We start from the raw sequence: 141169 nt of genomic DNA on the forward strand, positions 1-141169 counted from the left end.
GGCTTCGATCCCCACCCTGTGGAAGGTCTGTACCCCATCTTTCCTGTTTTCCTATGCTGGGGGCTCTGGTTATCAGTTTCCCTGCCTGAGACACTGGGTGAGGCCCACCCTCCAGTGTATTATCTGCTTGGTTTATAGCTGGGCTTTGTGCGCATGCACAAGCACTGAAGGGTGCAATGTGGCAGGCATGGGCAAAGCCATCACACTGGAGACTTTCTGCTCTCCACTGCCCAGGACAAGGCAGCAAGGTCCCCAGCCCGCATCCTGAGCAGGAAGGCCTCAGATTTCCATCAAGTCATGGGTAGAAGATGGGGCTTGAGGGCAAACCTAAAGGGTGGTTAAGGTGCGGAGGGTAGACCTGACAATCAGCCCATGTGGCACTCCCAATGTATCAGGCCCTGTGGAGATGTCGCAGTCAGGATCGCATTGCTGCCAGAGTACACGTGACCAAGAGCGGCTTGTAGGAAAGAAGGTTTATTTTGGCCTACAGGCTTGAGGAGAAGCTCCATGATGGCAGGGAAATGATGGCATGAGAGAGGGTGGACATCATCTCCTGACCCACATCAGGTGGACAATAGCAACAGGAGAGTGTGCCAAACACTGGCATGGGGAAACTGGCTATACCACCCATAAACCCGCCCCAATACACTGCCTCCAGGAAGCATTAATTCCCAAATCTCCATCACCTGGGGACCTAGCATTCAGAACACCTAAGTTTATGGAGGACACCTGGATCAAACCACCACAGAAGCCATCTCCATGTGGTTGGTCCCCGGTGTATGTTCCTCCTGCAAAGAGCAGAGGCCCACAGCCGAGTGATTAGCCTGCTCAAGGTCATACAGTGATGCAAGGTCAACCTGACTGGCTCTGAACTGGTTGGTATCCTTGCAGACTAATCTGTAGGACGTCCCCAGGCTGGACAGTGGGGCCAGTTGTGAAGAGGGACTAGGCTACTCAGCAGTGACCATGACATGCTCCTGCTGGGGTCCTTTCTCAGCCTCTGCCACCATCCTGTGTGGGGTACTAGGGACACGTGGCTCCCTGCCAAAGACCCCAGTGACAGGATGAGGGCTTCTTAAAGCATCCCAGCCCTGAAGGCCACCTCTTGTCTGTAGCTCCATCAAGGTGGCCACTCGGTGTTACGCCCAGGGCCTGGAGCCATAGTTTCTGGGGACAGGGTCAGTGGAGACAGGTTCTGCCTTGATTGCAATGAGACTCCACAGGGTACTGTCCCTCTCCTTGGCACATACCTAGGAGACAGCAGACCCCTGCACCCCATGACCCCTTCTGCTTCCATTGACAACTCCAGGAGGGGGGGGGGGCTCACCCTGCGCTGTCTGAGCATGGGCAGCCTGCTGGCTGGAGAGGGACCAGGAAGCAAGTGCGCAGTGTGACTGAGAAGCGCTGTTCCGAATTGACCTTTTGACATTTGCCCGCCAGCATCTCATTGCTGGTTCCTCATGTGCACCTGAGGTGCTCTGTGTGTTTCTGGGGCCAGTGACTGGTGTGAGAATAAATGGCTATGTAAGCGTGTGGCTCTGCATTTGTGTCTATGTGCAGGGAGGGAGGAGCCAGGATAAAACACTCATGCCATGCTTGGCATCAACTTTGGGCAGAGCTTGGCACAGGATGTGGCAACCATGTTCAGTGCGTACTACTCTTGCCTGTCAAACTCCTACTCATTCTTCAGTACCCAGCCCAAATGACTTCTTTGGAAAACTTCCCCAATACTTGGGAGAGAATGAATGTTGTATTTCCTCATATAACCTTCTAACAACAGACCTACGATCTGTTCCCTCTTAGTCCTCTGAGAGGCTCTAATGACATCATAAATCTTCAGGGTTGTCTGGGAGACAGGGGCTGCTGGTGGCTTAGCTATAGGGGGTGGACGAGGGAGGGAAGAGAAGATGCAGCTGTCTGTCCCCAGGTAACATTGGTTCCCAAAAGAACATGCCCAGCATCATTTGCAGAGTGCCTCCAGGATCAAGTGGGCAGCAGGAAATAGCTTAGTAAGTCCTGGCACAAGGGCGCCCTTCACTCAGGCATGTAATAGCACCCTCACTGCCTGCTTTCACCCTCACCTATCCTGGGACGACCCCTCCCCCAAAGGTCCTTAGCCATTCTGCAAAAAGCCAAGCACCAGGGGACAGTTCCAGCTGCCTGCTGCCCAACGGACCTCAGTTGGCTTCATTCAGTGGCCATCTAAGGGGCAGTGAATGTTTGCCCCTTCCTTGTGGCTAGAAGGGCCTATGGGACCCATTCTGGTGAAGGGTACTATAAGCAAATATGGGACAAGGTCCTTAAAAGGCGAGGTCAAAGTTAGAAGAGTGCATGCCACTCTCCTGTGCGGTGCTCCTGCCGGTGGGAAAGCTAACTCCATGGCTGGAGCTTCTGTGACCACCAGCTCCTGTGAGGCAGAGGCCTGTTTGGACACATGAGAGAGAAGACAGGGACATGGGTTCCAAGGGGCTGTATGGCTGCCTTCTCTGGATTTGAATATATGACATGCAACATAAGAATTGATTTTGCTTAAGCCACAGTAGATGTTTTTGTGTCATTAGTAACCAAATAAAATTTTACAGACTCCTTAGTCCATGTTGCCTGAGTGAATAAAGGTTTTTTGACTAAATGACAGAAAGGCATTGAGGGTGCTGAGGTGTGGTGAGGAAGGAGTAGGGGCGTCTCCAGTACCCGTGTAGAGCCAGATGCCTGGGGGAACGCATGGTGTTGGGAGGAGCAGTCAGAGACTCCCAAAGCTTGAGGGGCAACAAACTACAAGGCAGACCTTATCTCAAACGATGCAGAAGAGGACCAGCACCCCAAGGCTGTGCTCTGACTCTGACTCTCTCTCTCACACAGTAGGTGTGTGGAGATTCCAGATCAACCTTCTCCAGACATACTGCTTCTGCCTCAAGGGGGAGGACAAGCAAGCTCTGGGGATCTGCACAGAGAGGCAGCGAGTCCTTCTCTGAACGGGACAATTAAGTAGCAGATACCACCCAAATTGCTTCAGTGGGTTTTTTTCACTTCGGTAGTTTTTGTTTGCTGTTCCTGCTTGGCAGTATGCTGCTGTACTACAAGTTGGCACTGATATTCTGCTAGGTGCTTTCTTTAGAGTGTATGTACCTTGGGTGATGGGGCAGGGCATGATGCTGAGGCTGAGCCAGGCCCCTGAGGAGGGAAGGGGACAGCCAGGAACAAACAGCACACAACCCTGCCACTGCCTTGGGCAGGCCACACACTCACTGTGAAGGCTGGTACATCCCTGCTTCAGTGAGCCGGCCCGTAGCAGGTGTGTCAGCTGCTTCGTGTCTCACTGTAAGAGGAGGCCGGCTTGGCATTAGAAAGAAGCTCTTCCCCTTCCTTTTTAGCCATGGAGGCGGGGGCTGGGAGGTGGCTCAGTAGATAGAGTGCTCACTGGTTGTATATGAAGGTGGAAGACTAGGCCCTAAGGGCACTGTGTGAAAACACATCCAACTCACTCATGGGCGCAGCTTTGCTTGTATTCCAGAGGCTATATGTCTGGGATTGTTCATGTGGTATTGGCAATGCAAACCCCCGGACATCCTGTCTCTTGGGCAGGACACACCCGACAGGTCCTGTCCAATTGCACATGATAGTCACATTGGCTTCAGCTCCAAAATATCCAACGATACTTCCTTCACATTGCTGGGATGAACTTTCAAACCAGGCACAGTTTATGGGAGGAAGAGGATTTCTTGAAGCGTACAGATCCAAGGGAGTTCCACAATGGCGGAAGAACCTGGCCCCCTTTCATATATCCATGCAGAGAGAAATACCACCACCAGCACCTTAAGCAAGCACACTCCAGGAACCCCAGGCAGAGCTCAAGCGCTCTGTATACCTTGGGCTGGAATACCAGATCCACTCCCAAATATTCCTTAGAGTCTGCCCACAGTGACACCTCCCCCAGCCAGGTGGCTGGAGATCTAAATGGCAAACTTTAATAACTTCCTAAATTTATTGGGGACATCCATTCAAACTACCATAGACACCCAAACATGCACAGGAGAAGCAGGGCTTTTCCCTGTGTCTCTCCATGGCAGGCATGCAGTGGAACCCATGTACCCCTGTGGCACAGCTGTGTGCCATCCTGGCTTGGGCGACCACTCCAGGTCCAACAGGATGGCTGCTGCTCTTGGTCTGTTGTGTTCCAGGCTGGAGGAGATGGGGCAGTGATACGGGCTGGCCAGCTCCCTTTTAAAGGGGTGTAGCCATCCTGAGGCTCCTGCCATCACCCCTGCCTGGGGCCAGACCCCGTTACCAGTGAGGCTAATGCCTGGCTACCTTGAAAACATTGGGGTTCTCTTAGTAAGGGAGAAAGCGGACCAGGGTGACAGTGACATCACCTTTAGGGTTGGGTGGGATGGGTGAGTGAATGATGGCCAAGAGGGGAGAGGGTGGGAGGCACAGACACCTTTCATGACTGGGGGGCAGAATGGAGGGGGCAGTAGGAGGGTGAGACCCTGGAGATGTGTTCTAACATGGAACATGGAGGCGTTCATGTGGAACCTTCCATGTGGCTTCTCTGCTCCATGTAAGCCTCTTAGACAGTCTTAAATGCCCAGCCCAAGCTCCCTCTGAAGGCCTAGGAACCTTCTAGGCCTTACTGTCACTACCCCAGAGGGCCAGGACAAGATTATTCTGCCTTTCAGGTAGCAGAGTCCTCCCCTCAGGGATTAGTCCCCAACAATTACCCAGTGGCCTCCATGACCAGAGCCTAGTGCTGCAGGAGGTCACATGACATATGGCTCTTCTCAGTGCAGCCCTGCCCCAAGGGGCAGAAGAGGGCTACTTCCTTCCCCCACTCTTGGATGGCTGCCTACCCTTCCTCCTCCCTGTTGGGCTGAGCCTGATGAAGTGGGCTCCCATTTCTGTCACCTTAAAGTGGGCTTGCGCCAGTCTTAGGAGGTGCTGTGGGTCTTTCCTCTCACAGCCACTGCTCCTAGCTGACCCTTTCAGCAGCCCCGAGGAGTCGCAGACAGCCCATGATATAGGACAGAATGCCATTCCAGAGGGAGGTGGTCTCCCTGGGGGAGCACATTTTGTTTCTTATCCTTTTTATTTTATCTTGTTTCATTTTTTATGGTGCTTGGGATGTAACCCAGGGCTGCAACACCCAGCTCTCCCTTCCTCTTCTCTATCTTGTGAGGGATGAGAGGTGGGGCCTGAGTGATGGCCTAGCCTTTACACAGCTTGGCCCAGGTGACTCCTCTTTGTAAAGTACCTGAGCCCAGGAGCATCAGTGACCTCTGTGGGGACCAGGGCATCCTCTTTGCACTCTGTCTTGGGGGACTAAGCAACTCCCAATCCTGGCTTGGCCAGTGTTCACTCAGCCAGAGTAAGACTAACTTGCCAGAGTTGGGAGCCAAGCACGTGCATGCACACCATGGCCCACCCAGCCCCCTCTATCCACTTCATGCATGTTGGGACTACATACAACTGTCCCTATGCATATGCCAGGACATACACTTGAGTGCATGGTGTACATTCTCAAATATATACGTGCAGGCACAGGCACATCTGGCCCTGGCGTGTGCATCCACGAGCCCTGCTCAGTCTACTCAGTACACATGTGGTGTGCACACAGATTCCTCAGTGTTCATATCCTCGTGTTTGGGTCCATGCACAAAGCCCTTGTTCACACACCTCACTGAGGCACACATACACCATCATACACAGACATGCACACACACTCATTGGCCACGCGCAGCCGAACACACACACACACAGTACTTGCTCACCGTTCAAACACCTGCACACAGATTACGATCTCATAAACCAGGAACCAGAGCTTCTCTTGGCCACTGTGAGCTACACACGGGTGAGGAGCGGAGCCCAGCCTTCCAAGAGAAGTGCTGGTGCCCGCTAACGTTCCCAATTCTCTTCCTCCAGGCGCTGGCCAGGGCGTCTGGAGCTCCAGCCTGGTGGCTGCGGAAGCTCAGCGGTCTCTGCAGGGGTCGTGCAGGGTGGGTGACAGCGCTGCAGGATGGTCTCAAGGAGGATCCCAGACAGGAGTCAGCGAGGGCCAGGGCCATACTCCTCTGCTGATCCGGGTGGTGATCTCGGCTCATCGGCGAGGAGGCAGGTCGAGAGGTGATCTGCCAGTCACATTACCTCTGGCCCTTCTCTCGCCCGAGGACGGAGGGGAAGTTGATGAGTCCAGTGCCGAGCCCAAGGGGGACGTCCGTGGGGCTCCCAAAAGGCTGTTGCCCCTACTCGGCGCTTAGCTCGCGGGCAAGGTCCTCCCAGGGCCCTTCAACTGCCTTCGGACTCACTCTCCTCGTCGGTGTTCCCGCAGATGCCTGCGCCGGCGTGACGGCCTGGCCCCACGTCCCCGCAAAGCTTCGGCGTGCCACCTGAATCTCCGCTCTCGGGGTCTTTTGGGCGTGCCGGCCCCCGTCGCACCGCTTCCTGCCTCGCGGGGCGCGCTGGGACTCGTAGTCCGCGGGCCGGTGGCGGGCCGCGCGCCATTGGTTGGCGTCGTCGTCACGTGACGTGTGGTGGTCAGCGGCGGGGCGGTGTCGCTGCTCCGGGGAGGTGCGGCAGGTGAGGCGCGGGCGGGCCGGGGCGGGACCGTGCGGCGCTGGCGGGTGGCGGCAGGGTGCTGGCTCCTGCGCCCTGGAGGCCCCTGCCGCTCCCGGAGCGGCCCTGCGCCCACTTGTTGGCCGCCCGAGGTGTTCCGGACCCGTCCCGCGAGCGTCCCTCCGCCTCTTCTCCGCTGCGCTCACTCCGCTGCGCCGCGCCGCGCCGCACCCGGCTTCGGGGGCCCTGCTCTGCGCCCCCCCGGGGCCACTTGCTTTAGAATCCTGTCTCACCTCCCCTTCCCACCGGAAGCTCTCCACCCGAGGTGGCCAGGGTGGCAGCTAACTAACCGATGTGTAGATACTCAAATTGACATTAACACGGAGGAGCCCCATGGACAGGTGGCCACAGGTGGACAGTGCAGGTAGGAACTCCCAGGAAGTTCTGTGGGCCAACGCGCGCCCCTCTGCCCACCCCACCCTCATCCTGCCAGGTGCCCTTCCAGCCACCGCTGGCTGGCACTCCTTCCTTCCTCCCCTGTGTAGTCACTTGCTCACCTCCCTACCTCTCTGGATATTTACGGTCGCAGTTTGCTTGGACACCTCACTTTTCTGCTTGCTTTCCGTCTGTCTGTGGTGTTTGTGAGGCCGCCAGCGTGGCGGGAAGATGCTAAAGTTCGGTAGTGGTGGAGGGCCTCCAGGGGTTAATGGTTCTTGGTAGCTCAGTGTCACACTTTAAGTCGTTGGTCGAAATCTTACCCAGAAAATGCTGGGACAAGTGACCGCAGGTGGCTGGGAGGGGAGGGCATAAATCCCGGAGGGCTTCCTGAAGGAGGCTGAGATTTAGCCTGGTCATCCTATCCCTGTGGAGCTGGCATAGTGGTGACCATCCAGCAGGCTGTCACCGCTCTCAGTTGGCACAGCCAGCCTTCCCCAGTGGGCACACCCTTGTGTGCTCCAGTGCAGGTGCTTGGGTCTAGGAGCTCATCTGCTGGCCACTAACCCGTCTGTAAATGTTTACATTGATGTTAACATAAAGAAGCCACATGGACTGGTGGCCTCTGGTTGGAGTGTGCAGGTGGTGGCTTAATGTGTCCTGAAGTCCCTTTGGTGGCTTCCTGCTGCCTTTTGATAAAGGTCTGGATCTGGGTTCAGTGTAGGCTCAGCCACCGCATCCTGTCCTAGCTTCTTGGGTCCCAGCACTGCAGGGCTGCTGGTTTCCTGGACACTCTGGTTTTGCTCCCTTTTGCGTGTGCAGACGCTGGGCTTGGAACGCCCTTGCCCTCCCACATATGCCTGTGGCGTAGGCACTTCTGCCTGGTTGTCCTTGTTTCTGAGCCCAGCAGAGCAGCTGGGGGGTGGGGCGGGCACCCAGCAGGGGGAAGGAGCAGGCTGCAGGAGCTGCACGCGGAAGTGCAGTGTGGAAGCGCAGGGTGAGCTCTGAGCGAGGAGCTGGGGTCTCACCTTTTCAGGTGGCAAGAAAAAAATGTGCGAACTGTGACTCCATCTCTAGGATACCGAGTGTGATGAACCGGCTGAGTGCCCTAGTGGGGAACTCTTACGATGCTGCCCATGGGGCACAAGGCTTCTGAGGACGCTGGCCACTTTATCCTTCTGCAGCTCTGGGGACACATGCATGGTTGCCCAAAGCCTCTGTTTCCAGAGCACACTGGGGCTGTGGGGTCTGTTTTTATTTTAAATATATTTATTTATTTGGGAGAGAGAAAGAGGCAGAGAGGGAGAGAGGGAGGGAGGGAGGGAGGGAGAGAGAGAGAGGGAAAGAGAGCGCACCAGGGCCTCTAGCCACTGCAAACAAACACCATATGCATGTGCCCCCTTGTGCATCTGGCTTATGTGGGTCCTGGAGGGTCGAACTGGGATCCTTTGGCTTTGCAGGCAAACACCTTAAAGGCTAAGCCATCTCTCCAGCCCCGCAGGATCTGTTAGATGAATGGGCTTGGGCCTGTGGCTCAGCCCAGCTGTATTCATTACACTCTTCAAGCTACAATTTTGTGCCACATCAGGCACAGTGGGCTTGCTGGCACTCTGAAGGTATGCCTCCTTGGTTTCATCTGTGTGCCATCGAGCCAAACACTGCCAGGCTCCCACTTGGTTGCTGGCTATGCAAATGGGAGAGCAGGTGACTAGGGGAGGAGGGATGAACAGAAGGGAAGGCTGGGCAACCTGTGCTGTCTTCTCCAGGGCCACTGCCTTGCTTGTTCACAGCCAACTCGGGTGTTTGGTTTGCTCTCTGTGCCTGGAATATTCCCATCCTCTCATTATGATGGTGCCAAAGCAGGCAGGGCAGGGTTACTGGTCCACATTCTTATTTGAGAAACTCGTAGCTGATCCAGTATGCTCACAGCTGACTTCTGCCGCCTTAGTTGGGGCTTGGGCATCTGGGGGTTCTTGACAGATGCTTGTTGAAGGCATGGGGGTCATGATAGAGCTGACTGGCCCTGAACTTGGGCTGATATCTCCACCATGCTTTTGCACTGGAGCCACTGCCTTCTATAGGAGGAGCCATCCTGGCCTGAGTCCTCTGGTACAGAGGACCGGATCTGCCAACAAGTATAAACAGGTGCCTCGAAGAGTTTTGTGAAGATCTTTGCAGATAGGGTCCTTCGCCTAAGGAGCTGAGCTGGGGTGGGGCCCCCCAGGGAGGCCTTATTTCAGGGTGCCTGTCTGCCATGCAGGGCTGTTTTCAGGAGCCTGTTGTAGCCATCTGCCTAAGCTTCCCCCAGCTCTTAGATTCTCCCGTCATTCTGAGGCCGGCTGAGTTGAGGTCAGCACATCTTCAATATGTCCTGCTTGGCCTCACACCTAGAGCATGCTGGGTATGGATGGGCTCTTTTAGGACTTGAACCAGCTTTGTGGCTGCTGCGGCCATGCAAGTGGTCTGCTGGGGCAGACTGCCCTCCTGGACAGGTTCCCTAACAGGACCCTGGTTGTGGCAATCTGCAGCAAAGGCCTTGTCTCACAGAAGCAGTGTTATGTGAGGCTGTACCGAGGCCAGCCCTTGTAGAAGGCCTACGATTTGGTAGCCAGGAGGAAGGGGGCTGCCTGAAGGCTGCGCGCCTCACAGAACAGGGGCGCAGAGTGGTCAGGGAGGGAGTGCGGAGAGCACCCCTCGACCCTGGGAAGTGCGCTGGATACTTCTGAAGCCTGAGTGGAAGCCTGAACCTGGAGTGAGGTGTCGTGTTGATGTGGGGGATCAGAGGAACCGCTGCAGTGGGCAGAGAAAGACCTGAGGGAAGTGATGGGAGCAGGTGGTCCCGCAGCAGTGCTCCTCTGGAAGCTCCTGGGCAGTCAGGGAGGCCTGCTTTGCTTGTAGCTATTGGTACTGAGCAGGAAAGGATAGCTCAGGTTTGCCGATTAGGACCCGGATGTGACGTCTTGGGAAGCAGGAGCCCACCCGAGGCCCGTGGTGGCAACCTGAATGGTTCGGTGCTCCAGGGCTCCATGCTGTGTGGCTGGCACCCTTGTGGTGGTGGTGGCACCATCTATCCTTGGATGGGTTCATGGGGTAGCTGGGCTCTGGGTTTCTGGAGAGAGCAGCTCTCCTGGACTGGAAATGAGCAAGGGGCCAGGCGGTCACACTGGCCCTGGAGACCCTTGCTAAGTGCTGTGGCCCAATAAACCTTTATGATTTTCTTCCACGGGATCGATGGGAAATTGTCTTGTTTTCTGCCTCTGATTTCCCCTGAGAGGAGGAGCAGATCTGAGCCTGACTCGTTTTGTGCTTGGTGTGTGGTGTGAGCTCAGCGTGGTGGTGCCTTGGCTGTGAGGTGTTAACTGTGGCACTCCCCAGTCCTCCCGAGCCCTGTTCTTCCATGCTGTTGATGTGACCATAGCCTCCCCAGGCGTGGGTGGTGTCACGGCTATCCCAGAGATAGGGTGCCTCAGGGACATCACTGGACATCACCGGAGGGTTGGGGAGTGCAGCTGCGCTCTTCTCTGCTACCCTCTGAGCTCTTCCAGCTAAAGACAGTCTGCTCTGTCCAGGTGGCCAGAGTGGTCTATTTGGAAGTAGACTGCATTAGAACTGACTGTCATTGCTGCCTTTTGTCCCTGTAGTCATTTCCACTGCCTGCTGACCACCAAGCAGCCACTTGGCACCCACTATTTCTTTAAATACTGCATGTCAGCAAGCTTCTTAGGTCTCAGTAACTTGCCACATAGGACTGTGATGGACAGGCCCTGACCTGAACTCCAACATGTGACTCTGCAGACCATTCTGCTAAGTGCTCTGCCCCTCTGCCCAGCTAGTGTTCCTGTGCCCTGCTTTCTGGGAAGCCCAGAAGTGACCTGTGAGTCCAAGGTCATTGGTGATGTGGTTTTACTAATAAAGACCTCGTCCTGCTTGTCTGCCTTGTGACGTGGTGTTCTCAAGCATGGTGAGGGTTTGGAGGTCTGAAGACGTGGGTCCAGGATTGCACATTACAATTTTTTTTTTTTATTTGAGATCTATAGACACAGAGAGAAAGACAGATAGAGGGAGAGAGAGAATGGGCGCGCCAGGGCTTCCAGCCTCTGCAAACGAACTCCAGATGCGTGTGCCCCCTTGTGCATCTGGCTAACGTGGGACCTGGGGAACCGAGCCTCGAATGGGGTCCTTAGGCTTCACAGGCAAGCGCTTAACCCCTAAGCCATCTCTCCAGCCCGCACATTACATTTTTGATGGGGAGGGGAGCCAGGGCAGAACTCGGGATTCCTCTTCTCAGCTCTCCAGTGTGGCAATGGGCCTGGGACAGTGTCTGTCATGGAGTCAGACATCCCCAGGCTCTGGGCAGGAGCTGTGCTCACTGTATATCTGTGTGTTGTTTGTCTGTGTGCTTGAACCTGACTCTGGGCTCACTCTGAGGGGTGCAGCTGAGCCTGTGCTGATGAAATTCAGGGTGCTGAAGGGGTGTGGTGCTGTGAGCATGAGTTCAGGCATTCCTTGGCTAGGGCACCAGTGCACCTAGAACTGCTGGGATCTGCCTGCATGGAGCTGGCGAGGCCAAGACACAGCAATACTACCCTTCCTGCCCTGACTGGCTTTAGCTGCCTTGATCCGTCATGCATTCTAGCCACGTCCTTGGGAGTGGACAGTTTTTAAGCAGGAAGCCCACAATCAGCCTCCCAACATTAACACCCTGCAGCCCCTTCCTGGCTTGGCTGGGCTCTCAGCTCCGGCTTTTGGTGGCAGCACTAATGAGGAGCCGGCTTCACTGCTCAGTCTGGCCTCCTTCCCCCATCTGCCTCTCCACAGCCAGGGTGCTAATGAGCTGGGCTTGGGGGTGCAGGTGGAGTTGGGGTGGCCGCCGGGGAGGTTGACAGTTCTGTTGGTTCTGTTTCTCCCTGGTACAGGCACTAGACTGTCCTCATGGGCAGGGTTCTCCCAGCTCCCAGCTTCTTCCAGCCTCCCGCCTGCCCCTGCCGTGTGCCACCTCCGCTGACAAGGTGTGGGTCTGCGCCTAATGCTCCTGGCCGGAAGTCCTGCAGGCTCCCTGTCCTCATCGGGAAGGCCCGCTTTCACTTGACACCGTGGCTTTTCCAGCCTTGGAGACCTGCAGGGTCCACTTCCTAGGGCCAACCCCGCCTTTCCTTGGTGCCCACTGGGGCTGCCCCCTGCCTGGACCTGCTTCAGCTGGAGGCCCGCCCTGCTTTCCAGAGCTCCGCGCAGGGCTGCTGTGAGGAAGCCCCTGGCTTGTTTCTGGCCCTCGAGTACAGAAGGGCCTCACACCTTCAGTAAGCTGTCAGCCTGCCAGCTTCTGTGCCGCTTGGTTGGTCCCTTTTTTCCATGGCTCTCCATGGAAAACTTTACGAGGAGACACCTGATAGGCACCAATAATACATGTTTAGGCATGAGCTAACAGTTGGCGGAACATTGCCTTTCAGCTGTACTTTCGTTGCTCAGCCTCTGCTGGCCCAGGGCACCCACCCCTCCACATGGTGGGAGGTGGTGAGGTGGTGTGGACCAGTGACAGCAGAGCAGTCCCAAAGCAGCACGTCACCCCTTGCAGCGGCCAGTGACCTGCTTGTCTCTGGGGCTCCGCTGCCGTCTGTGCAGTTCGCTCTTGTCACAGTTGTAGCACAGTTGGGGGCTGTGAATGCAGGGGTCCTGGGCAGGGCACAGGCCATGCTGGTGGGTTGGATGTGGGCAGTGCTGTAGCCACCCTGAGGAACAGCCCGTGACTTTGAGCAGGGCAGGTGAGTAGTTTTCTCTCGGACCTGAGAGGTCCCAGGACCTTGGAGCTGGTGCAGAGCAGAGCGGGAAGCAGCATCTAGCCGGGTTTGGCGGCCATGCCCGTAGTCCGTCTTCCCACACTGCGCCTCCGGAGTTACTAGCTCCAGTGGGGGTGCTTTTAAGTAAGTGGGTTTGATTTGCTCCCCAGAGCTGTTGGGGCTCAACCCTGCTGCAGCATTGACCCCTGCCACTTCCGGAGCAGCACTGACTGTCCATTGTGTCATCTTTCAGGACGAGGGATTGTGGAGCTGGGACTAGATGTGTGGCTGACCGCACCTCACCTGCCGCCAGGGAGCCAGGCTAGCGCTGCCTATCCCAGAAGCCATGCCTCCCCTTTTGGGTTCAACAGGATTTCTGTGGCTCTGCCCTCTGCACCTGCTGTCTGCGTACCACCTGTACGAGAGGAACATGGAGGCCAGTGCAGGATGGCCTGTGTCCTGTTGCCCCAGCTGGCAGAGATTAAGGTCAGCAGCCTGATGTCAGACAAGCTCTGCCTGGAAGTTGGAGTTGTGGACCTGCTCACGGCTGGCAGTGCTCATAGCAGTCAGCCGCAAGCTCCCACAGTCTGGAAGCAAAGGCCAGTGTTGATGACCCCAGCCTGTGGCAGAAAGAGCCACACCAGACGACGGGCAGTTCAGTGTGCCATGCTGCCCTCCTGAGGGACGGGGCTCTGGGACTCCTGGGCGATGGACATGAACTTGAACGATGTCCATTCTAGTTGTCTGGACAGGAAGTTTTGTGGGTTGGATTTGTCCCCTTCTTTCCTGGATATTCCTTCTTTTTCTCCTGGGGACACCCAAGTCCCTCCTGCCTGCACAAGGAGAGGTTGCACTGTGTGATAGCTCATCACCTCTTGATTTTAGGGAGGCAGGCGGAGGGTACCATAGCTTGGAGATGGCTCTGCTCTCTGTCAGTGTGCAGCCTTGACAGGGGCTTGACATTCAGTGTCGCTTTTTTCTTTAAAGTTATTTGTATTTATTTATTTATTTCAGAGAGAAAGGCAGAGAGAGAGAGATCGGGGGAGAGGGAGGGAGGGAGGGAGAGAGAGAATGGGTGTGCCAGGGCCTTCAGCCCCTGTAAACTAATTTCAGATGCATGTGTCACCTTGTGCATCTGGCTTATGTGGGTCCTGGGGAATCAAACCTGAGTCCTTTGCTTCACAGGCAAATGCCTCAACCAGTAAGCCATCTCTCTAGTCCTGGTATCATTTTTTAAATTAAACTTTTTATTCCAAGACAGTTAAAAATTCGCATCTAGTTGTATGAAGTAAGAGATCATTACTCAGTTTCCCCCTGAGTAGCATCTTGCAGGGCTGGTGGTACAGGGCCACAGCCAGGAGAGAGACCAGTGTGACCAGGACCCAGGGTGTCCCTCACCAAAGCGTGGTGTCCTTCAGCCACCTCTTTTGCTTCTTCCTGCTGTGTGGGAACCATTTTCTCATGCTGTAGTGGTGGAGTCCTGTCTCCCGTGGCCTCGGGAGAGTTCTGGAGACTGCCATATTCCAGTGCATGCATTGTTTTATGGTTCGCCTGGAATGCCCGCGGAAGCTGCAGTGGACAAGTGCATGTTGCCCCTGACCCCGCCCCAGTAACTGTCAGATGACTTTCTCCGGAGCCCTGCTGTCAGACATATGCCGATAGGGTTTTTACACTTCCCCCTTTCCACAAGACACCTTGTGACAGATTTTTGTACCTTGCTGCTCTGGGTGGACCATGAAGCAGTCAGGGCAGACAGTTACAGAGTGTGCCATGGTTTGGATGTGCCCATGCTGTGTCATTTGCCACCTGTTGATGGCAATGTTAAGTACTCAGTACTTGCTGAGGTAAAATGGTCTGCCCCTTGCCCTTGTCCTTCTGTAGTGTATGCATAAGGCAAGAAAATGCTGGGTCCAGGACATGCGTCCAGGTGACTGTGACACCTGCTCTCAGGTTACCCTCCAAGGTATGTGGGGCATGTTTCCCAGGAGGGGGAGAGCTCTCTCCCCTGGCCTGGCCAACCATGGGTGTTTAAGCTGGGCCATGTCTTGGGACCCCTGCATTTCTTTACACGTGCAAACCTCCACATCCATTCACGCAGTGACGATGGCTCAGGGTGCCTGTATTTTCTTCACTGAGACGTCTTGGTGTCCTAGTCTCTGTGAACTGGAGGCTGAATGGTCTTCCTGTAGACTACACGTGAGTCTGAGTGGTCCCTGCTTGCTTTTCCCAGCTTGAGATGTCTCTCCTGATGGCAGAAACATTCTTGTAGTTGGGCACATCTGCCAGGCTTATGTCAGCACTCTGGCATTTGAGTCACACTTAGAAACGACTCCTTCAGGTTTCAAAAGGAACCCGGCCGCCCCCCAGCTTCGGTGCTTCCCCCTCCATGCGCGTCGCTGTCCTGCTGTGCTTGCGAGGGGACCTGACTCTGCCTTCCTCCTCAGCTGCCTGCGTCTTGTCTCTGCTGGTGCTGGTTTCCAGGTTAGACTCATTCCGGATCCCATCTGGATCTGGTGCCTTACTCAGAAGCCAGCCTGCTGGCCCAGGATGCATTGCGGCCAGCATGATTACCAGGGCTTCACCGTCGTGTTCGCCACAGTGGACACTGGGCTGGCTGCCTGGTGTGCTGTGGGAGCCTCCTGACTGCCTCCATCGCTGCAGGATTGTGACTTGTGTCTGGATTTACACAGGCTCTGGGGATCTGAACTCTTGTCAGGCTTGTTCAATAAGTGCTCTTAACCACTGAGCCATCTTCCAAAACAGTTTAAATAACCAATATGTCTTGATAGTTCAGACGTATTTGGGTTGGCTTCTGTTTTTTTGTTTTGTTTTTTTGAGGTAGGGTTTAACTCTAGCCCAGGCTGACCTGGAATTCACTATGCAGTCTCAGGGTGCCCTTGAACTCATGGTAATCCTCTTACCTCTGCCTCCCAAGTGCTCAGCCTGTTTTGTTTTTAAACCTATTTATTTATTTGCATTTGTGCAGGTGGGAGTACAGCAGGGTCTCCTGCTGCTACCAATATGCACTTTGTGTTTGGCTTTATGTGGGTGCTGGGGAATTGTCACGGCCCTGTGTGCTTTTCATGAAGTGGCTTTAACTGCTGAGCCATCTCCCCGGTCCCATGACATCTGTTTTGTATAGTTGTCTCTGTCAGTCTTTTCCTCTGAGGTCCACTTTTCTTCACATTTTAAAAGTTAATACAGATCTAATATTTAGGAGAGTCTGTTTTGTAGGCATGAGGTATTAACTGCTCATGTGATGTCTTACAATGCCCACAGCACTTTGGGTCTGTGAGAATTCTACATGAGGAATCTTCTGTGAGAGAATAGTGCCACGCTGCTGCCTGGGGCATCAGCACACACCCTGTGACAGGGCAGGGAGGGTGTTGGAGGTGGGATCAAGGCTATTTGGATGAATAGTAACATTCCATAGTCACACTCCAGCCTGGGGCATCAGTGACACCCTGTGACAGGGCAGGGAGGGTGTTGGAAGTGGGTCAAGGCTGTCTGCACGACCAGCCTTGGATCACTGATGGGCTCATTATGGCTGCCTGGGCTTAGAGCACACGATGCCTTCTCTAGGGATAAGTGTGAGGTGCATGAGAACACTGTACCCGGCCCTTGAGGCACCCAGGTGCAGGACTGCAGAAGATTCTGGACACCTTCCCAGAGTTTCCAGGGGGAGCTCAGCCCAGAGACCCACCAGCCGAGTTGGAGTTACAAGCTGCTGCTGTGGCTAGTGGTGACGTCACTTCAGGAATCCAGTGCACCTTCGGTGAGCGACTCCACGTGAACGGTTTCCACTTCTTCCACCCCCCGCCAGTTCTCGTCCGAGGTAGTGCCTGTGTCTATTTGCCTTCGTGCTGTGAGGTCTGCTGACTTTCTGCCAGTGCAGTGTCAGCCTTGACTCCATGGTGGACTCTCAAGTTTCCTGAGGAGCTGGTGACCTCATCCTTTTCCCCCTGCTTTGCTCTGGGCTCCCCTAGTGCTCGTGTCTTGGTCCCTACTCCTGGTCACTCCCTTAGTGTTTGTGTCTTCGTCACTGCTCCCAGTCAGAGCACTGCATTGTCCCTGTCTGTGTCAGTGACCACCTGTTTGCTAGTCTCACATCTCCAGGTGTCTGACTTCACTGTGCTCCTGGACCGTCCCCTTGAGAGCATCCATGGGAAGGAAACGCTGATGAAAACTGAGGCTCAAGGGTGGCTGTGAGGGCAGCGTGGAGGAGCTTGGGTGTTTGGTCATGTCTTTTAGATGTCATGCCTCTGTCTTAGGACTTTTTTAAAGTTTTTGTTCATTTTTATTTATTTATTTGTGAGTGACAGAGAGAGAGAGAGAGGGAGGGAGGGAGGGAGGGAGAGAGAGAGAGAGAGGGAGGGAGGGAGGGAGAGAGAGAGAGAGAGAGAATGGGTGCGCCAGGGCCTCCAGCCGCTGCAAACGAACTGCAGACGTGTGCACCCCCTTGTGCATCTGGCTAACATTCGTCCTGAGGATTCAAGCCTCGAACCGGGGTCCTTAGGCTTCACAGGCAAGCGCTTAACTGCTAAGCCATCTCTCCGGCCCTGTCATAGGGTTTTTGAATGATGGTCTGGAGAAATCTGAGAAACGTGCCTGGCTCTCCTCCTTGTGTGAGGGCTTTGAATGCACTTCATTTTGTTCCTTTCCCAAGTTATCATCATTTGTAATACTTTAAAATAGGAATTTGGTGGGGGGGTTGAGTTTTCAGAACTGTATCCTGGGTATTAAGTCTTCAACAGATAGGTGCTTTGCAGACATTTTCTCTCACACGGGGAATCATCTTTTTCCTCTGTTGATAGTGTGCTTTGATGCACACAAACTCCTAATTTTGATAAAGTCCCATCTGCATATTTTTTCTTTTGTTCTTTGCTTTTAGTATCATAACTAAGAAGTCATTGCCAAGTCCAGTTTCATGAAGTTTCCCCTGTGTTCACAGTTTTAGCTTTTACCTTTAGTTCCTTGATGCATTTTGTAGTGGTGAAAGGTAAGAATCCAGGGTGTTCTTTAGCATATGGCTATGGTATTTATTTATGTATTATTTGCTTTGCATGTGTACATGTGATATGTATGTGTTGTATGCACCTACGTTTAGACATGTGAACCCCTTTGTGTATGTGGTGGCCAGAAGGGAGCATCAGGGTCTTACTGATTCTAGCTGCAAGTTTGATAAGCCTGTTGTTTTCCAATGTCCATTTCCCCACAGAGTGGGGATTACAGATGCATATGCCATGGCCAGCTGTTTCCGTGGGTGCTGAGCACTTCTAACTGCTGAGCCATCTCTCGAGCCCCTGGTTGTGGGGTTTTCTAGTATCATCTGTTGAGGGCTGGTTCCTTCTCTGATGGATGGCTCTGGCACTCTTGGCAGCGATCACTTAGCACATACACAAGAATTTGTTCCTGGGTGCCCTGCTCTAGGCTGTTGGTCTGTGTGTCTGTCTTCATGATACTGCCACATTGTTTTGATGGCTGGCGCATGGAGCAGGTTTGGAAGTCTGAAGTCCACAACCTCTGAGAACTCATTCTCAAGACTGCATTGGCTCTTAGGGTTATTGCTCAGTTTGGAATACTTTTTTCTAGGTCATCGTTCTGTGAGACTCTCTGGTCCTTGTCCAGAGCGGTGGGGTGGGGATGTGTGTTGGGCACTGTGTTGTGGCCCTTCCTTCTGGGGTTGCTCAGAAGCAGGTTGCTTCTTTAGACGTGGTGTGTGAGCAGCTCCAGGCTAGGCTGTCCTTGCTCGGCAGCCCAACGGACTTCTCAGGAGGGTTCGATGCCACCCTCCTACCTGGCGGAGAAGCAGTGGCGGGCCAGGCTGCCCTCCTGAAGATCCTGTCCATGCCTTTGCACATGTGTTTCCTAGACTGCCCTGTGGACCCGCGGCCCTGCGGCAGCCCCTCTGTACAGGCACAGCCCGCCCACGCCGGAGGACTCCATCCTCTCACCTTGTAGCTTGCAGGTTTGCTTCCTGTTTTCTCCAAACATGAAGTGTTGGTTCTTAAGTCCTTTCATTGCCTCGATCTCTGTTGTTTCACTCTGTTCTCCAGAAGCACACTGTGTGCATAGTAGCTTATACCCTGTTGGTGTCATTCCTTCAGTGACCCCCTGGAATAGTGGCAGTTAGAGTCCTGGGGTTCACCTGCTCGCTCAGGAGGCTCACACAGGAAGCCCTTAGCAAAATCTCAGTCACATCCATATTCCCTGCTTTAAGAGCTGGGTTGCTAGCCCGCTGGGGTGGAGATGGTGCCAGCCATGCTCTGAGGGAGACATGGACCAGGCCAGCGGCCCTCAGCACCTCAGACAGCACCTCTGGGCTTTGGTGACTGCCTGTCTCTGCAGCTTGTTTTGCCCACCAGACACTAGGTCTCTGGATGAGTGATAGAGGCTCAGAGATGCCTGGTGTCACTGCCACTGGCTCGTCCTGCTGCTGAGCACCAGCAGGGGAGTGTGTAGCTGGGAGGGGCCACGAGGTGGGGAAGAGCCTTGGAGTGGTCTTTAGGGGATGGAGGAGAGGGAAGGACCGAAGTGTACAAGGAACAGCTGTCCCTGTCATAGGCTTCTCGGCAGCACCTCCTCTGGAGGGGACACAGAACAGGCTCCATGTGTCTGTCTTAGAGGAGGGGCTGCTGAAGTCCTGGGCAGCTGAGGGTGGGCAGGCCCTTATGGGTAGAAGGTGGGTGTCTTGAGAACTCCAGTGGTGAGTGTGTTCCTGGGGGTGGGTCTCGATACTGAGCCCCGGCCTCACACTGCCTCTGCCCAAAATTTTCCCCATGTGTAAGCTGTTTCTCTGTCCTTTCGCTGGCTGCTTCCCCTGACCCTGGGGAGGAATAGTTTCTCCTGGGGTTATTTGGGAGCCTTTGAAATTCTCTGAACTGGCCATACCTCTGCTCTCCTTGACTGAGTTTCTCTGGGTTCCTGGTGGAGTGTGGGTGCTAGTCAGGACCTTTTCCTCTGGCCTCCACCAAAGATCTTAAATTTTTTTTATTAGAGAGAGAGAATTGGCATGCCAAGACCTCAGTCATTGCAATCATACTCCAGGCACTTGCACCACTTAGTGGGCATGTGTGGCCTTGCACATTCCTCACCTTTGCTCCACCAGTGATCTTGCTGTGAACCTCCCTCAGGCTGGAGGCTGGCCACCTGTCCTAGTATCTCCCTAGTTTAGTCTCAGAAGCTGAGTTTGTTGGGAAGGTCTTGGCTTAGAGCTGATGTTGTTTTGGTAGGCTGGCTGAGCTCTCCACCTGGCCATGCAGATCAGCCCCTGGCTGGGGCCTGTTGAGGCTCACATGGCTGACTGACTGCTTCTCGTCTTCCAGGCTTCTGAGAGCTGCCCTGGGGCTAGCGAGCACATGGTAGCCCTCCCCCTGGGCCACCACTTCATCACATCAAACTTGTGCCTATGTTTGGACTCAAGGAGATCTGGGCTGTGAACATGCAAGTGCTTGTTCTGGCTTTTCTTGCTTTCAGCTCTGTGACTGTGGCTGCTCCCAACAGTGGCCAAAACCCAGTGGGCAGGGCCAGTGCTGCTTTGGTGGCCGACGGATTTAAGGCTGGAGCCTGTCTTGGCTTCCTACCAGCTGCGTGGCATAGGACAAGCCCGGTCTTCTCTGAGAATCAGGTTGTTGGTGGGAAGCGATGACTCTCCACCCCATGGGCCCAAAGCCTGCTCAGATCTTTCTCTCATGGAAAGCCAGGCTGTGTGGTTGAAGGTGGATGGTTTTGCTCTTGTGCTTAAGAGAATGGGGTCACACCTCTCTCTTCCTTGTGGCCCTATCTCCCCAACTCCCAGCCAGACCTTGCTGTCTAGGACTATGGGCCATGCAGTTGTGTGTGTGTGGGGGCTCCCCATCTGTACCCTTGTGGCTCAGACACTGTTTGTTCCTCTGTCATCTTGGGAGGAAGGGACTGGTTGATGGAGTAGGCAGCACCGGGCTGTGTACAGAGCCAGGGGTACCACACTGACCTCCAGTGGTCCTCCTCAGGGAGGAAGACAGGTCTGGGAGGGAGGGAGTGTGCACTGCTGGCGTTCATAATGCCCTTTTGTGGTGGTAGTGATCGCGCTTCTGCCAGCAATTCTGAGCGTCATTGTGCGAGGTGCCTGGGGGTGCCCGCTGCATCCTGTTGACATGCAGTCAAGAGTTGCTATAACGACATAGATTCGTATAATTGCCATTTCCCCACCAGGTCCTTCTCTGGCACTTGGTTGCACACTCAGGACACATGCTTGTACATGCATGTGTGCAGAAGCTGGGGGGCTGGACCGGGTGTGCTTCTTGCCCCCCATGGCACTGCGCCTCATAGCATGTGGCCTCTGTTTGAAGGTTATCTGATGATCTGCTCCCCAAGGGGAGGGCTCCTGCATCTGAGCTGTGGTCTGACTCAGTGTCTCCCAAATGTGTGAGCAGCAGGCGCTGAGGCCGGGTACTTCCGGCCCTAGTTGGGCAGGGCTTGTGGGTCTGCGGTGGTGGGATATGAGGCAGAGCCGAGTCCTGCTTGGGCATGGTGCTGGCTGGGAAGCCGTCTGTGCACACACACGTGTGCGTGTGTGGGGTGGTGGAGGAAAGGAAGCACACTGCAGGGTCTTAAGCAAGAAAGTGCTTCATCTTATTTCCCAAGGGGTAGAACCCATGTGTTGCAGTCAGGATCTCATTGCTGGCAGAGATCGCGTGACCAAGAGCAGCTTTCGGAGGGGTGAAATGGCTTATTTTGGCTTACAGACTCAAGGGGAAGCTCCATGATGGCAGAGGAAAATAATGGCATGAGCTGAGGGTGGATATCATCCCCGGCCAACATAAGGTAGACAATAGCAACAGGAGAGTGTGCCAAACACTGGCAAGGGGTAACTGGCTATAACACCCATAAGCCCGCCCCCAGCAATACACTGTCTCCAGGAGCCATTAATTCCCAAATTTCTATCAGCTGGGAAGCTAGCATTCAGAACCTCTAAATGTATGGGGGACACCTGAATCAAACCACCACATCATTCCTTATAGCAAACTCACAAACAGGCCAGAAGGAATGGCTTAGCAGTTAAGACACTTGCCTGTAAAACCTAAGGACCTAGGTTCGATTCCTCAGGACCCATGTAAGCCGGAGGCACGTGTCTGGAGTTGGTTTGCAGTGGCTGGAGGCACTGGCATGTTCATTCTGTCTCTCTTAACTACCTCTTCTTCTCTCTTTCTCAAATAAATAAGTAAATGAATAAAGTATTTAAAAAAATCACATTTAAAAGAAAAAAGAAAACTCACAAACAGATGAAGGACATACACTCTGTGGTCCCCATCACCTGATGTTAATCATTCCAACTTTAATCACTGAAATAACTGTTAATCTAGAACTCTAGAACTTTCTTCCCAGCTGTCTTTTTCTCGTGGTTATCTCCCATGCTGCTCGTTTTGTACACTTCCTGTCCCTGACAGACAGGGCCTTCTGCTGGACAGTGATTGGTGCTGAGCTGGGATGGCCTTCCAGTGTGGGGCCAGTCTGGGTTGGGGGTCTGGTGGGAGTGTGAGGTCATGGACATGAGGAGCATGGAAGCTCTGGAAAGGGGATTCACAACCTAGGGTTGTTATCTCCTGTTACAGCAGGAGGCTCTGCTGCTTCCTGCAGGGTCCAGGCCATGGCATCCCCGAGACCCCCCTGCCCCTCTGCTGCATGCTGCCCTGGCCCCTGCAGCCGCTGATTCTGTCCTCTGGCTTGCTTTCCCCAGCGCCAGGCCGGGCCTCATGGCTGACATGCTGTGCCATGGCCTTGTCACTGCATCCGTGTCTCATTCTTTTACCTGTAATCCTTTGGGAAATAAGTTAATGTATCCAAGGAGAATCTGGCACTAGGTAAGTGTGCGACCAAGGTCGCAAGGTAGAGTTCCCCCCTCACCCCATCTTTGTCACCTTGGTCTTTTTTGTCATTGTCCTGTGATCTGGAAGTTTCCAGTGTAGGAGCGTGCTGGGTTGCCCCTGCTGGGCAGTTGCACAGGGGCTTAGACCTGGGAGGGTAGAGTGGGCACTTCCTTCTCCCCTGGGGACCACAAGGCCTGTTGGAGCTGCTGTGCTTGTGAAGGCTCTCCTGTCAGTAGTTCTAGCTGTGCATGAGGTGGTGTAGCCTGCTCCTCGGGCCACATGATGTGGGGCTACAGGCTGCTGAGTGAGGTTCGGGGACTGTGGATCAGAGACCTGATGCTAGCTGTGGTGCTGCTGCTCCCCTCTTTCTGGCTCGAGATGCCTGTGGTACTGGCGCCCGAGAGAGAGAAATGTGTTCAAGGGTTTGGAGGTACCTACTTCACACTGGGCACAAGGATGAAAGAGCCTCCACATCACCTTCCCCATGGCTGTGGAAAGAGCTAGGTGGCTTTTATTTCGAAGCTGTGAACCATTTTTCTTTTGCTATCTAGTTAGCCCATTGTGGTGCTTTGATTCAGGTGTCCCCTATAAACTTAGGTGTTCTGAATGCTAGGTCCCCAGCTGGTAGAGATTTGGGAATTAATGCTTCCTGGAGACAGTATATTGTTGGAGGTGGGCTTATGGGTGTTAAAGCCAATTTCCCTGTGCCAGTGTTTGGTACACTCTCCTCTTGCTATTGTCCACCTGATGTTGGTGAGGAGGTGATGTCCACCCTCTGCTCATGCCATCATTTCCTCTGCTATCATGGAGCTTCCCCTTGAGTCTGTAAGCCAGAATAACCCTCTTTTTTCCCCACAAGCTGCTCTTGGTCATGAGTTTTCTGTCAGCAATGTGAACCTGACTACAACAGTTAATTTGGTACCAGACGAGTGGGATTGGTGCTGCTGGAAACCTGACTCTAGTTTTGGCCCTTTGGAACTGCTTTGCAGGAGGATGTGGATGTGGTGAGTTTGAAATCGTGGCCTAAGAGGTGCCTTGCAGTGCTGTAAGTACAGCTTGATGGACTTTTCTGGCCAAAGTTGAAAGACCTGAATGCAGTAAGAACTATGGGCTGTGAGGTTTGGCTTATGAGGTGCTTTGTTTGGTCTGTGCTAGAAGCAGTTTGTGTGAGAGGCTTGCTGTTGTGGCCATGTCCTGAAAACTCATTCAGGGTTGCATTGCATAGAAATGGACTGGTGTGAACAGAAGGATATGGCACAGAAAAAAAAAAAAAAAAAAGAAATCTTTGGGCTGAAAACTGCTGCCCATTCATTTGCAATTATTTGAGAGATTACAACCATTGAGATTGGGCCAGCTGACCTGCACTGGGACAATAGGAAGAATGTAGACTCTTTTGAAGGGGTCTGAGTGCTCAAGGAGTGTCCTGTTCTTCAAAGTCTGCTTTATTCACCCCTCGATTAACAAATTGGCACCCTACCTGGTATTGTGGAGTATAGCAAATGCAGGAAAGAGCAGGTCATTGAATTTGCAACATGGTTTTATATTTTGGAAACAGCCATGGACAGTGTGAAGCAAGTTTGTTGGATTACCTACATGGAGACCCAATGGAGCCATGAGGATGAACCATGGGTTGCAGTGGAGACTCAGTGGAGAAGCCAAGACTATGATATGGTTTGCCAAGAAGAGCTGCTGGCACCAGATCAAGTTTTCCAAGACTGTGAGTAGCCTAGCTTGAGGGGTGGAATTGGAACTACAGAGACTGGTTGCTGGTTAGAATTATCAGACTTGGAGAGTTGTCATTGGTTAATTTTGGACTTGTAGCAACAGAGTTTGATGTTTGCCGTGGTTGCTTTTTGAATTGGCTGAATATTTCTTTGCTATACCCAATGCCATCTTTTGCAGTGTGGGTGTTTATTCTGTGCCATTATGGTTTTGTTTTTCTTTTCTTTCTTTTTCTGGTATTATGGTTCAGTTAAAAGATTTTGGACTGTGTGAAAGTTTGCATAACATTGGGATTGATTAAACTATGGGGACATTTAAAGTTGGATAATCCATTACATTTTACAACATGTATGGTTATCAGTTTATGGGGGCCAGGGGTGGAATGTGGTGGTTTGATTCAGGTGTTCCAATACACTTAGGTGTTCTGAATGCAAGGTTCACAGCTGATGGATATTTGGGAATTAACATCTCCAGGAGGCAGTGCATTATTGGGGGCAGGCTTATGGGTTTTATAGCCAGTGTCCCTGTGCCAGTGTTTGACACACTCTCCTGTTGCTCTTGTCCATCTGATGTTAGTGAGGAGGTGATGTTGACCCTCTGCTCATGCCATCATTTCTCCTGCCATCGTGGAGCTTCCCCTTGAGTCTGTAAGTCAAAATAAATCCCCTTTTCCCCCCTCAAAGGCTGCTCTTGGTCAAGTGTTTTCTGCCAGCAATGCGAACCTGACTGCAACATCTGTTGGTGTCTTGGCTCCTCTGATTACTCCTTGTGTGAGCTCACCTGGCATGGGTGTGTGGGATGTTGCACTCCCTGCGGCAAGGGGTTAGGGTTCAAGATTGGAAATTAGGGGAAAGGCTTGTGGATTGGGGGGAGACTACTCTGCCACCAGGAGACACTTGCTCCCAAGTGTGATGCTCTGTCTTTACTGCAGACCCCTGCCTTGGGATTGTGGAGTGGGATCTGGGGGTGTGACCACCCTGCTGTGAGGTTGTAGAGTGGGATCTTGGGGTGTTGACTACCCTGCCTTGGGGTTGTGGAGTGGGATCTTGGGGTGTTGAGTACTTTGTCATAGGGTTGGGGAGTGGAATCTGATCAAGGAAGAGGTGGGCTTCCGACATGGTTGCATCCCTAAGCCTCTCTTGCCTCCATTGGGACCTGTGTTTCCCATGTGTGCATTGTCTTCCTGTGAGCTCCCTGCAACCAACCCCCATGCACCTATGGCCTTGAGGAGAAGCACAACTGGGGACCCGCCTCCTGGTATTGAGCTCTTCTTAATTATTTTTATGTATTTATTAGAAGGAGAGAAAGAGAGAGAGAGAGAGTGAGTGCTAGGGCCTCTAGCCACTGCAAACGAACTCCAGATGCATGCGCCACCTTGTGGGACCTTATGTGGGACCTAGAGAATCAAATCTGGTTCCTTAGGCTTCGCAGCCGAGCATCTTAACCACTAAGCCATCTCTTCAGCCCATGGTATTGGGGCCTTCTATAAAGTGAGATTGGCTAGCTGGTTGCTCATGGAGTCACGGGTGTGGATTTATGTTTTATTTTATTGAGTGACGTGGTTTACTAATTTAAGGACCTTGAGAGACCATGCATTGTGCACTGTGACCTGCCCAGGTAGTACCTGGGGCTGCCTTGTGGACTGAGTCTTGTGGGGCCTAGGGAAGCTGGTAGCTGGCTCTAGGACCTGTGCGGCAAGGCCCTGCCTCATCCTCTACTGGCCTGACCTCCTCTTCCTATACTGGCTTAATATCATGTCTGCTGTGCCCTGCCTGCCTGGCACTGTAATGTCCTTTTTGATCCTCTGCCCTTGGGGTACCCTCCTATCCTCACCTTTGGGTATAGATGTCCAAATGGTGCCCATGAGCTGTCCTGGTGACAGACTTGCTTCAGTGCAGTGAAAGTGTGGTGCTCCTCATGGTGGTACCCTGTTCTCAGGCATCCTGTGGCTTCCGTGCAGGAAAAGGTTCAGGCACTGCTGGTGTTGGGGAACTTGCCTGGCCCTGGGCCCCGTGGGTTTTGCTGAATGTAGATTTGCCTAGCAATAACAGTGAAAAATACATGTACATGTACACGTGTGTATGTGTGTGTATGTGCATGCACGTACATGTGTACATGCTGAGAATAAATGCCTTTTAGGGCACTTTCCCATGACCCTCTTTGTCATTCTCCTCTCCAGTTCTGAGTTCTTTGTGGTCCCTCTGTCCTTTTCTCAAACTGTCTGCATTTGAGAGAACTCTCCAAGGCCCTGGAGTTTCCACTTCTAAAGTGATTTGCTTAGAAACCCAGACCTCAGTGAATAGACTTTAGTCTTTTCATTCTTCTCTGGCCGTCTGAATTTCAGCATGCTTCTCAGAGTTGGGATTGGGCTCCACAGCCTACTGGTCTCCTTGTGGCTGGCTGTCCTGGGTCCTGGTTCCCTCTGAGGGAAAGCTGGCTCTCAACCTCATGCTGACCTGAGGCCCAGGTGTCTGGTTTCCATTTCTGGATCTTGTGGGGTAGGGTCTTCTCAGGCCTGGCTTTCCTTCCCCCCTCCCAGTTAACTTTGTGGGGGGCCCAGTCGTCACCTTGGATTTCTGATCATGCTCTGCTTCAGACACCATGTGGCCATGCCAGTTCCTGTCTGGGCTCAGGGTTCATCGCCCAGCTCTGCCTCACAGGTGGCTGAATGGTTCTGTCCAGGTTCCCACCTTCCCTCCTGTCCAGCTTACAGCCAGACAGTGCTTTGGGGAGGAGGCTGGCAGTGTGGTAGTCACTAGTGACACTCTGCCCTTAGCATGTGGTGGTCTCAGGGGCCCACATGTCCTGATTGGAAGAGCAGCTGCACCTGGCTCCTGCTGTAGCATGCCTGGGACCTGGGCAGGTGTAGGGGTCTTTGTTAGGAGTAGTGAGGGCTGTGGTGGGCAGTGGGCAGCTGGCCTTTCCTGGTGCTCTGCCCAGTGGTCTTTATTGTCTAGGTCTGGCTTCTTGGACCAGATGGTGGTGGGTGCGGTATTGAGATTGGTGATTGAGCTGTGGGTCTTGGACATGTTAATTTAGCACTCCACTGCTGAGGCAGGTCCCCACACAGCCCACCCTCATCACCCTGATGACTAGAGCCCCATCCTTCCACGTGATTAGACGTGGAGTCAGCACGCCTTCCCTGGCATAGTTCCAGACTGGTGGAATATGTCAGCTTATTCATTTATGAGAGAGAGGCATACACACATACAACACACACACACACACACACACACACACACACACACACACACACACACACGGTGCTCCAGGGCCTCTAGCCACTGCAAATGAACTCTAGATGCATGTGCCACCTATGTCAGGGTTTCAGGCGTCCCTTACCTCTGCCCATCTGATGCAGAAGCAGCTCTGAAGGTGCTGTGTGGACGAGTGGGTGCTAGCCCCATAGATGTAAATGTACGGGTTGTGGTCCTTGTGCTTGTCAGTAACAGCGTCTCACCATCCTTTGGAGGTCTATAGAGATAGCCCAGTGTGCTCATGAGAAAGAGTCTTACCAGCTCCAGTGGGGCTCCCTGCCTTGTGTCTGACACGTCCAGCCTGAGCCTTTTCTAGAGATGCCTGGTCAGCACTTTTGCTCCCCTAGCTTCTTTGGAAGATCCTGTCTCTGGGCATGGAGCACTTGGCTGCTCCCCTTCTCAGCTCTTGGGGAGGCCACTCCACTGCCTTCTGGCTGGCATAGTGTGGGCCATGTCTTCTTCCTGCCAGCGCCCAGGTTTTGTAACCTTGTGCTTTTAGGAAGTCAGTGCAATATTCCCACGTGCTTCCTCTCCTGAGCTTTCTCTGAGCTCTTGGGTTTGTGGAGTGATTCTGTCTGTGTTGGTCCTGGCTGCTCTTACAACACAGAAGGAGGTTTTATAAACTACAGGAAGCAGATTCTCAGTCCTGAGATCTGCAGCTCTGAGGCCTGGGCACCAACAGGTGGTACCTGTTGGAGCCTGTTTCCTGGTTCAAAGATGGCACCTTCTCCTGTGTCTGTATGTGTGGGGACAGTGAGGCCCTTTTTTGGGAAGGGCTCTAACCTCATGCACGAGGGCTCTGCCCCACCCCACTGCTGTCCTTATCCTGGAGGTGAGGATGTGGGAGGACCGGGCACTGAGCCCGCGCAGGTCCCTGTGTGGCAGCGGAAGGTCTGCTCTCCCCAGTGCCTCCTCTCCTGCTCTCTCCTCACCTCTGCGGCCCCAGGCGAGTGTGTGAGGACACCTCGTACCTGAAAGCTCATAGAGGCCCTAGATTCTTCTTGGCCCCCTTCCTGTCCTTAGTTTCAGAGGGGGCTCTAGAAGCCCATCTTCAAGCTTGTGAGTCCCCTGGCTGATCGAGTAGTCAGCTCCTCCTTGGCACTTTTCATGTCTGCAGCACTGTTAGTTCAGTATCTTCCACTCAGCGCTGACAGTTCCCAGGTTTTGTCTGAAACTCCCCGTGGTTCCAGTGTTTGGCCCCGCTTTGTCGCCAGGGCCCATCCCAGTCAATTCAGGTTCCCTGGTAGCTGTGGTTCTGACATCAAGCTCCCCGGTGGCTCACACTTGGCTTGCTTTGATTGGCTGACTTATGCCAGACATGGTGAACAGCATCCACACATGTCTTATTGGCCAGGCCGGCTGTGTGGGGTTGAGCCCCGCTGGTGGGAGCAGGCAGGAGGTTGCTTTACACACGAGCCTGGCGGAGGTTACCAATGGCAGATGGTTTGCCAAGTGAGCTGTCTTTGAGCCCCCACTCCTGTGTTGTCGTCTTCGTGTGGTGGAGTGTCTTCTGCCCCTCCCTTAGACGGCATGCTGAATGCTTTCCAGGGGCCGAGCACGCCATCTTTGCTCTCGTGTAGTTGTGCGTGCCCTGCATGTTCCAGTGCTGTGGGCCAGCAGTTGACTGCTCTTAGCCTTCCAGATTGGGCCTTGGTGGCTCAGGGAGGGAGGACGCTTGTCCCTTCCTGTGGGGTGTGTCTGCCCTTGCCTGTGCATCCTCAGGGGCCTCACCCATCTGCTCATAGAGCGGCATTTGGCGAGCACATGGTATGTAGGCCCCCCTACTGATCACTGTTCCTCTCGCCTGCCTGTTTCCTGTGACCCTCCTTGCCCTGGTTTCCGTCCACTCCGTTGTCCAGACTCCTCAGCTGTGTGGAGGTGAGGAAAGTGAGGTTTCAGTTTTAAGGCCCTTTTCCTTGCTGGCTCAGGCCGACTCCAGTGACTCGTGTGGCAGGCCGGAGCCCCTTGGACCGTGGCCTGCACAGCTCCCATCTGGCAGTGAGCTTGGAGTTTGGGTCCCATGTTTCAGTGTGTGTGAACATGTTCTGTGTCTTCTGGCCATATTTTTCAAAAGTCCTTGTCTCCGTTTGCCCACAGTTTCTGGGAGCTCCTGGTAGACCAGGGACATTCTTAGCCTGTGTCTGTGCCCATGCTGCGTGACTTCCTTAGCCGGGCGTGTTTGCCGCCTGCCGCCTGCCTCGCCTGGCCTTTCCTCTCGTGGGCCCTCCTAGGACCCGCTCCTCCGTGGGATGCTCTTTGCCTCCATGTTCACTGTGTTACCTTTTACATTGGTGGCCACAGTCCGTATGGACGGTATTCTTCTTATTATGTGAGGCATGGATCAATTTTCATTTTTCCACATGGCTGAGCAGATGTGGCCGCACTGCATACGTGCAGCTCTTCTTTGATCCGCGGGCCGCATTTATCACACACTACCCTGCCGTAGTTGCCGGGGCTTATTTTTAGACTCTCCCCTGTCCCCTTGGTCTGTTTGTGTTTTCATGCACAGCGTGTTAATTATAGAGGCTTGCTGGCATTTTCAGTAGCAGCTCTATCATGATGTCATCCACATACCCAACGCTCAGCCATTTCAAGTACGCAGCTCTGTGGTTTCACTTCGTCCAGAGTTGGTGCCCACTACCGCTCTGAAGTCTGGAATGTTTTCCGTCTTTGTCCGTGGTCCCCTCCTGCTCTGCCCCCACCGCCCCCGCCCGCAGTCACCTGGCCTCCTGCAGTCTTGTCTATGTTTTGTGGACGTTTTATGCAGGCAGAGTTTTCTAGCGCCAGTCTGCTGGTGCCTGACCGCGCTTTCTCCGTGGGGTGCCGTCGGCACTTGCCCATGCTGTGGCGGTGCCAGTGCCTCCTTCTCTAGGATCCGTCCAAGTCTGCAGTCTGAGGCCTGTCGGTTTGGTTGGTTTCTCCTGCATGTTCTCATAAGTTTGCTTCCCCACAGGAATGTTCCTGTCAACTGTTTCACTCCATCAAGGTGCTGTTGGTGCTCTAGGTGGGCTGGGAAAGTTGGCATCACTGAGAAACAGAGCTGTGCCATTCAGGGACAAGGCTATCTCCATGGAGTCCAGTATTTATTTTGTGTTTTTTCAAGGTAGGGTCTCACTCTAGCCTAGGCTGGCCTGGGATTCACTCTGTAGTCTCAGAGTGGCCTTGAACTCACAGTGAGCCCCCTTCCTCTGCCTCCCGAGTGCTGGGATTAAAGGCTGTGCTGCTGCGCCCGGCCTGGAGTCCAGGGCTTTGTCACACACTGTACTTCGTCCTGGCTCCGCTGGGGTCTGTGTGCCGCACAGTCCGGTTGCTTCACTGGTCTCTCTTCCACTTGGCTGTTTGTGGTGAAGGCTGTTAAGTTTCTGTGCGGTAACATACCTCGCCGCATCACCAGAGTCTCGTGTGTCTCTAGGGTTCTGCCTGTGCTGCTCCTGTGTCCCCTTCTCATTGATCACCGTCGGTGGCACTGGGTGCTCTGTTCATAGCATGCTGCACCCTGCCATCTTCTCGAGCGGGAGCGTTGCCTGATGTTTCTTCACGAGGTAGATGCTTGTGGTGGTTTGATTCAGGTGTCCCCCATAAACTTAGGTGATCTGAATGCTGGATTCCCAGCTGATGGGGATTTGGGAATTAACACCTTCTGGAGGCAGTGTATTGTTGGGGGCGGGCTCAGGGGCATTATAGCCAGTGTCTGGCACACTCTTATGTTCCTGTTGTCCACCCTCTGCTCATGCCATCGTTTTCCCTGCCATCATGGAGCTTCCCCCTCCAGTCTGTATGCCAAAATAAACCTCTTTTTTTTTCCTACAAGTTGCTCTTGGTCGGGTGATTCCTGCCAGCAGTGCGAACCTGACTGCAACAGGGCTCATTTCAGGATGAAGGTATGTACCTCTTGAAGGCAGTTGCTCATGGGATGAATGTACGGTTTGTGTGTGCTCCGTGCAGCCCCACACAGGACCGCGTGAGCCTTCTCCCAGACGGCTGTTAAGAAGGGACGTCACATTCATGGTCTTCTGAGGGCTGAGCTGGCCCTGCGTTACTGGAAGACTTGGAATCTTATCTCTTATTGCTTAGTACTTCTGTGTCAGTTCTCATGACACTGGTTTTCAGTTTTCTTCTGCTTTGGACTGTGTTAGCAGGTTTCAGCATTAGTGTCATACATGTGTCAGAAAAGCAACCAGAGCTCGTGTCTGGAGCAGGGGGTGTGGCTGAGTCCCTGGGCACAGCCACCAGGGAGCGCTCTCCTGAGACACGCTTGCCCCACTTCTCCTGTCCCCCATTGAAGCATGCCTGACAAAGCTTTCTGGCCCTGTGGGTCACTGAGTTAGCATCACTGGCCTGACACAGTCCCATTTCTTCTAGCTCCTGTGTTCCATTCGTGTGGATCTTCTGGTTCTATTCTGCCAGCTGTCCCTCCTCCCTCATCTTTCTTTATCAGTTCTAGTGCCTCTCCCAGTTGGCTGCTTCCTTTTCTTTTCTCAGCTGGGTGTCATGTTTCAGGCTCATTCAGGCTGGCTTTGACCTTGTCATGTAGGGGAGGATGACCTCTACCTTTGCCTCTCAACTTCTGGGATCACAGATGTGTACTACCACACCTGTGGTTTTTGCTTTTGTTTTTCTTGGTGCTGGGGATCCAATCTAGGGCTTTTGAGTACTGGACAAGCTCTGTACTAGCTGAGCTGTTCCCCAGCCCTCTCCAAGTTTTCTTGATTAATTTAGCTGTTAGTTGTCATTTTGTTAATTTTTTTTTAGAAAAAAGCATTTTGATTTATTAATTAGGTCTAATGTTTTTCTATTTTCTGCCTCATTGATTTTTGCTTTTATTTGCATTATTTCTTTCCTTGTGGCTATTTTTGAATTATTTCATGTTCTTTTCCTAGCCTTTTGAGACAAGAGTTTAAATTGTTCATTTGTTCACACTTTTTTCATAAAAATGTTTAGAGTTACAAATTTCCTCTGATTCCTACTTTGACTGTGACTTATGGATTCTAATCATAGCATTTTCCTAAGTATTATTTTAAATGTTCGTTTATTTCACTTTCTGTTTGTCCTTTTCCTCTGAGTTGTTCAGAGGATCTTCTTTAATGGGAGGGGCTTCTTTAGGGAGTACTTCAGTGCCCATCTGTGCTGAGCCAGTGCCCGTGACCTAGCTAAATTGGCTTTTTACTTTGCCATTTTGTGGGCTGTCCCTGCTCTCAGCACAGGGAGCCCTGGCTGGTGTGGTCCTGTGCAGTGGGTTTCAGGGCATTGTTCCAAGACTGCCTGGCTGCTTTGGGGTTTGGATGTTCTTGAGGGTCTCATGGACTGGCACCTCAGGCGGCAGGTGTGTTTATGTGGAGGTCTGTGGGGCTCATTTGTCTTGTTGCCAGTGGTGTTATGTCATCAAGGTGGTATCTGCCAGCTCTTTCCCCTCCCTTTCCCCCTCCCTCCCTTTCCCCCTCCCTCCCTTACCCCCTCCCTCCCTTCCTTCCCTCCCCTTCCCTTCCCTCCCCTCCCACCTCCCCTTCCCTCCTCCCCTCCCCCTCCCCTCCCCTTTCCTACCCTCTTCTCTCCTTCCCTTCCCTTCCTTCCTGTTTTCTTTCCTTGCTCAGCCTCCTGAGTGCTGGGATTGAAGGCCACCATGCCTGGCTCCTCCCTGCTTCCTTTCTTTTGGGAAGACCTCACCACAAAAGCCAGAGCCGGAGATCTTCCTGCTTCATTCTCTCAAGTTCTCCACACCCAGATATTTTCTCTGTCCCCACCCCCTTTTTTTTGAGGCAAGCCCAAAACAGACTACCATTTTTTTTATGTGATATTGAGAGAGGGAGAGAGAGAATGGGTGCATCAGGGCCTCCAGCCACTGTAATTGAACTCTAGCTGTGTGTACGCCCTTGTGTTCTTGTGAGACTTTGTGGATCTGCATCACTGTGTGTCTGGCTTACGTGGGATCTGGAGATTCGAACATGAGTTTTTAGATTTCACAGGCAAGTGCCTTAACTGTTAAGTCATCTCTCCAGCCCTATTTTCTCCATTTTCAATGAATAAGTGTCTTAGGGAAGCACTCTGAGACAGTGTAAACACTGTAATCCTTAGTCTCTTTTGCACTAGAGTTCATGGAACATTTTTTTCATTATTAGTTATGTACATATTCAGTGTGTAAATAGCCACGTTGGTACTATCGTTAGCCTCCTCCCTGTCCTCCCCTCCACAGGGACCCTCCTTGTTGGGGAATGTGGGTCATGCATTGTGGGGTTAGCCATCAGTTATGGGGTAGAGGCAATGTCTGTACATAATATCTCAACTTGTGTCTCTAACAATCTTTTCACTCCCTCTTCCATGAACTTCCCTGAGCCATGTTAGGTTTATTTTAGGTCTACTTCAGTGAAGAGGTCTTGGAGCCTCTGTGTCTCCGGATCTCTGGTTTGGTAGGAGTCGAGTGTTCTGTGTCGATCTCCTTCACCCTTGTGCTGGTCATGGTACATTCTTACAAAACATAGAACTCTTCATGGTGGCTGCTAGCTCCATCTTCCCCCACAGCTTTCAGCCACTTGAAAAAAGATAGTCTTTCCTCCTCTTCACATACATGCCCTCATGGTTCTTAATCAGTGAGCTCTTCTTCCAGTTGTCTGCTGTTTTTTAATCTAGAGTGTGCAATGTGTGGTCCCCAGTGATGCTCAGAGATGGGGCTTCGGGAAAATGATGGGGTCCTGAGGGCTCTGACCTTATCAGTGGAAGAATCCATGGATGGCTTCACAGTTTGATGGATTGTTGGAAGCTGGCAAAAGCTGTAGGTTCTTGGGTTACTGGGTTGTGCCTGCAAGGTCTGTCGTATTCACAGTCTCCTCCTGGGCTTCCCGACTCTGGCCACTGAGACTGAGCAGCTTTGCGCTGTCATCCCCTCCCGGCCCCCAAGTGCTGCTGACCAGAAATAACCGAGCCAAGTTGTGAAAACCTTCTTCCTGTAAATCTTTTTTTTCTAGGCATTTTGTCACAACAATGGAAAGCTGACTAATGCATTGTTATTGCCTGTTTTCATGCAGATCGTCCCTAGTGGTATTGCCAGTCCTTTCCTGGCTGGCTCTTTTTGAGCTACCCACCCTTGTTGGAGCCAGGTCATGCCTTTGTACATGCCTGTGCCTGTCTTCCCCTTTATCTGCTGCTGGGTGGAATTAGCCCCTTTCTCCAAGGGCAATTAAGTCTCCCATATCTTTCCAGGGAAGAACACTGAGTTTGTGTTTGCCTTTGACTAAAGAACTGGACAAACCAAACGGAGAAGGATAATCGTTAATTTACCACATTCATGGAGGGAAGTACAGAAACAAGGAAAGAAAAGGAATATACCCACCCACATGGTCTGAGAGCCCACATGGTGGGCCTGGAAGAAATGTAGAGAGAGTTTGAGAGGAAAGAAAAGGAAGTGCTAGGAGCTCCTGCCATGTGAGGGGCAGAAGGGGTATAAAGGGGGTGGGGGAGACTCATCAGAATCTGAAGGTTCGTGAGTGAAGGGCATCCGCCCAGAGAGCTTGTAAACGTATTTATAACCTTATGGTGGTGGGCCCCACCTTTGCGCTCAGGTGAGTCACAGGGACAGCTGACTGGTCAGCCATGAAGAGGCCAGCCATGACTGGCAAGTTCTGGGGGCTGAACTTGGCCAACCACAATGTTAGGCTTAAGTCTTGGGAAGAAGACCTCCCTCCCATAAGGGGCCCAGGTGGTTTGTGGAAGAACAGACCTAAGGAGGAGATGAGACGTCAGATCCTACTTGATCTCTAACAAAGAGGAGACTGCACAGATGCTTTCAGGGGCCCTGTCACCCTCACTGCCTACCAGAGCTACCTGATTCCCTCTCACAGGCTGATGGGAGCTCAGTGAAGAGGCAGGGTTCATTCTGGGGATCCCCATCCTTGGGAACAGTCCTTTGCTGCCAAGAAGGTAGCCCAGCCTTGGGGTTCCGCACAGTAGTAGGTCTAGCTCCAGCCTTGGAGGGCTGCAGGCCAGGTTACAGAAGCCGCGGATGGGCGCCGTGAGGTGCCTGTAGAGCGGTGGGAGTCTGGTCCGAGTGGACAGCTGGCTGGGGTCTCTCTCGCTGCCTTTGGCCCAGGGAGCTTTGTCCTGGAGGCAGGGTTGAGCTACTTGGGCAGCAGCAGCCTTTAGGTAGGCGTTCCCTGGCACCCCTACTTCCTCTGGCACCCTGTAAACAGGATCTAGGCACTACAAGGACAGATGGCTCCCTTCAGGCCGGCAGGGACTTGGGGTCCCTGAGAAGAGGTGGCGCCAGCCTGGAGGGCACAAGGCGGGAGAGGTTGGTGACCTTGGCCGGTAGTCACGGAAGCTGCATGGTAGGAGGCTTCCTTGGGAGCAAGTGAATATTGTCTCCGTGGCCTCTCCTCGGCCATTCTTGGGCTCAACAGGCTGACAGTTTCTGCCCACCCCTCTGGCTGGTCCTACTGCCAGTTTCCACTCCCTGGGCTGTGAATGGCTTCTGTAGTCTTTGTCTGGCTTCCCCATGTCTGGCTCACCGTTGCCCAGTCTCCCCTCTCTGCCTCCTTCAGGAGTTCCCGGGTATGATCCTCTTGGGCCTGGCCTTGTCCTCTGGCTTGACTCCTTCTGCCCCTTCTGAGTACACAGGCTTCTGCCCTTGGGTTTTCTGGGTTCCTGTGTGTGTGCTCCTATGCTGGCTGGCCTCCTCTGGATGCCTCGGGTGCACCATCGGGTCCTAGACTCTTAGTACTCGGAGCTGCCAGCTAGATCATGGCCGTTGTGCCAGCCCCAGTGCTGGGTCCCTTCATAGCTCTCTGCTCCTGCGGTACCTCTTCCCCTCCTAGTGTCTGCACCATGGGGCTGTCCTGCCTCCAGCCCATCCCTGGGAGGCCCTTGTATCTGCAGTGCGGTCCTCTCAAGCTTGTGAGCATGCAGGTCCATCTTCCTGGTGGCTGTAGTGTCAGTGACAAGAAGTATCATTGCTGGAACCAAAGCTGTTCACTGCAGCAAGAGTCTGTCTTCCGGCATATTCCAAGCTCTGTCCTGACTGGTTGGCTGGCCCTGGACAGGTTGAGCTTTCGTTTCCTCATCTTTAAGCAGCTGTGAGAATTAAGGTTCCTCATGTGAGTAACGTGCCTGGTGAGAGCAGGAGCTGGTTAGGCGATGGTTTCTGAGCCCTCCGGCACCCATCCCTTAAAGCTGGGGCCAGGCTTTCTCAGCTGTCTCTTGGCATGCCGGTTCCTTTGCAAACATGTCTGTGTAAGTCCTGACCTCATAGAGTGCTGGGGATGCTATGGCGTGAGCCATGCCCAGCTTCTCTGGTCACTGCTTTTTCCCTGGTGAGGGCTGCCTGCCCTGTTCTCTACCCCAACCCCTAGTACAGGGTCAGGGATGCACTTGGAATGGACAGATCTTTGTGTGTCCTTAATCTGGGACAGGAAGTGGGCCCCAGTAGAGACCTGGCGCAGGCCTGATGATCATACAGGTTGAATGGGTGAGGCCCTGGAATGGTGTTAACCTTGGCAGGACAGCTCCAGTGGGTGCCCAGCTTCCTGCCCTAGGGTGAGGCATGGCAGGATAGGTGGGGCAGAGCACTGGTGGGCTCAGTGGGAGGTGGGTTGAGGTGCTGGAGCGGTAACTGGCTCTGCGGTGATACACAGGGACTGTGAGAGTTACAAGAGGAAGCTGAGGGCACAGCTTGGCAGAGGCACCGAGATGGTGGTCTGTGTACTGTCCAGTGAGGTCCCAGAAAGCAGTTTGGAGTACACAGCAGTTGAGGCTGCAGCAGGCATAGTTTAAGGAGGCTGGTGAGGTGGCAGTGCCTGCTGTCACCATAAAGGGGGGCTCTGGGCCAGTGGGAGCAGTGGATCTCACCCTGTGCCAAGATGGCCTTGGACAGGGCTGCTGGGGTGGAGGCTCAGGTTGGGTGCTGGGATCATGGGACGCCTGAAGTTTGACTTGGTGCAGCTCAGTGCACTGGGCCCTGCTGTTTCCCAGAGATGGGGCATACACCTGCTGGGTCCCTGCTTTCTTCCACCTGAGACCTAGAGTGACTGGTTGGGACAGAGAACGTGTGTGGCAATTCCTGTTCCCAGACTAGCCTGTCCGGCTTCCTGACTACCTGTGCTCCTGTCACTGCGCGAGCGCACAGAGGTCGCACGCGCTCCAGCGCACAGTAGAATGGAATGCGTCCGATGAGGTGGCTGGTGGCGATCTTGCCTCTTTACTGTGGCAGAAGTCCACGTGTGTGCGTTAACCTCGGCCCCTGCCAGCAGACAGTGAGTTCTCCTCCCCTGGGCTCTTGCTTCTCCTGGGCCCTGAGGCTGTGCCTGCACCAACCGTTCCAGCTGTTCCTCCTGTGATTGCGCCTTCGGGACCCTAGCTTTGACGTAGCCAGGCCCACCTGCCACTTGAATGTCTGTCCTCCTCCCTGTTATGCACCACCACTTCTCACTGACCTCCTCCTCTTGAAACCAGCAGACTGCCCTGCTCTTAGCACCCATCCATGGTGCCCACCTCAGTCAGCTGCCACGTGCTGTTTGCCCTTCTCACCTCTGCCTGCTTCTCCTGGAAGTCCTGTGCAGACCCCACTGGGCTCCTCACTCTGGTAGCTTCTCTGTGTGGGTGGTTTCTACAATTGTCCAGGGAAGTCCTTGAACCCCAAGCCCTAAGTCCATTTCTAATATTTTTATTTGTTTTATTTTTATTTATCTATTTGATAGTGACAGACAGAGAGAAAGAGGCACATAGAGAGATAGAGAATGGACGCGCCCGGGCCTCCAGCCACTGCAAACGAACACCAGACACGTGCGCCCCCTTGTGCATCTGGCTAACGTGGGTCTTGGGGAATCGAGCCTCGAACCAGGGTTCTTAGGCTTCACAGGCAAGTGCTTAACCGCTAAGCCATCTCTCCAGCCCTATTTATTTATTTATTTTTATTTTTATTTTTTTAGACCTCTACATTTTAATTCCTGGGTTAATGCCCAACCAAGAGCTGAGAAGGCTTCCCTTGATCTCAAAGGCACCCCAAATTTCCATATCATCAGTAGCTACACAGTCCATGAGGCTGGATGCCTAATCAGTTTCAATCTGGTGCTAAATGCCTGGAAGATTCCTGGAGAGCCACTGGTCTTTGGTTCGTGCCGGAAGGCTGGAAGAAGCTGGCTTCTAGTATCTGGAAAGGATGGCAGCAATGGTGTAGACGCACTTACCACCATTTCTAATTTTAATCAAAGAGTTGAAGAAAAAGAAGACCAGGAAGGATAATTATTATTATTTAAAATGTTTTTTATTAGCAATGTCCATGATTATAAAAAATACCCCATGGTGATAACCTCCCACCCCAACTTACCCCTTTGAAACTCCACTCTCCATCATACCCCCTCCCCATCTCAATCAGTCTCTCTTTTACTTTTGATCTCTTGATCTTTTCCTCCTCTTATGATGGTCTTATGCAGGTAGCATCAGGCACTGTGAGGCCAGGATATCCAGGCCATTTTGTGTCTGGAGGGAGCATGTTGTATGGAGTCCTGCCCTTCCTTTGGCTGTTAAATTCTTTCCGCCACCTCTTCTGCATTAGACCCTGAGCGAAGGTGTGATACAGATATTGCAGTACTGAGCACTGCGGTCATTTCTTTCCATCACATGATACCTTCTGAGTCATCCCAAGGTCAATGCCATCTGAAAAGAGAAGATTCCCAACCAAAAGTGAGAGTAGCATTAATATAAGGGTGTGAACATTAACAGAAGTGCTTACTGGGTAGTTTGATAAGCATAGTATATATATTTGGCCAGACAACAGCAGACATTGCACCCCTAGGGCTTATGGCTACCCCTGTTTCAAGTTTTCAGTATCAGGGATGTATTCCCTTCTCATGGAGTGGGCCTCCAGTTCAATTAGAGGGCAGTTGGTTTCCCCCATAACAGATGTGCCACTATTGTACCCATTGGCTCATTTGGCCAGACTGGCCAATTATAAGGCTTATAGTGTCTGCTGATGAGTATCTTCAGTGGTGATTTCTCTTTCTCCCATTGAACTGCATGAAGAATGGCTTCTTCCAGCTTTCTGTCAGCTGGTCTACATGGAGGAGGTTATCAGCTCAGTTCCAGCAAGATTTCTCAGTGGCCTTGCAGCCAAAGTATATGGAGTCTTTAACAATAGGGTCTTACCACCTATTCCTGGTAGGAAACCAAGGGCCTCAACAATTGCCTATAATGTTTTGGGGGCATCAGGGATCTCCCTGGCCAACAACTCACTGGAAGATACTCCATTCCTGGCACTGAAAATTTTCTAGCAACAATCTACAGCTCCTAAGTGTTCCATTCTCCAAGAAAGTAGCATTACATATGTTTTATTTATATCCTCTTAGATTTTGATTAGCTGTCCCTCCACCTTTCTTTTACTCAATCTCTTCCTCAGACCTCATTTTAGGTCTTCTCACCCCCATTAATCTATTCTTCTACTTACATGTATACAATACCATCCTATTAAGTGCCCCCTCCCTTCCTTTCTCTTCCCTTTCTATCTCTTTTCTAGCTTATTGGCCTCTGCTACTGAGTTTTTTCCTTGAGAAAGATAATTATTAAATTATTATATTTATTATATTTATTGAGGGAAGTACAGAGCCAAGGAAAGGCACCCACGTGGCTAGAGATCCCATGGAGGGCCTTGAAAAGAACCTCAGAAAGAAATGAGAGAAAAGAAAGTTCAAGGAGCTCCTGCCACATGGGGAATAAAGGGGATAAAGACCCCATGTGGAGAGTAAGGCCTTGGTGAGCCTGGGCTCAGGGACAGACTCACCCACAGCTGGAAGTCCCCAAGTGTCAGAGAGCCTGCCCTTCCCTTGCAAAGGTATTTATAACCTTATGGTGGTGGCTGTCTTCCTGCTGAGGTGAACCTGCGGGACAGCTGGTTGGTTAGGGCTAGGGGCTGTCTCAGGAAGAGATTACCCCTGACAGCAAGTTCCAGAGGCTGAACTTGACCAACCACAATGTTTAAATCCTAGGAAAGACCTCCTCCCCCTCTCCAGAAGGGGTCCAGGTTGTGGGAAACAGGTGTAGGGAAGTAGGCCAGAGATAAGAAGTCGGATCATCTTTGATTTCTAGCAAGTGCAGACTTTCCTGTCTTTTTTACCTTCAGGGGTCCAGTCACCCTCTCTGTACCCAGCTCTGAGCCCCTCTCAGCACACTCGCATGCTGCATCCAGTCAGCTGTCCTTCCTGGGAGTGCCTCTGACTCCTCCTTGTACACATGTCACTTCCTCTCTGGCATGGGGTGGTCCTTGCACTGCCCTCTTGCTATTTGAACCAGAGTGTGGGGACTCACTTCCATTCTTCATGCTGCCAGCTGATCTTCCTGGGTTTTCCCAGCCTCTCCAGCAGCCTCCATGCCTCCCCGCTCCTCCCTCCTCCTGTGGAGCCTGACTCGCTCCCTGTAGTCAGTTCTTGGAGCAGCAGTGAGTAGTCTCCCCATCCAGGTCTCACACCAGTTGTTGGCCATTGTTAGCTCATCCACAGGCTCTCTCAGGAATGGAGGGCCCACAGGACCCCTCGGAGCAGGCAGTGGTCTGTGATCACTGCGCCCCTGAGCTGCTCACTGAGGAGCTGCTGGGACTCTGGGACCCCAGGGACACCCCATCCACATTCTCTGCAAGCCTGGGTTGGCGTTCTCACTGGAGTAGCCTGGGCTGACCCTCCACCGTACGCTCATGTCCCCGAGACCAGGGGACATTAGGCACACAGTGCCAGGTACAGGGTTGGTGCACAGGGCCAGCCTGTGGGTTAGGTTCATGCAGCCACCTGGGCAGAGCTTGGTGGCTCCCTGGAGACAGTGGGTTGCCCCTGGCTCCTGACTGGGGTCCCAGCCTCCACTTGTTTGCAAGACAGATTTGTCAGGGTGATGTTCCATTGGAATCTTACAAATGGGGCGTTAATGCTTCAAAGTTAGATGTGCATGTAGTCAGAGAGTAAACGAGCTCTATAAGATTAATTAAGAACAGCAGTAATCCCCAGTGCCCCTCACTCTGCCCTCCCCAGAGTCACCGCTTCTCATTCTCTTAGTACATTCTTTTGATGTTTATCTTCTCTCTAAATAGCATGTTGTATTGCTACTTGATTTTTTCAAGTCATTTGCATGGTATTTATTGACTTGCAAGATGAGAATTCAAGTCTCTGTGCCTCTCCAAGGCACGTGCATGCCTATATCCCCCGTGAACCCCGTGAAGGTGAGCAGAGCCTCCTGGGTGAGGAGCGGGGTCCCCGCCCGGACGGGGTCTTCCATGCTCCTTCTGCTGCTCCCTCCTGCACTCCTCTTCCTTGTCCTCTGCTCTTGCTCTGTGCCCTATCAGCACATGATGTGCATAGGCCACATATAACACACAGGCAAAATGTCGTTATTTTAATTGAATTTTTGCAAAGAGTTAACCATTTTGTTTATTCTTTCTACCTGTAATTTTTCCAGTTGATGTAATCACTATTGCCCTCTTTAAGAACATTCTCAGCAAGAGTGGACAGAGAAGGTCCACATGATTCGTGGAATCAGTGTCACTCAGAGCTATGCTTAAACAACAAAAGGAAAAAAAAACAAAACAAAACAGATTTTGCCATCTCTCATGTAACCCTGGTGTGCCACTGTGGGAGTGCCAGTATCTGGCTCTGCTTCTGTCTCCTAACAGGCCCAGGCTGCAGGGTGCTGGTGGGGTGAACGGAGAGGAGATTGCACTTTGCGCTTCGTGTTGAACACGGGTTGTGGGGCCGTACTCTCCTCCCCACCTGCAGCATTGATCTGTGAGCGCGTTTCTGTGGGGCTCCTTGGCCAGTGTTCTCTCTCTGTCTCAAAATCTGTCTTGATTTTGATGGCTTTGCTGTAATGCTCAGTATAGTCAGGGGTGGTTGCCTCGGATTTTCCCACAGCTATTTCTTGAATAATTTGGTCTCTTTGTTACTGCATGCAAAATTTGGAATCACCCTGTCAGGTGGATTGCTGCAGATCAACTGGTGAGCATGAGCATGGGTCAGATTGGCATCCTCATGTTCCGCCTTCCGGCCTGTGGGCATGTCAGGTCTGTGTGTGTTGGTAAAGGCTTCTTTTCTGCCTTTCAGTCAAGCCCATGCCATTCTCCAGCGAGAGTGTACATATCTTCTCTTAACATCTTTTTGACAGAACGAAAACATTTTTGGTGTTATCCATGGTACCATTCTGAATTTTACAATATTCCAAATGTTTGTTGCTGGGGTGCACATGCTGTTGGTTTTCTGTGTGTGCCTATTGTGCATGCTCAAGGTGTATGTGTGCATACATCGGTGTGTGGGTGCACGTGTGCATGGAGGCCTGAGGTCTTCCTTAACCCCTGTCTACCTTATTTATGAGACAGTATCTCTCACCGATCTCAGAGCCCACTGATGAATCTAGGTTAGCCGGCTGGTGAGCCCAAGGGCTGCACTTGTCTGCACCGCCCGAGCGTGCGCTGGGGTCACAAGTGCGTGCTGCCCTCCTGACTTCACACGAGTGCAGGCGTGTTTCCTCACTTCCTCTTAGTGTGGCAGGCACTTTGTGCACTGGGCCATCTCCCCATGCTGCAGTTTTTCTCACCAGAAGCCAAGTTTGGCTTACATGTGGTGATGCATACCTTTAGTCTCAGCACTTGAGATGTGGAGGGAGGACAATTGCCATGAGTTTGAGGCCAGCCAGGGCGGCAGAGTAAGTTCCAGGTCAGCCTGGGATAGACTGAGACCCTGCCTTGAAAAATCTCCTCCCCTCAAAAAAGCAAAAGTCCAAGTGTGGAGACAGTATTTAATTTTAAAATGCTTGGTTTCTTCCCTATAAGTGTGGGAACTTTGACACGTGCAAGACACTCAGCCTTGTAGGGGTCTTCCTTTACCCCCGGTGCCCCTGTCACTCTGCTGGCTCACGGTTGTTCGAGTTGGGTGTCCTCAGTGTTCTCCTGCTTCCCTTGTTTGTTACCACACGTTGGCTCACCTGCCAGCTTCTCTGTGTCTGTGAGGAGCGCTTCCTTCCATCGTTTTGGCCATGATGGCAGGACACTGCTGCCCGGTGCCACTTGCTGTCGCCAGCACCAGGCGCCCGGGGCTGAGGTAGCCCAGGCCTCCCACACCTCTTGTGACTTCCGAGTCCTTCCGCATCCTGAAGTCCCCCTCAGTGTTTTCCTTTTATGAGGAAATCAGGCTTTTCCTATGGAGTGTGACTGGATTTTTGTGCCCTGATTTCATATCCAGCCATCTTGCTGTAGTCGCTTTTGTGAATTACAGCAGTTGTCACGAAGTGTTGTGAGTTTCCTATACAGAGGATGCCATTTGTGGATAGCGCAGTCTCCTCTTCTGTTCCATGAGTTCACGGTGGCATGGCTCCCTCCCTTTCTGGGCTGTGTTTGGCCTTGGTCAGGATGTTGGACAGACACGGGATTGGCATGCTCTGTCTTACCATAGGACACATCCCGACGAGCCGTCCTGAGCCGACGGCGTTCCAGTGCACCGCTGGGCTGGCGGTGCTGAGTCCTCTCAGCAGCCAGCTGTGGGGCAGGGCATCTCGCACCACATGTGACCGTCATGTGTCCATCCAGAAGGTTCCTATGTAGACACTGAGGAACGTAAACCCCCAAGACATGGTCTCCAAAGACATGGGCAGCAGTTCCCCTGGTCAGGTGTTGGTGGGGAGCAGCCAAGATCGCAGAGAAGGATTGTATTACATATCACAGCCCGGAAGAGGCCTCCTCTCGAGCCCAAGTGCACGCTTAAGGCTCCATCATGGCCCACTACCACACAGTGCGGGGCCCTCGGCTCCACCTACGGGGCGTCTTCCCACTGTTGCAGCTGAATGCAGCTGTGCAGGCTGGCTGCTCTTCCCGGCGCTCCTGGAGGAAGGGTCCCTTGATGCCTTCTGGAATTTTGCTATGAAACTGTTTTTAGAAAAAGTTTCGACCTTTAATTTTCCTAGTTGCGAGAAGCAGTTTGGGAGGTGATCAGATTGATTATATAAAATTGTACCCACAGCTTCTCCTTGCCAGTGCCACGGCAGCACTGCAGTGGGCAGCTCAGGGAACTCGAAGCACCCTGCCCCATTGCAACCCTGACCCACGACCGACCTACCGACAGTTTCTAGGTGTGACAGTCATGGGAAGTTGGATAAATTGCCCCAGGTCAGGTAGGGGAAGCTTTGACAACCACGTGTTACACAGGACTCTCTCTTCTTTCTCCTGGGCCTGTGCCTCTTGCCTTCTTTCATAATCGCCTTTGACTTGGACTTGGCATTTTTTACAAGTCTTTATGAAGATGTGACTTCTGGCTTTCTTGATTTTTCTGATCCATGTTAATGTTAGAATCTTGTTGATGTCTGCATATGTTGTCATGCTTTTCCTCCTCCTGTCTGCATCTGATGCTTTTCTGTGTCTTCTGACTCCCATCTTGAGTGCTTATTCAGCATTTTGCCTTTGTTCTCTTAAATTTCCAGAGACCCACTGTTTTAGCTGAGCATCACACAATGCTTTTAATTTTTGTTCAGTTCTAAATATTTTCTAATTCCATTGTGATCCAGGAAAGATTTTGAAGTGTATTTCATCATTTCCAAACATGTGCTTGTCTTCCCAGTTTCTTTTTTCATTTTGTATGCACATATATGCGTGGGGTACGTATGGCGTGATGCATGTTGTGGCGTGCACATTGTGCATACAGATGCCTGTGCACCACGCACATGCACCAGAGCCTGGAGGATTTGGGGCTGCCCCTCTGCATTGCTCACGTGCATGCTTCCTTGGAGCCGGGTCTCTGCCTCTGGCGGGAGCTGCTGTCCATTGGCCAGTTACGTGGGCTGCGGTTACAAAATGTGCCCAGCTTGTTTTCCAGTGTGGGTTCTGGGGAGTTGAATTTGGGCCATCTCAGGCCTTCATTCGTAAGTGGCAAGTGCTGTTAGACACTGAGCCACCTCCTCGCCCCCCACCCCCAGTCCTTTTGAAAATGATTTCCAGCACAGCTGCACCTATCGGGAGGGACTTGGACTTGCACAGGTTAGCTGGGGTTTTTGAGCGGAGCGTTGTGAGGGCTGCCGGTGTGATTTGGCATGGCCTCCTGTGCACGGCCCTAGGTCCCGAGTGGCCCGTGAAGGCTCCAGTGGAGCTGGCCTGAGAGGTGGGAAAGGCCTTCTAGACAGGACAGTGGGGACAGATGTTGCAGGAGTGAGAGCAGCTGCATTTCTGAGTCCCTGCTGACACCATGGTCTGCCCTCTCCATGGGGCCCTTTCTCCATCAGAATGACACAGGGGTAGAGGCAGCAGAAAGCCAGCTAGAAGATCATTGCCACCCACAGAACTCAGACAGAAGGGACCCACTCCCTCCAAGTCTCTACAAAATGTCTTTACAAAAATGGGCTATATCTAGGCAGTGTAGATGGTACATCCAAACAGACTCAGCCTTGTTGGACACCAGAGAGATGAAAATTAAGATGGCTCTGGTGGCCGTTGTCAGCCTGTGGAAGCACAGGCATGTGAGGGACTCTCTTTGCTGTTCCCTGGTTGCTAGTCTCACAATTGATTGCTAGAGCTCCCAGATGGTTCTCTGTAGAACTTTTCTTAAGAAACAAGTTGGACAGGGGGATTATCACATTATGGCCTCAAGAGCAGCCATTCAGGAATCTCTTCCCACCACTGAAGTCCCCTCCTCACCTCCGAAGTCCCCTCTTCACCCCCAAAGTCCCCTCCTCACCTCCAAAGTCCTCTCCTCACCTCTGAAGGCCCTTTCTCACCTCTGTTGCCCCCTCCTTGCCATTGAGGCCCCCCTCACTACAAAAGCTCTCTTCTCAGCTTCTGTGCTTTATTTGTTACGTCTGGTGACAGTTGCCCACAGTTTCATCTGTGGGTTGCACCTGAGATTTCCAATGTAAAGAATGTGTTTTGGCCTGTGTCAGCTTTCATAAGAATTGTGGTCCAGAGAAGCAGTAGACATGTGGAAGTTTGAACTCACTGCTAATGTTCAACTCAGGGAAAGTGGGATGTAGGGAGGCCAGGGTGGGATTCCTGGTGGAGATGGGTTTGAGTGACGTTTCTTAGGCCCAAGGTACCCTTGCTTGGAGCCTGGCAGTTCTAGCTATGCCTTGAGCCATTTGAGCAGACTGGCTGGGATAAATTGTGACTGTCCCTTGCCTGATGTTGAGTGTTGCAGATGTTGAACTGAGCATGGAATCTACCATTTTCCTTGCCAGCACCAGAGAGCAGCTGATGGGAGGCTCTGGGTTGGGAAGAATAGGGAAGGTGATCTGGAGCTGGTTATGTCCCAAAGGCTAAGGGCTAGGAACCCACAAACTTCCACTTAACTGCTGCCTCTGGAGGGGTCATGGGAATGCTACCTGATATGCCAGCATGGAGGAGGGAAGCTCCAGCTGGCAAGGTCGGGTTGCTTGGCAGCATTAGTTGGGGAGAATGAGGCCAGGGCAGGGTTGCGGCCAGACTTTCCCCGCCACTGGGTAGTGATGGCCTCAGAGCCTGCACGCCCCCTGTGGAGTGCGTGGGCAAGGGCAGCCGGGTCCTTGGTGTGTGATTGAGGATGCAGTGGGCTCTCAAAGGTAGCATGGATGGGCTTCCCTCTGCCAGAGTGGCCCCTCTTAAGTGCAGTAGGGAGAGTATTGCCAGGAAGAAGGGCAGACCTGCCACTTGAGTGCATCTTCCCAGTGGGCATCAAAGACACTTCCGCTGTACCCAGGGCCTTCTAGTGTTGGCCAACTCTGTCCTTGCCTTGCGAAGCTCCTGTCCTCTGCTCTCCCCGAGCCACCTCATGGGAACAAAACAGCCCCTGCCACCGCATCCAGTCAAGGACAAAGCTCCGGCGTGAGGAAAGTCCAGGGGACCTGGATGTTGTCTGGGAGCCCATCCCACATGTCCTGTGAGCACTGAATTTCTGCGTGGAAGAGGAGCCAAACTGTAGGTCAGGCAGAGGGCAAATGGGACCTACAGCATTACCCACTGGGTCCCCAGCCATGCAAAGCTTCCTGGCTTACCAGCTCCTGCTGTGGAGCACTTCTGCCCTTGGTCCCCATGCTCTGTGTGTATGTGCAGACAGCAGGTGGAGGACGGGTCCATGGAGCACTTGTAGACTTGGTCCCCATGCTCTGTGTGTGTGTGTGTGTGTGCGTGTGCATGCACGCATACAGCAGGTGGAAGATGGGTCCTGGGGCTGTCTTCAGTAAGCCACGTGGGGCCAGTGCCAGTGGCGTTAGGTGGCAAGGGTGGCCTAAGTACTTTGCTCCTCCTTCTCTGGCTTAAGTGTAGCCCCAGGTGTTTGGATCCCTCAGGAGGAGCGGTGCCTGGAGCAGACAGGAGCTAGTAAGTGGTGCTTTGGCAATTCACTGTTGTCTAGGTCTTAAATACCTGCCTGTGGGAAAATATATATTTTTGAAAGAGAGAAAGTGAGAGACAGAGTGAGTGAGTGTGAGAGAGAGAGAGATTGAGAGAGAAAATGGGCACATCAGGGCCTCCAGCCACTTCAAAGCAACTTCAGATGCATGTGCCACCTTGTTCATCGCCTTACATGGGTCCTGGGGAGTCGAACCAAAGTCCTTTGGCTTTGCAGGCAAGTACCTTATCTGCTAAGACATCCCTTCAGCCTTTTTGTTCCTTTCCAGGGCCAGGCATCACCTCTGAAGGTGACATGACAAAAGAGCCCACCTCGCCACCTGCCAAGTGCCCAAGGACGGATTCTGTTGCCAGACCCCGTGGCCAGATGGCAGGACCTAGCATCACCTGAACGAAGAGGAGGAAACCCAGCTTTTGCCCACTGGCACCCAAGGTGATGGTCTCCAAGGTCAGCAAACAGTATCAGCTGCTGTTCGGCACAGAGCTGTTGAAGGACCAACCACCCGCAGGGGCCGTGTGGGGCTGTGTGGGGCCGTGGTCTGAGGTGGCCAAAGCTGTAGGCTGCTTCTGAAGAGACATTGTTAGTTGAAGCCTAAGTGGCGGGACCTATGTGCCGTTGTGAGGTGCAAGCTGGGCGACCTCCAGAAAGCTGCCCTTGCACCTGGCCCTGGCTCCAGTAACCACAGACCCTGATCCCCACGCCTGTGGAGCAGGGGTGGCGAGCTGTGTTTCCAGGCACTGCCTCCAGAGAGCTTCGATGTGGAGCTCTTCACAGGTGAGTCTCTGGGCCCGCCTTGGCTATCCAGTCTGTGTCTTCACCCTCCACGATCTGTATTCTTTTTTTTTTTTTTTTTTTAAATTTTTATTAACATTTTCCATGATTATAAAATATATCCCATGGTAATTCCCTCCCTCCCCACCCCCACACTTTCCCCTTTGAAATTCCATTCTCCATCATATTACCTCCCCATTACAATCATTGTAATTACATATATACAATATCAACCTATTAAGTATCCTCCTCCCTTCCTTTCTCCACCCTTTATGTCTCCTTTTCAACTTACTGGCCTCTGCTACTAAGTATTTTCATTCTCACACAGAAGCCCAGTCATCTGTAGCTAGGATCCCCATATGAGGGAGAACATGTGGCGCTTGGCTTTCTGGGCCTGGGTTACCTGACTTAGTATAATACTTTCCAGGTCCATCCATTTTTCTGCAAATTTCATAACTTCATTTTTCTTTACCGCTGAGTAGAACTCCATTGTATAAATGTACCACATCTTCATTATCCACTCATCTGTTGAGGGACATCTAGGCTGGTTCCATTTCCCAGCTATTATAAATTGAGCAGCAATAAACATGGTTGAGCATGTACTTCTAAGGAAATGAGATGAGTCCTTTGGATATATGCCTAGGAGTGCTATAGCTGGGTCATATGGTAGATCAATCTCTAGCTGCTTTAGGAACCTCCACACTGTTTTCCACAATGGCTGGACCAGATTGCATTCCCACCAGCAGTGCAGAAGGGTTCCTTTTTTTCCACATCCCCGCCAACATTTATGATCATTTGTTTTCATGATGGTGGCCAATCTGACAGGAGTGAGATGGAATCTCAATGTAGTTTTAATCTGCATTTCCCTGATGACTAGTGACGTAGAACATTTTTTTAGGTGCTTATATGCCATTCGTATTTCTTCCTTTGAGAACTCTCTATTTAGCTCCTTAGCCCATTTTTTGATTGGCTTGTTTGATTCCTTATTAGTTAACTTTTTGAGTTCTTTGTATATCCTAGATATTAATCCTCTATCAGATATATAGCTGGCGAAGATTTTTTCCCATTCTGTAGGTTGCCTCTTTGCTTTTTTCACTGTGTCCTTTGCGGTGCAAAATCTTTGTAATTTCATTAGGTCCCAGTGGTTAATCTGTGGTTTTATTGCCTGAGCAATTGGGGTTGTATTCAGAAAGTCTTTGCCAAGACCAATATGTTGAAGGGTTTCCCCTACTTTTTCCTCTAGCAGTTTCAAAGTTTCCGGTCTGATGTTAAGGTCTTTAATCCATTTGGACTTAATTCTTGTGCATGGCGAGAGAGAAGAATCTATTTTCATCCTTCTACAGATATTTATCCAGTTTTCAAAACACCATTTGCTGAAGAGGCTGTCTCTTCTCCAATGAGTATTTTTGGCATTTTTATCGAATATCAGGTGGCTATAGCTACTTGGGCTTACATCTGGGTCCTCTATTCTGTTCCACTGATCTACATGTCTGTTTTTGTGCCAGTACCATGCTGTTTTTGTTACTATGGCTCTGTAGTATAGGTTAAAATCAGGTATGGTGATACCACCAGCCTCTTTTTTGTTGCTCAGTATTATTTTAGATATTCGAGGTTTTTTATGATTCCAAATGAATTTTTGGATTGTTTTTTTCTATTTCCATGAAGAAAGCCTTTGGAATTTTGATAGGGATTGCATTAAATGTGTAGATTGCTTTAGGTAAGATTGCCATTTTCACGATATTGATTCTTCCAAGCCAGGAACAAGGGATGTTTCTCCACTTTCTAGTGTCTTCTGCAATTTCTCGCTTGAGTGTTTTAAAGGTCTCATTGTATAGATTCTTTACTTCCTTGGTTAGGTTTATTCCAAGGTATTTTATTTTTTTTGATGCAATTGTGAATGGGAGTGATTCTCTGATTTCATCCTCTGTGTGTTTGTTGTTAGCATATACAAAGGCAACTGATTTCTGTGTATTTATTTTGTATCCTGCTGCATTGCTGTAGGTTTTGATCAGCTCTAACAGCTTGCTAGTAGAGTCTTTAGGGTCCTTTATGTATAGAATCATGTCATCTGCAAATAATGATAACTTGATTTCTTCCTTTCCAATTTGTATCCCTTTTATGTGTGTCTCTTGCCTTATTGCTATGGCTAAGACTTCCAAAACAATATTAAATAGAAGTGGAGACAGTGGACACCCTTGTCTTGTTCCTGATTTTAGTGGAAAAGCTTCCAGTTTTTCCCCATTTAGTAATATGTTGGCTGTAGGCTTGTCATAAATAGCCTTTATTATATTGAGATATGTTCCTTCTATTCCCAGTCTCTGTAGGACTTTTATCATGAAGGGATGTTGGATTTTGTCAAATGCTTTCTCTGCATCTAATGAGATGATCATGTGATTTTTGTCCTTCAACCCATTTATGTAATGTATTACATTTATAGATTTGCGTATGTTGAACCATCCCTGCATCTCTGGGATAAAGCCTACTTGGTCAGGGTGAATGATCTTTTTGATATACTCTTGTATTCTGTTTGCCAATATTTTGTTGAGAATTTTTGCATCTATGTTCATGAGGGAGATTGGTCTGTAATTTTCTTTTTTTGTTCTATCTTTGCCTGGTTTTGGTATCAGGGTGATGCTGGCCTCATAGAAGGAGTTTGGTAGGATTCCTTCTTTTTCTATTTCCTGGAAAAGCTTAAGAAGCAATGGTGTTAGCTCTTCCTTAAAAGTCTGGTAAAATTCAGCAGTGAATCCATCCGGGCCTGGGCTTTTTTTAGTTGGGAGATTATTGATAACTGCTTGGATCTCCATGTTTGTTATAGGTCTATTTAAGTGATTAATCTCATTTTGATTTAATTTAGGTAGGTCATATAGATCAAGGAAATCATCCATTTCTTTCAGATTTTCATACTTTGTGGAGTATATGCTTTTATAGTATGTCCCTATAATTTTTTGAATTTCTCTGGAATCTGTTGTGATGTTACCTTGTTCATCTCTGATTTTATTAATTTGTGTCTCTTCTCTCTTTCTTTTGGTCAGATTTGCTAAGGGTTTATCAATCTTGTTTATCCTTTCAAAGAACCAACTCTTTGTTTCATTAATTCTTTGGATTGTTCTTTTTGTTTCTATTTCATTAATTTCTGCCCTAATCTTTATTATTTCTTCCCGTCTACTACTTTTTGGTTTGCCTTGTTCTTCTTTTTCCAAGGCTTTAAGGCGAAGCATTAGGTCGTTTACTTGCGACCTTTCTAATTTCTTAATATAGGCACTTAAGGCTATAAATTTACCTCTTAGAACTGCCTTCATTGTGTCCCAGAGATTTTGGTATGTTGTGTTCTCATTATCATTTGACTCTATAAATTTTTTGATTTCCTTTTTGATTTCTTCATTGACCCACTCATCATTTAGTAGTGTATTGTTTAGTTTCCATGATTTTGTGTATGCTCTATAGCCTTTCTTGCTACTGATTTGTAGTTTAATTCCATTGTGGTCAGATAGAATGCAAGGAATTATTTCAATTTTCCTGAATTTGTTAAGATTTGCTTTGTGTCCTAATATATGGTCTATTTTAGAGAATGTTCCATGTGCTGCTGAAAAGAATGTATATTCTGCAGCCTTTGGATGAAATGTCCTGTATATATCTGTTAGGTCCATTCCTTCTATGACCTCATTTAGTCCAGATGCCTCTCTGTTTATTCTTTCCCTGGATGACCTGTCAATTGATGAGAGTGGGGTGTTAAAGTCACCCACCACCACTGTGTTTGGTGTTATCTGTGACCTTAGTTCTAATAGTGTTTGTTTGACGAATTTGGGAGCCCCCATGTTAGGTGCATATATGTTTAGGATTGTAATGTCCTCCTGTTGGAGTGTGCCCTTAATCAATATAAAGTGACCTTCCTTATCTTTTTTGACTAACTTTGGACTAAAGTCCACCCTGTCTGATATTAGGATAGCAACCCCTGCTTGTTTTCTAGGCCCATTTGCTTGAAACACCGTCTTCCAACCTTTCACCCTAAGATAATGTCTATCCTTTGTAGAAAGGTGAGTTTCTTGGAGACAACAAATTGTAGGATCCTGCTTTTTAACCCAGTCTGCAAATCTATGTCTTTTCGTTGGGGCATTGAGACCGTTGATATTAAGAGATATTATTGAAAGGTGTGTATTTATGTTTGCCATTTGTGTGTGTGTGTGTGTGTGTGTTACTTGTCTACCTGTGCTCTCTTCTGTTAACTGGTATTTGAGTATAGCTGGTTTTTTCTAGGTTCCTTATATGTGTGCTTTTCCTTTTGTTCAGCATGGAGGATTCTATCAAGTATTTTCTGTAGAGCTGGTTTTGTCTTCAGATACTCCTTTAACCTGCTTTTGTCATGGAATGTCTTTATTTCTCCATCTATTTGGATGGATAACTTTGCAGGATAAAGTAACCTTGGTTGACAGTTGTTATCTTTCAGAACTTGGAATATATCACTCCAAGCCCTTCTGGCTTTAAAAGTTTGTGTTGAATAATCTGCTGTAATCCTGATGGGCTTGCTTTTGTAGGTAACTTGATTTTTCTCTCTAACTGCTTTCAATATTTTTTCTTTGGTTTGTGTGTTTGGAAGTTTGAGTATAATGTGGCGAGGAGAGTTTCTTTCTGGGTTTTGTCTGGCTGGGGTTCTAAAGGCTTCCTGTATCTGTATTGGCACCTCTTTCCCAATTTGGGGAAAATTTTCCTCTATGATTTTGTTGAAGATGCCTACTATGCCTCTGGAGTGGAGTTCTTCTCCTTCTACTATGCCCTGAATTCTTATATTGGATCTTTTCATAGTGTCCCGAATATCTTGAAATTCCCACTCATACTTTTCTATAAGTTTGTCTTTCTCTTTGTTGGACTGCATTAGGTCTGCCACCTGATCTTCTAGCTTAGATATTCTGTCCTCTCCCTCATCCATCCTACTGGTGAGATTTTCTACAGAGTTTTTTATTTCATTAACTGTGTTCTTCATTGCTAGTAATTCTGACTGGTTTTTCTTTATTATTTCTATTTCCCTATTTATGTCTTGTATTGCCTTCTTTATTTCATTAAATTGGTGTCCTGCCTCTTCTTTGATTCCTTTGATTTCCTCTTTGATTTCTTCTTTGATTGTTTTCATGTGTTCTTTGACCTCTTTGAACATATTTATAATTATTCTTTTGAACTCTTTCTCAGGCATTTCCTCTAACTCTTTCTCACTGGAGGACATTTCTGATGCATTAATACTTTTAGGTGGATTTATATCGTCTTGCTTTTTAGTGTTTCTTGTGTTATAATGTATATATTTTTGCATCTTGGATTAAGTTAATGCTTGGATTTTCTAGCTAGCTGTGTATTCTTAGCTGTATCAATTGATTTGATGTAATATATTTTCAGGGTAGGACCTTAAGGTATTAGGTGTGGCTCTTAAGACTCTCAGAGTATCTACAAAGATGTTCTTAGGGGTTGAGTTTCCCTGCTATAGGAGTATTCAAGCCGGCTGAGTGGAATAAAATACTGGTAGATTCTAAAATTTAACTAAACACTGTAGACATTCAATCAAAGACAGCCCCGAGTATGTATGCAAGAGTAGTTATTATAATGACCAGATCCTCTATCAATAAAGAGGTTTAGATTTCTGGTCTGTTGAGGTATCCAAGTCAGCTTGTGACCAAGTGAGACCCTTCCCTGGTGCAATCCCAGTTACCTTGGGTGATTGTGGTCTCAGTCAAGTGGCTGCCTGGGTCGTCGGGCTGCTGTTCTGATTTCTGGAGCTGGGCACTTGCTTTTCCTACGGGGCAAACTGAGCCGCTGCTGCCGCCTCTGATGCTGTTGTAGCTGCCACCCCCGGAGCCACCACCGCTGCTGAAGCTGCCGTTGCCGTGTCCACCGCCGCTGCTCACCCCGAAGCCGTTGCTGCGGGATCTGCCACCGCTGCCGCTCCTGGGTCTGCTGCTGCTGGGGCCACTGGTACCGGTGCTGGAGCCGCTGAAGTTGCTGCCGAACTCTGCTCCTGCTTGGGTCCCGCCGTCAGCCCATGTTGGCGTGGCCGGTCCCGGGCCTCTGCTGTGTTCGCTGGAGCTGGGTTCAGGCGGCAGGGGAGGGGAGGGAGCCGCGGCTGCTCTGGTTGTATCGCTTCTCCACGTGTGCTTCTACCTCGCGGTCTGCTCCTCCCTCGGTTGCTCGCTGCCGCTCTCCCCTCACGTTTCCCGAGTTGCGGAGAGCGTGGTGTGAGGGGAAAATCCCGCACCTGGCTTGTCCTGCGGCTCGAGCCGAGAGTCCGGCGGCTTCTGCCGCTCCGCGGCTGTGGCGGGTGGCCGAGCCGCCCCGGAGCCGCTGTTCCCGCCTGTGCAGGCTCTGGATGCTCTGGAACTCTTCTACTTCTCCGCTGCCGCCTCAATTTCCTATACACCTCACTTTTTAGTAAAAGTGTGTATTTTGCTGAGTGTTTTTGGTCTTTTTCCCCCCTAGGCTGCTTTGGCGTGGTACCTACGCCGCCATCTTAACCGGAAGTCCACGATCTGTATTCTTGTCCTCTTCCTTTCTCCTCACCATCAGTCCACATCGGAAATGTTCTTGTCAGGCTTTCTCTGTTGCACTAAGTCATTCTCCTGTCCATCCCATCTGCTCTTGGTTTGCAGCCATTTTTAAGGCCCAGGGCACGTTAGAAGCAAGTTGTGACTGCCTGTCCAGCTCTTGCCCCCTTCCCCAGTCATGAGGTAGAGCTGTGTGCACATCAAACACATGTCTCTCTGTGGTTGTCTTATCAGTCTTCCTGGGCTGTGCCATGCTAAGATATGCGTTGACCCACAGCTGATATAGGCCTTTCCAATAACACTCTCATTCTAGCCGCATTTGATGTCCTGATAAGATTCTTTTCTGTCCTAGCTATGAGAAGTGCCGTGACTTGCTAAATTGCTCTCCTGACCTGATTTCAGGGCTGTGGTGTGAAACCTGTTGCATTGTAACTTACATTTTGAAGGGGTGGTGTCTCCCTAAGTTGTTCAGTCTGACCCTAAGCTCCGGGATCAGGCAGTCCTCCCCCCTCAGCCTTCCTGGAAGCAGGGACTATAGGCGTTTACCACTGTGACCAGCTCAGCAACTGTTTTTCACACCCAACAAAAATCTCAGTCCTGGTGCATTCAGGCTTGCAGCATCGGAGAGGGTGTGGGAGGGTGGGTTTGCCCAGGCCAGCCTGGATCATATGTGGGGCACCTGGAGGCTTAGTCAGTGGCCCATCTATGGGCATTAAACAGGTCAAAGAGTTCACAGAGGGCAGTATAGGCCCAAGGCCCAGGAGCTCCAAGTGTTGGACCTAGACAGGTGCAGGGAACCAGGCTGACTTGTGGATGTGGGTGGTCCCAGGACGGGCAGCAGTAGATGTCCTGGAGAGGAGATGGCAGTGGTCCCTGTGTAGCATTTCAGCTACAGAGGGACATGGAAGCTGCACAGACAGGTCATGGCACTAAACCCCAGAGGTCAGGGCTGCAGCAGTTGGACCAGGCTTTGGGATGGCAGGGCCAGGTGAGACTGCAGTGAAGAGAGAGGTATCCCATGCCACCAAGTATGGCGGGCCAGAGGGTGGCCTTACGGTTTTGAAACACGAAGATACCAGTGCCAACTGGCTAGTAGCCTCATGCACTCTATTCCCTTCCATGATGCCAGCACCTGTTTAACTTGTCATGTGGTGGTGTGTATGGGGGGGGTCATCAGTGTGACCTGGTGTCCTAGATGCTTGTTGGCCCTGTCTGTATACCAGTGGGTCGTGAGGACCTTGGATCATGCAGCAGGAACTAGAAAGGACCCTCGATGTCCAGGCGATGGGGCCACGACTGAGGGCCTGGCTTGTTTGGCTGCAGCTAGCACAGCCCACCCTCTCCTCTTTCCTAGGCAAGTACCAAAGTGTCCTTTCATTGATTTTTTTTTTGAGATAATACTTGCATATCAAAAAAACCAATTTTTTATCCCTGTTTCCTTTCCTCTTGTGTATGCAGGTGCTGTGCCGCTGATTGCCTCGCCCCCAGACGTTCCGCCTTGCACAAGTGTGTGCTTCACTGACGTGTCCTGAATTCTCTGGGTTGTGCGTCTGTCACCCTTGTAACTCCAGAACAAGTACTCCGCCCTAAGGCAGCGTGCTCTTTGGTAGCTTGTGGCAGTCCCTTTGTCTGCCTGCTCCCCGCAAGCATGATGCTGTCTGCCCTGGCTTTTTGATGCTGTTTCTGTGAATGGCACTCCCGCATTACCTGTATGTTGGCTCTGGGCCTTGGAGCCTGAGCTGCTGGCCTGTGACAGTAAGTAGCATGTTCCTTGCAGGCTGCTGTGGCCTTGGGAAATGCACACTGGCCCGAGTAGGGCCTGTGCTTCAGCACGTGTGCCTGGCCTGTGCCAGGCTTTCCCTCCTTGACTTGGCTCCCGAGTTCCTTCTGGACGAAAAGGCTTGCTTGGATGTCGTTCTGGGATCTCGCCTTGTCCTGCATAGTAGCTTTCCTTCCCGCGCCGTCTCTGTCAGCTGTCTTTTTTCTCGGGGTGCATTGTGCCTAAGCCTGAGCGCTGGCTTGGCCCCTCCTCTGCTGCCTGCCCTGCCCTCTTGTGGAACAAGCTGGTGTGCTCCTCCACTCGTGGCCCTGTCGCCCCTCTTTCTTTGGGGCTTAGTCCAGTGGTTTATGGGGGTGAGTTGTCACTCCTGCCAGGGAGGTGAGCATTTAGGAGCAGGACAGTCTAGTGCGCTGGGTTGTGCGGAGGAGCAGAGCTCCGTGAGGGCAGGCATGTGGCGCTTCTGGCTAATAAGATGTCTGACTTAGTCCTGAGTGCAGGCGCTCTCATCACTAGCTTTTCTTTCCAGTAGGTGCCCTGGGAGCTTGTTTCTCAAGCCTGAGCGCTGGCAGGTGGCAGGGCACTTCCACCTGCTGTTGCCAGCAGGGCTTTTGGCTGCTGCTGAGGTGCATCCTCTCCTGGAGCCTTTAGATGGCTCCTTCCCTCCGAGACTAGGATTTCCAGGGCCTCTGAGCACCCCGTGAAGGGTCTGGAAGCAGAGCTTCACCTAGAGGCCCCACACCTGTCAGGTGTGTGCTTGAGGCTTCTTAACTGGGCACAGAGTAGGAGTTTTGGCCTCTTTGTGTTTGCAGAGAGCCGGGCAGCCTTCTGTGCACTCCTTCGCAAAGTCAGCCTTGCTTTGTCTGAATTCTTCACTGCCCTGCCCCACAGTTGCCCACCAAGAATTTGGCTTTGTCTCTGGAACCTGGTTAGATGAAGAGGCACTTGCCAGCAGATGAGCCCAGCTCCCATGGGCTCCATAGTTGCTGTTTGTCACCAGAAGGTTGTGTCCCCCTCCCTGGCATGGGCAGGTGGACCAGGCTGTGCGTTGTGCTGAGATGTGGAGGTTACATGACCTGGGCACATCTCTTTCCTGCTAGGACTCAAGATGTTCCATTGTCCCCATTATAGCAGAAGCCAGAATGGGATGTGCAGGAGGAGAGGTAAGCCCTGAGAAGCTTGGCTGAGATTTTATTTTTTTTAACCAAGTGTTGCAGTCAGCTTCATGTTGCTGCACAAAGAACCCAACCAAGAGCAGCTTGTGGGGGAGAGGGTTTATTTTGGCTTACAGACTGGAGGGGACACTGCATGATGAGTCCTTGTACTCTCCTCTGGCTAACAGAGTCCAGGGCCTGGCTAACCACCTTGCCTTTGTTCTGGTAGTTTCTCTCCTGAGTCCCACTTCCTCTTTGGCCCAGGTGAGATACAGGAGCCAGTGCTCTTCCTTCCTTGCTCAGTAGGGGGCGCACTTTTGCATTCTCAGGTTGCTTACAGCCTCTTTTTGATGGACATTTATTGGCTTCCAGCTTTGGGCTCTTCTGAGTAAGCATTCGTGTAAAATCTTCATATGGGAAAACATTTTTACATTTTCTGACGGTATAAATACCTAGGAGATGAATTGCTGGTCATATGGTTGATGTGACTTTTTAAGAAATGCCAGTGTCTGGCTGAGTAGTTAAAGGCTAGCAAGGAAATGCCAAAGTGTTTTCTGGAGTGGCTGTCCTGTTTTCAAAGCCCCTGAGCAGCAGATGCTCATCTGCGGTCCACTGTCACCAACATGGGCCATGCTGGACGCTGAAGCACCACCGTCATGGGTGATGTCTCATCGATGACTGTAGGGGCTTTTAGCCTGTCCTAGTGAAAACTTTCTGTTTGCAGAACACTTTATGATTCTGCTGACACTATGTTTTGGGAATAAGGACATCTGTGCTTATCTCAGAATGCTAGGAATGGAGTTTGTGATGTCTCTTCTCCTGTTGTTAGGGAGTCTGATACTCATCCCTGGTTTCAAGCCAGCCAGAACGTCTCCTGCTTCTGAGATACAGAGTTGCTGCCTACTTTGTTTTGTTTAAGCCACTATTGCATAAACTGCATGAACTTTGTACACAGAGCTGTTCTGCAGGCTGCTGCCCTGGGCTCCTTTGCAAAAGAAGTCACCTGGTGTCCCTTGGCTCTGTTGACTTGCCCTGTCACAGCTCAATTCCCCAGCACTGGTCATTAAAGACCTGGAAACAGGTTCACTTGATGCTGGCAGGTGACAGTGCCAACAGATGACATCTTAATTTGCCCCTTCCTGGTGCTGGGCACTTGTTCTAGTACACAGCTGGGCTAGGCGTTTGGAACCATTGTTGGCGTCATGTTAGGTGAGCTCACGTATTCTGGACATAAGGGCTGTGTTGGATGTCCTTATTTGTAGATGATAGCTTATCTTAATTTTCTTTACCTTGTCCCTTGAAGGTCAGCTTCACTGCTTGGACATTTTTATCTTTCATGACTTCCTGACCTGGAAGTCTTTGCCCAGTATAAGGCTGCTATAGTAGTTACTTTACTGTGACCTGACAGGAAGCAGCTCAGGGGAAGAAGAATTTATTTCAACCACAGTTCATGGGAAGAAATATGGTGGCAGGATGTGGATGGTCACATTGAATCCTGAGTCAGGAAGCAGAGTAAAAACAGGAAGTGGAGCGAGGCTACTTAATCTCAAGCCCCCCCCCCCCACTTCTTTCAGCAGGGCTTCACCTCTTGAAGGTTCCACAACCTTCCCAAACAGCTCCACCAGCTGGGGACCAGGTGTTCAGAGGCATGAGTCTACCCAAACCACATTGCAATCAAGCCATAAGAGTTGCAAAGCACTTTCTTCCTACTTCATTTTTAGGTGTTTCATCTCCAGTACTGAACTCCGCTATACATGTTGAGGTCTGTGTGTTGTTAACTTGAGGTTGAGGGGTTGAGGTCCTGGTAGTGTCCACAGGCTCTAGCTCTGTAGGTTGTGAGGCCACCATTCTCCACTGAATTATTTGCCATCTTTGTTCATGTGGGTATTGGCCTAAACATCTGTTCACGTGGCTCCTCCTGTTTCCTCAGGAGTTTGTGCAGAGTTGATGGCATCTCTCCTGTAAACACATGCTAGGGTTTACTGGTGAAACCTTCCAGTTTTGGAGTTTTTGCTTTGGAAATTTTGAACTCTGGGGTCATTGTCCTCCAGGTTACAGTATTGCCATGCCATCTGCTGCTTCTCAAGTGTGCTTTGCAGTTTGGGCTTTCTCAGGAAACTTCTCCTCCTCCTGTAACTTGTCATGAATGACTGGGATTGCTCAGTGTCCTTGTGTCTGTGTCCTCTTCTCTCTGTAGGGTCTGCACTGCTGCCTCCTCCTTCATGCCTGTGATGCTGATCCGTGGTCACTGTTTTGCTTGCCATTAGTCGGGTCTGATGTTTCATATTATTATAAGGCAGACTTAGAATTAATACAGCTGATGTTAATTTATCAATTTTACTGATTGATTCAAAGAGGCAGATTTTTATTTCATTGATTTCTCTAATGTTGATTTCTGCCCCTTCCTTCCTTCCTTCCTTCCTTCCTTCCTTCCTTCCTTCCTTCCATCCATCCATCCATCCATCCATCCATCCATCTGCTTACTTTAGGTTTGATTTGCTTTTGAGAGCTTGTTTGGAGGTTCAGATAGGGGACTGCATCTACTTGTATACCCTTGACTGAAGACCAGTCCTCTTCTATTGGGGAAGATCATCCTCTTTGACAGGGTGTGCATCTTGGGGGAGGGTGCACATGGAGTGGTGAGGAGGGAAAAGGATACCTTCCAAGCTGGCCAGATCAGCCGAATCAAGCCTGGTGATCAATGGGGTGACAGATGTTCCTGCCAGATCGCCCTCACATCCTTATTTGCTTTTGCTTGCTATATCGCTGATGTGGGGCCACTCTTCTCTATCCATAGCTTCACTTACCCAAGGAGATAGATGGTGCTTCTGTTTTATTCACTTAAGCATTTTCTTTTGTTATAAATTTTTTTGTTTTGCTTTTTTGAGGTAGGGTCTCACTGTAGCCCAGGCTGACCTGGAGTTCACTATGTAGTCTCAGGGTGGCCTTTAACTCATGGTGATCCTCCTACCTATGCCTCCCAAGTGTTGGGACTAAAGGCTTGCACCACCATGCCTGGCTCTCACTTAAGCATTTTCTAATTTCCCTTGTAATTTGTTTTAATTTTTTAGAAGTATGTTGATTAATTTCAAGTAATTATGTATATTCAAGATACTTCTGTGTTTCTGATTTCTAATTTAATTCTGTTGGGTTCGCAGAAGGTATTTTGTATGATATCTGTCATAAACATGTCAAGACTTGCTTTATGGTCTGAAATATGACACATCTTCGTGAATGTCCCATGTGCACTGATGGGAATGTGCGCTCAGCCCTGTTGGAAGTGCGTTCCATGGTGTCCACGCCACCATGCTGGTTGTCTTGAGTGGTGCTGCATCAGTCTGCTCTCTCACTGACTCCTGCTTTCCAGTATCTGCCCATGACTTGGACTTTGGTTTGAATTTGCAGTTTCTCTCTCCAGCTTTGACCGTTGGTGCTTCATTCATTTTCTAACTCTGTTATTAGGTAACCCATGGAATGCCTTTCTCTTACCTGATGGACTGTTGTAGAACCTCTGTCCTTCAGCCTCGCTGTGTGTGGTGCTCTTTCTGAAGTGTGGGCAGCTGTCGTGAGCCTCTCTTTTCCTGATCAGACATTTCTGTCCTTGTGGAACTAGCAGTTTTGGGCTATATACTGTATACACTCTTGCTTCTCATCTGATTTGATAATCTGCTTCATGATGGAGGTGAGGCAGTGCCACCTGTTAGCACCTTTGAAAACAGCAGGAGCCCCATGCTCTGCGTTTTCTGCTGTGGCTGCCCCTTGCCTGATTTGGCAAGAGAGACTTGAGCTGGGTGTGGTGGCCCATGCCTTTAATCCCAGCACTTGGGAGCTAGAGGTAGGAGGATCACTGTGAGTTCGAGGCCTACTTGGAGCTACAGAGTTCCAGGTCAGACTGGGTGAGAGTGAGACCCTACCTCGAAAAAAAAGGTGGGGGACTTGAAATGTGGCTGCTGTAGCTGAGGGGCTGTACTGCCGTTTTTCCTCATTTCAGTCAAGTAGAGTTCTCACCTGGAGGGACTGGTACAAGTGGCCATTGGTCGGGCTGCCTCATGTTCTGACCCCTGTCTTTGGTGGAAACACAGTGTTTGTTTAGTCCTGCCCTCAAGATATTTGCTTTCTGTATTTCCCATTTAACGTTTTCTTTTTCCTTCCTTTCCTTGGATTAACTGGGTGTTCTTCAGTACTGTTTTCCCTACATTCTGGCTTACTAGCAATTCCTTTTTTTTTTTTTTTTTTAACTGGGTGCTTTAGAACTCAACAGTATATATCTTCACCTTTTCACAGTCTGCCTTCAAATTATGTGGCCTTCTTGCCTATACTGTACGGCCTTAGTGCAATGGCATCCTCCGCTGCCTTTGGAATTATTTTATACACTCAGTATTGGCAGCATGCTGTTATTAATAACATTGTTACTGATTCTGTTTCAGTAACCAGTTGTCATTTAAATGCACAGAAGTGAGAAAGATGCCTTTTAAAACCACCTTCTTATGCCCCTGCAGCTTCCTGTACATCCTTGTTTAGACCCACACTGTATTTTCTGGGCACTTCCGACCTGAATAACTTAATTCAACACATCTTGTGGTGCACATCTGCTTGGAACAGATTCTCTCAGCTTTTATTTGTAGAAAATAAATTTTTACTCTGCCTCTATTTTTGAAATATGTCTCCACTGGGTACAGAGTTCAATTGGAAGTTTTTTCTTTCTGCATTTAAAGGTACCACTCCACTGTCTCTGGTCTCCTACGGTCCCTGTGGAAAGCGCAAAGTCCCCGCTGGTCTTGACCCGTGTGTGGTGTGTAGGTCCTTCTCTGGCCCCTCGGAGGGCTTATTTTCCAGTGACTTCCTGCAGTTTGCCTCCTCTGTGCTCTGCGTGTGTGTGTGCATTTGTGTGGGGTCTTATTGAAATTCTTAGATGTTGCAGTTTATAGTTTTCATGGCATTTGGTGATTTTTTAAATAAGTTTTTATTGATTTATTTATTTGAGAGAATCAGAGGGGGGTGCACACCGAGAAAATGGGCGCACTACGGCTTCCAGCCACTGTAAACAAACTCCAGACACATGCGCCACCTTGTGCATGTGGCTTTCATGAGTCCTGGTGAATCAAACCTGGGTCCTTTGGCCTTGCAGGCAAGTGTCTTAACTGCTCAGCCATCCTCCAGCCCCTGATGCCTTGGTATGCAGCCTCTTGGTCCTTATTTCTTGAGATTCTTTTTGACTGGTTGATTGATAGATTGCTAGCATACCCCTCTCTCCTTGTGTGTGCCACACTGCGGAACATGTTCACTCTCCGTGCCCTTTCCTGTTTGATTTTGTTTAGCTTCTCCCAATTCTGTTCCTTCTCCAGTCCCTTTCCAGCACTCAGCCAGTACTTCCGGGTTTTCTTTGTTCTCTCTGTCCTTCTACCTTCCCTGCTGCTGTATAGACTTCAGCTTCTAACCCTGTGTGAGGCCACGCTCCACTGAGCTGCAATCCATCCCCTTATTTGTTTGCGTTTATTTTGTTTTCCCTCCCTCCCTCCCTCCCTCCCTCCCTCCCTCCCTCCCTCCCTCCCTTCCTCCCTTCCTTCCTTCCTTCCTTTCTGTTTGTTTTTTCGAGGTAGAGTCTCAGGTACTGCAGCCCAGGATGGCCTTGAACCTGCTGTCCTGCTGCTTCAAGCTCCCAAGGTGCAGGGCCACAGGCATGTTCTGCCACGTCCTGTCTGTCCCAATTCTTCCCTTTCATCTTCAGACATTTCCATCTCCTGTTCCTGTTCACTTGCTATTTCCCTCCATCATTCTCGAGCACTCTGGGACTGCTGAGTTGTATGTTCGTGTGACTGCTTGATGCCCTCATTGGACCCCTGTGTCTGTGTGCCAGTTTGAGGCCTGTTCCATTAGCTTATTTTCTCATGGCTGTGAGTCGTGTTGTCCTGCTGCTTCATCTGCCATTTATATTTGCGATTTTGTGTCCTTTTGCTCTGGATTCAGTTGTTTTCCTATGAAGAGGATTAGACTTGGTTGTAGGGGCAGTAGTTATGCAGGTCACCTTAACTGTTTCAAGGATTGTTTTTAAAACTTTTACAGCATTTGACCTCAAAGTAATAGCTCATATGATAATTTTTTTCTTTGCCAACTTGACTGGATTTAGAATTACCTAGAAGACACACCTTTCAGCATGACTCTCAGGGTGTTTCTCTAACTGCATACTCTCTCTCAATTCCAGTGAGGGTGGTTCTGTACCTGCATATTCCATCTCATTTCCAGAGAGGTTTACCTCAGGAGGGAAGACTCACCCTGAATGTCTGTGGCACCATCCCATGGTCCGAGGCCTGACTGAATAAAAGGCAAATGAAGAAAGCAAGTTGACCACCAGCATTCATTTCTTTGCCATCTAACTACAGTAGCAATGTGACAAGTCGCCTCATCTTTCACCCAATGAGCCTTTCCCATGATACCCCAGGAATGTGAGCCACCCCCCCACCATTCTTTTGTCAGATATTTTGTTATTGTGATGAGAAAAGTCATCAGTACAGCCACCCCCCAATATGAGCCCTTCTTCCATAGTGATGAGAAAAGTTGTCGGTACGGCCGCCCTCCAACGTGAGCCCTTCTGTAGAGTGAGCCCGCTGCCTCCGGCCTCTGTGAGCTCACCGCTCTGTTTCTCCCGCGCATTGCTCTTCCGACTGTGCGGGCACAGGTCTGTGTTTGACTGGAGTCCAGGGCCTGAGCAGATTTCCAGAGCGCCTACTCCGTGCCTTCCAGCCCTGGCGTTTGTGCCCCGCTGCTAGGTGCTGTTCCTTTCAGCACCCTGTGTTGACCTCCTAATCTGTGGAGGTACTTTGGGTCCGTTTGGATATATTCTTGTTTGGCAGACTAATATTAGCAGGCAATTTTTTTCTTCTGCCTCAGAATTTCAGCACCACAACAAATGTTGTCCATTGTCACAAAGTTGTTCCTGAGGCTGCGTCTGGCTCCCAAAGCCAGGCTTCGAGACACCGGCCTGTGTGGCAGACGCAGCTCTAACGCTGAGTGTCGTTACTGTGGAACACTGGCTGTGTTTTCTCTTGTTTTGTGACAGGAGCTTGCCATGTAACCCAGGCTACTGTTGGAGCTCCATTATCCTGCTTTGGCCTCTGAGTGCTGGAATGCCAGGTGTGGCCGCTATTCCTGGCCCATCTTGATCCATTTCTGTGTACCTGTTGGCCCGCAACCTCTGTTCCTAGCACTTCTCTGCCCTGGGATTCAGCCTCTTGTGCTCGACTGCTGGCCTCGACCTCTTTGTGCTGCTGACTGCACGTGCATCCCTTCTTGCCTGGCTTCTTATTTCTATTCCTGGACATGGAGAGCAAGCTTGACTCCATCCTGACTTTGAACTGGGTGCCCGCCACCCCTCAGAGCAGCCCCTACCCCTGCCCTGATGAAGAGGCACAGATAGGACCTGTGTACTTCTGTCTACTTGCTGCGTCTGGGAGTAGCCACCTGTGCTGTGTGACCAGGAGGGAATGGGGTGCCCCGCACAGAGAAGGAGCTTGCGGCTGAATGTGCTATACGTCAGCAGGACCAAGTGACCGAGGCTCCTTCATGCTCAGGGTCTGCGCTCCCCAGGGGTATTGTCATCTGCATGGTGGAGGCTGAGCTGTGCCTACGGCCCAGAACCCACCCTCCTGCGGCCAGCTTAGATAGGCAGTCTCAGGGTAGACATTGCTCTTAAGCTCACAAGTGGGCTGGAGAGATGGCTTAGTGGTTATGCGCTTGCCTGTGAAGCCTAAGGACCCCGGTTCGAGGCTCGGTTCCCCAGGTCCCACATTAGCCAGATGCACAAGGGGGCGCACGTGTCTGGAGTTCATTTGCAGAGGCTGGAAGCCCTGGCACGCCCATTCTCTCTCTCTTCCTCTATCTGTCTTTCTCTCTATGTCTATCGCTCTCAAATAAATAAATAAATAAAAATATTAAAAAAAAAAGCTCACAAGTGGGAACTTTCACACTTTGTGTCTCAGTTCTGGTGTGAGAAGTTGGACACGCAAGTTGCCTTGGTTAAAAGGGAGGCTGGGAAGTACATGAGCACGTGCCCAGGAGGAGGGGAGGCTGGGCTTTGAGATCTGGCCAGCAGTTGCCCGGTGCACATAACCCTTGTGGCCCTGCAGTGGTCCCCATGTCAGTCTGTCTTACCTGTGGCCTAGATGAGGGGTCCCCTCAGAGATGGTGCAGGGAAAGGAGTTTGTCCCAAGAGGAACCCCGTAGCTGTCTTTGCCCCTGTGCTGGGGCCTTGGCTTCTAGATGTTGCCACCCTGCCCTGCCCCAGTAATGCACATGGCCCCCTTCAGCAGGCGCAAACTCACAACCTCCCTTGGCTTGCCGGCCCTCACCTTTGCTTTCTCTGGGGGTCTAGCTGGGTGTTGTCCAGCCTCCGGTGAGGTCAGAGACAGGTGGAGGTACCTGTTCCTGTTGCTGGTCTGCCTCACCGCCCCTTCCCAACTCTGCAGGCCCAGTGCTTCCTATGCAGGTGGCGATGGAGTGTCTGCAGGCCACACACAGGGCTGTTGTGCATCTGAGGGTTGGTTTTTTTTTTTTTTTTTTTTTTTTTTTTTTTGATATGATAAGAGTCTTGTATAACCTAATCAGGCCCTGGACTCATGATCCTCTTTTCTTAGTCTCAGTGTTGGGATTTTAGAGTTGTGCCACCATGTCTGGCTGAGCTTGGCATCTTGGCATTTGCCTACTGGTCAGGGGACCAGAACCTTGCTTGGTCATGGTCCTGGGGCACTTTCCTGGGTTCTGTAGAACATGCAGAGTAAGGCCTCAGGCCTCTAGCCTTCTTACCATGGAGGCTGTGCAGTGACTTGGCTGCTTAGAAGAGCCTGGGTTAGCTCAGGAGCCAGCGTGTTCCTGGGCACTGGGGGCACCCTGTGACTGGTTGATCTGAGCTCTGAGGCCTGGCAGCCTCCACTCCCTGGCTGCACACTTGCAGGCAGCGGGCATCTGCCTAGTGCAGCACTCCACCCAGGGAGCCCCAGATGCCAGACTCTCCTCTGGGCAGAGCTGGGTAACTAGACCAGCATGTGACCTGTTGGGCCTTCACTGCTTTGTGCCCAATGTGGGGTGAGCTGTGTGTCGGCAGGGTGTGTCATATGTGAATGGAAGTGGCACTGTCAGGCCTTGGCACTGGATTCTGGACAAGATATGTGTGTGTCAGGAGAGTGAGTGAGCAAATGTGGCTGGCTGCAAGATAGATAGGGCATGGGGTTCCCTGTTGCTTGGGGAAGGGCTGTCCCTTCAGCATCAGAAGTTGGGGTTAACAGGGCACAAGGTTTGTGGAGAGGAAGTTGCTGGGAGCCAAGTCGCTCCTTGGTTTCTTTTTGCAGACAAGGAAAATGGCATGTGACATGAGCCCTGCCCTGTTTGTGTTGTAGGAAAACTGATCTTATATCCATTTATAGGCTGTGAGAGCCCAGATAACCTGGCCCTCAGCCGAAGTGTGTAGATGGTACACTATGCGGTAGGGGCCACACCTCCCAGACGGCAAGGATACTCTTGGTGAGTGTGTCCTGTGAATTCTGTGCTGTGCTGCAGACCACCTTCCTTACCACACTGTAGAACCACATTCCACAGGAGGGCTGTGGCTTTGGGACTTGTGTAGCTCAGGCCTGGCACAACCATTGGAGGGTAACATTCAGCTATAGTTCTGCCCTTGTGGCCTCACAACGTTGGACTGCAGTCCTGCCTTTCTGAGCCCTGTGCCAGGCTGCATTACTGTCCTGGTAACCCAGTGCTGGGCTCAGTGCAGACCTGCCCTGGTGACCCGCAGTTCCAGACTGCAGTCCTGTCCTCATGCTGGTGTCTTTCTCTCCATCTTCTGTCTCCTTATGAGTAGGGGCACACCGTGCCAGCCTGATCCCAGGGCTGTGCCCTCCAGGAACTCTGTTGTCGCCCTTGAGCTTACCTTTGGCCTGCTAACTGTGCCTTTGCTGGTACAGTGGCAACTACGGGTGATAGAGAGGCAGTTTGCGAGCTGTGTAGGAGGGAACAATGTCAGTGTACCAGGACACAGCAAGAGGCCTGTGGCATCTCTTCTGGGAGCTCAGCAGGGGCTCTGGAGGAGGGGTCTGGTGGCCTCTGGAGGCCGGCCCAGCATCTAGGAGGGAGGACAGACAGGCATGGGCATGGAAGAAGCAGGAGCAGAGGGAGCAGGGCTGACCAGGCCATGGTGAGGAGAGCCAGAAAGAGGAACAGCACCCACTAAACCCCCAAGGCCCTTTTCCGTGCCACAGAAAGCCTTCTCTCATAGCAATTATCTGTCCCTGGTGGGGGTGGAGAAGGGGTGGATTATCTGTCCCTGGTGGGGGTGGAGAAGGGGTGGCAGGATCACAGCATGGGGCCTGACAAGAGCTGGTAGCAGAGCAGCAGGTGGCCCCAGCACTCTGGGAATTAGGCGCAGTGGGGTGTGCCTCACCCTCTGGCCCCTGGTGTTTCCTCAGCGGTGAGTGCATATCCCATAGTGTTGGGCCTCCTGCAGGTGCGGAGGGGGAATGTAGAGGAAGGCACCCTGCTCATACAGGACCCATCCTTTCTGGAGAGGTCACCTGTGTGGTATCAGTGGCACGGCTCTGCCTCCAGGCCAGAGTCATGTCCTTGTAAGCATATCACAAGGTTGCCCCACCTGCTCCTTGCCTGGGCAGCGCCCTTGGGGACCAGCATGAGTCTTAAGGCCTCCTTGCTTTCATGGCTGTGTCAAGTCACTGAGCTCATGGCAGGGGCACTCCCAAGGGACTGGACAGTTGAGTTGGTTCTTCCAGAGCAGCATGGGCTCTTGCCTGCATGCCAGTAAACCGATACCCGTGCACTTCCCTCATACCCAGTCCTCCCCCTTCCTTTCTTCAGCTCAGCTTTACCCACCACAGTGAGTCATCCAGACTTCTTTTTTCTCAGTTATTCATTTACTTGAAACACAGAGGGAGAGAGAGAAAGAGTCTGGGCACACCAGAGCATCCAGCCACTGCAAATGAACTCAAGATGCTTGGGTCACCATGTGTATCTGGCTTATGTGAGACCTGGAGAATTGAACTTGGCTCCTTAGGCTTCACAGGCATGCGCCTAAACTGCTAAGCCATCTCTCCAACCCACCATATTTCTATTCTTGGGAGTTTTGTTGTTGTATGTTGGTCTGATTTTTGTAGTTCTTGAAATGGGAATTTGGAGTTCCTTACCAATACAAACAATATGCGAAATCAACAATAAATTTAGGGTACCCTGGATTCTTGTCTTATGAATTTAAAGACCTAAAATCAGAAGGCCAGAGGGTAAGGTTTAGAGAGGCTTTATTAAATTGAGAGAAGGAAAGAAATGAAAATGCAGAGAGCTCCTGCCATATGGAGGGCAGGAGGGCGCAAAGAGCCCATGTGGGAGAAAAGATAGCATCCCAGGAGGTTTTGTGTAGAGAACAAGACCTCATCCCAGGAGGACCCTCCCACCCTTCCCAGTCCTGTGTGGAGAACAAGACCTCATCCCAGGAGGACACCCCCACCCTTCCCAGTCCTGTGTGGAGAACAAGACCTCATCCCAGGAGGACACCCCCACCCTTCCCAGTCCTGTGTGGAGAACAAGACCTCATCCTAGGAGGACCCTCCCACCCTTCCCAGTCCTGTGTGGAGAACAAGACCTCATCCCAGGAGGACCCTCCCATCCTTCCTAGTCCTGTGTGGAGAACAAGACCTCATCCCAGGAGGACCCTCCTATCCTTCCCAGTCCTGTGTGGAGAACAAGACCTCATCCCAGGAGGACCCTCCCATCCTTCCCAGTCCTGTGTGGAGAACAAGACCTCATCCCAGGAGGACCCTCCCACCCTTCCCAGTCCTGTGTGGAGAACAAGACCTCATCCCAGGAGGACACCCCCACCCTTCCCAGTCCTGTGTGGAGAACAAGACCTCATCCCAGGAGGACCCTCCTATCCTTCCCAGTCCTGTGTGGAGAACAAGACCTCATCCCAGGAGGACCCTCCCATCCTTCCCAGTCCTGTGTGGAGAACAAGACCTCATCCCAGGAGGACCCTCCTATCCTTTCTAGTCCTGTGTGGAGAATAAGACCTCATCACAGGAGGACCCTCCTATCCTTCCCAGTCCAGCCCAAGAGCACTTGGACCTTCCCTTTTTGGAGTACTTTGCCTGTGGGCTTTTGTGTCTGGCCTGACACATTTGACATTAGTTATGCTATGTGTAAGGACCTGCGTTGCAACCAGGTGTGTGTGCTTGTCCAACTTGCTGTGTCCCCTGGCGTTGCCTGTCAGATGCATACCTGTCCACTCTCCTTTATCCCTGGCCACCTGCACTATTTCCAGGCTTGAGTCTTAGGGGTAAAGTTACTGTGACATTCTTATACAAGCTTCTCATTGACTTAGGAACCTTGTTTCTTGTTTCAGAGTCTGGGTGTGGGGGTCGGGAGGGATTGTGAGCTGTGCATGGCAGAGAATCGGCATGCCAGGGCCTTTAGTCACTGTAAACGAACTCCAGATACATGTGTCACCCTGTGCGTCTGGCTTATGTGGGTCCTGGGGAATCAAACCTGGGTCCTTAGGCTTCGTGGGCAAGCACCTTAACCTTTAAGCCATCTCTTCAGTCCTGTTATCAATCCAGCCATGTTGAAGTGTAGTAGTTGGGGGTTTAGTGCATTCACTAGGTTGGGCAGTTATGACCCTGGACCTGGACCCATTGTCTGTCACCCCAGAGAAAACCTGTGCCCAGCTGCAGCCTGTCTGGAAGCCCTTTCTGCTCCACATCCGTGGACTTGTCATTTCTGAATGTGTTGTCTAGACAGAGTCCCACAGCTCCTGGTTCGTCACTGAGCAAGAGTGTTTGGATTTGTCATGTGGTAGCAAGTGCCAGTGCCACGTCTCTTCTTGTAGAGAGCAGTGTTGGCTGTGTGGCTCCACTGTGTACCATCACAGCTCATGCTGTAGGATAGACCGACGGCCTCTGTCTTCTGTCTGAGGTGCGGCACTGCTCTGAATGTCCTCCAGGTACGGTGTGAACCAAAGTCATCACTCCTCTGGACATGTGCACCCTGGGGTGGGGTTGTAGGGTGCAAGACCTGGGTATCTCCCTTTGTGAGGAGCTACCCTCCCTGTGCAGCTTGTAGTGGGAGGGTGGATATGGTGGTCACTCCTAACCCTGCTGAGGCTGTGCTGGAAGGCAAGTGGGGCACCTTTGACCCTCTGTTGAAACAGCCCATGCTGTTGGTGCTGGTCCCGTGGGTAGCATTTTGTCTTCCTCAGCTGCCCAGCGAGATGCTCAGGATGTTTAGGAGCTGTTTCAGGAGACATCCACCAGTGTCTTCCACATCAACTCCCATGGTGAGTCCTGCCCTGGGCCTGCCCGCTCTTGACAGTGGAGGCGGGCCTGGCCTGTGGTTTGTCTCTGCCTGTGCCATCCTACAGTCTAGTTCCACGTTTGCAGCCTGGGCTGGCACTACCTCCCAGCATAGGTGTGTGGTCTCGTAGGCTCCTATGCTGCCCTGCTCCCCAGCTGCAGTTTGTCCCCAGCTGTCCTCCCAAGGCCCCTGATTCTCTTGGTTCCACTCTACCTTTGGGGAGGATCTGTGGAGGAAGGAATGTGTACCAGGTTCCTTCAGACTAGGGTCAGGGCCATATCACATATACTTAGGGGGAGAGTGGGGAGAAGCCTTTCCCAGAGTGGGAGTAAGGCCCACTGGAAATGTCTCCAAATTGCTCCAAATTAAGCTGTTGTGGGCCTGGCACCTGTCCAGATGGGCTTCAGCTAGGCAAGAGTGTGCTGATCCTGGTGTTCAGGTCACACAGGGAACTTGCGTTGGCCTCCGTAGTGCCCATCCTCTGCTGTGGCAGTTCCACTGGAAGGTGGGACCGCATGACGGAAGGCCCTTCTTGTCCTGATCCTCTTCTTTTGGGCAGTGACCTTGGAGCAGAGCCTCTGGTCCCTGGGGATACTGTGTGACACATAGGAGCTTTGGGACAGCCTGTGGGCATGTGGCTGTTGCATCTCTACGCCTGTGTATGGTGCCATGTGCACACACACACCTTGTCTATCCATGCCCACACTTGCACACACACACCTTTGGGTGAGCCAACCTAAGCTCAGACCAGAGACTGGGGCTTTGCCCTTGACTCACCTCTCCATGGTTCACCCAGGTCCCCCCTCTCTGGTGGACTTGCAGAGCCACATTCAGGACAGGGCTATGTCAGCTTGCATGCTGAACCTGACAGACCTCAGGCTCTTCTGCATGCCCGCAGGAAGTGCATTCCTCTGTAGACAGAGGCTGAGTGGGGTGGGATGCCAGCCTGATCTAGCTGAGATCTGGGTCCTGAATGCAAGGTGCCTCTGATCTTGTCTGGGCAGCCAGGCCCTGTGAGCTGGGAGTAGGAAGGAATCCCCTCATGGGGAGTGAATGCCTACCCTTTCCTGGCACAGTGGTTAGTTGTGGGCAAGCTGGGTCTCAGTCATATTGGCAGGTTTGGTGCCTCTTTTCTCCCACACAGGCCACGCTGCAGACATGGCTCCAGTTAGACCCCATATGGCCTCTTCTGGCCTTCACTGACCTGAGGACCCCAGAGTTCCAGGTGGTAGACCTCTCACCACTGCACCGGGATGCGAGGCCCTCGGTTCCATGCTCGCCACTGCACCATGTCCCTTGTGCAGAACTATGAGGGCTCACGCCCCACGCCAGTGTCTGCTCTCTGCGGGGGTTCTTGTTGCCCTGGGCTGCGTGCTGCTCCAGGATCGAAGGGCCCTTGCAGGCCCTTGGTGATGCTGTCTTCTCATTTCTGACTGGGAGAAAAATGCACTCCCATTGTAGGTGCGCTGGACATGCTGGATGTCTGGGAATCCCTGTTGACATGTGATGTCTCTGTGCTTTTCTCAGCGACATCGTGTCGTGCATTCGAGAGCCTGCTTTCACACTCGGCACGTGGGGGGGGGATGCCCTCATCGGCTGTGCTTTCACACATCTTGGCACTGGGGATGCCAGAGCTAGTGCAGGCTGGGCTCACCGCTCAGCTCTGCCGTTTTCGCATTGTGGGCAGCTCCCGTGTTGTGTTTAGTCTTTCTGCCCGTTTACTGGACTCAACCTCTGGAGATCAGGAGAGTGGACATTTTTAGGGCCTTGGCAGCTAACCTGTCTGGTTAGCTGAAGAGCATCCCCCAAAATGTGAGCCTAGAAGGTGAGAGAGCTCTGGAAACAGGACCTGCCTTGTAGTCACCACTGTCCACAGCCTTGCTTGAGGAGAAGCGCCCCAAAGGTAGCCTCAGCATGCTTCCATCCCTCTCTGTGTGCTGGCTCCTGACCAAGACAGACCTAGTCTGCTTGTCATGATCTTCCAGAGCTTTCCATGATCCCATCTAATGAGTGCATACATATGCCATTACATTTTAAAACATAGCTTCTGGAACTAATACAGGGTCGTGGAGTCTTTATTTTCTCCATGTTCACAAAGCTACCAGTTTTTTTTTCTGTTTACTGTGGCTCAGTGAAGACAGTATGGACACACTGCCGCACCATCCATTTTCTCCTTCAGGAAGGACATTGCTTCAGTCCCAGAGTGGCAGGAGGGAGCCCAGCTGAGGACCGGGACAGTTACGCACACAAACCCTCACACCTCACAGAGCAGACTGGCTTCCAGGAGGCCCGCCCCCATTGGCTACTCCCACTTGTTCCAGGTCCCCAGATTTGGCATGGTGGTTGTGTAGATGACCCAATGGCTCAGTGGAGACAAGACAAGGGTGTTGTACATCTAGCTCTGAGTAGCCCCGGGTCCTGCTGGAGCCTCAGGAGTGGGGCTGAACAAATGGGCGTGATCCCGAAGCTGTGCTGAGCCTGCATCTGCAGTTGACAAGACCCAGATGGTACTGGCCTCTGGGCAGCAGAGGGCCACCCTCACTTGTGGGCCTCTTTGTGCCCTTACTGGGTGTTCTCTGTGCCTCTTGAGCGAGCAAGGGGTTCGCATGCTGGGGCTGTGATCTGGACAGCACCTCCGTGTCCCAGGCTGTGCTCCTTTCTGTGTGCTGCTGGCAGGGCCAGCTCAGCCAGGGCTGCCTACTTTGGCCTTTGTTGCTCTGGTAGAGACCACTACTGCTACCTTTCTCTCCAGGAGGTTTCTGTTGTTATGGGAACAGTAACAGCAGAGCCCACAATGTGTGCCAAGGCACCCCTGAGGGCACATACCAAACAGATGGCAGGAGACCCCCTGGGCTCCCGTCTAGTTGCCTCCACCCTGCTCTCCCCACACGTCATTCTTGGTCATCCTAGTAGAGTGTGGCCTGCTCCTTGTCCTGGCCCCTGCCTAGGCTCACTCTTATTTTCACCTTCCGTTCTCCCTAGCTCTTACGGATGGGCCCAAAGTGGGCTCTGTGGTACGCAGTGCCACCACTGATAGCTCCACCTCACAGACCTTGAGTCTGCAAATTGTGGAGTGGGCTGAGATGAGCACCCCCTCCTGGTGTGTGACAAAGTGGCTGTGTATTCTCCTGGGCTTTCTAGCATGTTTCCTGGGTCATCTGACATCTCCTCAAGGGAAGATGCCTCCCACTCAGGTCCCCTGCTATTGAGTAAAGAGCCCATAGAGTGGAGGTTTGAGACTGGGAGGAGCTAGAAAGATCCCTTGGGGATGTGTCTAGCTGACAGTCCTTCAGGTAGCCATAGGATCCATCAGGCCAGGCTCCTGGCTCTGTGGAAGCAGAACACACTTCATCAGGCGGGCACCAGAGGGCTCTTAACACCTGTACCCCACTTTGAGTGGTTAGCATACTGCTGCCGGAGCTCAATGGGGCACGACCACAGAACCCATGGGCATCACATGCCAGCCTGCTGTGATAAAGAAAACTTGTACCTGGAGACCTATGTCTGTGAGGCATAGGAGGCACATTGAGTACTGCCAGAGGGATCTGGCATGAGTTTAACTCTGCTCACCTGGAGAGCTGTTGTTCTGGGAAGATACTTCTAGAGCTACTCTGGGTTCCAACAACTTACCAATGAAGACAGGGCCAGCTGACCAGACCCCATCTCCTCACTGCATGTGGGGAAACTGAGGCTCTGAGGGAGGGCCTTTCCTGCAGTCACAGGAGGGGAGTAGAACTGGGAAGAGGCCCACTTCTCCAGGGCAGGACTAGTGTCTGTGTCCCCTTGGGCTTGGGGACACTGGGCAGGGTTAGCCACAGTGCTGGCGAAGATGGGGATTCTTAGAGAGGAAGCTGTCTGGCAGTCCTGGGGCTAGACCTGATTCAGGCCCTGTGGTACCATGAGGATGGAGCTGTTGGGTCTGAAGCTTGGCTGGGAAAGTATGGTAGAGACCTGTGTTGGTGCTGACATCTGCGCTGCAGCTAGGATGACCACCTGAAGTGGGGGACTGCTATTGTGGGGGGTCCCACAGAGGCTTCCTGACATGTGCTCAGCGCGTGGGACAGCCCAGGCACTAGTTGTCATCTGGAGTCAAACATGGTCTCTTCAGAGAGTTGGGTTTCACCTGGTGACTCGTCTGAGTAAGTGTCAAATGAGGCAGAAACCACGTTGCCTTCCACAGCCCAGCTCAAAAGGTCCAACACCACTCCGCTGTCTTCCCTGCAGAAGGTCCAGCACTGCTCCACTGCCTTCCCTGTAGAAGATCCAGCACTGCTCCACTGTCTTCCCTGCAGAAGGTCCAGCACTGCTCCGCTGCCTTCCCTGTAGAAGATCCAGCACTGCTCCGCCGTCTTCCCTGCAGAAGGTCCAGCACTGCTCCGCCGTCTTCCCTGCAGAAGGTCCAGCACTGCTCCACTGTCTTCCCTGCAGAAGGTCCAGCACTGCCCCGCCGTCTTCCCTGCAGAAGGTCCAGCACTGCTCCGCCGTCTTGCCTGCAGAAGGTCCAGCACTGCTCCGCCGTCTTGCCTGCAGAAGGTCCAGCACTGCTCCGCCGTCTTCCCTGCAGAAGGTCCAGCACTGCTCCATTGTCTTCCCTGTAGAAGATCCAGCACTGCTCCACTGTCTTCCCTGCAGAAGGTCCAGCACTGCCCCGCCGTCTTCCCTGCAGAAGGTCCAGCACTGCTCCGCCGTCTTGCCTGCAGAAGGTCCAGCACTGCTCAGCCGTCTTCCCTGCAGAAGGTCCAGCACTGCTCTGCCGTCTTGCCTGCAGAAGGTCCAGCACTGCTCCGCTGTCTTCCCTGCAGAAGGTCCAGCACTGCTCAGCCGTCTTCCCTGCAGAAGGTCCAGCACTGCCCCACTGTCTTCCCTGCAGAAGGTCCAGCACTGCTCAGCCGTCTTCCCTGCAGAAGGTCCAGCACTGCTCTGCCGTCTTGCCTGCAGAAGGGCCAGCACTGCTCCGCCGTCTTCCCTGCAGAAGGTCCAGCACTGCTCAGCCGTCTTCCCTGCAGAAGGTCCAGCACTGCCCCGCCGTCTTCCCTGCAGAATGTCCAGCACTGCTCCGCTGTCTTCCCTGCAGAAGGTCCAGCACTGCTCCGCCGTCTTCCCTGCAGAATGTCCAGCACTGCTCCGCTGTCTTCCCTGCAGAAGGTCCAGCACTGCTCTGCTGTCTTCCCTGCAGAAGGTCCAGCACTGCTCCGCCGTCTTCCCTGCAGAATGTCCAGCACTGCTCCGCTGTCTTCCCTGCAGAAGGTCCAGCACTGTTCTGCCCCCGGGGTTGTTCCTGCGGTGTGAAGGTGACTACAGCACAGCCCCCAGGGTTGTTCCTGCAGGATCAAAACACCCGACTGAAAGCAGCTGACAGGAGGAAAGGGTTTGTTTTGGCTCCAGTCTTAAGGGCAATTTTCCATGTGGCAGGGACAGGATGGCAGAGCAGAGGCTGGGCATTACTTTTGCCAGAGCAGCTGGAAGAATGCCGTAAGAGAGTGAGCTGAACTCTGGCAAGGGGTATGATGGGCTACCACACCCCAAAGATTGTCCCCAGCAATCATATCTCCTCCAGTGAGGCTCCACCTCCCAAATTGCTACCATCTGGGAACCAAGTATTGAAAACAGGAGTCTATGGGGGACACTTGATTCAAATCCCCCCAGGCTGTGAAACCAGGTGGGCCTCACCACACTGAAGGCACGCGTTGGCCATTCCCTCCCACCCTCTTCTTCCCTTCCTCCCTCTTCTTCCCTTCCTCCCTCTTCTTCCCTTCCTCCCTGTGGCTTTAATCAGCTTTGCTGAAGCAGACTACAGCTTCTGAGTGGTGCACCCTTCATGCAGTCCAGGGGCCTGATGCCATGTGGGCGTGGAGCCGCTCCAGAAAAATGTTGGATGTCTACCTTACTTCAGAAACTCGCTCTAGGCCCTACCCACCTGGGACCTGCTGAACTGATTTCACCTGTGATGAACTGTCCGCAGGTGCAGCCTTGTCACGCCCTGGAGCCTGTGCTCTCATGGGCATGGGACTCGGCCATGGCACTGGGGCACATGCTGCCTGTTGTTGGGTGCTATTCTGCCATGTGGCTCAGTTAGCTTCTGTTCACCCAGCTTCTGTTGAGGGCCTGGGGCTGTTTCTGGTTAGCACTGCTAGAAGGGCTGCTGTACTCAACTTCTGCAGGCCTCTGCGCTTTTAAGTGGAATTGTAGGCTTGCAAACAAGTGTGAGTTTATCTCAGTGTCATGTGACTTTCCAAAGTGACTTCATTTTACAGTCTTTCCAAGGTCATGAACACCCTGGACCCTGGGATTTGGACCCTCTCTAGCATCCTGTGGTGTCATCCTTTCTTCCTGGAGCTGTCCCCATGAAGTGGGTGGTGGGAGCTCGCAATGGTGCCTCAACACACACCTCGTTGTGTGGAGCCTCTGGAAAGGTCCATTGTGCTTGTCCTTGTCCTCGTGAGTATGCAGTTGTTCTCTGTCCCAGCCTTTGCTGCTGAGGGGAGGGTTTTTCTCAGGGTAGGTGTTGCAGTCAGGTTCGCATTGCTGGTAGAAATCACCAAACCAAGAGCAGCTTGTGGGAAAAAGAGGTTTATTTTGGCTTCCAGGATTGAGGGGAAGCTCCATAATGGCAGGGGAAAACAATGGCTTGAGCAGAGGTGGACATCACCCGCTGGCCAACATCAGGTGGACAACAGGAGCGTGTGCCCAAACACTGGCAAGGGGCCACTGGCTATAACACCAGTAAACCTGCCCCCAATAATAATACACTGCCTCCAGGAGGTGTCAATTCCTGAATCTCCCTCAGCCCTCAGCTGGGAACCTAGCATTCAGAACGCCTGTGTTTATGGGGGTACCTGAATCAAACCACCCCAGTGGGCCTTTGCATTTCTCAGTGTCTTGTTCAGACTGAGGGTTTTTATTTTATGAGAGAGAGAGGAAATGAGAATGAGTTGGTGTGCCACGGCCTCCAGCCACTGCGATCAAACTGCAGATGTGTGACCCACCTTGTGCGCATGTGTGACCTTGCACACTTGTGTCACCTTGTGCATCTGGCTTATGTGGGATCTGGAGAGTTGAACCTGGATCCCTAGGCTTTGCACACAAGCATCTTAACCACTAAACCATCCCTCCTGTCCAAGCTGAGAGTTTTAATGCTGGTGAAGTTTCTGGGCCCTGCTTGTTGCTGTGGTGTAATTACAACTTGTCCCCCCCCACACACACACATAGACACACACTCATCTAGACAGGAGTCAGACTGTAATGCTCTGAGGTAGGTGGATGTTGTCCAGCCTTGGTGCACAGCAAGGCTGTTGGGAGGTGACTACACTACTTGGTCACTAGGGTGGATTCCCGTGATTAAATTCTGCTGGGTTGGGCTGGAGAGATGGCTTAGCGGTTAAGTGCTTGCCTGTGAAGCCTAAGGACCCTGGTTCAAGGCTCGATTCCCCAGGACCCACGTTAGCTAGATGCACAAGGGAGCACATGAGTCTGGAGTTCATTTGCAGTGGTTGCAGGCCCTAGTGTGCCCATTCTCTCTCTGTCTCTATCTGCCTCTTTCTCTCTCTGTCACTTTTGACTAAATAAATAAAAATAATTTAAAAAAATTTTTTTTTAATTCTGCTCAGTGCTGCTTTCACGGCTGCAGTCAGCATGCTCCTCCTTTGAGCTGGAAGGCATCTGTGGTTCCTGCAGGGCCAGTGGCCCACCCCCTGCAGGTTTGCTCAGAGTGTCACTGTGAGGTGGGGTGAGGGTCAGGCCCAAGTAGTTGACAGCTGGTGATTTGAGGGTCACGCTTGGGATTGCATTGGGTCTGTTGTACAAGAGCGATGTGGCCCCTCCCCCTGTGGCTGGAGTGGGAACTGGGTCCCCCCGGTAGAGGCCCCATCCCCACACATGGCAGGCCAGGGGCTGGGCGGGCACTGCTCCCGTGTCCCAGTGGAGCCTGTCTGGGTGGGTGTTGGGGTGGTCCTGGCATGAGTGGGTAGGTGCTGCTCAGTGCCTTCCTGTGGTTCTACCATCGGCTGGACGCTCACCACCCAGAGCTCCCCTTGTCATTTCTCACCTATGGGCTGCGCTTATCGGGGCCCACCTGCCTTCCGTTTCTTCCCTTTCTTCCTTCATTCTCGCCCCCCTCCTGCTCCCTGTCCTTGCCTCTCCCTCTGCTGTCTTTTCCCAGTTGCTCTCTGCACTTGCCTTTCTGCTTCCAGCTGAACTCATGGGTACTCCCATTCCCCCAGGGTCTCTCCCCTGCCCCGCCCCACTCCCGTGTCTGCTCTCCAGCGCTGGGCCTTCCTGGGGCCTCACTGTTCCCCTCCTCCGACCAGCATGTGTGCAGCAGCCAACCAGCAGAGCCATCCGGGCCAGTGCTGTGCCGGGAAGTGTGTCTCAGAGCTGCTGCAGGCTTTCTGCCTGCTGTTTCCCTGGGGACCTGGGGCTTGGCCAAGGCAGAGGCTGGAGGGAGGAGATGGCACCCTGTGGCCTGGCCTGGGTGGCCGATGTGTGCATATGAACCCGACAGCATGATGCAGTCTGTGAGCTGGGCCCTGCTCTTCTGGGGCTTGTGGCACGGGGATGCAGGTACCCTAGTCTTTCTGGAGTTGACACCCCTGTGGTCCTTCCCCTTTGCTGGTGTGCCTTCCAGGCTGCCCTGTTCCCTGTCCTCTTCCTGTAGCTGTCCTGTTGTGGCTCCATGCGCACCATCCCTGCCTCTCAGAAGTTGCCCAGCCCGCACCCGCATCACCTGCTTATCGCTGTGCCACCACCACACATTGTCCCAGCTGCCCCAGCTCCACCGACTCTCAGATGCTCGGAGGGCAGTACACGGTCTCGTAGCTGCACCCTCCCCGAGCTCATTCAGATTGGAGGGTGCCCATCGCGGAGGATTACCTGCCGTCACCCTGCAGCCTGCGAGCAGTCGACAGTCCACCATCCATAGGCCTGCTCCTACGTGAAGCCTCACTGTGGCTCTCACCGTCCTTGGTGGCTTTCCTGCCACCAAGGAGACAAAAGTTGCAGCAGCGTGTCCCACAGCTAAGCCTAAAATTTCCGACCGGCAGCTCTTGACAGGACACTCTGCTACCCCGTGTTGTGGGAGCTGTGTGTGCTGGGCGCGTCCCTGCCGGACAGTCAACAGCAACAGGGCGTGGAAATGAGGCCCAGCGCGAATGACGCCCCACGCTCTGTGGTTAGTGGTTGGAATGTGCGAGATGGTAGGCTCTGAGCACAAGGTGGGCCACCGGCTGTGCGGCCTGGGGTGGCGCTGGGGCAGCGGCATCTGTGCCCCTGCTCTTCACCTCCGTGCTCTTCTTTGCCATGTCTTTTGCCCACATGCTTTCCCATTTGTTCATTCCTTTGACAAAATCGTTATTTACTTGCGTGCGTGTGTGTATACGGGTTTGCTAGGGTCTTGGGTGGCTGGGAAATTGACCCCTGGTTATCAGGCTTTGCAAGCAAGCAAGGGCCTTTGCTGCTGAGCCGCCCCAGCCCCATCATGTAGTCCCCAGACCTGTCCGTGGGGCACCTCTTATGTCGGACAGTGCTCCGCCCCAAATGCCTCTGCCCTTTTATGTGGGAAGGTGTTTCTGTAGAGCTGAGGCTGGCGATGCCTTGAGTCTAATTGAGCAGACTGCACGCAGGTCATTGTCTGTTCTGTCTTGGACTTTGTGGGATCCATGAGCTTGGAGAAGATGTGTGGCCCAGGTTGAGGCTGAGATGCCCCTGGGACCTGGTCTTGGGAGCTTTACAGTAAGGCCCTGCACTGGGTCTGAGGTCCTCATCTCTGACAGTGTGGAATGATGGTCTCACACCTTTGCCAGCTCTGGTTGTAAATGCCAGTCTTCCTGGGCCCAGCACTCATCACTACATAACCATCAGGCCTGTGATGCAGAGCCTGAGCATAGGCAGCATAATACAGTTCTCTCAAAGCTTAGAGCACCCCAGGTACCCAGGCCCCAGGCTCTGTGTCAGCGATTGTTACCGGGGGGTATTTGGAGAAGAATGACAAAGAAGGAAATGTGGCTGTTCAGTGCAGGTGCAGCTCTTCCCCAAATCTGATTCCTGGCTGGTTCAACCCATACAGATGGAAGTGTGGACTTGGAGGGCCAGTGGTGTGTCTTCCTTTTCTCCACCCCATATCTAAGCAGCCAACAGCCATTTCCTGAATACCTGCACCTAGCAGACCCAGGGAGGGGCTCAGTAACAGGGAGCCCATTTCCTGAACACCTGTTCCTAGCAGACACGGGGGTGGGAGGCGGGCTCAGTAACAGGGAGCCCTCCCTAGCGCTCACAGGTTGCTGGGGGCTAGCGTGTACTCAGGTAGGGCTCCATGCAGGGGTGAGTACTGCAAATCCATGGCTTCCTGCAGGAGGCGACATTGCCCTGGGCAGGAGAGTCCTCAGGACTCAGCTCCTCTTATGTGGGATGTGAGTGGAGGCTAGAGACCATGACGGGCTGTCGTGAGGGCACGGCTGCCAGCATTCCACGTTAGCCAAGGCTGATGGGCAAGGACTGAGAGAATCCAGTCCCTGCTTTGGTTTAGCAGGAACCCATGAAGCCCCTCACCACATGCTCTGCTGTGGTGGGCTGTGGAGTGGGTGGTGGTTGGCTCTCTGGCTCCTCTTTCTATCCTGGGCTTTCGCATGGGGCCTGTGACTAGTCCCTGACATTGAGACATTCTGCACAAAGCCACAGTGCCAAGGGTGACCCCTGGACACAGGACCACAGTGGATGTGGAGTCTGTGTCACTGCCCACAGTTAGCCCTCGCGAATGCACCCTTTGTGGGTGTGGGGTGATAGAGGGTGGTCGTGTACTACAGTGTGGCCTGACCTTAGCACCCAGAACCTCAAGGAAGGATCCATGCTGGGTGGTCATGGTCTTCTTTGACCTGATCCATAGTGTTGGGAGCCTGCCTGGTTCCCTTGGCACTTATACCAAGTGGCCAGTGCATAAAGGCCTTGTCAGCCAAGCAGGCAGCAGTGGTTCAGGGCTCACGTGTCCAACCCCTGGCCCAAGGAGCACGCTTTTCTGAGTGCTGGCAGCAGGGGGAGATGCTCCAGTAGGGGAAGGGAAGGGCAGAGGGTGCAGGGGCCGTGGTAGTGGGTGAAGCTTGGCTTGGCCCGGCTCCATCACCTGTGCTGGCTGGAAGCATCCAGTCAGTGCTTGAGCCATGGTCTTTTAAGCTATGGAAGGGGTCGTGATGAGGCCAGGCCCACAAGGGTGCAGATGGTGGGGAGCTCAGCTTTCAGGGGGCAGAACATGGAGGTGTGTGGTGCGCAAGGATTTCTGGGAACTAAAGTCATAGGATGGTGCTTTGGTGGGCTCTGGCCTCGCATCCTATAAACCACTCTCTTTTTGCAGTAGGAATGCTGTCAACTGGACCAACCGAAAGCCCAGCTGTTGGGTGCTGTCCAGTGCTATGGAGTGCTTCAGAAGGTGAGGTTCTGTGGGCAGGGCAGGGGTGCCAGCCACTGGGGTTGGGTCCCTTGAACACCCACACTGCCTGTCTTGTCCTGGAGCTGGCTTGTTCTAGATTCATCCCCAGAGTAGAGGAGGGGCCTTCCTGGGGGATGTGGACAGATATTTGCTGTAAAGGATACAGCATGCTGCCTTTGGAGGTGGTGTGTCTCCTGGAAGGCTAGATGAACAGTCCCACCCCAGTTTGAGAACTAGGGAAACCAAGGCCTAGAGAGTTCACTGAAGTTGAGAGAGGCCATGGGGCACTCAGCTTTCCATGGCCCTGGCAGCTGGTATGTTGGAAGCAGTAGATCTGGGTGTTTGCTGGTCATAGCCGGTGCCCAGTGTTTATCTGACTGTCTCTTTTGCCCCCTCTCCTTTCATTTTCATCCCATCTTTCTTTTGCACTGTTTCCAACAGAAAATTGCAGAAAAGTCTAGAGCACTGCTTCCCATGGCACAGAGGGGCAACATGCAGTCAAGTGACGGCTGTTGATGGGTTTCGAGATTCTTAGGCGACTGCACAGAGTGGGAGGACTGAAGACAGTGGTCCCATCGGGAAGCCTTAAGAGACAGCTTTAAAAACTTTGGCTGGACAGAGACTGCACAGTTAAGCTCCTAAATGGTGACTGGCAGACTATTGGCAATTCTGTGCACTGTGCAGGACTAATGGATGTTCCGATTGTTTTAGCCTGCTTTCTGTTACTATAACAAAATTTCTGAGGCTGGATACTTTACAATGAAAAGAGGTTTATTTAACCCATGGTTTTGGAGGCTGCAAGCTCAAGGGTCCCATCCATTTGGCCTCTGGTCAGGGTCTCTTGGCGGGTAACATGATGTTAGTGGGAGAGAGCACCTGTGAGACAGAACCCAAGGGAGCCATCCAAGTCCCACAAGGACTGTAACTAGGTCCCACCCCTCAAAGTTCACCACACTAGAGGCCAGCACACAGACTCGGGGGCTCAGCCCACAAACCAGCCCAGTGCAGACCAGCCTTCCTGAATCCAGCTACAACTTCTAACACAGATTCGTGGGGCACACTCAAACTACATGCCAGCCACAGTGCACAGCAGGCAGAGAGCCTCTACCCTCAGGACTTGAGAGGTAAAGGTTCTGAAGGGTCCATTTATCTCCTCTTCCATGTACGAGCGGTTGTGAGCCTGAGCCTCGGGGTACTGAGCAGGGCGTGGCCTGGAGCTGCAGTGCCTCACTGGGGTGGGGGGACAAGCGTGACACTGGGGGCCGTCACGGCAGCTACGGCGCAGCCCCTGGAGAGGGCGTGTCGCTTCCTCAGCACAGGCCCCAAAGGCCAGGGGCCCGCTGGCATGTGAGTGGCCAGTGCACGGAAGGTGGAGGCAGCTGATGAGAAAGCGAGGCTCTGGGATGTCCCGGCTCCCAGGAGAGCTGTGGGGGCGATGAGGGATGGCACGAGGCAGCCCCCGTGGAGGCTGAAGCACAGCCTCAAATTACATCGTCTGCTCGGGACAGTTGAACCCTTCTGGTCGATGGTGACTTGAGTCTTATTTTTTTTTAATTTTTTTGTTGTTCATTTTTATTTATTTATTTGAGAGTGACAGACAGAGAGAGAAAGAGGCAAATAGAGAGAGAGAGAGAGAGAGAGAGAGAGAGAGAGAATGGGCACGCCAGGGCCTCCAGCCACTGCAAACGAACTCCAGACGTGTGCACCCCCTTGTGCATCTGGCTAACGTGGGTCCTGGGGAATCGAGCCTCAAACTGGGATCTTTAGGCTTCACAGGCAAGTGCTTAACTGCTAAGCCATCTCTCCAGCCGAGTCTATAATTTTTATGCACTGTGCATGGGATTTGAACCAAATTACTGGGCATCTTGAGAAACAGGATCAAAATGCAATATGAATTGCAGGTGGAGACCAGTCTGCAGGAAAACGGTGTGGCCAGCACGACGGACGGCGGGCTCTGCAGCGGCTGCTGGGCGTGGGTAAGGGCGAGCAGTGAAGGGCAGACTTCCACCCAAGAACGTGTGACCCAAGCCGGAATCCCCGTCGGGAACAGTATAAATACTAAAAGCGAGGCTTCAGCTACGGGTTGGATCTGAAATCAGACAATGTGCACGTCATTTGTGTTGAGACACCGAGGGCAAAACAAAGTCCACGGAAGGTGGAATTGGATCCCAAATGGACAGGCAGAGAGAATGGGTAGGAGCAGTTGTTAACATTCCCCATCCGAGCAATCCTGTGATCTGGGAAAGGAAAGGGTTAGCCTCATTTTGAAAAACCTTCCTTGGTAATTTCATTAAAAAAAATGGAAAAACAAAAACAAATGAATTCTTAAATACTTATCAGAACCATCAAAAATCCTATTTAGTTGCTGTTGTGTGTGCAGTATGTGGTGTGCGTGTGTGTATTATGTGGTGTGAGCGCACACGTGTGCAGCATGTGGTATGTGGTGTATGCCCATGTGTATGCAGTTGGTGCACACCCTGTGCACAAGTGTGTGGAGGACGGAGGACCACCGGGTGTTCTCTTCTGTCATCTTTGCATTCCTTCCCGAGGCAGGGTCTCTCATCGAACCTGGGGCTCGTGTGTTTTTTCAGACCGGCTGACCACAGAACCCCGCAGTCCTTCTGTCTTGCCACCCCGCAGCTCTGGGGTTACAGGCAGGCACGGCGATGCCTGGCTTTTTATGTGAATTTGGGGGATTGAGCTCAGGTTCTTGTGCAGCAAGTGTTCTTACCCACTGAGCTGTCTTCCCAGCCCTGGAGAAGCCAGAATGAAAGGGACAAGTTGCTTGTAAAGGGACAAGACTGACAGCTTGGCTGTCCTAAAAGTGGTGGTAGATCCCACAGACAGCGCATTGCTCTTCCTTCTCTGCCCACCCTCTCCCCAACTGCTTGGACTGCTGTGTGATGTAACCAGCAATTTTGCTGAGCCAAAGTGCCACAACCACAGTTCCATCACTGATGAAAACATTCCTCAGAAGCACTGCTTCAGGTGAGGTGAACGCATTGTTCAGGGAATAAATAGTGTTTACAAGTGACAGAATCATCTTTGAGTGGACGGACCATGGTCCTGGTGAAAGTCCAGTCATGGGTGAGTGAGGCACTAGGGACAGTGGCATGCGCGTAGCCTCCTGGAAGCTGACACTGGTCATGGCCTTGCAGCCTCGTGACACCCCATGTCACCAGGGAAGCAGGCACTGCTCCCCGGGACAGACAGACGTGTGCCGTCCCTGGAGCAGAAGTGCGCAGGGGAAGTAGACATACTGCTGGCAGGTCGACAGAGCAGAGGCGATGGCTTTGCCGAAGGTACTGCTTGGGAAATGCTTCCACCCTCCACACGAATACGTCACAGCAGGGAAGTACAGGTTCTTTGTATCAGGAATGAAGATGGGTCATTACTAGTCCATAACTTTTTTAAAAAGGTTTAGACCAGTATGTTTGACAGTTTACGTGACCTGTGAAAATCTTCAGAAGACTGTAACTTGGGCAGGGAGAAGGCTCACTCTGTGCAGCGCTGGCCTTGCAAACATGAAGACCTGAATTCGATAGCCAGACCTCAAGTAATGAGGCCAGGCCTGGCGGTGAGGGCTTACAGTGCAGACCTGAGGGGGGAGCCAAGGGGGCCTCTGGGCCGCACTTGCCAGCTTGTGTAGCTAGTTCATGAGCTCTTGGCCTGTGAGAGACCAGATTCAAAAATAAGATAGTGTTCTTGAGGGTGACATTTGAGACTGTTGTTGGCCTTCATTATCACACACACGTGTACACATTCACAAGCGTGCTCACCCTCACACGTGTGCACATAAGCACACACACGCAGGCACTGCAGAACGCACGAAGTGGGGCCACACGCCACCATCACTTCAGCTCAGGCTGTCTCAGCAGCAGTCGTGGACGCCCAGGGGCGAGCCCACTGCATCTGGAAAGGAAGGCCCATTGCTGTAAGTGGTCCTGCCCCAGGGAGATACAGTTGCTTTGTATTTACACAGTGGACTCACAGCTAATACAGCATGTGAGGAAACCTAGGTCATCTCCAAATAATGATGTTCAGCCCTGCTGGGGGAAACCAAAGCTCTCGACAGATCCTTGACTTGCAGAGGAGTTCCCTGAAACTGCAGCTGATGCCCCATGTGTGGGGAGACAGGAAGTCTCTGAGGTGTGGAACAGAGCACAGGGGCTGTGTCTTATCCCCTACGTGGCCTTCAGTGGGGCTTTTCAGGCCAGCGGTTGGGAAGAGGAGACCAAGGGCAAGGCTGGGCAAGGCCCAGCACTGTCTAGCAGCGTAGCTACGACGCACATTGAGTGGATCTGCAGGGAAATGAGGACCCATACATGGCTTTGCCAAGACCACTCACTCCAGGCCAACATATGAGAAGCCATTGTCAACTTGAAAATGACATTTAGAAAGTGAGATCACAACAAGCTGGCTCGGCAGCATGTGTCTGTGGTGCCAGCTGCTGGGGGGGCTGACATGGGAAGATCACTCTTGAACCTGGGAGTTCCCCTTCAGAACACTTAGACCTGCTCTGAAAAAAAAGGAAAGAAAGTGACAAGCTAGAGAGACATCAAATAAAGGAAGAAATCTGTGGGGAGCGCTTCAAGTTTCTTGTGGAGACCTGCTCATCCAGGCTGAGAAGGAAGACCTGCGGATGTCTCTCAGGGGAAGATCGGCTCCACAGAGGCTGAAGCCCCAGTGGGGCTTGGTGTGCACCTTGGCCTTCTAGCACGTATGTGGAAACACTGGTGACCCAGAGCAGTGAAGGGGATTTTGCAGGACAGAGGAGTGCATTCAGACTACAGGTGCTGGGACGAGACATGAAGCCAGCCTGGAGTCTGGCTGCAGCCCTCGCGTGGGTTGGCTGATGAGAGTCCTGCCCCGTATGGACCAATTGTCTTACTGGGGGATTGATATGCCTCCCTTAAGGAAAGGATCCCTTACACACCTGAATTTGCGCACACACAGAAATCCTGATGGGTGATCTCAGACATCGTGGGAGAGGTGAGACTGGTCTAGAGCACACACAGGACGTGCCTCAGCAGCCTGATGGGCATGCTGACCACAGAGACGAAGCTTGCAGACCTCGTTAAGCGGAAGAAGTGAGGGCCAGGGAGATGGCTCAGTGGTGAAGTGCTCCCTGCCAAACCAGAGTGCCGGAATCCCAGCATGCTGACCGCAGGAGGTGGAGACAGAATGTTGCAGAAGCTTGTGGTGAGGAGAGAAAAGAGCAACACCAGAGCGAGATTCCAATCCAGCCCTGTCTCTGGTGAGATGGAAAGTGAGGACTGGCCCATAACTTGTCCTCCGACCTCCTCAAAGCGCGTGTGTGTGTGTGAGTGTGTGTCGCGCGTGCACACACATCTATCCACAGAGGTAGACTGTACAGCATGGCGTTTGGACTCACACCCTCATTCCATGAGGCTCTCACAGCTCAGTCAGGTGGTGTCCCAAACGAGGATTTCCAGGTGACTATGAGAGTGTCAGCTTGTATCAGCCAAGAGAGTTTTAGAAAGGTGAGTGTTGCTCAGGTACCGTGGCCTGGGCCTGTCATCCTGGAAATGCAGCAGCTGAGCCAGCATTGCCATGAGTCTGAGGCCAGTGTGGTGTACATATTGTATTCCAGGCCAGCCAGCCCAGACCACAGAATGAAACTCATTCTTATGCACACGTGTGAGGGTGAGCACGCTTGTGAATGTGTACACGTATGTGTGATAATGAAGGTCAAGGAGAGTCTCAAGTGTCACCCTCAAGAACACTATCTTGTTTTTGAATCCGGTCTCTCATAGGCCGAGAGCTCACGAACTAGACTACACCCCAAACTGAGGCAGAGCTGTGGCAGTTTGTTGTTGGGGCCAGGACTCAGAGGTAGGCCATACAGTCATGTCTTTGCTGCTGCCATGGGCTGACTCAGCATCAGTTCCCATCAGAACTTTAGGCCCTGGTCCATGGGCTATGCCCAATTCCACAGGCTGGCTAGAGGTCACTTGTCATGCTTCCATGTCTGGGCATAGCGCAGAGCTGCGCCTTGTCTTGGTTTGTGCCATTGGAGCAGCTGCTGAGTGCGTTTCCCAAGTGAGTGTGGCTGTGCCCTGACCCCTGCTCTCCACCAGGGTCAGAGTGCATGAGAAAGTGCTTGGTTCCCAGAGCCTGAGCTGGGGACGCTGTCTGGTCTGTACCTTCTGGCCCTCTGCTCTCTCTGGAGGGGGATGGGAATGGTTGCAGAACATCCTTGTCCCCAAAAAACATCCATCCCAGCTTTGTCTCCTCTCATGGGAAACCAAACCCCTTCCCCAGTGGTCCCAACATGGTGTGTGTCTTCCTAGGCTGCATGGGCTCCAGTCCTGGCTGCAGAGAAAGAAAAGCTGCCTTTGTGGGCCATCTCAGCTGGAAAACCATCACAGGCTCTGCTCTGCTCTGTACCCAGCACCTGGCCAGAAACTCCGTAATCTGGGCTTCAGATCTAAAGATCCAAATTGAGCCTTTGTGGGCCACATAAAGGAGGGCTTTATCTCCCTTGCAGGAAGTTGGAGGTCCACGAGACCCTTTTGTCCCCCTCTCCTTTGTCCTGGGTGCCTAGGAGGGTGAGTCTGTGAAGGTCAGGGCAGCCCCTGCGGGGTCTCCCCCTGGGGAGCCACATCCACCTGTGCCCTCAGAGGGTCGCTGCAGCCTGCACGAGTGGCCCAGCACTCTGCCTCCACAGGAAACTCACATTCCAGGTTATGTCCACAGCTCTCCTATGGCATTCTTCTCCCAGCAGGGCTGTCTCACTACTGACTGGCTATGTGGTCTAGTCTTGGAGATGGGCTGGTTTCCTGTAGCCCGGCTGGCAGATCTGTTGCTGCCGGTGTACACAGGTCCTGCGGCTTCCCTAAGCTGAGACTGGCCTCAGCTGGGCTGGTCTGGGGTCTGCTGTTACCCTGGTATCCCGCAGCAGGCCTTCGTGGTGTCTTATCAGAATGGATGTGACACCTCATGGTCCTGTGTCCCTGCTGTGCTAGGGCCCTCAGTACTGCCTCTGGTTCTGTCTCCTGGGTTCTTCTGGGATGTGGGTGGTGGAAGCCGCGTGCCACAGGAGCTAGAACTTGTCCCGTCCACACAGTCAGGTGGAGCCTCCCACAGGAAGGTGGTCTGCAGTTGGCAGCCATGGTGTCGGTTCTTGCTGAGCTCCACTCACAGGCCTGGGGCATCTCTGGTCATCGTCGTTCCCATTCAGCAGAGGCGGGCACTGAGGCCTGGAGAGCGCAGACAGCATGCCTGGGCCTCAGAGCAGGTGCCGTGCTGGGGCACTACTTATGCCAGAGCCCTTACCAAGAGGCTCATAAGGGCTGCAGAGCAGAGTGGGAGGGGAGGCGGCGAGGCAGGGCCTGGCTTGGGGCCAGGGCCGCCTCCTCCCCTCCAGGCCCTGCTCACTTCCTTCCACCCACAAGGAAGGGGAGGCGATAATTACCACCTTGGACTAGAGCCCTTGTCAACAGATTTTTAGATCTTTTCTTTTATATTCATCTATCCGTGTATTTGTTTATTTAAAGGCCTGTGCTAACTTCCCATGTTCCTGCAGTGTGTGGGAAGGATGTTGGCTTGGGAAGGAGACCTGGGTGAGGGCGTCTTCCCCATCCCCCTGTAAGTGACTGTCCTGCTCACATGGTGGGGCCTGAAGAACGCACCTGGCCTCCTTTCCTCTCCCTTAGACCCAGTGTGGCCAGTGTCCTTGCTATAATTCCATTGTTACTAGTTCTCCTAGGCAGAGCTGTGGGGAATCCCTGATGCCTGCATCTTGTCACAGACACTGGAACACACAGCTACCCCTGCCTCGTATGCCCAAGGGTGGTTCGTATGCCCATCCACTCCAGCCTGAGCCAGGGCCATCTTCCTGCTCAGGTGTGCTGGGATGAACATGAGCTGGTATGCTGTCTTCAGGACTGGGTTCTGGAGTCTTTTCCAGCTCTCAGACCCGTCCTTCCTGCTCAGGTGTGCTGGGATGAACATGAGCTGGTACGCTGTCTTCAGGACTGGGTTCTGGAGTCTTTTCCAGCTCTCAGACCCGTCCTTCCTGCCCAGGTGTGCTGGGGTGAACACGAGGCTGGCACACTGTCTCCAGGACTGGGTTCTGGAGTCTTCCAGCTCTCACACCCGTCCTGCTGACAGCATCTTCCTCAGGGCTCAGGATGCCTAGCATCACACAGGTGCAGGCCTACCTGGACACCTTCCTGCCTGAATCTTCCCTGCCTGAGACACACATGTGACCCAGGCTTCTCCACCCTTAGGGACTCTTGTCAGGAGCCCTTGCAGACATAGACTGCAACCCAGGAGGGACAGGTCACCACCTAATCTTCCTGGAGCCCTACAAGGTTCTTGCACTGGTGCAGGACAGCCAGAGCTCTGTGCCCGACCGCCCTGTACTCTAACGAGGGCAGGAGGATGCAGGAAGGGTACGTCAGGTATCAGGGTGAATGGGAGCTCTGAGTAGGGTGGCACAGCAGGACAGGTTCTGGCAGCTTGGGCTCCAGCCCTGCCATGCAGCCTCCAGCCCTAGCTTGCCACATTCACATGATGGACCTGGAATAGGTGAATTGACTGGCAGCTGTACTCCCATTTCTGTGCCTGACACTGGCATCTGAATCTTTGCCCTTGGCACAGCAGAGGTCAGCATGCAGGAAAGGATGGAGAGGCTACCAGCCTCACCCAGTCCCAGGTCAAGGTGCCTGTGCCCAGTCATAGCTGCGCCTCTACACCTCAGACCCTGCTCCAGAATGACACCTGGAGCAGGAGCTGTCCCCCTCCCGAGGTGATCTCAGAGAAACGAGCCACGCTCCCGTTGCACCGCTGCCTGAGAGCGCCGACGCTGAGGTGGAGGCCCCGGGCGGGCTGGGCCCTGTGCTTCAAAGGGACGCGTCTCCCAGAACTGGAGAGAGCCCTTTCCTGAGCCCTCTGCAGTCTGCTCAGGGATGGGTGGGGAGGGGAACTGTGAATTCAGGCAGTCAGTTCTGATGTTAGCTTGGGAGTCTCCTATCCTCAGCCGCCCAGAATAGATAGGTGCCCAACGACTGTCTCTTCCAAGCCACTGCCACCGGAGGCCCTAGTAGTGTGGCCAGATAGTCTCTTCAGAGGGCATATTGGGGTAAATGGAAAATACCATTCACTGAGTCAACAGTGTTGCATTAAATAAAGGAAGAATTAAATTGAAAATCCCCGGAGGTACCTTCCCAGTCCAATAGGCCACGGTAGATCCATGTCTGTGTCCTGACTGGGACATCAAGCAACCACTTCTAGCTGACCCTGCAGCTAGGCCTATGACGGGTGTGCAACCCTCCAATGAGAGGGTGGGCTTTAGGTGCACAGAGGGTATTCCTGAGGGCTTGCAAGAATTTTGTGACCCCCTCCATGAAGCTGGAAATGCAGAGTATGTGCTTCTTGAGGTCAGGACTGTCTGTGTCCCCCAGGCTTGGCTCGTGGGCTTGTGAGAGTGCAACCTTGGGGTGGAAGCCTGCTGAGGCCTGGAATGGGGACATGCATGTGCCACAGGACAGGTGGTCAAGCCCATGGTTCCTCAGTCCTGCTTGTCTTACCCAGAGACCTGGGAGGTCTTCTCCCCTGCAGTGTGGCAACAGCTCAGAGCACCTTGGTTCTCATCCCCGGGAGCCTCTGGTGTTTGCTGGAGACATCTTGCTTAGTGCTGGTGAGGAAGCCTGGACACAGGGTACCAATGGCCTGTGTCTGTCCGCAGACCCCTGGCCCCATGCGCAGACCTGGCTGATGGTGAGAAGATAGTTGATGGAGGTGAGAGTGTGGCAGAGCCAGGAGCCAGTGCTGTTCCAAAACATCACACAGGCCATCCTGCAAATGGAGGTGAGGGCTGCATGCCGGACCTTCTGCTCTCCACCATGAGGGTCTGCAGGGTCAGCCTGCTGTAAGCACCAGCCCTGGCCTATGAACTGGTGTCACCGCAGTGCCGACTCTCCTTCCTGGTGTCTGGTGTGCGTGGAGAGCCTGGAGTGTGGGACGCTCTCACCCTGCTCTGGTGCCTTCCTAGTCCTGGCCACAGAGGGAGCTAGTCTCAGCAGGGGCCCTTTTCCTGTGCTGTCCAGGAGATATTTGACTATAAGAAGGCAGCTAAGTACCTAACATTCTCCCCTGTGGAGGAATTTCCCCATGGTTGAGCAAACTACTTAGAACATAGCCTGCAATTTGGCGAGTGCCCAAGCCAGCCCCTAGTGTGGGGCTGGATGCCTCTTGTTCTTGGTTTGGTATGGTTTGCCTGTGTGTTTTTTCTGTTGGCAGCAGTGTCCACAGACCCCACAGACAGTCTATGGCTGCAGCTGAACATGTGATATCTTGAAAGGTGCGTGTGAGTGTGTGTAAGGGTGCCCCTCGCTGCTGTGAAGTGTGAGTAGAAAACACAATAGTTGTCAATGGCCATACCACTCTGAATGCTCCCAATCTTGTCTCGTCTCAGAAGCTAAGCAGGGTCAGGCTGAATAGTACTTGGATGGGAGGAAGCAGTAAGTGAGCAGTGTGGTGGCCACCCGGCTCTGCTGGCCGTCGGACTGAGTCTTTGTTCGGCCTCAGTGCAGTGGTGCTGGGCTGCGGACTTTCAGGACTCACAGCTGGGCTTTTGCAACAGATGGCCTTCAAGAGTCGATCCTTGCAGAAAACAAGCAAACCGAGTCACCCAGGACCTGTTTGGCCTTGTGGTAGTTTGAATGAAATGTCCCCTCTAATTGCATATGGTTTGAACACTTGGTCCAACGCGGGGAGGCGTTTGGGACAGTTGTAGAACCTTTGGGAGGTGTAGCCTTTCTTCCTGGAGCAGGTGAGCAGGTGTGTCGTTGGGGTGGGCCTTGGCGTGTTACAGACTACACTTCCCATTCCAGGGCCAGAGCTCACTCTTGCTGCCCCCCTCTCACTGATATGACAAGATGTGACGCTCAGTTGTCTGCTCTGTCATACTGCCCTGCCATGATGAAAATCCCCCTTGAAACTATAATCCAAAATAAACCCTTTCCTTCCATGAGCTGCTTCTGGTCAGGTGACTGCTACAGGCCCCCACCTTCCAGGGAGAGCTGGGCTCCGGCCATTCTCCTGTGCTCCCATACTTCAGGGTCACCTCACACTGCGCTGTGTCCCCACCTCAGCCTGGTGCAAGGGCACTTATTTCTCAAGGCCTCCATTCAGGGCCCCTGCATCCTCCCCAGGAGCTAGTCCCAACCTCCAGGGGTTTTGTGACCCCACTGCCACAGCAGAGTCCCCCTTCCTAGAGAAGTAGGCGTGGGTCTAGGTCTAGGGTCTTGGGGGGCCAGGAAGGTGCTTCCCTGTAGCACCCAAGTCAGAATTTTAGGAAGGCCTGAGAACAGGCCTGGGAAGTGCGGCTGGCCTGTCCTTCAGGGCACCATGGGGTGTTCACAGCAGAGCTGAGTGAAGGGTCCAGGGAGGGAGCCGGGGCATAAGCACGTGCTGCCAGCGAGGCTACGCCTGCCCCTGAAGATCGCAGCCACGCTGTGATGACGCAGCTGCTGAGGCCGCATGCAGGCAGGGGTGAGCCTGGACTGGGCCGCAGGCCTCTGGGTTCTTGGCTGCTGAGTCAGCAGGGCCAAGGGGTGGGCCAAGGGGCTTTCTGCTGTCTGCACACATGGGTCCCTTACCTGGAGCCAGAGCCCTGCTCCCAAGTTGTGTGGAGGCTTGAGAGCTACCTGGTGCCTCTAGCAACCTCCTGGGCAGACTGAGGTGGGCTGGCACCAACACAAGGCTCGTGGCATTGCTAGGACCCCAGGATGGAGTGTAATGATCAGAGGTCTGGACAGTGTACCCCAGGCCCTCCTTGGGAATACTTCTTCCCACTCAAGCAGCCTCGTGGTTCTGTGCAGTGAGTATAGGCAGAGGATGTCCTTAGGATGAGGAAGCCCCCAATAGGGGTGGCTGTGGCTATCTTCTGAGGGATGGGGTTCCTGCCCTGGAGAACCTGCGGTCTAGACCAGTTTGCAGAGCACAGACTCTCAAGCCAGGCCTGGTCTTGGATGGTCTCAGCCCACTCTGCTCCCTGCCATTCTGGCGCTTGGTAGGGTTCTCAGAGGGACTGTTGGCAGCCTGCCTTTCTAGCCTGGGCTCCTCATGTGCAGGTGGCCCTGCAGGAGTCGCAGAGCCTGTGCCAGCACTGAGCAGGCACTGGATGGAAGGGCACTGGGGTGGGAGCCGCTGTTCCCGGACAGCGTCTGCTTGAATGCAACCCTCTTCGCAACACTCACTCTCTGTGGTCTTGAGAAAAACAAAACACAAATTGTCATCATCCTTTCAAATCTCCCCTCCCTCCCGTTTGCAATCTGTCTGGTGACAGGGCCATGCAGGGATCAGGGAGGGAGGGGCCCATGAGCCAGGTGGGGTGTCCTCTGCCAGTCTTCGAGACCATAGTGCTTGCTGTGCAGCTGTCTGTCGGGGCAGAGAGGACTTACCTCATGGAGTGAGTGTGGGGGTGCAGGTAGGTGGGGAGACGTGCTCTTGGGGTGTGGCAAGTATCCCCACCGCAGGTTGCTGTGTGTGCACTCGCTGACTTCCATCCCTCTTCCTGTGCTGTCAGCCAGGCCCACAGGACAAGAGCCTCACGGGGCCCTTTGGGCTCTCATCTCATCATTCTGGTTTCCAGATCCCCCAGCCCCCAGGGGACCTGGGAGGCACTGGGACTGGGTGGCCCTGAGGGGTATGGTGTCTGCGGGCTGGTGCGTTGAGGGCTGTGTGGCAGGAGCCCCTCCTGTGGATTGAATGTTTGCACCTAGCACCCTTCCTTGTTGAGAGTCCTCCCGTGCTGTGGGGCAAATGGCTGGGCTTAGGGTGTGATGGGCTCGCTCAGATCGGCACTGACAATCTACATGACCTTGACTTGCCCTTGCCCTGGACATTCAGTCTACGTGAGCCCACAGTGATTTTTCTTCAAAGCCTTCTCGCTCTGACAGCACGTAAGTGAACCAGTATGTGTCACAGGCCTCTGTGGGACCTCCCAGAGGTGACAGAACAGTGGAAGCAGGTCCTGCTTTTGGTCCTTTGGACCTGCCTGGACCAGGTCCCAGAGATGCTCCGTGAGGGTGCTCTGCCCCTAGCATTCTGGGCAGATTCGTAGTGGCTCAAGTCCTAAGGCCCAGCCATGAGGACCCTGGTCAGCTTTCATGACAGGTCTTGGCAGTGCTTCTCCTGTGGGCTCTCAGCTTGGTTTCGGATGATCCCCCTGGAGAGACCCCTTCCCTCGCCCTCTTCTGCTCTGGTTTCCATGTCGCCATCATGCCCTGTGGTCTCTAGGCGTCAGTGTGCCGGCAGTGTTGACTCCTGTCTGTGTGTTATAGTTTGTGCAAAGTCCTCCGTAGGCTCTTGTATCTGCATCCTTGGTCTCAGGCTGGAAGCACCATTCTGGGAGGCGGGGGGACCTTTGGGAAGTTGGGCCTAGTTGGAGGAAGTGGGTAATGAGGGGAAGGGGTGGCCTCGTGGTTTATAGGCTGTCCCTGCTGTCCTGCAGAGGTGTGAGGGCTGAGGAGTCCCCGCTGTACTTGCGCTGTGAACTGCGTGTGCTTCCCCACCAAGAGGGATGGCGCTGTCCCGCCATGAGCCACATCAGCCGTTTTCCCCTTAAGTTGCACTTTGTCGGTCATGACTAGAGAAATAACTAATACAGAAAATAGATTCCGAGAAGTGGAGCTGATATTGTGATAAACCTGACTGAGTGGATCATGGGCCTCGGAAATGGTTTGTTGGAGGAATGTGAAACAGTTTGGACTTATAGGCCAGTGTGATAGTTAAGGTGTTGTCAACTTGATCTGTTTAGTAATCCACAGGCTGCTTCTAGGAAGGATCAACTAAAGGAGGAGGTCTTTCTCCCAGGGTGAGCCCTTCCCCCAGAGTGGGCGGCCCCGCTCAGAGGGGGACTTGATATAAGGAAGCTCTGGGTAGAAGAGTTCCCTTTTTTCCTTCCTTCCTTCCACTTGGCTGCCGGAGCTGCTCCCTACCTTCTAGCGTGGATTGAAGACCAGTACGGACTAAAGACCAACATCAACCGAAGACCCACGTGGATCGAAACCCAGCGGCTCCTCAGGAAGCCTCCAGGCTTTGCGGCACCATCTGCAGTGCCGGGTCGGGACTGCTGAGGCATCTGGCCACGTGGACTGAGCAGCTACCAGGTTCGGTGATTCTCGGGCCTGCAACTGCTATTGGACTACGTTAAGCGAGCCCAATAAATTCCCTTTATAAAATAATTCATTCTAGTAATTCTGTTCCTCTAGAGAACCCTGACTAATACAGCCAGAGAAGCCCTAGGATGCTGTAAGCACAGTATAATGTGCCATTCTGATGTGAATTTGAAAGACCAAAATGCCGATAGAAATGTGGATAGTAACGGCTCTGCTCTTAAGGTTTCAGAAAGAAAGAAAGGACTCTTCCTCTTATATTCTGGCAAAGAACCTGGTGTGTTCTGCCTATGTCCTGAGATTATGAGTGAGGCTGAATTTGAACGCAGTGCACTAAATTGTTTGGCAGAGGATTCGAGATAGCATTGCATTAAGTTTGGCTTGGTTACTGCTCGTTGCATTCGGTGAAGTTTATAGTGAGAAAGCAGAGCAGGAAGATACAAGAACTATGCCGTCTGGTAAGAAAGGCGGGTGACTGTGCTTACCTTTGCAAGCAGGGTGAACATGGTGGGGACAGACACAGTGACTGTAAATTGCTAACGAGATGTTATTAAATAGCAAGATTTCCCCTGGGACTAGGGCAGTAGAAGACATTTCTTGAGGGGGAAAACTTCTCTCAAGAAGACTCTAGTATATAAAACTGTAAATTCACTAGAAAGTAGATTGCTTAAAAAAGAGAGTCTGAGAAAGCAGGGTCTCCAGGGCATCCTGTTCCCCAGGGGCGACCCAGAGGAGAAGTACTCTTGTTCCCAGGATTAGACGCAAAGCACGCAGAGGCTGCCATGCCTGGGGTACGAGGGGAGCAGGCTACATCTTGAGCTGGCAGGAGAAGGTGGCAGAGTCATCCCAGAGGCCAGACGTAAAGCTTCAGGCATGGGGGTTCAGGGCCAGCTCCCTGAGGCTGCCTGTAGCTTGTTTTGTAGGTACGTTTTTAATCAATCCACCAAATTGACCAGTCTCCCCTGAGCACAGTGTCCAGTCCCTTTTCTCCAGTGACAGTGTCAGTTTCTGTGCCCAGTCACAGTTCCGAGTCTCCTTTCTCTAATGGCAGTGGCCAGCCTTCCAGCCCTGGTAGGAGATGACCCCTCTCGTGTTAGAGGCCAGCCCTGACTTCCTGCTGCTGGCTTCCAGGAGTCCATGGGCAGCATCTTGTCCCAATGGCCCAGATCTGAACTCTGCGCCTTTCTGCATGGTGGTCTTTTGTTACTTTGTTCTGTCTATTTGGGTCTCCACCTGCTTGCCTGAACCTTGGGTCTGCTTCCTGCTGAGTCCTTTGGTCTCTCCTGACCTCCCCAAGGCTGGCTCAGCCTTGCTTTCCCTGTCTGGACCCCATCTTCCCTTCCACCTGTGTGTCAGGCCTGGGGCAGTACTGCCCCTCGTGAACCCTGCAGGGAGTCTCCTGGGTCTACCCTACAGGCTTTGAAGGGTTGGATGGACCTTTAGCAAGCCACACCTACCTAGATGTCTCTTCACTAGGTTGCCATGGGCTTTTTCCTCTTTATTTCCCGTAAAATAACATAGGTGAGCAAAACCTTAGGAATAATTCTAACCCCAAGGGGGAGCACCTACTACTGTGGACACTGGGTGGTGAGGCATCACTTGCACTGGGCCCCTGGCCTGCTTCCCAGTCGGTGGCTGTGCTTGGCTAGTATGCTTGTGAGTCTGTCCCTGGAGCCTGGGCCTTCTCTGGACAAGCCCTGTCCTCTAGGGAATCGTGAACAGGTTAGGACATCGAGCGGCACCATGAGGGACAACCAGATGCTGGCCTAGTAGGCAAGCTCCTGTGAGAAAGGACTTTGCTCTCTGCTGCCCACTGAGGGTGGGCGAGGCCAGACCCCGGATGGCTGACCCTCAGGGCTATCCCTAGAAGGCCTGGAAGCCCTGGCCTTTGAACCTGTGCACCAAGGTCACCTGCCTTCTCCCAAGTGAAGTTGGGGCACCCACGGGGTTTTCTGGTCACATGCAGGAGCTAGCTCTGCAGATAAGCCCCTTAGATGGAGGTAATTTTGGGAGTCCCTGGCCTCTGGCTACTCCCTGCCTTGTGCCCGTTCTCCTCTCTGAGGCTCTTTCTCATTGCCCCTTGCGTTGAGGCAACCCATCTCTCTCTTTCCAGCCCACTGTGCCTCCCTGGTGTCTGTCCCAGGACGAAACCCCAAGCTTCCTAAGACCCCTGGTGTCACACATCATCCTGGTGCCATGGTAGCCTCCTGGCCAGGGGCCCTGTCTGGTCCATGGAGACTGAAAGGCTGTCTGGTTGCTGACAGCCTGTACTTTAATCATGTTTGAGGCACACCAGGCTACTGTGGGTGCGGAGAAAGCAAGATCGATGGTCTGCAGCGAGAGGTGTCTGGGCACCCAATTAGGGCATGTCCTAGGGCTGCTGTCCCTCCTACAGAAGGCAGCTTCATACCCAGTGCTGTCTGCCGCCCTGGTGTCTTGTCTGTCCACTCGGGCCCAACAGAGAGCTCCACAGCCATGCAGACCCTGTGCGCTTGGCCCGCAGCATGGCTGTCTCCTTCCTGCTGGGACCAGCCTGTGGGCTTCGGAAGGAGGTGGTGTCTGTACTACACGGTACAGATGGATCGTGAGGAGGAGGAAGTGGCATCTGTGCCCCACAGTCAGTCCCGTGGCAGGGCCGTGACGAGCCGGGCTCAAGCACTGGCCTGTCAGTGCCTTTGTTGCTCTCCACTGCTCTTGGGTGGTCAGGCATGGGGGCTCTGAAGATGATGGGCAGCTGCAAGGCACATTTGAAGGCAGAGATCCCTGTAGGTGAGGACATAGCACTGCCGCCAACAGTGCCAACCCCTTCCTCCTGCCAGGGTCATGCACAGTCCTTGCTCCTGCTGCTCCTCTCCTCAGCAGCATCCTTTGTCCCTGCTGTCCCTCAGACCTGCCTCAGGTCCTCTTGCTCCTTCCCGGTCGTGGGTGGGGCCTCGGCCTTCTCCAGTCCTTGAAGCCATTCAACCCTTCCATCCCCTCTGTGGTCCCTCTGCTTCTGTCCCTGTCCGCAAGGTGGGGCTTAGATGACCTTTGTTATTTGGCTAAGATGGGGTAGGGACTCTGTTGCTGTGAGGGGGACACCCAGTGCCAGGACTCAGCACTCCTTCTCCTGTCCCCACCCCACCCCAACTCCTCACCTGCTGAGGCCCCAGTGACTGCACTATGCTGCTCTGTTTATATGTAGATGGCCCGGGCAGAGCCACTGTGCAGTGTCTGGACACCAGTAGACCTTGGGCCTGGTGTGGACTGTCACCACCCTGGGGATGGGGAACACAACCCTCTTTGGGAAGGGCGGCCTTTGCTCTGTGTCAGGCCCCTTGGAAGCCTCTTCACCCTGGGGATGGCCTGACAGGGCTCTTGTGTCTCCTGACTACAAGGGGCAGTGGGAGTGTAGTCCAGGCCCCAGGACTGCCTAGGGGTCCAGGGGATGCTCTGGTCTGCGTGAAGCTCCTTAGCTGGGTTGTTCAGAGCCTCACTGCCCCGCTCTCCCCCACATGGTCGAGTCACTCTCAGGTTCTTAGAGACCTCCAGGAACCTCTTGCAGCTATCTGCAGCCAGACCCCTGCCGATGTTGGTTCCAGCACCCAGGACAGCGCCAGCTTCCAGCATGGCAGGACTGAGGTCCCGCTCCCCTCGCAGCCTTCCTCACTGTCCTTAGGTCAAGGTGCCAAGCACGCTGACTGCCCTCCCTCCCTCCTTCACATCCACACCTGATCTGCTGGGAAGCCCCCTTGGAGTGGCCTTGACTGCCCCTGCCCCCCATTTCCTGCCCTGTCGCTTTTTCGGGCTTGCTCGCAATGCTCCTGCTGTGGCTCCCTTCCTCCCCACGCCGGGCAAGAGAAGCAGCTTGCACTTGGACGGGCTCTGGGCCTCTGGCTCCCACTTGGTACATGACAAACCACCCAAGTCGGCAGTGTCGGAAAGCACTTGCGCTTGTGCCTTGAAGTACCACTTTGGGTGGGGCTCTGGCGAGGTGGCTGCGATCTGCTCTGGGTTTCTGGCCCTCTGGAGGAAGTCTTGAGAGGCCAAGGGCAGCATGGACAAGCTGGTGGCTGCTTGTTTACTCTCTCTGATGCCTGGTTGAGAGGACGGGCAGGCTGGTTCTGCTGGGACTCCACAGTGCAGCCACCATCTATCCTCGCTCCAGCCTGGCTCAGAGCTCTGAAGCCAGCCTCCAAAGCACTCTGGGGCACCTTGCAGTGGCCAAAACCGGACTGGTTGGTAGGGAGAGTCATAAGCCACTACCAGGGCAAGAGAGTAAGAAACCCAACACCATGCTTGTCGCCACCTGCAGACCTGGGGGGATGTGGTATCTGAGCAGTTTTCATGGTACAGAGTCTCCATTTACCTGGAAGGCCAGTGACTGTCTCGTGGACGCTGTGGTGGGACTCATTCAAGATGACCTGGGCCTGGGAGGCTGAAGCCAGGAAGCCCCGTGCTTGCTGGCCTCTCACGTCCATCCTGGCTGTTGGCTGGGGCAGAACCGGGCTCTTGGCCTGAACTCCATGTCTGCCCGTTGGGTCACATGGCTTCCCCGTGGGCTGGCTGGTCCAGAGACAGGGCCCTGATGGGGCCACCTGCAACTGTCGACTGCCTTGTGGGTCGCACAGCATCTGTGCTAGGTTTTTCTCAGGCTTGTCCATCACTCTGTAGAAGCGAGCTGTGGACTGGCCTCCGGGAGATGCAGCTTGTAGAGCTCACCCCTCCCTGCCCAAGCCTGCCCACAGTGCACGGAACACCCAGCCCTGCTCCCACCCTTCCCCCCCCGACCCTCAGCCTGTGGCCTTTCCACACGGGAGCAGCTTATGCCATGGCACAGTGTCACACGCAAGTGCCACCCTTCTCACATCCCATCCCTGCTGTACGGTGGCTGACTCCGCTGTGGTCCTCCACTGCTGTTCCTCTCCTTCCACTGCACTGTTGGCCAGCTGGCTGGAGGCTGTGGTTTGGCCCTTTCTAGCCATTGCTAGATTCACAGCACTGTAGAGCGTGCTGGACACTGCAGGTGACCTTGAGCGAGTGAGCGGTGGTGATGAGGCAGGTGGGTAGGTGGGCTTATGTCGTGGGACCCCTGGAAGGGCCGCTGGGACAAAGGGCAGCTGATGTGTGTGTGTGCTTCTTCTCAGCCCACACAAAGGCCCCAGGAGTGAGCGCTCAGATGGTCCAGTTTTATTAAAGATGAGGCAGGAGCTCCTGAGAAGCCCCGTAGCTGGCCCAGATCACATAGGTCATGAGTGGTGGGGGCTGGGGCCAGACGCTGGGCAGCCTGACTCCAGGACAGCGTGGTCCCAACTGCGGTGTTCTCAGAGCTGCCTGCCTCTTAGCCCATTTCAGAGGAGAATCACCCAGAGCCTGATTGCTAAGCCGTAGGCAGCCCCACGAGCCAGCAACCAAGGCAGATGTTCCTGTCTGGGAATGGTATGCCCTCATCTGTGAGGCTGAATGAGATGGGCACATTCCTGCCAGTGTGCCACTAGGCACTGTCCAGCTGACAGCTCGATACCAGATTGTTATCCGCCTGTTGCCAGCTGCTGCATGCACTGGGCTCCCCACACCAAGCCTCTCACCTTCCGGAGCCCCCCAGCAGTTGTCACCTGACCCAGGTACAGGCTCCGAGCAAACTAGCTGCTCTGTTGCCATGGCTACCTGGCAGACCTGGGAGGACTGAGGACTTGATAAAGTGATATGAGAGGGGAATGGCTGGAGCCCCTGCCCACCCCTCCCTGTGCTTGGCACATACAGTTCTGCCCAGGGTAGGCGTGAGCAGGGACAGCCTACTTATAAGTAAATGGAGAGAGAAATAAATAAGTAGCAACTGGCTGCTGCGTGACCTGGAGCAGCGGCCTTGCAGGTAGATGGTTGCAATATATTAATCAGATAAGAGAGGTGTGATAGAGAATAATGTAGGGGAGATTTTTCTTCTTAAAGTGAAGGGAACCCGTAACATGCACAAGCGCCCCCACACAGAACCAGGGCTACTTCCTGCGTCCGCTGTGAGGTGGTTCTGCGGCACCAGAGGAAGAAAAGATGGTTGTGTGAGGCTTTTAATGAGTTCTCATTCTAGAAGCAATCAGAAAAGTCAGTGTTGATTTAAACGTTCACCAGGGTAGGGTGTTGCGCAGTCTGCCTTGATCTGTGTAATGTCCTCACCAGGGCATGCAGCTGCAGTGCTCTTGCCCTTCAGACCAGTGTTTTGGACTGCTTGACTCTGGAGGACTTCATTTAGGCAGCCCAGGGTCTAGATGGAAGGCTTTAGGGCTCACAGACCCCTCCTCCTCAGGCCTGGCCTTGACCCCCCACTCCAGGGTCAAGGGTTGATTTCTGCTTAGTATTGTCTCCCAGCCTGATTCTTGAGCAAGCTTGTGGCCTGGATCTAGGGCACATCTTCCAGTGTGCGTGGCCCATTAGGAGCTGAGGTCTACCCAGGTGGCCAGTGACAGGAGGGACCCCAGCCTGTGCCAGCTGTCTGCCCCTGATCCTTGCTCTGTGTTGTCAGAGTCTGCCTTCTATTGTCTGTGACAGGCTGAAATCCAGCTCCCACTTCTGCTCCACCTGCCCCATTCTGCTCCTGGGCCTCTTCCTTGTCTTTATCTCTCATCCACTCTGTCCTCAGCTTTGGTACCAGAAAAATTGAGGTACAGACCCTTGGAAGAAGCCCCAGCACCATGCGCCATCTCGGGAAGGGCGCAGAGGTGTGAAACACCTTCGTTTCCCTAGGGTCGCTCCTGCCAAGTCTGTGGGGCTGCCTGCTGGATGGGCCCATCCCCTGGTGCCCCGGGTCACCAGAGAAGATCAGGGCAAGGATGCCCAAGCCCTAGCCTTCTGGCTGTGACACTGCCTGGCTGGTATAGTGTGGCCACTTTGCTCTGAGCTGTGCTAGGAGGACCGATGTAGGCTGCCTCATTCGCAGGAGAGTAAAGGGCTTTGGCCCCTAGTGGCTTAGAAGGTGGGCATGAGCAATCTGCCCTATATGTGCACCCAGAGGGCCCTGCCCAGTGCCTGTGGGGAAAGTGACTTTCTGCAGTGAGCCCCCTCCCCCGGCGCCAGATCAGCGGTGACTTGTGTTCAAGCTGTGCCCTTTGTTGTCCAAGATGGTGACGTGCATCGATCAGTGAGCCCTGTGGAGGTTTCGTGAGGGGGCGAGAAGACACACAGTGGTGTTGCTGCAGCACCCTGTGTCCGGTGGTGCTGCAAGCTATATGTGGCAAGGATGCCCGGCAATGATGTGTCCACGTACGTGTTCAGGAGTCACAGCAGAAGTGGCGCTGTGCGTGTGGATTGCTTTGATGGCCAGGACGTCAAAGCTCTTGCTAAATGCGGACTTGGACGCCTTCTCCCATGGAAGGTGCTGTCCCCTCGCTGCGACGAGGCCCTGGCAGTCTTGTCCCTCATGCTAGATGTGGCGCGTGTGCGCTCTGCATACATCTGAGCTCCTCCTGGAGGGAAGTCGTCGCTGTCCTTGTTGTTTCTTCTCCCGAGTCCAGACAGTGTGCCTAGCGGTGGTCCCAGCATAAGGACAGCTGTCCCCAGCTCCTTTGTGTCCTGTGGTCCTGACAGATACTGCTGTACAGTTGCCTGGGATGATTGGAGGCTGAGCAGGACATCTGCAACCCAGGAAGGCCACCAGGGCCCAGGACACTTTCGCAGCCCTCTGTAGCAGTGGCCTGTGATGAGTTGAGAATCCATTGGTGTACACCTCTAAAGGGAGCCTTCCCCAAAACCCAGAGCAAAAGTTGTCTGTGCCCTGGCCATGCGTCAGGGATTTTGACCTGGGGAAGTTGTCTCAGCTGGACTGATCCAGGCTACAAGAGTCCGTGCTGCCCCAAGCAGAGAAGTCCCAGGCAGTGGCCTGTGTTCTTGGAGCTCTGAGTGGTTGCTAGATCAAGTGCAGGGAAGCCACCCCTTCCTGCCTGTGGCCTGAGCCCCTGGTCCAAGTGGGTATTGAGCTCTTGGCACAGCTCTCAATAGTGTGCCTCCCTGTCTTCTCATCACCAAGGCCATGAAGGAGCCATATTACTCCCCAGGGACGAGGCAGCAGTGTCCCTTAGCTACTGGGACAGCAGGATGGGATACAGAGCACAGGTTGGCCCTGTCCATGTGGTACTCACACTACAGTATATCCCAAGTAAGGCTTTCATTGTCCTGGATGCCAACCAAGTGTCTTGGGTCCTCGTCCTGAGGAAGGTAGTATTACCCGAGGATGCTGACCTAGGGCTTGGCCCCAGTCCTGCAGGGAGCCCCCTGTCCTTTGGTACTGAACTCCATCCTAATGGAGACCCCTGTCCTTTGGTGCTAGCTAGCCTAAACTTGGGTTTGGGGCTGGCACTGACATTTTATAGCTTTGCGTACATGCATGAACCATAGTCCGTCGTTCTTTGCATCTGTAGAGAGAGCTATACAGAGTGTGGGAATATGAGCGAGTCCCTGAGTCCAGGCACAGCCAAGGCCGAGTTCTGGGTGTGTTGCACCTGAGCTGGTCAGTGGCCAGGGGCAAGACTGGTCTGTAGGGTTGGGTTAGTAACCTGCAAGTCTGTGCAAGTGGAGCTAGTATGTGAAAGGGTGGCTGAGCCAAGCGTCCTCGGCTCAAGACCTTTAGATCTTCAAAGTAGTATGGCTCGTAACTGTGGGACCCCACTCCCAGAGCAGACAGAGGTGATGGGGAGCCTGGAAACAGGCCAGGCATGTGGTCAGCCAGCACCCGTCCTCCAATTTGCTGTTGCCTGTGTTGCACAGACACGCTGGAGCCAAACCGAGGCCCTGCCCTGCACTCTGGCCACCTTCCTGGCCATGGCAATTCCCACAATTAACTACCCCCCTTGCCATAGTTAATCCCAGTAATTGAATTGCAATTGATAGTGCATGTCGGTTTAAGATCATGCTAATTGCTTCATTTCCCAGAACACTCCTAAAAAGAAAATGAATTTCCCTGTAATATTTGCAGTCGGGTGAAATGACCCTTGTGAAATCAATTCTGGCTCCATGATGAGCTGTGAGTGGGTGGGCGTGCTGGGACGGGGGCCGCCACGCCACAGCTCCTGCCTGGGCAGGCCCGGGGACTGAACCCAGCCATGCGCCGGGTGTAAGGGCGCACACCTGGCTCTCCCGAGGACTGCTTTGCCCAGGTCTCTGTGATCAGATTAACACTCAGGAGAGGCGGAACATCCAGGCAGTGCCAACAGGTGTGAGGCCCAGTCTTTCCTCTCCCAACAGGCCGGAGCCCTGGTGCCCTTCTCTGTGACGGGCTCGGAGCTGCCTTCCTTAGGGTGGGAAGGTAACCATTCGCAAGCCTCTTCCTGTGTGCTCCATAATATCCCAGCCATTTCCCTCGTGGACATATTGGTCACTTCAGTGTGCAAAGGGAGTTAGGGTAAAACTGGATAATGAGGCCAAGGAGAGGGCCAGGTGACAAGCTGGTATGAAGGACCTAGTGTCCTCTTGGCCAGCTTCTCCTCATCCTGTTCTCTAGCTTCATGGAGCCACTCTGCTTGATAGCAGTGGGACGTCCACTCTCTACCAACTCTCACCTGTTCCCACTAGCCACCCATCCACCCATTCCCACTCCCTACTTGCTCACCCCTTACCCTTCTATCGACACACCCATCCACCTACCCACCCACCCCACCTGTTAACTCATCCATCCACTCACTCGCTACGTCCCCCTGCTCACTTGCTCACCCCCCCACCCACTCACCCCATCTGTTCACACCCCTCGCCCCCCAGCCACTCACACCCTGTCCGTCATATACCTCCCATCACACTCCTGGGTTTTCTCAGCAGCACCTGTGTGTGACCAGTGCTCTGCTAGTGAAGGCAGGGCCTCTGCCAGGATGCCATCTGTAAGGATAGGGCATTTACAGGAGTGGTGATCCTGCAGATGCTATAGACAAGAGTTCTGTGCTCTGGACAGCCTTTGGTCTCCCCATCAGTCTACCACCTAGGTGCTGGGGACATTCTGTCTGCTTTTGACTGAAAATGGCCTGGACAAGTCCTGGTTCCTTTACATGCATGGAGGGAGCTTGTGGTCCTTATACTTGGAGCGTATGGAAGTGAGGAGTTGAACAGGTAGATCCTGCTCTGCCCGACTCAGATGATGGGCACTTCCCAACCCCTTCCCTTTCTGCTACCAGGCATTTTTAACAGGAAGGGGCATGGCCACCAGACCCCAAACTACTGGTTAATTCTGTTGATTCCACACAAGAGACCCCTGTGGCCTGCCCCTGCTTCTTCCTCTTTCTGCAGAGCAACATGCTGTATGTGAACCAGATTGTCAAGGACTGGGCCTTCATGGGGCAGATCCAGGAGATGCCATTGCTGGGTGCCTGCTTCATCCAGGCCACCCACCAGCCCAGTGTACAGGCTGGTCCCCAACTTCTCCCTTCTCTTGGACACTGACTTCCTCTCTCTCCTACTGCCCAGCTGTCCACTGTCCACCTGCCCAAGGGCTCTGAAGGAGGCAGGGAGAGGCTGCAGCAAGAACCTTGGGAATGTGAAGGATACAAGCCTGACTTTGGGATCCTGTCACCAGTAGTAATCCTAGCTCTGGACCCCAAGCCCCTCTGTGCCTCTGGGGAACAGACATGCCCAGGTGGGGAAGGAGGCAGAACGGTGGCTGGGGGACTACAACCTGGCCAGAACAGGGTGTTGTGAAAGTTGCTCAGCCCCCAGAGAACCTGGGCTAGCTTGCCACCGGGAGTCCTCCAAGATGGCCTCAAGAGGCCCAAAGGGGCCTAGGTGCTCTGGGTCCCTATATTCCTTAGTGGGGACAAGCATTGACAGGAAGAGCTTCTGGGCCATACCAGGACTATAAGTGTGGCCTGGAGGCCCAGTTTCTTCATCTTGGGACACAGCCAGATGGCCCTTGCCCTGGTCTTCCTGGCTTACCTTGGTCTTCCATGCCAGATGTGGGGAAAAGGGCCATGGCCTTGTGTCAGCCTGTGGGATCTCCTTTGGCCTTCCTACTTTATCCCAGGTCTAACAGCTCTGCACCACCTTCATTTGGATAGTGATGAGACATTTTAATGCCTTCTCCCCTTCCTGACCAGTTAGATCCCAGGTGGTTGAAAGTGGAGCAACTTGCTGAGTGCACCAGCCATCTCCTGTGAGGGCTGAGTTGGGCACTGACCCCCGCCATGTGGCTGCCCAGCTCCCTCAGCCCAGGAAACACCAGGGACACTGCTGTCCTCTACTGAGTATGATCACACAGAGGCCTTGTGTGTGCCATGTGGCATGAGATGTCCAAATGGGGCTTCGAGGGTCTTGCCAACAGATGTGGTCACTGCTGCCCCATAAGGGTGTCAGCCCCACTTAGCTGGACCTGCTCCATGCCTGCTGATGCCTGGAGGGTGGGCAGTTCCTGCCTGGTGGCTCTTTGTCCGGGACTGTGGTCTCTTCTGCTGCCTGCCAGGGCCCAGAGGCCTCACCATCCACCTCTCCTTGGACCTGTATGGGAGTTACCTTGTTCTATAACTCTGAGAGCCTTGTGTCCTCAGCCTGGGGTGGGCAGCCAGCACACATACCTGCTTTCATCCTTCCCTGGGCTCCACTACTCTGAGCCAGGAGCTGGAGCAAGAACTGGGTCCTTTCCACAGACTTTTCCGTATGGCTTTCAGCTCCGCTCCTCTGCATGGGCTCCCCTTTCCTGGGCTCACTCTGTCTCTTCTGCCCTCTTGTCTGCTGTGGGCTTCCAAAGTGGTTGGCTATGGCCATTGCAACTCTAGACTGTCCATCCAGGCTGGGACCTGCAGAATACAGAATGGCCTGCCTGTTCCAGATGCCACTCAGGCTTTGTGGACTGATGGTAGGTGTCACCTTCCAGTGTGGAGGGCATCTACACCAGCTCTTCCAGGAAGGGAGTTGTTCTGAAAGTGGGGAGGACTCTGGGTGGACTTTTCCCCGGAAGGGGGCAGGGATTGCTCCCCAGGGCCTCACCCACTTGGCCTTTGCACCCTTCCAGGGTCCAGCAGCAGGAAGTCCCCATACCAGCAGAGCTCCAGTCCTGAGCCAGCAGAGGTGGCCCCGCTTGCAAGCACTGACTCCGCACCAAGACACAAGCCCAACTTCAGCACTCGGGAGACAGAGGTTCTGGTCCAGAGAGTAGCACTGCTGGATCCACCAGCCCGGAAAGTGTGGAGCAGGATCCTGAAGGCGGTGAGCTCACTAGGCTACTGCCACCATGACCTGAGTGACCTCAGGCACAAGTGGAGTGACCTTCGTGGTGCGGTGTGCAAGAAGCTAGACGAGAGATCTTGACCCCAGCTGTGTCCTCACTCCTGTTGAGTGTGTGGTGCCACAGAGCTCAGTCGTGGATCCCAAAAATGCCAAGAAGGAGAGCCCTTGCCAAGTAAGCAAGACCATCACCGGTCTGCCCTACCCCTAACTGGCCACTTGGGCCTTCTTTGATGACCACTTCCATGGCACAGCCCCTGGGGGCATACATCAGGGAGGAGCGTGAATCTGAGATGCCTCCTGCCCAGAGCTGCTACTTCCAGATGGGAAAATAAAGGAACCAGAACACAAAGCCAGCTGCTTGTTTGCCCTGAGTTCATGTCCCATCCAGGGCTGCCTCACCTTTGGCATGGTGCAGCTACGACCCCCAGATTCCCCAAGGCCCCTGATAGGAAGTCACTGGCAGGCTCACAGGGCCCGTGTGGCCTGGGAGCAGAGGCCATTTCTACCGCCTTGTAGCTGCTGGGTAGGCAGGATGCTCAGGCCCAATTTCCATGTCACTATGGAGTCTGACCGGCATGGCAGGCCACTATATGGGCAGGCCCAGGGTCCCCTCAGCCCCTGCCATGTCACCTCTCACACGATGTGGCTAGAAGGGGTTCTGCCCGGCCACACTGCAGCTGACTGCCCCACATCAGCACTCCCAAGAATGGGCTTAGCATGCAGAGCTCAAGCATGACTGTCATTAAGCCACCAGGTATTAAAACCAGGAGGTCCGATCGGGGGGAAGACCTTCCCTGGAAGGACACAGAGCCTCAGTGACCATAGGGTTTGAAGCGTGACAGTGGGAGGGAATGGGCCTCCCACTTACTCTTTCTTCAGTCCATAGTCCTTTGAGGTGAACCTATAGGTAGTGTGTACCAGGTTTGGGGCAGCCTTAGGGAAGGGGACTCAGGCCTTTCCTGCAAGTCCTCAACCTGGAGGGACCCTCAGACATGCTTGCAGGAACTCAGACATGGCCTCCTGTGTGTGCCTGCTTTGACATGAGGCCTAGGCCTGCGCTGGGCTTATCTCCCTCAGGGGAATCCAACTGACCAGTCCCTGGTACCCTGAGTCCCCCAAGGAAGTGACCCACACAGTGAGGACCACCTTTGGTGTTTGCTGATTAAGAGACTTGAAGACAAGAAGAGGAAAGTGGCTGTAGAGCCCTAGGACTGGGTGGGGACATCATAGCTGATGCCTAGGTGTACCAAGCCAGCCACACCTCTCTAGAGCAACACTGCCCTGGGACTTGGGCAGGGCCAGGCTGTGGGGACTAAGAATCAGAGCTGCAGGCTGGCCTCGTGTGGACCTCCATACTCTCTGTTCCTTGAGGTGGCTGGGTAGGATGGGCCCCTTTCTTTGGGCCTAATGGAAGGGATCATGATAATCTTTTGTCCCTGGAGACCTGTTGCAGAATTGGGGGGAGGTCTCAGAAGTGCTAGGGGCAGGTGAAGGCTCCGGCTGGGGCCAGTCAGCTGAAAAGCTGTTGGCTGGCCATGTCCTTACATAGCCGAAGGGACATGCCTGCCTGCCTGTCTCTAGCATTGCTGTGTGGTAGGACAATGTGTGACTACTGACAGTCCCCACAGCTGGCTACAGAGCTGGGCTTCTGATTGTCTCATGTCCCCTGAGTCTGATCTTGGGGTGTTCTGAACTCACCCACAGCCTACATGCAGCCTGTGCAGAGCCCTTGGAGCTCTGAGTGGGGTGACGGCTGCAGGAGCCCCTGTCTCACAGGAGCAGGCAGTCATCCTAGCTGGAGCTCTGTTTCCAGGACCAGGGTTCAGGGTCGGCGAGGGCCGCCTTTGTCTAGCTACTTCCTTCCGCACGCCTGCGGAGGCTCCTCCCCTGGCCTTGCAGGCCATCCAGAGGCGCTCAGGGCTCCCTCAGCAGTGTGGACAGAATCCACTGGCAACTACCCCAGCTGGCCTCGTTATCCTGGCCTACAGTACTGAAGCCACACTGAGGCTGTTCATGTGCAGGGCAGCCAGCAGATGCCAAGTGAGCTGGTGGGAGAGAGATCCTGTCCTTCCCTTTGTCCCTCCACCCATTGTCTGGGAGGCTGCACCATGCCCTTGCTTGGAAGGGGCATGTCCATGTGCCTTTGAGCTGAGCCACTGACTTAAGCCCTGCAGATGGGGTAGAGGCAAGGTGTGTGCGATGTGCACATGGTGGGCACCATGTTCTGTCACATTTAGATTCCCTGCTGCTTTTCCTCCCAGTTCCTAGTCTGCTGGGCTGTGGAGGCTGGCCAGTAGGGTGTGGGAGCCAGTCTTCATCGTGCAGGATGGAGGCTAGTGCAAGGTGGCCTCACTGGCTCTGGCTATGCTGCCCTGAGGTGACACGTGGGTCCTTCCTTAATGAGGGAGGCTGCTGGCTCTACCCCTTCCTCTTGGGTTCATCAGGCTCTCCCACTGTCTGTACTTCACCTGGGTGACTGCGTGGCTGTGTCTGCCCTGGGCTGGTGACTGGGCAGCAACTCCACACCAGGGCAGTGGAAGCACTAGGAATGGACAGTGGACTGAAGGCTGTTGCATGTAAACATGAGTAGAGCTGACTTGAGGGTCCTGTCACATCTGTCAGCCCTCTCTGGACCCACTGCCACTGTAGCGGTCTGAATGGCTTGGGGGCCTATGGGAAGGAGGACCCAGTAGCCATTGTGTTCCTAGCAAGCCGCTCTGAAGTCCTCTGTTCTCACTGTCCCTGTCCAGTCACAGCCTAGCCCTACAGTAGCCTGTTTCTGGGCCTGGACGGTGGACTTGAGTACAGTAAGATGAAGGTAATGGAGAGAGTTCTAGAAAAATGCCAGTACCTGCCTGCTGTCATTCCCACAGTGTCCTGGCCAAACCATGCTGGGACCTTCCACATCCCAGGAACAGCTGTTTTCTAACCTGTCCAGATCCCGAGATAGAGCTCTTAAGCCAGACCTTCTCTTTGCAGGTTAGGAGCTGGATGCTCAAACAGGGTTTCCTTAGGATCCCATAGCAGCTGACTCACAGCCACCACAGGAACCTGAGTGGATCCATGCTAGCTTATGGACTTGATCTGGTGGGAAAGACAGCCCAGCCAATGTCACCCCTCCCTCCATGTCCCCCCCCCCCCCATACACACACTTGCCCTGACCAAGCAGAGCCCATGTTCCAGGAGCCTGTGTCCCATGACAAGATAAGCAGGGGTGCCATAGGGGTAAAGGTCACAGAATTCCACATGCAGGGCCTGAACAAGCTCAGCCCCTTTTCCTCCTGGAACCTCCCCTGGGATGTACAGACAGTGAGCACCCAGTTGGATAGCTGGATGGAAAACTAGATTGGAATGATGAGTGAAAGGGGCAAGAATAGATTAGCAGAAGAGGAAGTGGATGGGTGGACCCACAAGCGTGAATGGCTGTTGGCTGGGTAGGAGGATGGACAGAGGAAGGAGATGGGAAGGGAAGTGGATGGATGGACCCATAGGCGTGGATGGCTGGTGGCTGGGAAGAAGGTTGGACAGAAGGAAGTAGATGGGAAGAAGATGGATGATTGATAAACGAATGGGTGGACATCTGGAGGAGTGGGTGGATATCTATAGATAGATGGACAGATAGGACAGCGGGTAGATAGATGGATGGACTGCTGGGTGGGCGGATAAAGGCAGATGGTTAGAATGGGTTGTGGTGGTTTGAGTGTTGGAGAAAGTACCACTCTGTGGAATATGGCCTTACTGGTCTCTGTAACTGTGTTGCTGCCTGCCCAGGGGATTGTGCATCAAACAGTTACAGAGCTGAGATCACCCTGCATGCCACAGTCCCGCCATGCCTAGCCCTGCTTGGATTGCCAGGCAGTGTCCAGCATAGAATGACATTTTCCTATCTCCCTTTGTTAGCCATCAAGGAGGACAAGGCCCCTCGCTGCCTCTGGTTACCTGCGCAGACCATCGATGGCCCCAGCCCACCTGAACCTGACACTCTGGGCTTTGATGGAGTCTTCCATGCACCACCTTCGCCGCCACCTTCCCAGCTGCAGTGCTCCCACAGCCACCTTCCTGCGGGAACTTTGGGCCTGCTGTGCCTTCCATTCCAGTGCCTGCACTGCCTCTGCCCTCTTGGAGGAACCCAGTAGCATCAACCAAGGCACCTACTTTGAGCAGCTGCTGCTGGACTTGCACAGGCATCAGGATGCCCTGCTGGCCAACTGGTCCCAGCAGCAGAGTACACTGATGGCCCAACAGAACCTGATAGCATCGAGGCCCCCATCCAGACCCTTGAGCATCTGGTGGCAGTACGCTCCACCCAGGAAGCCTCGTTCTCAGTTGTAGATGGAGTCCCTGATGATGGAGCTGCCCAGGGACCCACCCAAGGCTCCTGTGGTGGTCCTGTTGGTCTGGAGGACTCAAGCATGATCCTGAAGGTGAAGAGGAGATATAGGGCTGGCCTAGGGGTGCTGGCCCAGAGGAGGGTGAGGTAGGGCCTCAAGTCCCACCTCTGACCAGCCTGGGAAAAGGTACCAGGACCTGGTGCCTAGGGAGCCAGGATAGCTCCAATCCTGAGTTGAGGAAGATTTAGAGGACACATGACATCACTTCATTGTGCTCTTGTGTCCCTGTCTTCATGGGAAGTGGTCACTTGTAGGGCAGGACTAGAGAACTAGCCTGCAGGTCATGCTCTGCTCAGGGCTCACTGAGTGGGGAAGAAGTCACAGTGAACCTGGCCTCCCATTACTGTAGCTAGCCAGGCCCAGTGCCCCCGATTTTGCTACATGGCAACTCCCTGCAGGCCTTGGAGTTCTGGAAGTGTGGTGTACCAGTCCTGAAAGCCTCCCTCTTTTTAAATATTATCAGAGGGAGAAAAAAATGGGTGCACCAGCCACTGTAAAAACACTCTAGACACATGCTACCTTGTGCATCTGGCTTAGGTGGATATTGGGGAATTGAGCTTGGGTCCTTAGGCTTCGCAAGCAAGCACCTTAACCTCTAAGCAATCTCTGGGCCCCAGTCTCCCTCTTTTATGGCAGATTAGGAGGGCTAGGCTCCTGCTTTGTCCTCCATTCTGGCTCAAGAGTCCTCCATCTCGGGCCCATGACCTTCCTTCCAGTGTTATTCCTATGATTACAGATGCCACGTACATCTTGTCACTTGATATTGTATGGATCGGGTGTCATTTTGTACCTGCTGCTTTTTCATGCAAAATGTATTTTTCTTCGATAATCACAAAATAGCAATAAGAAGGCAGCGACACTGCTGCTGAGTGAATGAGCTGGAATCTCTCTCCTCATGCTGGAGTGACCTGTTTCTAGTCTTCCAACCCCAGAAAGGCAGCTGAAAGCCCCCTGGTCCCAGATTTACACCCCCCCCCACCGTGGCCACCTTGTGTGTCCTTCCATATCACAAGTTTCCTGCCCCTTACAGGTGGGCTGCAGCTGCAGCTTGGGTGGTCTTGGGAGGCAGGTCTCACCACCAGCAGACTGGGTGGACTGGCCTGGATGGGATGCTGTGCTACTCCCAACAGCTCTGGGTAAGCCTAGCCCATGTGAGGGCATTTTATGTGGGGTGGGAGATGTCCCTGATTTCATGTGGAAAACCCAGACTTTAAAACCACCCCTACACAGGCCTTCTGCGGCAGGGCTGCCTCTGCTCTTCTGCTCTGGGGGTTTACGAGGTCAGCCTTCTGTCCTGTGAAGCCCAGGTCTTTCTCAGTGTTACTGCCTCTGGGAGTCCTCATTCCAGGTCCTTGTCCACTGAAGACATCCACATGGCTAACCTTTACCTTTCATCACAAGAACATTTTATATAATTTTACCCTGATGCTACTCCAGTTCCAGGCTGAGCCTCAATCCAGTCACACACAGACGGCTGCAAACACCTGACCCAAAGCATCTGATGGGAGGAAAGGGTTTACTCTGACCAAAAGCATCTGATGGGAGGAAAGGGTTTACTCTGGCTCATGGTCTTGAGAGGAGGCCTCATCCTGGGGGGAAGGAATGAGAACAGAGGCTGGACACCATGCCATGGCTCAGCAGCTGACAGGAAGTAGCAGGGAAGTGAGCTAAGTTCTGGAGAGGGAGAAGCTGGGCTACAACACCCCAAGCCTGTGCTCCAGCATCATGCCTTCTCCAGCAAGCCTCCACTACCCAAATTACCACCAGTTGGAGACCAAGCATTCAAAACACAAGGTGCTGGGGGACACCTTGTTCAAATCACCACATTCTATTCCTGGCCCTCATAGACCCATGACCACCTCATGATGCAAAATTCATTCAGTCCAACTTTAAAAGTCCTCATAGTCTTTGTCAGTCCTGGCACTGTTTGAAAATCCAGAGCCTCATTTGAGATTCAACACAGTCTCTCAACTGTGAGTCTGTAAAATCAAAACACAAGTTAAATACCCACAACGTCAGAGAACAACCATCCCCACTGCAAAAAGAAGGCACAGCAAAGAAAGAATAGACGAATGCAAAATAAATAATCAACAGGAAAAAACATCAAATCCTGTGACTCTGTGTCCAGCATCTGGAACCCATGACAAAATATCTCGGGTCCAAGTTCTGCCTCTCCACTATTGGCTACAGGTTTGTCAGGCAGATCCACCTAAGCCAGAGTAAACAGTTTTCCTTGGTGGCGGTCTCATAGTCCTGGCATTTCCAAAATCTTGGGGTCTCCACTGCAAACCATGATTTATCCTCACTACCTGTATCCCAAGACTGACCCTGCCTCACAGTGCCAAAAAACTGTGTTGCAAATTTGATGACCTTCTTTGTGTCCATCATTTTCAAAACCAGCACCAGGTGGCCTATCAAATTTGTTATTCAAAGGGAAAACCAAACTAGCTTTGAAGAGCAGGAAGTTCCTTCAGCATTCTTCCTTCATGCCCCCTCCTTTCAAAGGAGAATCAGCATTCTTTGTACTGACCCAGGCAGAGTAGCTAGCCCCATCTCAATGGTGGTCATCTCTCAAACAGGCTGGAGTCTCTGGCCCAAAACTTTCATTTCTTTCCATGCTAATTTTATATGCTTTGTATCCCTCTGCTCTGCGTTTTCCTCTACCAAACCTACCAGTCCATGACAAACTCAACTTGTCTTGGTTCTGATGACATGGGAAGAATGGAGCCAGCCTCTCACACAAACGGCTTCTAGCCCAGTCCCAATGAAATATTTCCCCCAGCCATCAGCTGAGCCCCCACAGTCCACTGCTCTGCATGCACTTAGGTCTCCCAAACTCTCACCAGAATGTCTGTCCTCTGCTTATGGCACTGCAAGGCTTCCCTAGTCCATAGTTTCAAATCCTCCCATATTTCTCGTACAAGTCAGTTCTGAAAGAGCAAAAATATGTTTACAACAGCAATAGCACCACTCGTTGGTGACAGTTTGCCATTGTAGCAGTGTTGCTGGGACAACAAACCCAGCCAAAAGCAGCTGCTGGGAGGAAAGGGAAGCTTTTTTTTTGGTGCGGGGGGAAGCTTCCTCACAGCAGGGAAGGGATGGTGGAGCAGAGGCTGGCATCCATCTTTGTACAGCAGCCGGCAGGAAGCAGCAAGAGTAAGCTGAGCTCTGGCCAGGGAAAGCTGGGCTATAACAGCCCCAGGTGACCCTTAGTAACACCTTCTCCAGCAAGACTCCACTTTCAAAATTGCCACAAGAGGAGAGACAAAACTTTAGAACACAAAGCTATGGGGAGGCATCTGATTGAAAGAACCATACAGATGGGAGTCCCAGTCATGATCATATATGGAGCTCTGGACCCAGTTACACACTTGAGTTCTGACCATAGTCACATACTGAGCACTGATCCTGGTCAGTCTGTGTCCTGAAACTGAGTGCTGACCATCTGCATCTTTGAGACTGCCCCCTGGCTGTGCCCTGTATTCGTTGGTATTGTGAACACAGGTGACTAGAAGCCTCCAGAGCTCACATTGTGTTAGAGATCATAAATAAAGCAGGGATATGAGTAGCAAAAGTTACTCCATCTAGCTAGGAAAACAGCCTGCACCCAACAGAAAATACAGTAACTATCTCAGAGAAGACAAGCGAGGTGGCTCTTAAGAGAAGGATACCCAGGTGGCATCTGCTTCATCATCCTGTGTTTCTTCTGGGTGGTCTGAGATGGCTGCAGGACTTTAAAAAATATGTGTTTAATTCATTTATTTGAGAGAAAGGGGCATGCAGATAGAGGGAGAATGGACATGCCAGGGCCTCTAGCCACTGTAAATGAACTCCAGATGCATGTGTCACCTTGTTCACCTGGCTTACATGGGTACTAGGGAATCAAACCTGAGTCTTATGGCTTTGTGAGTAAGTGCCTTAACCACTAGTCTATCTCTCCAGCCGGGCTGCAGGACTCTTACCATCACACTCATCTTCCAGGTAGTGGGAGGCAGGAAAGGATGCAGAAGGGCATGCCTCCTCGAGGTGGAAGGGAAGATCTGGTTGCAGCTCGTCCACTTGGCTGGAAATCAGATGCTCACACTGAGTTGCAATGGAAGCTGGGAAATGTTCCATATTTTTATCCCTGGTGGGAATTTTGTTACTAAAGGGAAGGAGATATGCTGGGCTAGGTGCCCAGCAATCTGCAAAGTCAGGGAGTTTTCAGAGCTGAGACCTGTGTGGTCTACAGAGTTGGAGATGCTTTGTGAGGAGGGGATACTCGGCAGAGGCCCCAAGAGAAACCAGTGAAACCTGTGTTCGGGTCGATAACGAGGAGTCCAAGCATCCTGGGCAGGGAGCAGAGCTGGGAGAAAAGTGCTCTGTCTTTGGGGCTGGAGAGCTGGGCTCGGGATAGAGGTAGGAGCCTGGCCTGGGTCTGCTGGCCCTCCAGCGTGGGTGCCATACTCACAGACACTGAACCCAGCAGCATCTAGGAGAGCAGATGCCAGCCTGACCTCTGGTCCTGGGCATTTGTGGGGTGAGGAGACCAGGTGAATGCACAAATGCTGGCTGGTCTTGGACCCTGGCCAGATGCTCCTGGGAGCGGCTGCCTCCGGGCTGGCCAAGAGTGTAAGTGGTAAACCAAAGCCACCGGCCACAGTGCTTGAAGTAGGTGTTCTCAGAGCCCGTGGGATGAGCAACTGGCAGGAGCATGGACTGGTGTAACTGCCTGCCAGGTTCCAGAAGGGGGTGCCCACACTGCCCACCTTGCAGTTATGGGGGCCGCAGCTGATGAGGCCAGGGGAGTGTGGGCCGCACACGGCACACGTGAGAAGGTCTGTCCAGCCTGGAGACGTCCTGGACTGGGACCTGAGAGGAGAGGGCATGGGTGGGGCTCTGAAGAACTCTTGTTTGGGGACACAGAGATGGGCAGTGGGGGAAAGGAGTAGCCAGTGGTGGCCTGTAGGAGCTGGGAGGGTGTCGGGAGTAGGAGCAGCTGACAGTCTCGGGTACCCCGGGGGGTCCAGTGAGGCAGCGATGGAAAGTTCCCGGGCTTCGGACATCTGGAGGCATCGGTTCTGCGGTGTGCTTCGGAAGATGCAGGTGGGGCAGGTTTCCTTCTGAGCCAGGTGGTCCCTGCCGTCACGTGTCCTACATGACAAGCCAGGAGGCTGATGGAGTGAGGAGGTGGCATTCAGGGTTGGGAGCACTTTGGGTTTCTGGACTCCCAAGTCCTTCCCCCACACCCTGCTGCCTGACACAGTATGTGCAATGTTCCTGGGACTCCTTTTTCGAGTGGTTCCCCCATGGTCCTCGGGGAAGGAGGAACTTGGGGAGGGGGGTCCACGCTGATGCATGGTGTTACAGAGCCTGCAGGACGGCACAGCAGCAGGTTCACATGGAGAGAGCAGCTGGCAAGGGTTTGCTCTTGGCCCCGAGTCAGCAAGAGAGGCCAAACCTTGATCCGACTCCATCCTCCTCCACCAGTCAGAAGCACTGAGGGACGTAGACACAGGCAGTTCTGCTTGGGACTCTGGGGTGCCCACAGGGTGAGATCCTGTGAAGTGCCAAGTTGCTACCCATGGTAGACCAGGTCATCAAGTGAAAATCAGCAGAAAGAACCAGCAGTAAGAAAATCAGCAAAAAGACAGGTTAAGTCCCGGAAGATTTCCATCCCTGGAATTAATCACACGGCAGAATAGCTCGGACATGGTTTTTCAGATGAAGGGTGAAGTCTTGAAAGTGGAAAGAGACCAGGGCAGCGGCCATGTGTGTCTGAGGAAGGGCCAGCGTGGCTCTGAGAGGCGGAGAAGTGGAAGGATTGGGGGAGCATTGAGACAGTTTTCTGGCATTATCAAAAAAAAAATGCCCAACTTACAGAAAGAAAGGAATTCTGGGTTTGGTCCCAGGCTGATCGAGTGGCCCCAGGGCTTGGGGCTTCTGTGGATATAGCACATCGGTGGGGCAGAACTGCTTCATGGGTCGGAGGAAGCAGAAAGGACTAGGGTTCCACAACCCTCTTTGGGAGCACACCCCAGTGACAGCACAGCCTCCCACTTGTCCCCACCTCTGAGGGTTCCAGCATCTCCTGAAAACACTGCCCCAGAGCAAGCCAATCTTCAAGGGACACTGTCCACACTGAAACCATAACCAATGGGTCAAGCAACTCACGGGATGTGACAAGCGAAGTAGCATGCAGGAAGATGGCCCGGCCTGGTGGTGCAGGCCTGTCTTTCTAACAGTTCTAGATGCTGAGGCAGGACTGTGAGTTCAAAGCCAGCCTATACGTCAAGTGAGAGCTTGTCTCAAAAATAAAAAGAGGGGCCATAGTAGGTAAGAGCACTTGCTGCTCAAGTGTGAGGGACTAGTTTACACTAAGCTTGATTCCCCAGCACCCAGGTGTTTGGTGTGGCCACACACACCTATAACCCCAGTCCTGTGGGCTCAGATCAACCAGTCTAACCAGAAACACCAGCTCATTGAGAGACTCCCCCTCAAGGAACCATAGAGGAGAAGGACACCTGTCTGTGCATGTGTGCGCACACACAGGCAGAATGGAAAGCTATGGCTGGAGCTGAGTGCTATAGCACTTGCCTGGCGTACACAGTGTCCTAGGTTACATCCCAGGACTTCAAAGGAGAGGGAGGCAAAGAGAAGAATCACAATATTGAGACAGAAGAAACAAACTGGCAGAGACAGGGAGGTGTGAGGAGTGAATGAAGATCTGGCATTCACCCACTGGGAGTCCTCAGAGAAGAGAACAGATCCAGTGGAGGTGAAGCAGGGAGTGCGGAGGGTGTGTCCGATGTGACCTGTAACTGTGCAGACGTGGGGCTCAGCTTACTCCGAATTCAACTCTGAGGCCCACCATGGGGGAGGGGGCTGGGCAGCAGTGTGAGTCAGCGCCGTCATTCTGGGCAAGCATCACGAAGACTGGATTGCCTTAACCTGCAACAACGCACCCATCTCCAAGAACAAGAGCAAAACAGGCACTCTGAAAAGAAGATTGCGAGGTTTTTCCACAAGAGGCGTTCACCGAAGGCCTTGCCAAAGCACTGACTTCACAGTGGAGGGAGGGAGCCCCCACAGGAAGGGTGGACGCAAGAGAAGGCAGCCGAGCATCTGAGCGGGCCGGCCTAGGTGCCCCGTGCAATTGTGAACAGTTGTGAAGGACAGGAACCTAAGATTTGTGAGACTGCTGTTTGGGGAAGGACAACCACCACCAAGGGAAGAATATGGACTGAGAAGAATAAAGGTCTTTCAGTTCCCTGTATTATTTCCATAGGAGTTAAATATTGATTAATTTTAGTCTATTAATTGAACATGATGAAAGAAGTTGACTTTCTTCAATATTGAGCTGTACTCTGCAAAAGAGTCTGTTGGAGGGATGCAGTGAAAAGGCAGTAGCAGGTAGACAGCATTTGCAAATCACACATGTGATGAGAAACTTGCACCCAGAACATACGAGAAGCTCTCTAGATATTTCACCAGTAAGTGTGATGGTTAATCTGGGCTGTCATCTTGACAGGCTTACAATCACCATGGAAACAAGTCTCTGGGCATGTCTGTGAGGGATTTTCTAGGTCGGGTTATTTGAGGTGGGGGGAACCACCCTAACCGCATGACAGTGTTCCATGGGCTGGGGGTGGGGGGAATCCCAGCCTGAATCCAGAGGGAAGAGCTAGCTGAGAACAAGTTGTCCTCTTTCTCTGTTGCCTAACTGAATGCAGTGTGACTAGCTGGCTTCCCCCTGTGGCCATGCCTTCCCCACCATGATGGGATGGATCCCTTGAAACTGTAAGCCAAAATCAGCCCTTCTCTATTTAAGGGGCTTCTGGTTAGGTAATTGTTCAGCAAAGTAACTGACCCAGACCCCTGGCTGGTGAGGGGATCAGCATGTGAGAACTAAGGTAGCGAGACCCGAGGAGACTCCCTCGCCCTTCAGCCCAGGCCCAGGTGAAACCACAGAGGACTTGGTGAGATGAACAGGAGCGCTGCTCCTGCGGTGAACCTGATAGTCTGTACCAGGTGCTGGAGACAGACGCCGAGGATCTGCAACACCTACCAAAGCACAGATCCAGAAGCTCCTCAACACTAGAGTAGACCTAACACACCCACCATGGCTCAGGGAATTTTGCAGGGGGTCAGGCAGAATGACTGTAAGAGCCACAACTCAGTGGGGTGTTCGTTCCCAGAGGCATCCCCCAGTCACTGCTGCTGCTCTCACAAAGCATGACCCACAACCCCACTGACGGGGCCCCTCAGCAGAATGGGGGCAGGGAGGAGGGAAATGATGGTACCAATGCATGATGTGTCCATACAGAGCATATGCTTTTTTAAAAAATTTTAATTTATTTATTTGAGAGTGACAGAGAGAGAGAGAAAGGGAGAGGGAGGGAGGCAGGCAGAGAGTGATAGAGAGAATGGGCACGCTTGGGCTTCCAGCCACTGCAAACGAACTCTAGATGCATGCACCCCCTTGTGCATCTAGCTAACATGGGTCCTGGGGAATCGAGCCTCGAACCAGGGTCCTTAGGCTTCACAGGCAAGCACTTAACCGCTAAGCCACTTCTCCAGCCCTGTTTTTTTTTTTTTTTTTTTTTTTTTTTTTTTTTAATGAGAGAGGGAGAGAGACAGAATTGTTATGCCAGGGCCTCCAGCCACTGCAGTCAAACTCCAAACACATGTGCCACCTCATGCAATCTTGCACACTTGTAAAACCTTGTGCATCTGGCTTACATGGGATCTGGAGAGTTGAGCATGAGTCCTTTGACTTCACAGGCAAGCACCTTAACCATTAAGCCATCTCACCAGTCCACAAAATATATTCTTAATAAAAAATAAAGTAACTGAAAAACTCTCAAAAAATCCATTGAAAATTGGCGAAAGGTTTGCTCAGGTGTGTGAGCAAAGATGATAGCAACCAGCGGAGAAGCTGAGCAGGGACAGGCAATGGGAAGTGCAGATCCCCTGCCAGCACCACCCAGATGACACAGAATGTGGAGAACGGTGAGTCAGACCCTGCTGGGGGAAGGTTACATGTTACAAGCCCTCTGGAAAACAAGGTCTTCATTCATAAAAGCCAACACTTGTATTCCTAGGCATTTATCGGAGAGAAGTAAGCACTCATGTTCACACAAAAACTTGTACATAAATGTTCACAGCATCCTTGCTTATAGTAGCTGGAAACCAGAAACAACACGTGTCCTTCAGTGGACAGATTACAGCTATGCAAGAAGGTCTGAAATGTAACCTTCTGGATGGCACATAGGGCATTGTGCTTAGTGAGAGCCAGTCTTGGAAGTCCACACAGTATGATTCTTGAAATGCAAAGAAACCCTGGAGATGGAGAATAGGCCAGTGGCTGGTCACTGTGTTGCTGGGTGGGGCCGGTGGGGGTTGGAATTGGGCTGCACAATAGCGCCCCTTATGGTGGTGGAACACATCTGCATCTTGAATAGGTTTATAAGAATCTGCCTGTGGAAGAGATGGAATCTCATAGGACCACACACACACACACATGCACGCACACACACACGTGCAGAGTTTGGAGGAGACACTAAAATAAGGCTCAAGACATAGGTAGTCTCTGAACTGCAAGGCCACAGACATGGTGTGAGGACAGGGCTTGGCAGATTGCTCAGTGGGTAAAGTGCTTGTGATGAGAGCCCAAATGTGAGTATCTGAGTTCAAATCCCCAGACCCTGCGTAAACGCCAGAAGCCATGGCCTCGTGTGGGTACTGAGGAGTTGAGCACAGGCCATCGACCTTTGCAAGCAAGTGCCTTTAACTGCTGAGCCACCTCTATCCTGATGGTAAACTTGTAAAAACAAGCGTGCTGTCCAATACGGTGCAAGAGAGCTTGGGTGCAAGATTAATCTCCAACACACAACAGACTTAATCAATTTGCAAATGGAACACACCTAATCTGAAATCCAAAGTGTAAAATGTTCCGAACCCCAAACTAATGGGTTTCATGCTCGTACTCCAGAAGTTAGAGATTTTGAAAAGTTTTGGTAGCGTATGTGTCTGGAGTTCATTTGCAGTGGCTAGTGGCCCAGCCATGCCCATTCTCTCCCCACTTCAAATAAATAAATAAATAAAAAGAATTCTGAAAGTTATTATGCTAAAGATTAAGAAGGCCTATTTATTTTTGAGAGAAAGAGGCAGGGAGAGAAGAGAGGCTGAATGGGTGTACCAGGCCTCTAGCCACAATCAGTGACCTCCAGACACATGCGCCACTCTGAGCATCTGGTTTTACGTGGGTGCTAGGGAATAGAACCTGGGTCCTTAGGCTTTCCAGGCAAGCACCTTAACTTCTGAGTCATCTCTGCAGCCCAAGAAGGCATTTTTAAATATGAAAGGACTGTCAAACTCAAAGAGAATGTAAAGGGAAGAGCAGGCTCGGATTCCCTACACTTACACAAATAAGTAATTGTAGACAGGCTGAGCTTTGCAAAGGCTTATTCTCTAAAAAAGAAAAAGTAGAGAGCAAAGAATAAGAGAGAGCGAATGGGCACTTCAGGGCCTCCTGACATAGCAATGAACTTCTGACACACCTTTGTGCCTCTGGCGTTACGTCAAACCCGAGACATCTGGCTTTGCAGACAAATGCTGTGAACCACTGAGCAATCTTTCTTCACAAAGTCCACTAACAAGACAAGTGACAGATTAGACTGATCAGGAGGCAAAGTGAGCATAAATGTTTAAGTGACTGCTAAGAGCAGTCATGCCAACAGATTTGGAAATTGTATGTGTGGGGGGAGTGGACAAATTCTTAGGAAAGTGTGTTTTAGCAGCTTTGGGGCTAGACAAAGTAGATGCTCCCCAGTCTGTACCAACTGAAGAAATATTTGAGGAAACTGGATCAGTAGGAATGATTTTTCCATGACAAAAGTCTTCGACCCAGATGGTTTCAGAAGGATGGTTACCTAACCTTCAAGGAAGAGATTGTACAACCTTTTCTAGATAATAGGCAAAGAAAGAAAATTCGGTAATTCAGGGTATGAGGAAAAAGCCACTCACAAGCTCATGAGACAGGGCAGGCATAAGGCCCGTCAACCTTACAAACATGAATGTAGCCCACCTGGCGTGAGCGAACTGAGGGCCATGGTATAGGGCTGAGTAGGTGGCTCCGTGGTTAAAATTGTTGGCTTACAAAGCCCGAAAGCCTGGGTTTGATCCCCCAGTATCCATGCAAAGCCTGGTGCAAAAAGTGGCACATGCATATGGAGTTTATTTGCAGTAGAAAGAGGCCCTGGCTTGCCAATTTTCTCTTTCCCTTCCTTGCAAATAAATAAATGTTAGCAGATGAGTTGCAGGTTGGATTTATTGTACATGAAATTACACCAGAGTGTCATAACATCATTCATTTAATTAATACTAATCCTATAAGTCTAATCCGCACACTAACAGGATAAGTCAGGACACACCCATGATGGTTGGAGCAGGAAACCTTTTCCTGGGAGACATGAAAACATAGGACTGATGTCAGACCGAGGTATGATTATACCAATACCAGTTTGGAGAACCAATGAGTTTATTGTGGGTCACTTACAGAGCAAAAAGAGGGGCTTCTGTAAAGGAATGGGAGCCCCAAAGCAGCTGTTTTGATGGGGCTTCCTGTGTCGAGATTACTCCTCAGCTGCTCCTCCCTCGTCCTTGGGGTGAGGGCTTGTGTACGGAGACAGGGGACCCAGAGAAGTCCCACCACAGAGCAATCTCATCCCATTCTGGATGATGACTCTCCCATGGTCACTTCTAGCAGCTGCTTGTCCCCAGGGGTCCAGAACTATGGGGACCCCAAAGCAACCCTACCACCAATGGTAAGTCTCAGCCCATCCTGAAAGCCAACTGCCCTGTGGCTGAGCTTCTAGAAGCTCCTTGTCCCTGTCCAGGAGTTTGGAGAGCCCAGAGCAGCACTTCAGTGGGCTCCCAGTGTAAGGAATATCCTGAGGATGCTTCTCCCTTAACCTCAGGGTGAGGGCTTTCTTACAGAGTATGAGACCCCCAAGAAGCCATTTTGATGGGGTCCATTGTTGCTTGATATTTCACCCTCTGTACACTCCTCCACTGAGGCCACGAGACCTTGTGTATTACTATATATAGTTATTGCCTCCAGGCGGTGCCTGAGCTCTCAGGTGGGGGGGTCTTATGACCCTTCCACGTGATTCTCTGGTGCGTTGTCCCAGCTTCTTTTGATAAATCTGGCAAGAGTTATTCATTGCTTTCAATGCAGAAGGATTTGCCACACATCATTGGTCATTTCAATAATCCCAAAGAAAACACTTGATCCAATTGAGTACCCAGTAAATTTGAAAACAAAAGAGCTGGCAAAATAAAAGGACAAATATTTTCTTTATTGATAAGGACTATTGGCCCAAACTCCACTGCATATCTGGTGGTAAAACATCAGAAAAAGCTATCTTAAAGAGGAACAAATAGGGACCTAGGGAGATGGCTCAGTAGTTAGGGCATGGCAAAGCTTAAAGACCCAGGTTTAATTCCCCAGGACCCACATAAAGCCAGATGCACAAGGTGGCACATATCTCTGGAGTTTGTTTGTAATAGCCAGAGGCTCTGGTGTGCCTATACTCTGTCTCAAGTAATTTAAAGAGAAACCTTAAAAATAAAAAAATAAAAAAAGAGTAAGTTGGGCTGGAAAGATGGTTCAGAAATTTAGGCACTTGCCTGCAAAGTTCAAAGGCCCAGGTTCAATTCCCCAGTACCCACATAAATCCAGATGCACAGAGTGCAGCATGCATCTGGAGTTCATTTGCAACAGCAGGAGGCCCTGGTCCTCTATTTTCTCTCTCTCTCTCCCCCCTCTCTCCTTATAAATATATAAATAAATATATTTTTTTACTTTTTTTCTCAATTTTTATTAACATTTTCCATGATTATAAAAAATGTCCCATGGTAATACCCTCCCCCCCACATTCCCCATTTGAAATTCCATCCTCCATCATATCCCCTCCCCATCTCAGTCTCTTTTATTTTGATGCCATGATCTTTTCCTACTCTCATGATGGTCTTGTGTAGGTAGTATCATATCAGGCATGGTGAGGTCATGGATATGCAGGCCATTTTGTGTCTGGAGGAGCATGTTGTAAGGATTTCTACCCTTCCTTTGGCTCTTACATTCTTTCTGCCACCTCTTCCGCATTAGACCCTGAGCCTTGGAAGGTGTGATTGAGATGTTACTCAGTACTCCAGTCACTTCTTTCCAGCACTATGATACCTTTAAGTCATCCCAAGGTCACTGCCATCTGAAAAGACAAGATTCTCTACCCAAAGTGAGAGTAGCATTAATATAAGGGTATAAATATTAAGAGAAGTGCTTACTAGGTAGTTTGATAAGCATAGTGTATACACTTATCCAGACATCAGCAGATGTTACACCCCTAGGGCTCATGACTACCCCTATTTTAAGTTTTTAGTATCAGGGATGTATTCCCCCCCACCATGGAGTGGGCCTCCAGTCCAATTGGAGGGCAGTTGGTTTCCACCATGACAGACGTGCCAGTATTGCACCTGTGGGCTCATTTGGCCTGGGTGGCCACTTATAAGGCTTTCAGTGTCCACTGTTGAGTATCTTCACTGGTGGTATCTCTTTCTCCCATTGAACTACATGTAGAATGGCTTCTTCCAGCTTTCTGTCAGCTGGTCTACATGGAGGAGGTTATCAGCTCAGTTGCAGCAGGATTTCTCAGTGGCCTTGCAGCCCAAGTATGTGGAGCCTTTAGCAATAGGGTCTTTCCATGTATTCCTGGTGGGAAACCAAGGGCCTCGGCAATGGCCTATAATAAATAAATATTTTAAAAGGGACAAATAGAGGGGCTGACTTGTTATGTGAAAGGTACTTGAAGCATGAAGGCAGTAGCAGAAGAGAAAAGTGTCTATACCCACAGAACTCCTGGGCAACTTAGAATTCATCATTGAGTTTGATAAGCTGGCCTATTCTAAAATCAAGATGTAAGAATCAAATGCATTGCTGTGTAGCCTGTGAGCTGTATTTCAAAATATACCATTTCTAGCAGCAGTAAAAAAAAAAATCAATATAAAAATATGAGAAAAATCTCTATGGAGAAAATTGCAAGGCTTTATTGAAGAGCAGTTTGAAAGGTAGGTGCACACATACCATGTTCATGGACAGGAAGACCAGTGCTGTGAAGCCTTCGGTTCTCCTCAGATTTGTTGATAGGCTTAGCATGAGTCCAGTCAAAATCTCAGTAGGTTTTCAAGGAGTTTGACATAGATCATACCACACATGGGCAAAGGCCTGGAACAGCCTGGGATCGGCTGGAAAAGAAGATGAAGGTGGAGAATATGCCTTGCTGACCCAGATGCAGTCTGGCCCTAAACATGACCCACGCCAGCAGAAGGGCTACGACCCTGTTCTGCAGACTGTGGAGGACCCCTTAGGTCCCCAGCAATTGGTGGTGTGACCAGCCTTGTATCCTGAGAGATGCCCCAAGTGGTGAGGACTGCCGGGGCCTGGGAGCCATGTGGTCCTGACACACTGGGTGTGGAGGAGTAGCCACTGGGAGATGGCCTGAATGGCTGGCCCTGATACCACACGCACGCAGCTCTGTGCAGTAAGAAATGGTGGCAGAGAGCGCCCTTTGAATCTAGCCTTGGGACCCTGTGCTTTCTAGGCAGGTCTACAGAGCAAAGAGGCTGTGCTGGGGATAGGATACAAGAATACTGAACACTGAGCTGGGTACTGTTTGAGGAGATTAATTCTAGGTGCTGAGCTGGCTATTGTTTGTAGACACTGATGGGTCCCATTGCGGGAAAAGTTGGGAATGTGGGTGCCCTGTGACCTGCCTCTTTAGAGTTTGTGATGATTCCTTCCTGCTCCCTGTCACGGGACTGTTCCTAGGATGACGTGTGAGGGTGATTACAGACCCCACCGACTGCTCACTCTGCCTGGCACTCGGGCTTCTTACAGTCCCAGTGTGTTTCGCCGTTGCTGTGTCCTGTCGCTGGAGGCTGTCGCAGTCCTGTCTGTGTGAAGGTGGAGGGCCTTGCAGAGCACTCAGCAAGGGCAGGCCTCCTTCCCGTCCCGCTCTCTGCTCTGAGCATGCCACCTTGCAGTCATGTCCTCACCTTGTCCGTTTTCCTGTCTAACATCAGGCAGCGCCCAGTCAGTGTACCACACTCCTTTGTCACGTGCCAGCCAGGGGTGCGGCCCCAGGTTCAGGGCTGCAGAGGTCCAAGCAGGGAGCTCTTCACTGCCTCTGGGGAATCTCAAGAAAGCAGCCCTTGGGAGGTGGAGATGTGGGGAGGGAGCCCGTGTTTTGTGCAGAAGCCAGGTCTGATAGAGGCAGGACGGAGACTGGGCCTCTGCAGGAGTGCGCCTGGGCTACTGGTTGGGAAGACCAGGAAGACCTTGAACCCATAAGTTTATGTTCCTAAAGATCAAGTCTGTTCCTGAGAAATCCATTTGGGGGCAGAGGACCAGGTCTTCTTCCCTAGTTCCTTCATGATGACCGTAACAGCTTCCTGTTGCAATCCTAGGGTGCAGGAGTGGCCATTAGCTACAGCTCAGATGGAGCAGGCGAACAGGACCCTTGGAAAGGGTCAGGAGCCAGTCAGCAGCAATGGGGGGTGGGGTGGGCTCGCAGGGAGGCTCTGCTCCTTTTAATTTGGAGGCTGAGCAGGTTAAATAACAGCAATTGGATTTTGCTGAGGCCTAAGTGGCAGGCGACGTCTCTGGGTACAGACAACACTGCGAATCTTGTTTTGGTGATCAGATTATTACAGATTCTTCCCCAGACTGCTGAGAGATGTAAATGTGAATTGTTTTCAGGCTCTGTCAACGACAGATTGTGGGGACATGGGGCTCAGGAAGGCTACCCTGGCTGAACTCGGCCCTCTTTGGCCGGGGACCCAGAGCAGGGCCCTTTCCTGTCTGCGGAAGTCCCCAGAGGCGACCACCAGGCTAGGCTCCCAGCTGGGAGAATGCTGAGCAGAGAAATAGCCATAGGAGAAAGCTTTCTAAATAAGTTCTAGGGTCCCAGGGCAAAAGAGAAGCGAGCTGCTCCCCAGCCCGGAGTGGTGTACCGTACTGCTGCTCCAGGGCCCTCATTTCAGAGTGGATGAGACAAGGCCCACTCCAGGCTGTGTCCTGCCACTGCACCCTCGTGCCCTGGGCCTGTCCGAAGCCCTCTAACTGTAGATATCTGTGCAAACGTTTAGGCCACGGAAGTGCTCAGGGCTCCTCCTGGAGCTGGACTATGGTCCTGGCCTGAGTGGGGTGGTATCATGGGCATGGAGGGTGAGGTTAGAACATGCGTCTGGGCTGAGTGTGAACAGAGTTGATGCCTGGCATGCTGATCCTGTAGCTGCTGCACAAAACACCCATTCCTTGGCACAACTTGGTGTTGGCTTCTTCTGGCTCTGAGCAGGGGGCTTAGGGATCTCAGAAGTGAGTGGGAGCTGGGCCCCAAGGCTGAGTGAGATGCTGGTGTGGAAATCTGCCCACTTCTGTTCCGAGAGGCAGGCTCTTCCTGTGAGCTGGCTCCAAGCCCTGCCTCACCTCTGCCTCCTGGGTTCTGTTGTGCTATTTAAGCAGACAGCGTATTCCTTGATCAGTGGTGGCTAGTCTGGGGTAAGGGGCTGATGTCAATGTTCCTTTTGCATGGACAGGGTCTGGGGTGTTCTTGAGGCCCACAGAGTGGCCAGCCACGTGCTTGCTCTTGTTCCATGAAGCAGAGAGGATAAGTCAGTCTAGCCTAGTCAGCTTTCCAAGGCTTGTCAGGGAGGGGAGGTGGAGGTAGAGTCCTGTCACTGTGCTCAAGCAGGAAGAGTGGCTTCCCCTTGGCAGAGCAGATAGAAGGGGACAGGTCCTGAATTCCAAGTGTGCCGTCACCTTGTGCTGGCCCCTCAGCAGCCCAGCTTACAGAGGAGCCTGAGGCTCAAAGGGCACAACTGGCTTCTGAGACAGTGCCTACCTGTCACTTCTTGGGTTCTGGGGACAAGCAAGGGCTGCACTCAAGGCAGCACCTCTCTGCATCTGGATGTGACTCGTGCGTGCACTGGTGTGTCCATGTGCGCATTGCATGAAGTATGCTCTGCATGTCCAGCATGGTGAATCTATGGGCACTCATGTGTGTGCCTGTGTGTGCATGTTGTGAACGTAGGCAGCTCAGTGTGTGCTCGTGTGTGCATCCACATGTGCCTAAGTACATGATCAATTGCAGACGTGTTGGGTTTATGTTGGGAGTTGTGTTTGGACATTTGTATACTGCACACCTGTGTATCTATGTGTCCTCCCCCACAGGGCAGTGGTCGGGAATGCCAGGGTGGGGTCAGCCAGGAAAGCAGAAGGATTCTCTAGAAGCTGGCTGAGTCTTCAATAAGTGGATGAGTGACTGAAGGGTTGAACGATTGCACTGGACAAGGGAAGGACAGAATGCCCAGGGGCCAGGCCCTACAAATCCTGGAATGTCCCTGTGAGGGGTCACGTCCCAACCCTGCTTGCTACTTGGTCTGAAGCCTGCACCTGCATGAGAGCAGCCAGGAGGCCAAGTCAAGAGACTAGGCAGGTGGATGGAAAGCAGACTGGGAGGGAGCTGGGAGGATGGGAAGGAGAGGGCTCACCGAGGGTCCTCAGGCTGGCAAGGTGGCTCTTTGGAGCCAGCTGTTTTAAGGGTCCTAGTCTGGTGGAGAGCTCTGCCCAGACTACTCCTACCTGTCTTCTGCCCACCTTTGCATGATTCAACCAAGGGCTTCTCTAGCTGGGGAGGCTGCAGCCCAGAGAGAAGGTTTCTTTCCAAGGTGACCTCTTGGATGGGAGCTCAGGCATGAGTAGAGACTGCTTCCAGTAGAGAGGTGATGCGGGGACTCAGAGACAGGGCCCCAGTCAGAGGATCTGCAGGAGGGAGTTTGGGGGATGGGCTGTGTGCGTGGGAAGGTCGTTTTCAAGGCAGAAACAATGCACTTTTGAAATGGTGGGGAGTCGGGCTCATTTTGGCAGCTGTATGCAAATTGCATGCAAATGAACCTCTTTTCTCTCCAGTACCTGTGGCCCAGAGCAACAGATAGGATCACAAAAGCAGCCCCAGCACTTTACCCTGCTTTAGCAGGTGGTATCCAGAAGGCTGGACTCTTACATGGGGACTCCAGGGACCCCTCAGCTCTAGAGATGGCTCAGAGGTGGACAATGGATGAGTTCTGGTCATGGGGCCTTTCATTGGAAATTGTGGGCAGCTATTGCTATTTACTTAATGAGCACTGCTCCCAGACCACAGGAGTGTGTCCTAACCCCAGCTTTGTCAACAACCAGCTATGAGCAACTGAGCTCATTGCTCCGTCCCTCTTAGTCTTGTGTTCCTCTGCTGTGAAATAAAATACCAGTGGTGCCTCTTAGGGCTGTACATAAAGCCCTGTGCATACTTCTGCTGGTGCTGGTGGAGAAAATGATAGGGCTGGCCTGTTGACAGTGATGGTGTCAGTGCTGATGTTGGTGGTGGTGATCATGGTTTGATGGCGGTGGTGATCATGGCTTCCTGGTGGTGGTGGTGGCTATGGTTTGATGGTGGTGGTGGTTATGGTTTAATGGTGGTGGTGGTCATGGCTTGATGGTGGTGGTGGTCATGGTTTCATGGTGGTGATGGTCATGGTTTCATGGTGGTGGTGGTCATGGCTTGATGGTGGTGGTCATGGCTTGATGGTGGTGTTGGTCATGGTTTCATGGTGGTGTGGTCATGGCTTGATGGTGGTGGTGGTCATGGTTTGATGGTGGTGGTGGTCATGGCTTGATGGTGATGGTGGTCATGGTTTCATGGTGGTGTGGTCATGGTTTGATGGTGGTGGTGGTCATGACTTGATGGTGGTGGTGGTCATGGCTTGATGGTGGTGGTGGTCATGGTTTCATGGGAGTCATGGATTGATGGTGGTGGTGGTCATGGCTTGATGGTGGTGTGGTCATGGTTTCATGGTAGTCATGGATTGATGGTGGTGGTGGTCATGGCTTGATGGTGGTGTGGTCATGGTTTGATGGTGGTGGTGGTGATGATTGATGGAAGTTGGTGATGTTGATATTAATGATGATGGTGTCTATGTGGGTGGGGCTGATATTGGTGGTTATAGGTGATGTGGAGATGGTGGTATTTGTGGTGATGGTGATAATGAATATGCTGATGGTGATATGAGTGCGGGTGGTGTTGACAGTGATGGGGTTGATGGTGGTGGCAGTAGAGAGTCCCTAAGACTAAACAGTGGGTGTTTCACAAGGCCCCGGGTGAATGGAGAATAAGCTTTCTCTGTCTTTGAGCTGCTCATCTTACTCCAAGACTTCCCAAGGTAAGGATCATGTCCCAACCTGTCTCATTACTTCCAGCCACTGAGGCCTGTCCCCAGGCTCCCCACTGTTCACCCTCACTGTTCTCAGTTATACTTTAGACCTCTCCACCCTTGGCTCCTCGGTATGGGCACAGGCCTGTCCCTGTACCATCCTGAAGGTGACAATAAGTGCTCAGAACCTTGCAGAGTGGCTGGTTTGACCTTCCCCTGGGACATGACAGAGCAATAGAAGCACCAAGCAACAACAACTGCCTAGTGTGGCTCAGCCCTCGGGAACATCCTGACAGGGAGCGGGAGGGCATCATTGCTGAGGCTCAGAAAAGGAGTGAGGGTTCTGGGGGTCACTCAGCATGCCCAAGGCAGTTGCAATGATGCCACTGTGACCCTGAATGACACAAACATTGCAGACTGCCATTTTCAAGATGGCCACATGGCCAAGAGAGGTGCCAGCACCTTCTGGCTCAGGAGCCTTGGCCAGGGCCCCCCTCCCCCCACTGTTTCTGTTCTCAGTACCCTCTGTGCGGATGGATGGGCAAGAGCTCCCTGATCAGATGCAGAGAGGGTCTCCACTGATTTCAGGTTCACGGTTACTGCCATTGTCCTGGCGCTGCTAATGATCCCTTTCCATGACTCAAGAACTACCATACCCTAATCCTGGTGTGGCTGGTATCTGGCCTTTTTGCTCATCACTGAGCCGACTTTATTCCTGGGTCTAACTTCCTGCTCAGTCATCCTCACATGCCCTCTGGGACCAGGGCTACCCTCATCCATGCCAGTGGATGGCTGCTCTCCCAGGTCAGGGCTTAGGTTGAGCAGAAGGAAGCCCTGCTCTGAGCATTTCCACCCCAATGCAGGGCCTGCTGGAGAACCAATGCGACTACCTTGACACTGAGCCAGCCTCCCACCAGGCCTGCAAAGCGGGGAGGCAGGAAGCAAGGCTTCCACTGCACATATGAAATGACCAAGGGGCCATGAACTCAGGTGATGTGCCCAAGATATGGGGAGCAGGGAAGAGATTTTCTGAGGTCCCCACTGTGGCCAGGTTACTCTGCACAGAAGAGTAAGGTCAGTAGACAGTTCCCGCCATGTCTTCTGGGAGCTGACTTCAGGGACAAGCAGAGCTCAGCAGGGCCCTGTTGAGAGTCTAGTTATGAGATTTACTTGTGGCATGACATTTGGCCATCTTTCAGCTGTCCTTTCCTCTCCTGGGAAACACGCATCCCTCCCTGAACTAGGGATTATAATGGAGTCTACAGGTGGCTGTCAGGGTGTCTAGCACGTCTGTTACCATTGCTATCATCAACCAGTGCCATCCCAAACCTCACCAAGGCAGGATCCAGACCTGACTTATAGACGAGGAAGAGACCCAGGCAAGTTCACAGCTTGGCTTGGCCACACAGCCAGATGGCAGCAAAGCCAGGATGAATGCCCCTGTGCCCAGGTGCCCTGTGTGCCCTTCTTTCTACACTGCTGCAGATTCATTGTTAACCCGGACCTGTTGCTAAAGGTGACGCTGTGTGTCTGTTTATCTCTTGATGGCAGAAAGGAAAGCAACCGAGTGAGTCCAAATAAACCACGCAGACATCAGCAAACCCTCTCCCAGCTGCGCTCAGCAGTCAGAGGGGAGCATGTGGTGCCAGGCTGACCAGGGCTCCTGGGGACTGCAGGACACTCTGAGGAGCTGCAGTCAGATCCAGGTTCCTTGGCATGCCTAGGGCCTGCCTGGGACCCTGGAAGGCAGAACGAGATCCTGCCCAGCCGTGGTCAGCTGTGCACCTGTTCAAAGCAGAGTCTCAGCCTTGGACCCTGCGGGACCACTGCTCCTGGCGCTGAAGGGCATGTGGGTGGGGCGTGGGCAGGACCACACTCCAAGCCTTTCTCTTTACCTGCTCATCCTCGGGAAGAAGAGTCAACTCTCCTGTGCTTGCTGCTGTTTGAGGGTCTGCCTTGTCACTCTCCGGCCCCAGCAGACATGAGTGGCAGGCTCAGAGCAATGGTGTGGTCACGGGTTGTGGGAGTGTGCGGTATGGACCTGCCGGGGGAAGGCGAGGGGACGCAGAGAGATCTGGATCCTGCCTTAGGATCACTGCTTCATGGAGGTGGTGGGAGGTTCCACCTTTCTACTCCTTGAAGTTTGGCCTGTGACGGCTTTCAGCACTGGTCTGAGGAATGGCTCTGGGCTTCAGCACTGTGGACAGCTCCGTATTTCACCCTCTTCTTCCCCAGGTACCCCCGCCTCCCCAGAAAGGACGACGGTGGCTCTCTCATACCATTGGTGTGTGGGGTGCTCTGCCCAGAATAAGTTTTGGTCTTCTGACACTGCCACAGCAGGTTCCTTAGCTCTGTATATAGTGGAAGAGCTGGCCCAGCTCCTCATGCCTCACCAGGTAGCCTTGTAGGCCATGCCTTTGGTGGGTTCTCCTGTCCAGAGGGTTCTTCATATAGGCCCCAGCCACAGGAACATGGGGCTGAGATCTCAGCAGTGCAGTCTAGATGAGCTTGCTCATGGGAAGGCCTCATTGGAACAACACATGTAGCTGATCAAATGCCCTCACACCCCCATATTCCCTATATTTGCATTTTACTCAACATTTTACTCTTGTTGCTGTGGGAAAATGGGAAGTAGAGATGGAGAGAGACAAGGCCAAGTGTGACTGGCTCCCTGTGGGTTTTGTTAGCCTGAGTCTGCTTCCAACAATGACTTCAGCACACCCTGTAAGCTGTCAATCTCAGTACCAATCTTGTGTGTTGGTGGCCACCTGGGATTGTGAGGTCCATGAGGAGGGAGGGAGAGAGGGGCTCAGAGATGTCTGGTCCTGGCTGGACCTCACAGCAGCCAGTGACAGAACCCAGGTTCCCCACCTAATCTCCTTTCCTGGCTGTCAGGCCAGGCCATCTTGCTGCAGTGGAAGATGACCCCAGTTCTGGGATTGGAGTGACTATCTCCTGCTGTATGGCCCACGGGAGGTTGGATTGACTCTACTCTTTCCCTTTTAAATCTGGGACCTAGATTTGCACAGTAATCCCCTGTGACACCACCAGAGGAGAGCCTTGACAGAGGAGCCTTGAATGGTCTTGAATGCAGCTGCCTGGAAGCACTCCCTGGCATTGACCAGAACCATCACCAAATGCCACTCCACTCCCTGATCTGACCAGAACCATCCCTAAATCCCTGCTTCCTGGCCTTGACCAAAACCATCAACAAATGCCGCCCCCACTCCCTGGCATTGACCAAAGCTATCACCAAATGCCATCCCCGCTCCCTGATATGACCAGAACCATCAGCAAATGCCACCTCCACTCCCTGATCTGACTGAAACCATCACCAAATGCCAACCCTGCTTCCTGGCATGGACCAAAACCATCACCAAATGCTACCCCCACTCCCTGGCATTGACCAAAACCATTCCCAAATGCCACCCTGCTCCCTGATCTGACCAAAACCATCCCCACTCAGTTATGATGCCCGTGAGGTGGCTGAGCCCCATCCTGCCAGGGGGAGAAGTTCCTTTGGGAGCAATGGAGGCTTGTGGTCACCAAGCAACTCTCCACCCCTCCAAATGACCTCTCTCTCTAGTCACCTCCCCCCAGATTCTATCATCCCTCAGACTGAAACAGGAGATCTTTGGGCTCAGACCTACAATTTTTATGCCCAGCCTTGCCCTCATTTCTACCCACTGCAGATTTCTACTCCCATGGCATGGCCCTGGCAAAAATGCAGCAGGTGAGGGCACAACGCGGGTGCTGCAGAGCCTGCCCAGAGGGCTCATGGGTCTTCTTTGTCCGGAGAGCTGTGCAGCTGCCAGAGTCCTGTGCCAGTGACGGGTGCAGTGCCTTTGGGAGGTGGATGGCCAGTGCAGTACGCAGTGCCTACCATGTGCAGCATGAGGCAGAAGGAGTGTGCCAACTGAACCAGGCCCTGCTTCCCAACCCAGCTCTCATCTCCCCAAGAGCTTTCTGCAAAGACTGCCTTTGCAAACCATGGGCTGCCAGAGCCTGGGTTCAGGCCTGTCCTCGGGGCCTGCCCTGAGACACATGCCACTTGTTACCAGGCAGCAAGTCCCTCTAAATGCCAGGACCTCGGCTGCTTGACGCCGCCAGTCCCTGCGTGGCTCGCAGAGCTGCTTCATAGTGTGGAAAGCTTGTTTCCAGCCAGGGCTCCACTTCTTTGGGAGAGACGTAGACGGGAAACGAAGGCCAGAATCCTAAAATTTGATGGGGGAGCCCAAGGGGTCCGGCCTTGCTTGGCCCTCTCACTAGTGCTTGTGACCCATCTTCGGTGGAGCCCCCTCTTGACCGCCTGAGTTTACTTCCTACCCCAGTAGGTTGGGGTCTCCAGCCTTGAAGGAGCCACTACCCCTTGGGGCTGCTCTGGCCTTCAGTATCTTCTACAGGCACTGTCCTATAGCAGGCTGGGGTGGTGATAGGGTAGACGTGCGCTGGGTGAAGGCTCTCAGATGGTTGACGAGTGCCCGTTGGGAAGCAGCCTCAGGAAGGACCTAGGGTCCATTACTGTCCCATGCCCCAGGGCAATGAGGACATGAGCAGGGGCTCACATGGTGGGAATGCTGGGAAATGAGCATGTTGGACCACAGGGAAAGTGGGGTCTGCAAATGTGGACTCATGCTCAGCCAGTTCTGTCTCTAGGCCTTGGCGAGCCCGGTATTACCCCATTTCCACCAGGAAGACAGACAAGGTACCAGCCTCAGAGAGAACAGGAAACTTGCCCTGGTGGTACTCACAAGGGGCAGAGTGAAGATGGCACCCTGCCTGTTTGACCCTGAGTTTAGGGCCTTAGCTTTTAACCAGACCAGGCTTCCTCCTCCTCTGAGGTTGGAAGGATGGGGGCATGAGGCCAGGACTGCTGGGAGAGGAGTGGAAGGCACATTAGGCCGGGCCACTGGAGGTGTGGAAGCTCAGCCTCAGATGGGATGAGGCAAGGGTGGAACGGCAGGAAGACCCACAGGGAACCCACGTGATGTGGCAGAGTCCTAAGCTTGTCGGCAGAGCCTAGAGCCCTTTGTGGGAAGCACTATTTTGAGTGCAGGCTTTGCTGGCCAGTAGAGCCCCAGTGGACATGCCCTCTAAGGCCATCTGGGAGGGATGTTGGGACTCAAGAGGGTGATGTCCTTGTTGGGATGTGGGAGCCCGAACTCCTCTTGCGCACTATCCATGGGTGACCGGAATGGTGGCACTCTCTTCAGAGGCTTAACATTTCAGAGCCACTGAAATGCCGACCTGTGCACTCAGAGCAAAGGTCACTGTGGCGGTTAGAGGAAACATTTATCAAACCCCAGCTGGGCTCAGTGCAGAAGCTCAGGGTTGTCTCTAAATATGAGGCGATCTTTCACCAGGCTGCATAAGGTACTTATTTGTGATAGGCAAAGTAATGATCTACCAGGACCTTGTGCTAACCACCTCCTGACTAAAGAACTGGCATGCCCATAGGCCAAAGCTGTGAGCAGACAGCCCCCCATCTTCCCCCAGAGTGTGACCTCGTCTGTCAATTGCACATTTGTTATCCCCTTGCTTTTATGTAGTTTTAAATAGCTTTGTATCATCTCCCACAGACTATGTTGGTAAAACGTGTTTATTGCTAAACAATATATTGTTTAGCGTTGCTTATTTTTTATCTCATAAAAATCATGCCATAATATTTGCATCTTTGAAACTTGCTTTTTAACATCCAGCTTTGTTTCTGAGCCGCAGCCATGTGCTTGTGCATAGCTATGGCTCACGTTCCCGCCGATGCCCGCATTGCGCAGTGTGAATGTTTCCTGATTTAGACGTGCGTGACTCTGGGTTTTGGTGCTTGGAGCAGTGCTGCCAAGGGCCCCTCGGCTGACTACTGGTGGGGTCAGAGATGAGGGTTCAGGGCACCTCTAGTTCTTCCCTCCAGTGTGACAAGGGACTCATGTGTCTGGGTGTCTGAGATCTGTCGGAGGTTTCCAAGTTGGTCATCGTGATCGCGCCCCATCCCCCCACCAGAATGTATGAGCTCATTTTGATCGGCTCCCATCTCTCCAATATTCCATATTGTCAGACGCCTTAATTTTTACCAATCTGCCGGGTGTAAAATAGTATCTAATTGTGGTCTTAATTTGCATTTCCCTGATTACTAACGAGGCTGCAATTTTTCATATGTTTATGTTTGTGTTTCCTTTGCTGTGGAAAGTCTGTTCATGCCTTTTGCCCATCTTTAGAATCGGTTGTTTGGTTTTTCTGCCTTAATGGCTGTGGGATGTCAGCACACATACGCGTGCATCCTGATCCAGGTCCAAGTCTCCTTTGATTGGGCTCTGGGGTCCTCCCTCCTTCTGCCATACCCGAGGGGTCTGTGGGTGACCACAGCTCTTGGGCTTCTCTGGCAAGCCCCCCATCAGGGGCTGAGACCTGCCCTCCTGTGTCCTTGGAACATTCGCCATCTGCCTGTGACATCGGTCCCCCACCTCAGAGGCCACTCACAGACTGTTCTGGGGCTGGTGACACCCAAGGTCACCTTGCTCTGCTGCATCTCTTGTGCGCAAGACCAGCTGGGGAGGCTTCCCTGCCCGTTACCCAGGAGCGCGTGGACACTCGCTGTTGCTCCAGGGTTCATATTTGCCTGTCCGAGTCCCACCAGTGCCTTTTTGACCTCTGCTGAAACCGCACTGACTCTAGGTCACGTTGGTTAAACTGCCATCTTTGTGACTGGCTTCTTCTCTGCTCATGTTTGTGAACACACTCAAGCAATTATTGTTTTCTGTGTGCACTTTTTCCAGATCTATTCCTAAGTCGATACGATACTTTTTGTTTGTTTATGTGAGTTATGTTTCTTCTAAAAACCACAAGTTCTAGTTGCATGTTGTTGGCATATAGAAATATACATGCTTTCTATAAACTGAGTGTTTCTCCAGGCAAGTGTTAATTTCTTGTTAGTTCTCAAAACTTGTCCAAGAATCCCTTTTGGGTTTCTCTATAAGTAATCCTGTCACCACCCACCATAACAGCTTATTTCTTCCATCTTGACTCTGACACCTTTACTCTCTGTCTTGTCTTACTGTGTTGGCCCCAAGCCCACCATGTTACATTTGAGGAGTGATGGTAGTTTTCTTGCTTCACTCCTTATCGTATTTTTAAATATTATTTATTTATTATTTAATTATTTATTTATTTGTATGAGGGGGGGAGAAAGAGAATGACAGAGAGAGAGAGAGAGAGAGAGAGAGAGAGAGAGAGTAAGAGAGTGTATGAGCACACCAGGGCCACCTGCCATTGCAAACAAACTTGCACCACCTTATACATCTGGTTTTATGTGGGTACTGGGTACGAGGCTGTCAAGCTTTGCAAGCAAGTGCCTTTGACTGCTGAACCACCTTTCCAGCTTCTGCTTCTTATTTTAAAAGAAATGCTAAGAGTATTTACTTTGGGCTTATAGTACTCATCTGACTAAGGAAGTTTGCAAAAGATTTTATGAGAATTTTAAAGAAAATCCTGGATGCTTTTTGTATTAGTTCCCTTTTTATTAATGTAACAAAATACTTGGAAACTGGTAACTTTATAAAGAAAAGAGGATCACTTAACTCACAGTTTTAGAGGCTGAACGTCCAAGATCCCTGGTCTGAGCTGTGGTAAGGGCCGAATGGGCAGTGGCACCATGGTGAGTGAATACACAGCTAGACCCTACGTGGGTCAGGAAGCAGTCCACGGATGGGGCCAGGCCTGGCTTCCGTCATGCACCTCAGAGTAGCTTGGTCCTGCTCATCCACACTGCTACAGAAGGCAGGCCTCCCTCCCTTCTCTGGGCTGGGTAATACTTCACTATGCATGCACCACAATTTCTTCATCCATCCATCCATCACCTGATAAGTGGGTTGTTTCCATGTTTTGACTGTTGTGAATGCTGCTGTAATGAACACAGAATGGTACACACCTCTCCCACATGCCAATTTCGGTTTCTTTGGGTAGGTACCCAGGGCTGGCTTTGCTGGGTCATGAGGTGTTTTGAAGACCCTCTGTGCTGTTTTCCATCATGGCTACATGATTTGCAATCCCATCCACGGTGTGCAGGAGCTCCGCTCCCCACGTCCTTGCCAGCATTTGTGACTTTGGCATGAAAATAGCCATCCTAACCGTGGTGATGTGCGTGCACACTGTGCGTGCACTATGTATGGTGGGGTATGCACACGTGAGAGCAGATGCACGTGCCTTGTGTGAACACATGCAGAGGCCAGGAGAGATGGCAGGTATCCTCCTGTGGTGATCACCTGTATTTCCTTGGGCTGGAATCCCTCACTGACCCTAGAGCTACGGT

The 141169-nt window shown here is 52.5% G+C and overlaps 1 protein-coding gene across 13 annotated transcripts; it reads left to right on the forward strand.

The window, feature by feature from the left end:
• The first annotated feature begins 6506 nt into the window (after positions 1-6506).
• Tsnare1 (t-SNARE domain containing 1) lies at positions 6507-114471 on the forward strand. 13 transcript variants are annotated; one of them, XM_045144724.1, is made up of 8 exons: positions 6728-6970; positions 13009-13241; positions 48166-48671; positions 56651-56947; positions 82800-82874; positions 84776-84850; positions 108978-109171; positions 113093-114471. In XM_045144724.1, exons 5-8 carry the CDS (start codon positions 82805-82807, stop codon positions 113522-113524), a joined length of 771 nt encoding a protein of 256 aa, XP_045000659.1. In that variant the 5' UTR covers positions 6728-6970; positions 13009-13241; positions 48166-48671; positions 56651-56947; positions 82800-82804; the 3' UTR covers positions 113525-114471. The 13 variants fall into 13 exon arrangements, 12 of the variants coding, with proteins under 12 accessions (XP_045000658.1, XP_045000663.1, XP_045000659.1 ...); XM_045144723.1 differs by lacking the exons at positions 6728-6970; positions 56651-56947 and adding an exon at positions 6507-6570; XM_045144721.1 differs by lacking the exon at positions 56651-56947.
• Positions 114472-141169: the final 26698 nt, after the last annotated feature.

This window comes from Jaculus jaculus, chromosome 2 (genome assembly GCF_020740685.1).
Source record: "Jaculus jaculus isolate mJacJac1 chromosome 2, mJacJac1.mat.Y.cur, whole genome shotgun sequence".
NCBI lineage: Eukaryota > Metazoa > Chordata > Mammalia > Rodentia > Dipodidae > Jaculus > Jaculus jaculus.

Excerpts from the sequence above, each read along its gene's own strand:
- Tsnare1 (XM_045144719.1), top strand. The coding sequence starts at position 77,806 with ATGAAGTGGGTGGTGGGAGCTCGCAATGGTGCCTCAACACACACCTCG. Across the intron at positions 77,900-82,799 it reads TTGTGCTTGTCCTTGTCCTC|TAGGAATGCTGTCAACTGGA; the intron begins GTGAGTATGCAG and ends CTCTTTTTGCAG. Across the intron at positions 84,851-108,977 it reads GCAGCGGCTGCTGGGCGTGG|GGTCCAGCAGCAGGAAGTCC; the intron begins GTAAGGGCGAGC and ends GCACCCTTCCAG.